The sequence below is a fragment of the Giraffa tippelskirchi genome, chromosome 5, assembly GCF_054371585.1.
Source record: "Giraffa tippelskirchi isolate mGirTip1 chromosome 5, T2T-mGirTip1v1.2.pri, whole genome shotgun sequence".
Lineage (NCBI taxonomy): Eukaryota > Metazoa > Chordata > Mammalia > Artiodactyla > Giraffidae > Giraffa > Giraffa tippelskirchi.
Window position 1 is genome coordinate 40,794,143 of NC_137279.1, and position 144,179 is coordinate 40,938,321.

A 144,179-nucleotide genomic window follows, 5' to 3' on the forward strand; every position below is an offset into this window, starting at 1 on the left:
TGCCCTCTCTTTTCCAGCATCAGGTTGTTTTCTAAAGAGTCAGCTCTTCGCGTCAGGTGGCCAAAGTGTTGGAGCTTCAGCTTCAGCATCAGTCCTTCCAATGAATATTCAGGGTTGATTTCCTTTCAGATTGATTGTTTTGATCTCCTTGTTGTCCAAGGGACTCTCAAGAGTCTTCTCCAGCACCACGATTTGAAAACATCAATTCTAGGGTGCTCAGTCTTCTTTATTTTCACATGAGGACATTGATATTCAGAGACATTTCAAGGTGGCTGAAGTCATAAAGCTAGAATGTGAGTGGTATTGGAAACCAGAGCTTCTGACTCTAGTTTAGTTCTTTTTCCATTACTCCACAGCCGCCTTGTCTTACTTCGTTGACATGTCAAACTCCATTTTCTCTAACTGTGCCAGTAGTTTCCAATTTAGTAGGGAAGCTCTTTGAAATCAGAACACTTAAATGAATCAAGTTTTATTGAGCATATATACCTATTTTTCCTTTTTAAAACATTCAACACATTGCTTCTTGGCCTTTTGGCTAAGATCAAATGTAAAATATTCAACACAACATTCAGCATGGCCCTTTGTAGGTAGGGGGCCTTCGGTAATTCTTCCATTCATTTGTTCAGCCAACAAATATTTATTGAGCATAAAAAACATAATAGGTGCTTATGAGTATGAAATTCATTGCTCATTTCTACTAAGATAAATATGGAATGACCCTGCCCTAGAGGAGCTTACAAGCCAGTGGGACAGACACAATAGCAATTAATAATTGATTAATAATTATATGAATATACATGTGTTCAATAATAAAGACACAAAAAATAAAGAAAGATGAGCTTTGGTCAAAGGCTTTATTGAGTAGGTGGCATATGGTATCAAATAGAATCAGATGTGTGGAATAGCATGAAGTGTCATGTGGTGTTCCTAAATCTTGGAGGAGATTAGGTTGCACAGCAGGTGAGCAGGTTATGGAAGCAGAAAGGCAAACTTACATCAGATCTTGGAGGCTACTGAACACCAAGAAAAGGAATATAGATGTTATCATTTAAACAATGAGAATATTAAGGTGATATTAAGAAACAGTGATGATCCAATCTGTTTGTTTGGGGATAGTGTAAAATTTGTACAAGAAAAGATGGGAAGAGAGATAACTAGTAAATAATTACAAATTAATCTCTAGCCAGTGTAAATGAGAAAATCCTACCGATTGTGTTTGAGTATATCACTTTCTTGCTTAGGATCCTAAAATAGCTCCCTACTATTAATCCTTTAAAATCTAAAATCTTCATTTGCTGCTGCTGCTAAGTAGCTTCAGTCGTGTCTGACACTGCGACCCCATAGACTGCAGCCTACCAGGCTCCTCCGTCCATGGGATTTTCCAGGCAAGAGTACTGGAGTGGGTTGCCGTTGCCTTCTCCAAAAATCTTCAGTACTTCACTGAATTTCTGCGCCATACCATGAAGCCATGAACAAAAGCAAATGTAACAAAGTTTTCATGCTTGTACATTGGTGCATCATTTACAAAGCATTTCCTGATATATTGTACCATTTGATCCTCACAATTGCCCTCTAAAGTATGTAGGAAGAGGTTAAAATCTTCATTTTATAGATGATAAAGGCTCAGAAAAATTAAGATCAATTTATTGAGGGCCTCTTAAGCAGGGGCTTCCCATGAGGCTTAGACAGTAAAGAATCTGCCTGCAATGCAGGAGACCTGGGTTATGTTGTGAAGATCCCCTCAAGAAGAAAATGGTTACCTACTTCAGTATTCTTGCCTGAAGAATTTCATGGACAGAGGATCCTGGCGAGTTACAGTCCATGGGGTTGCAGAGAGTCAGACACGACTGAGTGACTAACACACTAACACACTAAGCATATTATTCTACTTCTCAACTTCTCTGTGCTCACACATCTAGAATGACAGTGACCTCTCAGGTCCTTGACTGCTCTTCTCCAATAATCTTATCCTCCATGACCCCAGTCACACCCTCCCATGATCATCCCCTGGACTTTGTCACTACCAATAACTGCAATTATTTTTAATTAATTGTTTTTAATTCTTATTCTATTTTTCCCACTCACTCCCTTCATCAATCTAATCCCAACCATCAATCCTTCAAACTCATCATAATTAATAACCCTACCACTTTCTCACTGGATCTCACTCCTTTGATGTTTTCCCCTTTTCCTTACATAATTAAATTTATAGCTAATCATTAGAATCATTCCATTGTTTATACTCTCAGTAACCTTGCCCTTTCCCACTTTGTCAAAGCTGCAGCCCATAAGCCCAACTACCCCATCTGTTCCATGCCCTCTATTCCATGCCTGCACTCAGGTAGTTGAGCATGGCTGGAAAAAAAATCTTAACTTTATAACCAAGAACCTCACATTGGCCTTAATGCTGTCAGCAAGTCAAGGTATCCACACCTAGTTCATTTACTCTCCTAGTGTCCTAGATGAATATTTAACACCTTTTCTTTTCCTCCTCAAATGTTCAACATCTCCTCCCTCATCCGCACTTTCAGCTAATGACCTTGCTCCCTGTTTTACTGAGAAAACTGAAGAAAACAGAGGAGAAATTTTAGATTCCCATTGTCACATCAACTTATATGATGTGATGCAGGCATATACTCTGCCTTACTGCCTATTGTTAAACATATACCCTGTCTATGCTCCTATATAAGGCCAAGTTATCTATTTACACCGATTTCACCCCTTCTCATCTGTTCAGGGACATTACTCCAGTTCTCCCTCTCACTCCTATAACATCAGTTTTCCCCTTTGTACTAGAAAATTCCAATCAGCATACAAATATCTTATTATGTCTTTCATCTTAAGACCAAAAACAAAAATATTGCCTCATCTATAATCACTAGCCCCATTCCTTTGCTTCCCTCTGCAGCTAAGTGTTGTCTGTAGTTGGTGTTTCTGATTCCTCTAATTTCTTAACGTCATTTTAGTCAAGCTAGTACCTCCACCCTGATCAAAACCACTCCTGACATAGTCACTAATAACTTCTCCACTGCTAAACCCAAATGGTCAATTCTCAGGCTTTATCTTACTTGAACCATTAGCAATATTTGAGACTATTGATAACTTCTTAACATATCTTCTTTAGGCTTTTACAACATCAACTTTCTTGCATTTTCTCTTGCTATTGCTCCTTCTCAACTTCCTTTTGTTGGTTTCTCCTGGTCTCCTTACGTCTAAGTGTTGAAGGTTACGGAGTTTCCTGTTCCAAACTAAACTCCTCATTTTCTTTGCTGCTTTCCCTAAACCTGTTTCTCCTAGAGCAATACGTATCTCTGTTAACATCAATTCCACACTTCCATTTGTGCAGGCCAAAGTTTTTTAGCCATTCTCAAAAATATCTTTTCTCTGTTTAACTCTTCTTCTCACATCATACATCTAAACCATCAGTAATTCTATCTGTCTTTACCTTCAAAATGTATCTGGAATCTAACCACTACTTATCACATCTTCTACTACCATCCCACTCTGAACTACCATGATCTGTAGTCTGGATTATTACAGTAGTCCCCTGAAATATCTTCCTATTTCTATTCTTGCTCCTCAATAGTCTATCCACATGGCTTTCAACTGAGGGCAATTTTGTGCCCCCTGCCAAGGGACATTTGGTAATATCTGGAGACCATTTCTGATGGTCATTACTGGAGAGGTGGTGCTACTGGCCTCTAGTGGGTAGAGGTCAAAGATGCTTTAAACACTATAAATGCACAGAACAGCACAACAACAAATAATCATTTGACTTGAAATGTCAATAGTGCTGAAGTTGGGATATCCTTGTTTATCTTCATCACAGCTGCTAGAGTGATCCTTTTTTAAAAACAAAATTAAATCTGGGCACTCCTCTATTAAACATGCTGCAAAATTCCTCCATGTCACTTATGCTAAAACCAAACCTTCTACAATGACCTATGGGCCTTGTATTATCCAACTACCTATTAGCTCTGTGATGTCAATCTCCTATCAGCCTTTATAATGCTTATTCTGCTCCAGAGGCAAGCACTACATTAGAATTACAACTTGCTTCCTCCCCTGGCATTACTGACTCTTCTTACTCTGTTTTGTTCCCTATTTTCCATAACAATTATTACCTTTTAATACACTATAAAACTTATTATATACATTGATTACTGTCTGTCTCTGAGACATACACTCCATCAAGGTACCCAAGCATCTAGAATGCTTACATACAGTAAGCACTGAATAAACATGTTTTGATGGAAAGAAGAAGGTTGTTTGAAGCAGAAACTTAACACTGAAAAGCTGGGTGTGTTGGCATGAGTATACAGATCAAGTCATTCTCAAAACAAATTTAAAAAGAAGATATTCTTGACCCTATCTCCAGGTGGGCAAGAAATTTAAGTGACTCACCCGAAGTGAAACAGTAGGTAGGAGAGCCAGGATTCAAACCAGGTCAATCTGCCTCCAAACCTCTGTTCTTTAATAGTGTTAAACTGAACTTCAGTAATCAACATGAGATTAACATAGGCTGAAGGAGGGGAATCTTTTATGACTATATTAGTCAATAAGCTGAGCTAAACAAAGGTGATCAAAAAAGAACAGCTAAATAAACAAGGTTGGCAAAAAAAAAATTTTATCTGAAAGAATAGAAGTAATGAGAGCAGAAGAGAGAAGAACAAGAAAAGGATAGTATTTTCAGAGAGCCACAGAGCTGTCAGGAACTTAGAGGTTGTACAGCCTTTATTTAATAGCTGCTCATCAAAAAATAAAATTACACACTGTGATAAGACATAGTAAAAATTTGAACAATTTGATTTAACTCAAGGGTGAAGGAAGTGACTGCTCAAACTAATAAACTTTTCTAATAGATTGTTTTATAATTCAGATGATAGCAAAAATTAAGTCTGAAAAGTGTTATAAAATACTGATGCTTTGGTGGTGTATTTTAATTAGCATTCTATTGTTAACGTGCCTTGCTAATATACAATTACATAAATAACAAATCTTTAATATCTAATCATTATTTCTAAAGTAACTAAAAACTGTTTTCTCTCTTGAATTTCCATACATGTGCACAGGCTATGATCCACCCCTCTAATCTAGCAGATGGGCATTTATTTAAGTATGCACGTGTATTATATACGTATGTAGCTCAGACAGTAAAGAATCTGCCTGCAATGCAGGAGACCCAGGTTCAGTCCCTGGGTCAGGAAGATCCTCTGGAGGAGGGAATGACAGACCACTCCAGTGTTCTTGCCTGGAGAATCCCATGGACAGAGGAGCCTGGCGGTCTACAGTCTGCAAAGAGTTGGACACGACTAAGCAAGAGACATGGGTTTGATCCCTGGGTTAGGAAGATCCCCTGGAGAAGGAAACGGCAACCTGCTCCAGTATTCTTACCTGGGAAATCCCATGGACAGAGGAGCCTGGCGGTCTACAGTCTGTGCGGTTGCAAAGAGTTGGACACGACTAACCAAGAGACGTTACTTTGCCAACAGAAGTCCATCTAGTCAAGGCTATGGTTTCTCCAGTGGTCATGTATGGTTGTGAGAGTTGGACGGTGAAGAAAGCTTGAGTGCTGCAGAATTGATGCTTTTGAACTGTGGTGTTGGAGAGGACTCTTGAGAGTCCCTTGGACTGCAAGGAGATCCAATCAATCCATCCTAAAGGAGATCAGTCCTGGGTGTTCATTGGAGGGACTGATGTTGAAGCTGAAACTCCAATACTTTGGCCACCTCATGCGAAGAGTTGACTCATTGGAAAGGACCCTTATGCTGGGTGGGATTGGGGGCGGGAGGAGAAGGGGATGACAGAGGATGAGATGGTTGGATGGCATCACTGACTCGATGGACTTGAGTTTGGGTAAACTCCAGGAGTTGGTAATGGGCAGGGAGGCCTGGCGTGCTGCAATTCATGGGGTCAAGTCGGACATGACTGAGCGACTGAATTGAACTGAACTGAACTGAAGCAAGAGACATGGGATTGATCCCTGGGTTAGGAAGATCCCTTGGAGAAGGAAATGGCAACCTGCTCCAGTATTCTTACCTGGGAAATCCCAAGGAGAGAGGAGCCTGGCAGGCTACAGTCCTTGAGGTTGCAAAGAGTCAGATACGACAGAGCACACACACATACACACACACCACATACACACACAGAGCGACTAACACTGCTACTACTATCCCTTGTTTCTGAGCATGACAGGAATCTGTACTCATTTCCCAGATTATGGCATTGTCCTTCCCACATATAATTATAGCTATCAGACCTGTGTGGAGGATGGGCAGCTTCCCAAGCCTCAGCATGAAGCAGCTTTCCTAGAGCAGCACAGTCTCTAGCCTTAGGGATTCCATTCTAACTGAATGACAGCCCTGACAGCTTCAAACAGAAGTAAGGGAGTTAAGAACTGGATTCCACAGGGCCTTCCCCTGGAGTCAAGTCTGCTGGGTTAAACTATAACAAACTAAGCAATATTAGTCTTTCTTCAATTAATTTTCTATATAATAAATCAAAAAGTGCTTTCTTCTGCTTAAATGTAAATGCTAATATACCATAAAAAATCACACTTATGCTCAAGCTATAAGGAATGTTTCATGACCCCAAAAGTAAATTGATCAGAATATTTGCTTCCTTGGAATTGGACATCTGGCCACTTATGTACCATATGAATGTCTTCAGGCTAACTTGGGATTATATAATGATATAGTTGTACCACCCCGATGGCTCTTACCTAGTTTTCCAAGATCTTCACCTACTACTGCACCATATATACCCTACCGGGCTATTTACCTGAAATCATTTTTCCACCATTTTTCTTATCCATCTTTAAGATTCTACTCAAAGATTTATTCTCTGTATCAGTATCATTCTTTGATCAACTCCAAGGGTAATCAAATGCCTACTCCTTATCCACTCCAGCCTAATCATTTTATGTTTTCCAAAAAACTTTTATACTGCCTCTTTCGACAATCATCTGCCTATTTCTAAATTATCTTGCATAGGTCTTTCTTCACAAGTAGACAGTAGGGACCTCCAGAACAAGATCTGTTTCTAACTCATCTTATGTCCCTGATAACAGTAATAAGAGCAATAATTCTTAATATGAGTAGAACATTTCTTAGTGTTCAAAGAACTTTCATATATCCTACCTCACTTTATTCTTATATCTTGGTAAAGTATATATATTTAAGTCCAAAGGGCTTTAAGGAGACTCATTTGATAGTATAAGACTAAGAAATTGTGGCTTTGCACCTAGAACATGGAATTTTTATTCTTAAAGGAATTTATTAAAAATTAAGTTATATTTAAAGTCTATAAATTTAGTGATTACAAAGTCATTGGAGATATTAAAGAATATATTTGCTTTCTGTAGCATAGTGGGTAATAAACCAGTTTTGAGAGTTTGTAGTATGTCTTCACAGAAAAGCATTAGAAGGCGAAAAGCTCACTTAACAATTTTGATAGTAAAATGGAGAAAGATAAAAGATTAGGTTGATGGAGTGGCAAGTCAAGCAAGTATTTTCAAGTCATAAATCTATTAACATATTGATACGTGTAGTAAGAAGAGAGATTAAAGAGACAGGCTGAAAAAAAATTAGACAAGCACAATTCAAGGAGTATTTTCCAGAAGAAGTGATATGAGAGAAGATCAACAGAAAGAATAGGAAGCATACACAAAGAGAAAGTTTTATTTTAATACTTCTTTTTAAATTGCATTTCTGAATAAAATACTGAAGATACAGATTTCAAAATAGAAAATACAATAGCAGATGTTTTACAGATGCATCTTATATTCATTCAACAAATATTGATCAAGTATCTGCTATATGCTGGGCAGTGTTCACCCATGAACTTATCTTCCTGGCAATGACTCTTTGAAGTAGTTATTTTGATCTTCACTTTTTCAAGTAGGAAACTAAGTCTAGTAAGTGTATAATATTCTGAAGGTCACACAGTTAACCCTGGAAACAGGCTGATGTCCCACAGATGCTGTCTCCACTACACTAGTCTGCCATTCAGAGATGAAAGACACTGCCCTGTCCTTAAGGGAGTTACCCCTCCTGGGTGAGAAAGACAGGGGTAAAGTGGGTGATTACCACATCCAGTCCTGTGAGGTTCCTACCCATCCGGGGACTATTAGAAAAGGTTTCATAAGAAAAAATAGTTAAAAATACTTCTTTGGTGGTCCAGTGGCTGGGACTCGGCATTCTCAATGCAGGGAGCCTGGGTTTGATCCCTGGTCAGGGAATTGGATCCCACATGCCACAGCTGAGAGTTAATATGCTACAACTAAGAATTCTCATGCCACAATAAAATTCCTCGTGCCAAAAGAAGTTTGAAGACCTCACGTGCCACAGCTAACAGCCAAATAAATAAATAAATCATATTTTTTAAATAAATAAAAATAAAATACTTCTTTGAAATATTTAGGAAGCAATTTCTAATATTCAGTGGATTTCCTATTTTTAATTGCACCTGTTCTGTGAAATTCTCACCATGCCTGGCAGAAAGAGCTTGCTGCAGGGAAAACAGCTTTTAGACATTTTGTCTTCTCAGTGCAGTTCTTTCCAGAGCCACCATGTGGTATCATTGTGCAATTAAAACAACTACTGCTTTTAGCAATTGGGCCTTTCCCTGGACTAGTTCTAATCTTAAGCAGATCTTTCCTGAATCCTATCTGTCAGTTCCGTAATATGCGCTTATATTCTCCCCCTGATGTTGGACTTTTAAAATATCTGTGTTCTCCAATTCCTCTAGAAGCTGAGGGGAATGTCCAGCCAAGTGTGTTTGTTCAGAAAAAGCTGCCAGACGCATTTGTCTGTGTCACTGCTCCAAGGAAGGGGGACAGTTCTCTATTTGTTGGCTGCCATCTTTTCTCACAGCACCACATGGAATAGCAGTGCTTGGGTGGCAGGCTCCCGTCGTGAGAGACCCCATGGCCTGTGTTCTGTGCACAACTTGGACACACTGGCCAGAGCTGTCTTTGATGCGCTCCAGCTCTTCCATCATGAGAGCCTTATAAAAGCACATGAAAAATTAGGTCTCACTTTATAACTCCCTAAGGGAAACTATTGTGAAGGGGAGGACAGTGCAGTAGAAGGAGCACACTGGGCTTTGGAATTTGCATCAGAAATCATGGGATCTCTTTGGAAATCTCTGGAAAATTCCAGGTGTTGAATTTCCCATCTGTGCTTTTTTTTTTTTTAATTAGTTTATTTATCTATTTTTTAGCTTTCCTTCCTACCCAGCTCAATCATGATTACTGTTTGTTAATATTATGCTTTATTTGACTTCTTTTGCTGCTCTATCTGGACACCCGAAAGGACCATTACTCAGACATCACCAGTTTGTTTTTGAAAAGGGACAAAATCTCAACTCAAATAGAAAGGTGTGCATGCTAAGTCGCATCAGTCATATCCGACTCTTTGCGAGCCCATGGACTAGAGCCCACCAGGCTCCTCTGACCATGGGATTCTGCAGGTAAGAATACTGGAAGGGGTTGCCATTTCTACCTCCAGGGGATCTTTCTGACCCAGGGATCAAACCCATGGCTCCTGCATTGCAGGCAGATTCTTTACCACCGAACCACCAGGGATGCCCCAGAAAGGTGTACTTAAATGCAATTAATGATAACCCTGAATACTTATGGACAATATTACTTCGGAATTTTCAAAGTGCTTTCTCATACATTATCTCATTCACCCTCACGGCAACTCCGTAAGGCAGGTATTGCTAACTACAAATCAGGAAGCTTCCCTTCTGAGAGGTTCAGGGATTTTCCTCAAATCCCCAAATGACAGAAGCAAGGTGGAACTCAGGCTTCTGATTCTTAGTATTTCCGCTTGCATTTCCACTGTACCTCAGCTACCCAAGCTAAGTGGCAGAATATAACAAACAAATGTAAGTAAAATTGTTAGTTCCTCAGTCATTCTGACTCTTTGCGATCCCACGGACTGTAGCCCACCAGGCTCTTCTGTCCTTGAAATTCTCCAGGCAATAATACTGGAGTGGTTAACCATTCCATTTTCCAGAGGATCTTCCTGACCCAGGGATCAAATCCAGGTCTCCTGTATTGCAGACCAGTTCTTTACCATCTGAGCCACCAGGGAAGCCCATAACAAACAAATGCATGCTCAATTATTAAAGTTAGGGATAAAAGACAGAACAAGGATATAACAAAGAGCAGGGAACTGGCAAAATAGAGGACTTCCATAAAATAGGTGCAATTTTTATAAAGTATAGTACATGCTCTGAATTCTTTAGGCAGAATTCTTATAAAAGAGCTTCATAGGCAGCAGGAAAGTTGATTCCATGGCTTTAAAAAACAAAAACCAAAACCTCTCATCAGCTAGTGTTTGTCATGATGTCTTTCATTTGAAAATGTGCTTTGCACATGTGACTGCCTAATAAATGCTAGTTGCTAATGACAATGAGAACTGATGAACTGAAATCACCTTTGGCACCAAACTTGTCAGCTTTCACGTGAGTAGCACATGATGAAGAATGCTGCGTCCCATTAATAGCTTGCTGAGCATTTGTGTCTCTAATAGAAACTTTAACCTACTGCAGTGTGTGTACAAGTGCTCTTAACATAAAGCCCCACATACACAATGCCAATCATTCTGATGAAAACTGAAAAATTCAGTCAGTCATCTGGGGATTTATCTCCATGATACCTAACATCTGGATGACTAAATGTTTGCAGTTTCCATCAGGGTGGTGCCATGCAGATGCTTAAGTCTACTCCTAGAGGCTGGTACTGCTCCAAGATAAATAAACTTTTACATAGCATGGTCATTTGGGGCCACAAGAGTATCTTTCATTCATTTATTCTCTTAGTAAATCTATTTCTAAGACAAAGTACTGTGTATCACCAATCCCTCTTTTGGTATAAGAAACCAAGCATGCACAAAGCATCTATAATCCAGTAGAGAAGATAGTAATTACAATACACAGTAATAAAGGCCATCATAGAGGCACAAATGAAATGTCAGGGGACCACGAAGCAGAAATGAACTATCTGTGCCTAACAGAGTTTGCAGATCTTCAAAGATCAACTGGCATATGAACAAGTTCTTAGCATACTCAACGAGTATGTATGGGTATTCTAGGTGAACAAGAGGCAGAGTGGTGTGTAGGAGATACTTAAAAACACTTTTTTAGTGAAAAGGAGAAATTAGGAAGTGGGCTTCTGTGGTGGCTCAAAGAATCTGCCTCCAATGCAGGAGACCTGGTTTGATCCCAGGGTCAGGAAGATCCCCCTGGAGGAGGGCATGGCAACCCACTCCAGTATTCTTGCCTGGAGAATTCCATGGACAAAGAAGCTGGTAAGCTACAGTACATGGGGTTGCAAAGAGTCGAACATGACTGACCAACTAACACTTTCAGTTTAGGTAGTGGATAGCACATAAGGTGGGCTTCCCTGGTAGCTCAGCTGGTAAAGAATCCACCAGCAATGCAAGATACTCTGGCTGAATTCCTGAGTTGGGAAGATCCCCTGGAAAAGGGATAGACTATCCATTCCAGTATTCTTGGGCTTCCCTGGTGGCTCAGATGGTAAAGAATCCACCTGCAATGTGGGAAACCTAGGTTTGATCCCTGGGTTGGGAAGATCTTCTGGAGGAAGGCATAGCAACCCACTTGCCTGGAGAATTCCATGGACAGAGGAGCCTGGTGGGCTACAGTCCATGGGGTTGCAAAGAGTCAGACACAACTGAGAGACTAAGCACAGCACAGCACAGCACGTAGAGTATGTTGGCTGTACCTTCCTGAGGTTCTGTGTATTGCAGGAGCAGGCTTCAGTCCTCCTCAATGATATACCTTCCATGGAACAAATCCATGAGCAAAAAGATATGCCTACCAAGAGCACATTTCCACCCCTTATAACTCTCCTTCCCACCCCTGCACTTTGAAGACCCCAATTTGGCTTCCTGGGATCCAGACTTTCCTTACCCAAATGTCCTTAATCCTGCTTGATGACCTGCACAGACCTTTCCCCCAAATTCATCTTCCCAAGGCACATCATGCTGCTGATGTGAACTCACCTATACTCAAGTGAGGACAATAGGCAGATATATGGGGCAAGTGGGTATGGATGAACTTGGATGTGTGAGCTGGGAGTCCACATGCTATGTATGAGGTGCTTCACATTGTGGGCTAGAGCAGGATACAGTAACAGAAGGGGAGCAGGCTGCAAGCCTGAGGCTGGGAGCCAGCCATTCCCAGCCCACCATTCTTAAGAGTCCAGGAAATCTAAATTTGAACTTAGCCTTCCAGATTGTTATAAAGATAGGATAATCAGTGCAGGCAGGATACTCTGACAGGTGTTATCTAAGTTTACTACCTTGCTTTATGGGCTTCCCTGGTAGCTCAGATGGTAAAGAATCTACCTGGTATGAGGCCTGAGTTCAATCTCTGGGTCAGGAAGATTCCCTGGAGGAGGGCATGGCAATCCACTCCAGTATTCTTGCCTGGAGAATCCCGTGGACAGAGGAGCCTGGTGGGCTGCAGTCTACGAGTCACAAAGAGTTGGACCCAACTGAGCAACTAACTGTTTCACTTTCCACTTTGACCTTGCTTTCTAACTTTAAACATCTAGATACATGGTATGTGAGCCTCCATTGATACTTTTGACCTGGGTTTTTCAAGTTTTAGGGACAGATCTGTACTTGGGGAAACTGGTTAGAGAAGTTGGAAAGAGAGGTTGGGACTAGACTGTGGAGGACTTTACATGACAGTTTAGCATAGACATTTCTAAAAATAAATATTGAGATAATAAGTAGCTCAAATCTTTCCCTTTCACATCTTTTCCAACTGTTCCTGCTCTGAGATGCCTTTCTTTTCTAAACTACGGTTAGAGTTATTATCCACTTTATGTACTTCAGTTCTTAATTATAGAGTAGCTAATTGGTTAATGAATATCACCTTAGCTCCCCAACCTGACTACAAGCTCTACTATAAAGTAGTAAATATCTTACATTTTTTTTAATCTTCCATGGATGTCTTGCATAATTTTAGGGTTATAGTTTTTTCTAATGACTACTTAATGATTCATTGCAAAGAATTATTGATAAAAAAACAAATTTCAGTTTCACATTTGAACTATGTTCTAATGCCAATCATTTTTTTAAAATTAATTTATTTATTTTAATTGGAGGCTAATTTCTTTACAATATTGTAGTGGTTTTTGCCATACACTGACATGAATCAGCTATGAGTGTATGTGTGTCCCCAGTCCTGAACCCCCCCTCCCACCTCCCTCCCCATCCCATCCCTCTGGGTTGTCACACTGGCTTTGAGTGCCCTGTTTCATGTATCAAACTTGGACTGATCATCTATTTCACATATGGTAATATACATGTTTCAATGCTATTCTCTCAAATTATCCCACCTTCACCTTCTCCCACAGAGTCCAAAATTCTGTTCTTTATATCTGTGTCTCTTTTGCTGTCTCGTATATAGGGTCATCATTACTATCTTTCTAAATTCCATATGTATGTGTTAATATTCTGTATTGGTGTTTTTCTTTCTGGTTTACTTCACTCTGTATAATAGGTTCCAGTTTCATCCACCTCATTAGAACTGACTCAAGTGCATTCTTTTTAATAGCTGAGTAATATTCCACTGTGTATATGTACCACAACTTTCTTATCCATTTGTCTGCTGATGGACATCTAGGTTGCTTCCATGTCCTAGCTCTTGTAAACAGTGCTGTGATGAACATTGGAGTGCATGTATTTCTTTCAATTCTAGTTTCCTTGGTGTGTATGCCCAGCAGTGGGATTGCTGGGTCATATGGCAGTTCTATTTCCAGATTTTTAAGAAGCCTCCACAGTGTTCTCCATAGTGGCTGTACTAGTCTGCATTCCCACCAACAATGTAAGAGGCTTCCCTTTTCTCTACACCCTGTCCAGCATTTATTGTTTGTAAATGCTGGACAAACAAGTCCAGCATTTTGATAGCCGGCATGAGATGGTACCTCATTGTGGTTTGGATTTGCATTTCTTTGATAATGAGTGATGTTGAGCATCTTTTCATGTGTTTGTTAGCCATCTGTATGTCTTCTTTGGAGAAATGTCTGTTTAGTTCTTTGGCCCATTTTTTGATTGGGTCGTTTATTTTTTCTGGTATTGGGCTGCATGTGCTGCTTATATATTTTGACATTAATTCTTTGTCAGTTACTTTGTTTGCTATTATTTTCTCCCATTCTGAAGGCTGTCTTTCTACCTTGCTTATAGTTTCCTTCATTGTGCAAAACCTTTGAAGTTTAATTAGGTCCCATTTGTTTATTTTTGCTTTTATTTCCATTACTCTGGGAGGTGGGTCATAGAGGATCTTGCTGTGATTTATGTCAGAGAGTGTTCTGCCTATGTTTTCCTCTAGGAGTTTTATATTTTCTGGTCTTACATTTAGATCTTTAATCTATTTTGAGTTTATTTTTCTGTATGGTGTTAGAAAGTATTCTAGTTTCATTCTTTTTCAGCTGGTTGACCAGTTTTACCAACACCACTTGTGAAAGAGATTATCTTTTCTCCACTGTATATTTTTGCCTCGTTTGTCAAAGATAAGTTGTCCATAGGTGTGTGGATTTATCTCAGGGCTTTCAGTCTTTTTATAGTCCTCTGTCCCTTTGGGACTGACTGTATAATTTGCAGCACGTTATGCAAAATGAAAATATGGGGCTTCCTGTTCAAAAATTATTAAGAATTTTAGGAAGGTGACAGCAGAGTATTACAGCAAACATGGGACCCTTCTGGGCGTGGGGTCCTGTGTGACTTCACAGGCCTGCTTTCATTTACTCACTTAAGACAAAATGCCTTTTCTTACACTTAGTAAACTCAGTGAAAATAGTCTTTAGAATTCTTTATCAAAGTGTGGTCCAGTGGTAGACAAGATAATCTGAAATGGTACACAGATGGACATTTGTTTACTATAATAGTTATGTACCAATGTGTTATGATATGTGTAATAGTTGTACAAATATGTTTTAGGGAAATAAAATTTGCACATCAATCAATAATTTCATGTTTATTATTGTTTTGGACAAGACTAGAAATGGATGAAATTAGAGAGCAATATTAAAGAAAGGAGTATGGGTGTTATACAGATGTTGTAGAAAGTTTAATATAGTACTTAAATGGTTGAAATTGGGAACAGTAGAAAAGCTGGATGGTTAAGGTATCCTAATGACCTTAAATATTTGGATAGTTTGCTTGAGTCACATTTTTTCTTTATTTTTAGCTGATATTGAAGAATATTGAGCAGAGTTCCCTGGCTGTACTGTAGGTCCTTGCTGCTTATCTATTTTAAATATAACAGTGTGTACATGTCAGTCTCTTGGGTCACATTTGATTTTTAATTTTTGTTCTGGTTGATTCTTTTATGGTTGTTTTCTCATTATGCTGGTAACAGATTCTCTAGTATTGAAAAAGAAAGGCCACTGAATCTGGAAACTTGTTGGAGGCAGTCAGCAGAAACCTCCAGAATCCCAAAATCCATGAGCCATTCACCATGCCCCTTCCTGATTCCATTTTGCAGATGGAAAAATCTCTTTATTATGGGCAGAATACTTGGAACTAGCCACAAAGCTCCTTCTGTTAATGTCCCAGTCAGCCTTCCACCTCAGTTTTGGCTCCTTCCAACTTTATAGTGGGCATGCAAAATTTGGCAAGGTTATTTGAGATAATTGCCTGAATTTACCTAAAGTACATAAAAGGATACAAAGTGAAATTCTTAATCTTCTTTGAGATCATCAACAATCCAGTAAAGTGTTAGTATTTCCATATTGCCAGTTGGTTGCCGAAGTCTGTCTAGAGGGTATGTCTCTGTAAGAAGGTTTTTATCTAGCTCTTCCAATTTCCAAGTTCAAAGCATTTTGACCACTCTTTGCTAAGGCACTAAATACTGAAACTTGGTGTTCTATTCATGAATGATGTTTCCTCCCAAGTTCACCAAGGACTAGTGTCTCAAATTCCCAAGTATTAATCTTAGGGTTTAGAAACAAAAAATTAGAATTCCCAAAGTCATTAGTTATTCTTCAAATGTTTTCAACATTCTGAATGTTCTTTACTTTTTATTATGAATATCCAAAACATGTTTGTTTATAAATATGTGCAAGTGTGCGTGCTCAGTCACTAAGCTGTGTCAAACTCTTTAGCCCCTCAGGCTCCTTTGTCCATGAATTTCCAAAGCAAAAATACCAGAGCGGATTGCCATTTCCTTCTCCAGAGGATCTTCTGGACCAAGAGATCAAACTCATGTATCCTACATTAGCAGGTGGATTCTTACCACTGAGAAAGCTGGGAAACACTTCTTTATAAATGCATTTATTATTAATTATTACTGTATTAATGTTCATTATTAACAAATGATATATATTAAGTTTAATAGTACTAAAAAAGAATTATAGTCTGATAGCAAACACACAAACACTGCAAAACACTAGAAAACATTATTGAGTAGGGTTTAAATAATGTAACATTAAATCTTCCAACAAGGTTAAGAGTAGTATATGAAATAATGTGTCAACATTACCAGTTTAAGAACTTATTTTGTTTCTAAAACCTGTTATTTCCAGAAAAACCACTCATAGCAGTTGTATAAAGTATTCCATGTGTTTAAAATACTATATTTATTTTATTTACAAGACAGACTCACTCTTAACAGCCCACAGGACCATGAGCACACAGTTATGCCATGGTAACAGCTACAAGCAAGACTGATTAAACTGTGATCCCACCATGTGCTCCTGTCCTGGTACCAAAAATGCTGACCTTCAACTTCCACTCCACATGTCACCATCTCCTGAGATTCTTTTGATTCAGCAACTTCTCTATGTTGTTTATTCAGTGTAATTGTCCTAGGAGATAATATTTTTCTTCCCAGTTTCCCAGATTGTGCTCGGGATTTAGAATTTATAAAAGAATATAAAGGTCAAAGAAATGCTGGGAAGAAATATCTAGGGGGAAATACCACCTAGGACAGGCAGCATTGTGAGCATTTGAGTGGAACAGTTCGATCAAATTGTTTGCGTTCCAAGAAAGAGAAGGGCAACAACTAAGTAAGGTTTTTAACAGCACTTCCTCCTTTTTGAAATAAAGAGCCTTTTAAATCTTATATTAGGTACTGAGTGTTCTACATGGATTTAAAATCCACTATCTTCCCAGGAAGAACTATTGTTTAGAAGTTAATTGCTAGTTGCTTGTTTAGTCTTTCTGTGGCTGTCAGATTACTGCTGAGTGGGGGCCTCGTAAACAAGAAGCTCCTAGCATGTCCTCTCCAGACCAAGTGGACATGTGTTTCCCATTTAAACACTTCATTGCCCCAACTAAAAACAAATCAACTGTGTCTTTGGGATGTTAAGGGGAGAAGATTGGGATTTATTCCTGGACAAGCCTGAGGAAAACATTACCCTAATGGATGAAATATGTTTATACCAAGGACTTCTTAAAAGTGTTGAACTGGGCTTTCCCAACTCAATCTCCTCTTCCTTCAACAGAGAGAAAAGTCCGTCGGTGTTATCCTAACTTTGTCATTATCTGAGGAATAATGGATAAAGATGGCTTTGGTTTAGATAAGCTTCAGAAGGAATAGTCACTGCCGCTAGAGATTATTCACACACCTTTGACAATGTGGTTTAGAAGTCTTTCTTTCTTGGCCTTATACAGTAATAGAAAACCACCACTTCCTGTTTTCTAAAGCCAAATTCCTTCTTCAATTCAATTTTTCCCAAGAAGGCGCTTGCTGATTTCTCAATGCTCAGTGTGGTCAGCAAGAAAATTGGTTCTGGAAAAAATATTTGACTTTCTGCATCAAAAATAATGGTCTCCTCAAGACTGCAAGCCCACTGTGGAGGAATTTTGGCTTATTCTGTGTTTTGTACCCTAATGGAGCACAGGAAATAGGAAAATAGATTATTTTCCTTGGCAAACCTAGGGCATGTTTGGTTTAGCAATTGAACAATTTTTAGAGTTCAAGCTGGGCAGGGCAACATGAAGCAACTCTCAAAACTGTGTGCCAGGTTCCCAAGCATAATTAGGAAAATTCATCAACACCAATGATTTAATTCTGAAGTCTATGTGATAGGACTGCCCAGCAAGCAAAATATGTCAAAGAGTTGTTTCTTCTCTTTTTTTAGTTTAACTTTGCCACAAGAGGTTTGGAAACTCAAACGAACTTGAGAGTTAGTATATTCCATAGTGAAGCCAAAGAACGGCTAGCTAATCAGAAGCTGGCATCTTGCTGGCATTTTACTCATATTGGTGCCTTGCCATTCAAGCATTGAAAATATATCATGATACTCTAAAAAGTGTATTTTAAAATTATCCGCATAGATACCTAATTCAAAAAAAATTGGAATAAAATGTACAAGTCACTTTTCCTTCACTAAAATTGGTGAGCCTCCATCTGGAGAGAATACAATGTATAACTCTTCTTGATTTAGGCTTGCTTCTAGAACCAACCTGACTGTGTCTCAGCAGAGAAAATTTTAGCATCTAGGATCAGTCTGTGGTTTTACCTAAATTACCATCAAGCTCTCATATTCATAGATTGACATCCATCTTTGAATTTTAGTTTTTAAAAGTAACACTCTACGTTTTCTCCATTGTTGTTCTGTGATTTACAAAACAATTTACATTCATGTGAGATGGAAGCACATTATCTCATATTGGAAAATCATGTTCTGTTTGTGTTTGGTACCAATGTTATTATCTTCCAGTGATAGATTGTATTTAAATTTCAGGAAACTTCCATGTGAACATAAGATATATTATTCACCAAGGGAAGTGCAAATGTAATTAAAAATAATTAGGATCATAATAACAGTTGTAATTGCTTGTTTGCAGACCCTAATCCTTAAGGCCTTAAGAACAATTCTGAATAAATAATATTCTCTGAAATTACAATGGGAATTTTTTTGGTATGAATGCCCAGTTAATTGAATTAACCAGCATGTACCAAAAGTTTGTTCATTGCTTTGCAGCTCAAGTCATTGATTAACAACTGTTCTTAGATTCCCCCTTCCTACAGTTTAAACCTTTCTTCACAGGGTCATTCAAGGTACTTCTGTTTCTACTACTATTATAGATGATTTATTGATATCATTAACATTTTCTTAGAGTTCTACAATCATACTATTTTTTAATCTTTATTGAAGCATAATTTACATACAAATACATAGTTCATGAGTGTGGCTTGATGAACTTTACCAAATGTGTGCCATCATGGAGCCATCACCCAGGTTAGGGTGTAGAATTGTTCCATCCATCAGGAAGATCTCTTGTAGCCTTTGTAGTCAGTCCTCCCAACCCCAGCCCTAGGCAACCCACTGAACTCCTATTCCTATAGGTTAGATTTGTCTTTCCTAGAATGTCATGTAATAGATTCAAAATATATACTCTGTCTTTATCTTCTTGTACTCAGCATAATGTTTTTGAGATGCATCCATGTTGTTGCATGAATCTATAGTTTGTTTCTTTTCATCAGTGAGTAGTATTTAATTGTGTGCGTGTGTGTGTATATATATATATATATATATATATTTATATATATATACACCACATGTATGTCTATATGAAGAGCCTTTTGATGAAGCTGAAAGAGGAGAGTGAAAAGGCCAGCTTAAAACACAACATTCAAAAAACTAAGATCATGGCATCTGGTCCCATCACTTCATGGGCAAATAGATGGGGAAACAATGAAAACAATGAGAGACTTTATTTTCTTGGTCTCCAAAATCACTGCAGATGGTGACTGCAGCCAGGAAATTAAAAGGGGCTTGCTTCTTGGAAGAAAAGCTGTGACAAACCTAGACAGTGTATTAAAAAGCAGAAGACATTATTTTGCCAACAAAGGTCCATATAATCAAAGCTATGATTTTTCCAGTAGTCATACATGGATGTGAGAGTTGGACCATAAAGAAGACTGAGCATGGAAGAATTGATGCTTTCGAATTGTGGTGCTGGAGAAGACTCTCGAGAGTCCCTTGGACTGCATGGAGATCAAACCAGTCAATCTTAGAGGAAATCAATCCTGAATAATCATTGAAATGACTGATGCTGAAGCTCCAATACTTTGGCCACCTGATGCAAAGAGCAGACTCATTAAAAAAGACCCTAAGGCTGGGAAAGATTGAAGACAGTGGGAGAAGGGGATGAGAGAGGAGGAGATGGTTGGATGGCATCACTGACTCAATGGACATGAGTTTGAGCAAGCTCCAGGAGATGATGAAGGACTGGGAAGCCTGGTGTGTTGCAGTCCGTGGGGTCACAAAGAATTGGACACAACTGAGCAACTGAACAACAAATGTTTGTTTATTCATTTATGTGAACATTTAAGTTACTTCCATTTGGAGTTATTATGAAAAAAATGTGTAATATTTGTGTTTAGGCCTTTATATCGACAAATATTTCTCTTCTCCTGGATAAATATCTAGGAGTGGAATTTTTAGATCTTATGGCAATTATATTTTCATCTTGATAAGAAACTGACAGACTGTTCTCTAAAATGTTATATCATTTTTCATTTCCACCAGCAATATGTAAGATTTCCAGTTGCTCCACATCCTCACCAACTGTTGATATTGGCAATCTCTTTAATTTTAGCCATTCCAGGGAGTGTGTGGTAGAAATTAGACTAAAGAAAGATGTTGCTTTAGGTGGGGTTTTTTTTCCTTTAAATCAGGAGCCCACTAATACATGATCTAATATTGAAATTAATCCATTTTAAAATTAATCCTTTGACTCAAGTGTATCAACTATTCTTTCAAGGCTTGGATCATTTGAAATTTTGATAAGCATAACATTTTTTTAATTTTCGCACTAGTAATTGATTAATATATTGAGCAAAGGTGGACCCACAACGAATTTCTGAAGTGTGCTAGTGAAAAAATCCTATTCAGTCAGTCAAAAATTATATGGAACTGTACTATATCATTATCTATCTCAAAATTCCTTATTTTTTCTGTTGAAAAATGAGAAACTTATTCAAAAATTCTCTTGGACAGTTTCAACTTTCTAACTATCAGTCTGAGGATAAAGTCATCAGGTAAAAAAGTATGTAAGGACTGCTGTAATAAGTTTCCTAATTTTTAAAAGTCTCCCAAGAATGAAAATCCTGATCTACCTGTCTATAAATCCTGCCAATTTATTGCCAATTCCTGACTACATCCTATCCTCTTGTTTGTGGGCATACTCTCATTTTTCTTTTTCTCAAAAAGCATACACTCTATAGCTTTCTGGGAAGCAAAGTCAAACAGCACTTAATACATTTCAGTAGGGGGCTTAAACTTACGAATGTTCAAACAGCTATTGCTTTAGGAAATCAATCTGGGATCGTTTTTCTAAAGGATCCTTAATAAAGTTAGTGATGTCAGGATATGCAGCACATTTTCTAGGACAGATGGAAGGGCAAATTTCCACACCCTAAGATCCTGCAGTTATGGCTTATAGTGTCTAAAGGAATGAGGGTAATATCACTTTTCAGGAAACCCGGCATTCTCAGTCTTATATAGACCAGAGGAGGCCTGAGCATAGGCTTGTCAGAATATAAGCCTGAGATCATCAAACTTACTATTACATAATATATTATTGCTGGAAACAGTTCAATATAGTACATTCAATCACCTCCCTCAACTCCTACAGGCCAACATGAGTTTAGTCCTGTTATGTACCTGAACCCAGTACAGCAGAATAGGGACTAGAGTTAATTGCTCTGAAGTTTCCAGGAGCCAGACTATCAGGGCCTTTGACTGGTTGTAGGGCTTATCCCCTATACCCATATAGATATAATGCCTGTTATCTCCTTTCCTTAAAACATTGAAGTACTTTCCTGAATCTACTCTTCTGGAATACCGAATGCTGTCTATGAACTTCGAACATGGCTCATAGTGTTTTCCCTATCATAGTTCTTTTGCTAATGATATTGCATTTAATTAATTTATGATAAAAAGATAGTTTATATAGTATGGTGCCTACATGGGGCTTCCCTGATGGCTCAGATGGTGAAGAATCTGCCTGCAATGCAAGAGACCCGGCTTCAATCCCTGGATTGGAAAGATCCCCTGGAGGAGGAAATGGCAACCCACTCCAGTATTCTTGCCTGGAGAATTCCATGGACAGAGGAACCTGGTGGACTATAGTCCATGGGGTCCGCAAAGAGTCAGATACAACTGAGCAATGAACACTTTCACTTTCTTTCACTTATATGAGTTCTTTGATATTTAAAATTTATTTTATATGATCAACATGTATAAAGACAAAGCTTATGAATTGTCTTGTTCAACTCTTCAATAAGCTTTCTAATTTTGAGTGTTTATCATTTAGTGACAGAAGTATGTTAAAATTTCCAATTTGTATTGTGAATTTCTAAATTTTGTTTTGTAATTCTGTCAGTGTATGGATTATAAATTTTAAGACTGTCATTAAATATTGTTAAGTATTATTTAAAATTGTTATAGTTTCACGTTGAATTTTTCTTTTTCACCATTATGGAATGATCTACCCTATCCTAATAGTACTCTTGACTTTAAAGTCTATAATATTGTTTTTTAGTTGTTAAGTCATGTCTGACTCTTTTGTGACCACATGGAATGTACTCCTCCAGGCTCCTCTATCCATGGAATTTCCCAAGCAAGGATACTGGAGTGAGTTGCCATTTCCTTCTCCAAGAGATCTTCCCAACACAGGGATCAATCGCATATCACTTGCAATGGCAGATGGATTCTTTATACCAACAAGCCACCTGGGGAGCAGTCTATATTATCTGTCTAGAGACCTGTTTCTTTGGCCTAGTATTCAACTGATTTACATTTTCTTCAAAATTCCACCCTTGTGTTTTGTACATCGCTTGTCTACAGCGTATTTGCAGGATACTTTTAATCCCACCTGACCACCAGCAATTCATTTGGTGTTGGGGTAAGATGGAGAAGGAGATTCATTCTCTACCTGGGAGGACAGGGGCTGAGTCAGGTCCCTGGTGACAGAGGTAGCAGGGGCAGGTGGGACACAGTCCCCAACTTCATTTTTTTTAAAGCTTGAGGAAGGGACATTTTGTAATCATTCTTAGGTATCTATGGTGGCTGCTTTTATTCTCATTACACAAAAATAGTTAACTTTAAGAAAACTGAAAACTCACCTGAAGACCAAAAGGGGAAGGTAAGGGGTCAGGAGGAACAGGGAGTGCTGTCCAGGCTGAGGGAAATTCTCCTCAGCTGACCGACACCAAACACTCCATCCTTGAGTATTAGGGGCGTTGCACAGCAAGAAACAGTAGGGAAAGGGGATTGAAGTGAAATAACTTGGGGGCTTTGTCTTCACTCAAGAATCAGCTCTGCGGGGCTGGATTGTTTTGCTCTGCGGGGCTGTATTGTTTTGTGTTACGAAAGAGAAAAAAAATTCATCAAAACTCTTCCCACTCACTATTATGTAGAATTTGCAAGGGAGTGGGGAAAAGAGGCTTGTAAACTTTGTTTCATTTTTGTATCCAAAGGACAGGGAGGAAAACCAGCTTCAGTTTTAAGAGTAGCTGGGCAACAGGAGGGGCTTCCCTGGTAGCTCAGATGGCAAAGAATCTACCTGCAATGCAGGAGACCCTGATTCAGTTCCTAGGTCAGGAAGTTCCCCTGGAGAAGGGATAAGCTACCCACTCCAGTATTCTTGGGCTTCCCGGGTGGCTCAGATGACAAAAAATCCACCCGCAATGTGGGAGACCTGGGTTTGATCCCTGGGTTGGGAAGATCCCCTGGAGGAGGGCATGGCAACTCACTCCAATATTCTTGCCTGGAGAATCCCCATGGACAGAGGAGCCTGGCGGGCTATAGTGCATGAGGTCACAAAGAGTCGGACATGACTGCGCGACTAAGCACAGCACAGGCAACAAGAGAAACATCTTGCATATAATTCCTGGAAGAGGAGGGCAGTCACACACATTCTATACACTCCCTCTTTTCCTTTCCATGTTTTTCCTCCTCCTTTCATTGGTTGCTACATATCTCTCATCTCTGAATTCCTTGAGCTATGTCACCGCATAGAATCTGGGCCTTCTAACCTACAAACCAAGACTCTCTCTACTGTATCTGAGATGTCGCTTGGAAGTGTGAATGGAAAAGGAAATCTATGATGTAATTTAAGTAGTATGTTAATCCTTCCCATATGATGCCTTGTTTAATCCTTCCACCATTCTGTGGTGTAGGTACTTGGGCTCATGCTCAGCTGCTCAGTCATGTCCAGCTCTTTGTGACCCCCCCTGGACTATAGTCTGCCAGGTTCCTTTGTCCATGGGATTTTCCAGGCAAGAATACCGGAGTAGGTTGCCATTTCCTCCTCCAGGGGATCTTGCTGACCCAGGATCCAACCCATATCTCCTGTTTGGCAGGCAGATTTTTTTTACCACTGAGCCACCAGGGAAGCCCACGGTGCAGGTAATACTTTACAAAGGAAGAAAAAAGGCTCATGGGGAATAAATAACTTGCCAAGATTACACCACAAATAAGAAAGCAGAGACTAGAAACAAGGTCCATGCTTTTTCCATCATATCATATTATTCCCTATATTCCCCTCTGTAGATTTTTCCATCAATGTTTGGTATTCTGCCACAGGATTCCCATACCCCACACACATACTTCTCCTCTGTTTCCATCACATGCATCAAAACTATGCCTTTAAGACCATGCAGGAGTGATAATGGCTAATAACAACTTCAAGATATAGAAGTTATATCTTGAATATAGCTTCCATATATATATTCCATGTACATGGAATATATTTATTTATATATAATATAAATTGGGGATAGATAGATAGATAGAGCCTATATACAGGATACCTGTACAGCCCAGATAATGGGAGACTCCTAGAAACCCTTCCTGTGAAGGCAAAAATTTAGCTTTACAGTAGTAAGCCAAGGAAAATATTCTTGGCATAAATCTTTAAGGGGCATTGCCTCTTCCATGTCTAGAAGCTTGATTGGATGAGTTAAGTTATATGTAGAACTTTTTTTAAGTCCTCTTAAAAACGTATTATAACATCTTTGCTCCCTGATTGGCTATAGCAAAGTCTTGTTGTTGTTGTTGTTTAGTCGCTAATTCGTGTCTGACTGGACTGTAGCCCATCATGGACAGTAGCCCACCAGACTTTTCTGCTCATGGAATTTTCTGAGCAAGAATACTGAAGCAGCTTGCCATTGCCTTCTCCAGGGTATCTTCCCAACCCAGGGATCAAACCCAAGTCTCCTGCATTGGCAGGTCGATTCTTTACCAGTGAGCTGCCAGGGATGCCCTAGAGCAAAGTCTAAGATCACACGAACACACCCACCAACAGTCTTGCATGACCCTCTGCTGAGGTTGTGAGATATACATGCCCATTCTTTTTTCCACACATTTAACACACTGTGAAATATCATAAGCACACAAAAGTACAGAGATCAGTATTTTGAACATACTGTGCTTGCCACCCAGCCTTTGTCAAACTTTAGTATTTGTTTTATTTTCATCTCATATTTTTTAAGGAAATGAAACAGTTCAGATTTATTTGAAGCATCTAGTGTGCTTCTTCAGATTCTGTCCCCTACCTTCTTACGCATAAATTGCTTTTTTCAGAAATTAGTATTCTGAAGTTATTTTTCATTTCATTTTTTATTTATATGTATGTGTATTTTACCACATACACGTATGTTTATAAACAATATACGATTTTATTATCTATTTTTAAACTTTATATAAATAGTGTCATATATCCTTCTACAATTTATTTTTTCTTCTCAAAGTGATGTTTCTGAGAGGTCTCCAACTAGATGTGTGTAGCCATTTCTCATTTATTCATTTTTTATTTCTGAATAGTATTCCATTGTATGAATATATCACAGTTTGTTTATTCTCTCTTTGACGGACATCTCATTTGTTTCCAATATTTTATTATTGCAAGCTGTGCTGTGATGAACATTTCTATTCATGTCTTCCTGTGCACGTGTGTGAGTTTCCCTAGCTGTCCGGGATTTCTGGCCTTATTTTACCTCTGAGTAACTGAGTGTCACTAAGCAAATAAATATGTGACTTTAAGAAATAGTTTTCAGATGTCTTCAGTTTGTAGATTACCTGACATTCTTACTTTCAGGAATGCTACATTTTTAAAACTAGAATAACATTTTGACATATTTTCCAGGAACTCTACAATGTCAGGCACTAATTTATTGAAAGTGTTATTTAGTGTATTTATTTACTACAACATTCAGTTAATTACGTATTATACAAAGGGCACAAGATGCTACAAAACCATATACTATAATATTCAAATGTCCAATATGGAAAAATGTGTGCTTATGTGTAACTCATAAGTCTATGAGTTACAAGGATCTTGAAATGCACATGATATTGAAGGAAGAGGGAGAAGAAAGGAAAAGGAGGTTTTAGGTTGGGCTCAGTTGCAGTTAACAAATAGACTTTGTCATGTCATGGATTGACAGAATAGAACTTTATTTTCTCCACCATGTAATACTCCAGAATGTTTCCAGGTCAGCAAGAGTTGCAACTTTTCTTGCTGAAGTCATATTTTCAGTCCCAGGTTGACTGTTGCTTTACCATCCTTAAAATGTGGCTCCCAAAGTTGATTGGATGCTGTGTTAACACTCAGCCACAGGGAAGAAAGAGCAAGGGAAAGTGCAGGTGGGAATTATGAGCCAGGATCAAAACTGTCAAATACCACTGCTGCTCACATTCCATTGTCTGGAAGGTGTCACAAGAAAACACCTACCTGCAAAGGATGCTGGGGAATGAAACCTATCCATGTGCTCAGAAAGAAGAGTAAACAGACTTTGTTGAAATGCTAGTTGTCTCTTCAACAAGAATGAAGAAAGGAATTGGTACAGTTTTAATTGACATATTTGCAGCAAGCATTTGTCAATGTCAGCAAGAAGGAAGTTAATACCAGTTGAGATAGAAAACAATTGACAGTCAAAAGTGTTCTTTTCTCCTTCCTCAATCTGGAGAACCTATGTTATTTTTATCTGCCTACATTTCATTTCATTCTCTCTTTCTTCTGGTAACAACAGGTTCCCAGTGCTCAATCCAGGTTTTGCAGATGATGCCCCCTGGCAAAAGAGATAAAGCTCCATGTTAGTCAGAGTCCTCCCCCCACCTCTCCCCAGAAAAGCACAGATGGAGGTAATGGCTGACATGCAGATAGTTTATTTGGAAAATGGTCACAGGGAGCGGGATTGAGGAGCTGAGGGAATAAAAGGATGAAAATGGAAAACCAATGCAAGGGTCCATTATCAAGGTGGCCACCACCACTCAGGACTGATGTCCAAAATTGGTATGCCTGAAAATGAAAGTGGGGAGCATTTATACATTGGTTTAGTTGATAGTCTATCTACAAGACTCTGGAAATATACTGAGGATTGAGTGTTTCAGTAGTGACTAAATGTAGAAGTGAGGACAAGAGGCATTGCACTGGTGCTCAAGTGGTGCCTGAAAACAGCACACACCGCTGGTCAGACACTTAGTACATCTCCACCCCTAGGGCTCAGTAATTGGATCATGAGTGTGCATAAACCAAACCAGGATATTAAAGTTATCTCCCAGGATATTTATAACAGGAGATGCTTTCTCAGATCTTTCTTCTAAGTTGAATGGATGCAAGTCTCTGCCAGCAGCCACTTTCCTTACTTCATGGAGAAAATTTGCCTTCAGAGATGAGACACAGACAGAGGGTTCAGGTGATGTTAAGTCTCAGTTCCAGTGACTGAGCTTCTCAGAGCTACCTCAATTCCCTTGACTCCTTCTTTCTTCCTCTGACCTACCTCCCATCCAGCTAATAAACACCCTGTTTAAACCACCTCAATCTAATTTCAGTTGGGTTTCTGCCCCTTGCAACTAAAGTGCACCTGAAAATATAAAAATGAGTATTACAGGCCTTCAACTCTAGAACTAAATGACCTGAGGGATTCTGTGCAACAGGGAGGATCTCAACCCAATGCCAAGTCTGCAAGACTCCAAGGGTCAGACCGTAGAAAACTCTGAATTGCAACAGAAATCCCCCCCTTCTCAAGTAAAGAACTTTGAAACACAATGGAGACACAATGGAAAGTACTGGCGCTTAAGAGGAACTAAAGCAATAACTGAAATCTTCCTTCTCGGCCCCTTCTCAAACCTCTCTGCTGTTCTGTCTCCCCACAAGCATAATGTGAACCACAACCCAGGTAAACTACAATAAATTGGTATGCTGCCTGATAGGGGACAGATAAAGTGAAAATGAAATTGCTCAGTTGTGTCCGACTCTTTGCGACCCTGTGGGCTGTAGCCTGCCAGGCTCCTCCATCTATGGGATTTTCCTGGCAAATTTATTGGAGTGGATTGCCATTTCCTTCTCCAGGGGATCTTCCCAACCCAGAGATTGAACTTGGGTCTTCCGCATTGCAGGCAGACTCTTTACCATCTGAGCCACCAGGGGACAGATAAACTCTGTTCAGAACTCTCCTGTCACCCTGTCCCAAGGAAGATTTGAAAGAAGCCTTCAAGCTGAGGTCCTGCAGATGCACAGAGGTCTGAGTCCGATTTCTAAGAGAGAAAAAAAAAATGTGGGGCCAGAATGGGTTCATATTGAAGATTTATGACTCAGAAAGCTTGCTGGCACTGATTTCAAGTTAATGTAATCTCCAGAAATTAAATCAAAAGGCAGCCAAGCCTGGTGGCTCATCCATGGGGATGCTAGAGTCATATTCAGGCTAGAGAAAAAACAAAGGCCTGCATATTCACATCCAGACACTAATGTTACAAATTAAGCTAACAAACTGTTAAACAAATTATATTCCACCCTTCTCCATTAATGAACCCATTTTTAATGACAGGAAAAGCCAGGTTCTCATTCTGAATTCTCAGACTGTTTGCTTTGTAGTTCCTGTCCAGAACATGGCAGTGTAGGGAGCCTCTGGCCAGGCTTTAGACTGCAGCCTGTGGCCTACCCACTTCTCTTCTCGCCCAGCCCCATCCTGCACCAAAAGTAGACGTGCATTGTTGGTGTTTAGTCACTAAGTTGTGTCCAACTCTTTTGTGACCCCATGGACTGTAGCCTGCCAGGCTCTTCTGTCCAAGAAATTTTCCAGGCAAGAATACTGGAGCAGCTTGCCATTTCCTACTCCAGGGGATCTTCCCAAACCAGGGGTCGAACCTGCATCTCTTGTGTCTCCTGCATTGGTAGGTGGATTCTTCACCACTGAGCCACCTGGGAATAACTGCAGCATGCATATCTGAGGACCATCTATCTACCCCAACCCTCACAAATAGTCGTCCCAGGAAAAGAGGCTAATGGAAACCGTGAAAGTGGATTCCAGATCATTTGGAAAGGAAATTCTAAACCCCAAGTGCCTGAAGGATGGTCTGCAATGAGAGATACAGAATCCAGGTGGGCACATTCATCTCGCCCTGTAGATACTTTGCACAGTCAGAGGAATGCTGGTGAGACCCAGGGCAGGGTGTATGGATCTTGCTAGGCCTAAGGGTATGGGCCTCATTCCAGTGTCTGGGATCCCAAGAGTTACTCTGGCTCCAGCAGTATTTCTCTGGGTTCAGTAGGCAACCCTAGTGTCCTTTAAGTAAAGCTCTGAGTAATTTGAACTAGTTTGATAGGCTTCTGCCACCTGCCACTGAAAGGATTCTTATGAATACACTTTCAATGCCAAAAACCTCAAGCAAGTGATCTAAGTGGTCCCCAACCTTTTTGGCATCAGGGACCAGTTTTGTGGAAGACAATTTTTTCACAGACCAGGGCAGGGTGGGGATGGTTCAAGTGCATTATATTCATTGTGTACTTTATTATTATTACATTGTGATATATAATGAAATACTTATACAACTCGCCGCAGTGCAGAATCAGATTATCAGGCATTAGATTCTCATAAGGAGCATGCAACCTAGGTCCCTCACGTACTGTGAGTGTGAACTCACAGTAGAGTTCCGCTCCTATGAGAATCTAATGCCACCACTGATCTGACAGGAGATAGAGCTCAGGCACTAATGCAAGTGACGGGGATCCCCTATAAATACAGACGAAACTTCACTTGCTTGCCTGCCGCTCACCTCCTGCTGTGACATCTTGTTCCTAACAGGACATGGACCTATACCAGTCCAAGGCCTGGGGTTTGGGGGCCTCTGATATGTAACCACTGCTTCCATTTTTATCAAGCACTTATTCTTACCATAACATGCTAAAATTTACCTTCTTCCAGCACTCAAGTACTCTGTACTCTAGAAAGTCACTAATCCAATGGCCTTTTCTCTATCTCCAATTAGCTGGTCTGCTCTACAGCATTTGAGTATATTGAGCATTCCCTTCTTTTTATTTATTTTTTAAAACTTTTTATTTTGTGTTGGGGTATAGCCAATTAATAATGTTGTGATAGTTTCAGGTGAACAGCGAAGGGACTCAGCCATACATATTCATGTATCCATTCTCCCCCAAACTCCCCTCCTATTCAGGCTGCTGCATAATATTGAGCAGAGTTTCATATGCTATATAGTAGGTCCTTGCTGGTTATCCATTTTAAATATAGCAGCATGTACACATCCATCCCAAACTCCGTAACTATTCCTTCCCCCTACTTCCCCCTCTGGTGACCATAAATTTGTTCTCTAAAGGGCTTCCCTCATAGCTCAGTTGGTAAAGAATCTGCCTGCAGTGCAGGAGACCCAGGTTCAATTTCTGGGTCGGGAAGATCCCCTGGAGAAGGAAATGGCAATCCACTCCAGTATTCTTGCCTGGAGAATCCCATGGAGAGAGGAGCCTGGCAGGCTACAGTCCATGGAGTCGCAAGAGTCAGACACGACTTAGCGACTAAACTACTACTACTACTACTAAGTCTGTGAGTTTCTTTCTGCTTTGTAAGTAAGTTCATTTGTTTAATTTCTTTATAGGTTCCACATATAAGGGATGTCATACAATATTTCTCCTTCTCTCTCTGACTTACTTCACTTAGTATGACAATCTCTAGGTCCATCCATGTTGCTGCAAATGGCATTATTTCATTCTTAATAATGGCTAATATTACACTGTATATATGTACCACATCTTCCTTATCCATTCCTCTGTCAATGGACACTTAAGTTGCTTCCATGTCTTAGCCATTGTAATCAGTGCTGCAATGAACATTTGGGTGCATGTATCCATTCAGATCATGTTTTTCTCTGGATATATGCCCAGGTGTGGGATTACAGAGTTATATGGTAGCTCTATTTTTAATTTTTTAAGGAACCTCAATACTGTTCTCCAATTTACATTCCCACCAACAGTGTAGGAGAGTTCCCTTCTCTTTACACTCTCTCCAGCATTTATTGTTTGTGGATTTTTATTTTTTTATGATGATGGCTGTTCTGACTAGTGTGAGGTGATATCTTCAAAATTTACAAATAGCTCATGGTGCTTAACAGCACCAAAACAAACAACCCAGTCAAAAAATAGGCACAAGACATATCTCCAAAGAAGATATACGGATGGCCAAGAGGTTCAACATTGTTAATTATTAGAGAAATGTGATTCCCTTCTTTTTAAAAACATCTTTTTTCTTAAACCTGAGATAACAAAGAAGCTGAGCTCTCCCCTATTTCTTAAAAACCTCCTTGTAAATTACTTTCAGTAGCTCTCTTCCTAATTGGAAGCGTTTTTCAAAGCCCTGTCTTTCTCCTAGGGCTAACTACTTCCAAAAGGCGCTTAATGAAATAATTATTTGAGTCACAATGATACTCTCTCTTCTCGAAGAATTATTCATACTTATACCTCAAGGTGTCACTTCCTTAAAGAAGAATCCCAGATTTCTGTCTCTACCCTTGACCTCAGTTCTAAGCCCTACTTCTTCACTTACTGAACACTCAAATTTCAGGTTTTTCTGTTTTTGGCCATGCCAGGCCGCATGTGGCATCTTAGATCCCTAACTAGGGATCAAACTCATGTCCCCACAGTGAAAGCGTGAAGCCTTAACCACTGGACTAGCAGAGAATTCCTTAGACTGCAATGTATTTTTCTCCTGTTATTGGCTCTCTTCTCTGCCATTACCTTCTCCTGTTATTGGCCCTCTCCTGTTTTTGTTGATTTTTGTCAATGATTCATCCCCCTCTTGCCCAGGTTTCATATCAGGGTTACTTCGACTCCAGTCTCTTTCTCCCATTATCAAGTTCTGTTGATTTTTTTCCTTGCAAGATGTTTCCTGTGCATCCTTTGTTTTCTGTTCCTCTTCTATCTGTTCTGCTTCCAGTTTCTGTTCTGCTCTAGTTCATCTTCATCCTTTTACCACAACAATCCTGCTAACTTGCGATGAATCTCGATGGCCTGAGGAAAAAATCCATACTCCTTTGACACATAATACATTGCAAGATGAAGAATCAACTTCAGTCTTCAGTGTTTTCTTCTACTCTTCTACTCTGCTTCCCTTCTAGGCCCATCTTGCCATGGTTTAGGAACACAAATTCCTCATTCTTGTATCCTTCCCTTTATCCTTTCTTCTGTACCACTCCTCCCACCTGAAATCCATCACCTCCCCTTCTCCTGCCCAGATCCTTGCTGATGAAAATAAAGTCCCAGTTCCTCAGTGAAACTCTCTCCCATTCCAGCTCAGTGTTTTCTTTCTTCCTTTTCTGAACTCCCATCTGCTTTATTTCTTGGACACATTTATTGTCTTGAACTATAGGCTTCCCTGGTGGCTCAGAGGGTAAAGCGTCTGCCTGCAATGCTGGACACCTGGGTTCGATCTCTGGGTTGGGAAGATCCCCTGGAGAAGGAAATAGCAACCTCCTCTGGTACTCTTGCCTGGAAAATCCCATGGACGGAGAAGCCTGGTAGGCTACAGTCCATGGGGTTGCAAAGAGTCAGACACGACTGAGCGACTTCACTTTCTATTGCATAAATTTGTTCATGCTATAGTTGCCATTTAAATCAGATTTACTTTAATTTGTATGAAAAAAAACTTATTTTCCTATTTCATTTTTCTACCACCCCCTCCCCAACTTACTGCACACTCAATGCTGTAACAATAGGTGCTTCAGAAATTTTACTTTGTTGCTTCTTTTTTCTAAAAGAAAAGGCTGTCCTTAATCTATTTTGTCTAATGATATACATTATTGTGGATACTAAAGGAGTGGGTGAAAAATAGCAAAAACTCTCCTTAAAGGTTCACTCTACACTTACCCATTCTCCTAAAAAGTGCCCCCTCTTTCTCCCACTGTTGTCTTTGTGAGAAACAAACAAAATATTTAGAAAATATTATTATACTCTAAGAAATTCTCTTGTTCAGAAATTCCTCTTACCTTCACTTTTTTTTTTGGATGCAGTCTTAGATCTTAGCAGATCTGTTTTTAAATTTCAAAGGCAAAAGAACCATCAGACTCAGCAGACATAGTCGTATCCTTCTTTCTTTTTATTGAAAAGGAATCACTTCTATTCTAGCGCAAACAATGTATATTTTACATCATAAAGCAAGATATAATTTACATATTACATTTCTTATGAGATCTTTATACCCTAAATGTCATTCCCTTTTTTATCCAGTCACCTCTTCCAGCTTGATTTAACCTGCCAAGTACTCTACAAATCAGTGTCTTGTTTGGGGAGGGACTGGGAACACAGACAGTTGGCATGTATTCATCTGTTATCTGGGTATAGATGATGAAGAACAGGGATATGCCTTTGAACTTCGTGGCCCTGAGGCCCTCTCACACCTGGTTTAGGAGCCAGAATGCTGTTCTTCCAAATCACATATGAAACTTCTGTTTTTTTAAAATCAGTAATGAATGAACAAAATTGAGTGCTGGTACCCTGTGTACATTTCTCCATCAGATCCTTACATAGTCGATGTTTGTGGTATTGATTCACTAGCAATAAATGCTCCTATGGCTGACAGCATTGATTACTCTGTGATATTTCTGGACAGCAAGCACTTGCCCAGGCACTGCCTAATTTCATCCAGCACTGGGGTTATGGGGGTTCAGGCTTTTCTCTTCACCACTCAAAATGAATGTCAGGACGAAAGTTTCAAATGACCTTGTTTTACATGATCCTCTATCTCTTTATTCCCTCTTCTAAGAGTCCCATTTTTAGCAAAATCTTTTCATCTATGATGTCTATTCCCTGCGCTATACACCCCAAATCTTCTTTTAGTTGTTCTCCCCAAACTCCAAAGATTCACTAGTTTCTTGGACTGCACTCTTTTCATTTAATCTATTAGGATAAAAACTTGATAATCTGCAGCAGCTAGTGGGACAAGAGAATTAGTTGAAGAATACTTTAGGAAGCAGTAATGTGTGTTGTTCAGCCAGCCTACATAAACCATTCAGTACGAAATGATTTAATAGTATGTTAAAAGAAGAGGAAATCAGTTGATGACAGCAAAATGCATATAAGATGGGCTTCCTTCTTATTAAAAGAAGTTTAGAATCAACACTGGAAATACATTTTCAGATTGATGACTGTTTGACTGAAAATACCACCATTAGTTCAATCTGATATGCCAGGGAAAATCACAAATGTGTACTAAAAGTGCACCTTAAATCCCAAATCCTTGCCTGTTACTCACAGTTGGCATATTTGGCCAAAATCAATCTAAAGCTTTTCAACTAATTTAAAAAATTATTATAAATCCAAGTTGGTCAAGATGAAAATATAAGTCAAAGAGATGTCTGCTCTGTGTGTCTCGTTATCTTTTGGTCAAATGATGTGATTTTTGAGAGGTCTGCAAATATAAACCTATTTCTCATTTCCAAATGCAAGGTTATAAGTATTTACAGCAAGGTAGCATCTCCCTGCTAGAAAACAAGGCTTCTGGGTACCATAGCCTTCTATTAACATAGTATACTTTCATAGTCCCTTCCTTCCCATGGCTACAAAGTGCTGGACATACAGAGAATACAGGAAAGAATAAAGGAGCAAATGATTAGAGCCTCACAACACCCCTGTGAGGTAGGTAAGTATTGTTCAACCCATTTTACAAAAAATAAGGTAAACCAAGGCACGGCATGATAATGTGGTTTGGTCATGTCTACCTGACAAGTTACAAAAGCATGGGTGGAAACAAAGAGAAGAAAACAAAAGATCAGTCAGTCCTGGCTCCCAGCCCTAGATACTAAACTTTATTTCAATAGATTAGAAGATACAAATAGCCAACAATTGCCTTTCAAATTCTTAGAATTTAGATAAACCTTTAAGTATTTCACGGAATCATGTATCTTTCGTATTCCTGTTGAGTGGAAAAACGACAGATAACTAAATGGCTTTTCCTCTGCTAAGTCTAATTCTCATGATAGTTTAAGATATATCAGCATTTCACCAGAGTTCAGGTGCCAAACTCAAGGACATTTTCATAGCCTCAATTGTTTCTAATTTATTTAAAACGCTAATGTGAAAGTTATAACTGTTCTCAAACAGCTGCTTTCTCAATTGCTCTGTGGCCATTTTGTGTAGAGAAAGAAAGGAAACAAGATCCCTAATAAAAAGTCTTACTACGGTAGAAATAAGGACACTGGTGATGGTGTGAAATTTGCTCTTGGTAGTGTTTGAGAAACTGCAAACTCAAGCTTGCAAGAATATTTTATATATATATATATATATATAATATATAAATATATACAGTATATATATAGGTGTGCATCTGACTACCCTTAAGGCACCAAAGAGATGTAGGCCATGCCTTTCACAACTTAGTGTTTGTTTTCCTAGAGAAATGTCTCTTCCTCTCTCAAGTGAAAAATATGTCTTCTGTCAAATAAGCCTATGTTAGCAAATTACTCAAGAAACAACAAATATCTTTAACTTAAGATGGCTGTTTGCTTGGGTAGGGGTGAGGGGTAGCGGTGAGGTGATATTATCCTCTATTGCTTAGAGCTTAAATCTAGAGCTTAGAGCTTAAAATTAGCCAGACATAGCCAATCACATTGGATTAGACAGGCCAGTGACCAGATGTTGTATGCAATTGCTTTTTTTTTTCCCCATAGTAGCTGATGGAATAACCTTACCATGACCAACAGAGATGGAGACAATGAGCAAGGGAATTATGTCTGGCACAAATTCTTCAGAAAGACTTTGGCTTTTCAGAAGTTCCTAGAGCTTCTGTTCGGAGAACTGGGAAGAAGGATGGGGTAAGGCACTGAGGTTCAAACAGGTCAATGAGGAGACTATAGGCAATTATTCTGAATATATATATACATATATGGTTTCTTTGGCTGCTGTCGATTCTTTTAAAACCCATACAATCATGGGGGTGGGTGGGCTGAACTTAACTGAAGAATCTCAGAGTATATTAAGCAAAGCATATGAATAGAAGGAAAAACAAAATTAACACACACAGAAACAAGTGGTGGTGGTATCCCAGAGGGAGGAGGAACATTTGTTAACTAATTTTCATTTTGCTCCTCTCCTGCTTTTTTCTGCCATGGTCCCAATAGTTTAGTTCTGGTTTTTTTGTTTGTTTGTTTTTATTTTATTTTTTTCCAGCAGATGTAGAAATGACAGAGCAGGATAGGTGTCTTATGGTTTTTGATTTCTTCTTAGGCCTGTTTAATTTTTTTTTTTCCTCAGTTGACTGTTGGCACCTGGTTCCTCTGTAAACTATATTCCTTGGCCTTCAGTCTCAGGTTGGCAATGCTGTTGGCCATGTTGATGCCCTGTGCAGGGTTATTGTTGGCACATGTGGCAGAATAAGTAGCCATGGCGCTGTAGGGACAAAGGAGAGAGCAGGGAGAATAACAGGCATTAGTTTCATGAAGTCGCAAGTCGTGCCCCAGATGGGTGCAACTCTCAGGATGGGGGCAGGCAGGTTGGACTACATGACCTCTGAGGTCCCTTACAGCCCCAGGTTTTCATTAGTCTAAGGCCCTTAGTGTGTTGAAGGTCCTTAGTGGCAAGTGTTTTGAAGGGCAGGGGAAAGCAGTGGAGAGTGGAACAAGGTGAGGGGGAAAGTATTTTCTGTGTTGGATACAGTGAGTAATGATTTATTTCTGGGGTGAGAGAAGAAAGTTGCTTATGGTGGATAGCAGGTGTTTCATCAGCTGACCAGTTAAAACAGTATTTGATCTTGTCCTGCCTATATCATTAGTTTCTGGGAGCGAGGAGGAAGAGAAGGAGGCATTTGGAAAAAGAAACTAAAGGGCATTTTGCCTTCCTCACTCTAGGTAGCTGACTTGAATTCTAACACATTTTAACGCATTTTAGATAATCACCGAATACCATATTAAATAGTTTCCTTGAAGAACCAGTTAAACAACCTAAGATGACTTCTCTGGCTTTCTTGATCCATTGGTTGATGGTACCAAGTATTGCAGAATCAAGAAGTTTCCATCCCTATTGGCCTTGATTTTATAACTTTTACTCAAAAGTACTTGAGCAGCTTACACTGCATGCCACATCCATTATTTTGGAAATGTTTAAATAAATATCCTATATAAACTAGCAAATGATCCAGTTTCAGTATTCCTGACCTCAGAGGTAATTGTTTCTGACTGTTCTTATTGCGGAGAAAAACCCAAAGTCAGAGACTGTAATTAAGACCTAGGAATACCACTGGGCTGCTGCTGCTAAGTCACTTCAGTCGTGTCCGACTCTGTGCGACCCCACAGACAGCAGCCCACCAGGCTTCCCCATCCCTGGGATTCTCCAGGCAAGAACACTGGAGTGGGTTGCCATTTCCTTCTCCAATTCATGAAAGGGAAAAGTAAAAGTGAAGTCGCTCAGTCGTGTCCGACCCTTAGCGAACCCATGGACTGCAGCCTACCAGGCTCCTCTGTCCATAGGATTTTCCAGGCAAGAGTACTGGAGTGGGTTGCCATTTCCTTCTCCAATACCACTGGGCAGAAATTTGTAATTGGTGGCTTTCTGTTAATTGCATCCAAGAATTTCTTTAAAAGGAAAAGTAAAGATTTCTTAGACTAGGATGCAAGTTATCTATTACTTGATACTAAATAGCTATAAAGGAACAACTCATTTTAATTAAATGAACATATTTCTAGTTGTTTCTAAGATTAGCAAAATACCTTTCAACTGAGGGTTGGAATGAGATAGACTTATAAATGGAATGACATGTGCTCTTCTGGTGCCTGCATTCCTGTGCAATTTTGTCAGCCACACAGGAGTTTGTGGTTCTGGGGATCAGGTGTCAGACCAGAAAGAGAAAAAACTAAAGGTACTCTACAAATGAGGAGACTATATCATTAATACTTATTTGGGACACCATGCAGTCAAGACTTCGAGTCAAGAATTATAGTCAAGACTCACAATAGCCTGTTTCAGCTCAGTTACTAGCAATTAACCCAGGGAAACTGGGTTAAAAATTATAATTATGTCTTACTATAAATATACATCCTTAATTTAAGACCCTTATAACACTGGTATGTGTGTGAGTGTTTGTATGGGTGTCCTACTGCAGGAGGAAGACGCAGAAGGGTTCCAAAATAATGCTACACTCTTTCATTTTTGAAAATGAAAACTCTTACTCCTTTCTGGGTACCTGATCTTAACTGTCTACACAAAGTTAGGTTCATCTATAGCACCCTGTATTTTTCCTTTTAGCACTTATTTTAATTCCTCAACTATAAGCTCCATAGATGAGACACCACATCTGCCTTGTTCACCACTGTGCCTCCAGGTAGAGCTAACACCATATCTAGCATGTATTTGGCATTCAAGAAAGTATTTAGTGAATAGATAAGTAACTGAGAAATATCTAGGTACTGTATGATTAAACTGATTACTGCTCAGTATCAGTGACCTCTGTCACCCTGCTGTGAGTAATGACTTCTAAAAGTATTTTACCAAGAGACTTTTATTTTAAGGAACCAGTCCTTCCCATTAATTTTACTATCTTACTAGAAAGAGAAAAATCAGAAGGGATATAACAAAAGCAGGGGCTGATGATTGCATATTCTTAATCCACCACAGATAGCTTTTAACAGTAACCAAAAAATGAATAAATATTGGTGCAGGTTAGATTTACAGAATAGACTATTACTTCAACCACTATCTACCAAAAGACAACAGCTGAAAAACAGTCTCAATTCAGTAGGTTTTAATTAGGAGTGAAAAAAAAATAATCAGAACAACCTGTTAAAATGGGACAAGTTTTTTTTTGTTACAATATACCAAGAAGTTTCACTTTTTTTCAAAATCCATATACATATTATCATTTAAGTTCTGTATGAATTACATGCTTCCATTCAAGACCGTATCAGAAAGAAATGCAAATCCATAAATCACATACTCAAGAAATTTCTAGGATATACTGAAATCTAAGATTTCAAAGAAACAAAAAAATCTAAGTATCTAAGAAAAGAGACAACTAGATTTGGAAAATGAACCTAAGTTGTAGATTATGAAATCAACGAAATCAGCCTTTCTTAGCCAGATTTCTGTGAGAGAATTAAGTCCTAAAGATGATACATGGTACCAGTTTAAATGGATAGGAGATAAGTTGGGATTTTGAGTTATCTGTTTTTTGTTAAATACTGAGAATAAAATTGAATGGCTTCTGAAAACAGGAAGCTAAAATTTCACGAGAGAGAAAAAAGAGAAAAAGTTCTCTGATGGCAACCTGGAAATATGGCAAACATGGAACATTGTGCTTTTAAGTATTTGACTCAATTTCCTGAGACATCCTTTGAGATTCTGGACAAGGAAAGTGTCATTTAATAGAGATTCTCTCTTTCTTTTGATAATCAAGGGTGTGGTCCATTTTCCTTAGTTGACAAAGGGAATTAGAACTGTGGGGGATTAATTTGCTGAAGTTGCTGTTACTGTTTTCTAGAAATGTCTACTGTACTTGTGATTTCAGTTTTGTCTATTATATAACCATTTTGCTGTAAACTTCATAATTTACTAGTGTCATCTGGTTTTCTAGTCTGAAGACTTAGTATGGTAACACATTTCTTGGAAATATTGAGACTCTCCCTCTAATGCAGGCCAAATGTTAATATTCCAAATGAGATGAAAGTTGATCCACTTCCCATCTCAAACCCAAATTAGTGAAATTAGAGTTGTGTTTTGCCTGGGAGACTAGATTTTCACTGAGACACCTTTCCTTAAACAGCAGGCTGTGTTTGCAGAGTTGAAAACAGCACTCTTGTCTAATTGTATAGACAGTTCTTTTAGAAAGACACCACTGTGTTTTGAGACCATGGTAATGCCTTAGTCGTAGCTCTCAAGTTAGAAGGTTATCAGAATAAAAAAGCAGTTGCTATTAATAAATGAGTTTTGCAATATCCTAGATGCTTGATAAGTGATAAGATTTTCACTTGATAAATGTTTAGGAAAGTTATAAACTTTCAAAAATTGGTCTAACATTTCAGCATTGCATAGCCTTAGGAAGTAAGATAAAGAAACAGAGACCGTCTTAATTCACAGCCTCTAAATAAATGCTTAGAATACATAACTCTATAGGCAGAGACCTCAGTGATATTTTGTGTATATACTAAAGAAAATGAGTCTGTTTTCCCTCCAGTAGTTTGACATGAGTCTAGTCTCTCAACCTAAATTAAAAGCGCCATTTAGGCAAGTAGGGACTAGTCCTTTGACATACCAGTGCCAAGCAAGACATGTTACTGTCAGAAAAGACAAAATTAATCTAAAAGCAGCTTAGTCATGCTTTTAAAAGGCCTTAGAAATATGATGGAGAGGACCCACTTCCAAAAGTAACAACAGATGCAAGAAAGCCTTGAGTGGCTGCCAATCTGAAAGATTGTTCATGACCACCTGTTTTCCATGTCATCAAAACTTTTGAAGCTCTGTGTTAGGAAAATAAAGAGAACTCTGAAATGTTTTCTCACAAGACAGAAACCAATGAGGTTAATAAGCTGTTTTCAACCAAATTTGGGGGGGCCATTCAGACCATGGCCTTTCTAAACAGGATTAAGCTTCCTGGGCTAAAAAGATGAGCTTAAAACTAATTAATTTATTAAGCACATGATAACACTAAGAGCTTGCTTACTGACACCTAGAGATCTTGCCTGTTGATCTTACCTTCTGCCTATTCCTCTAACAGGATGGAGACATGAGATGAGTACTAAGACTGGGCTTATAGCATTTGGTCAAAGCAACATTTCTATTTGATTTTTAAGAATGTAAAGTTCTTTGTGTCTGTGACCAAGAAATCACACTGATGAATAAAAGGCATTGAGGAATCAGAGATGAAAAAGAAATACTTGTATCCCATCTGTTGATTCAGCAAATCTGCTCTGGAACTTGCACAGAGCTGACACATTTAAGTAAGCTTGAAATTTTTCCATCTCCTTATTTGGAGATTCCTAACAGATGGAGCTCAGCCATAGACAGCAGAATGCTAAACACCAGCAGGATTAGAGTTCTGTTTTCACAGAGGGACAAATCATTTTTGATAATTTCAACCTACCTTGAAAGGTTGTCCTGAGGAATCATATGTTAAAGTGGCTGTCAAACACCAAAGGAAGTATGGAAAATACTATGCATGGTATGGAAGCCAGGAAACTCACCAACATCTGCCCTTCTGCTTTCTAGTCACCCAGAATGCAGATCCCACCAATCACAAAACAATTAAGGAGAGCTGAGGGTGGCGGTGGATAATACCTGACTCAGTTTTCAACTCTTTGTGTTCTACTTGATTCTTCCAGACAAATGATAACAAACTATGGAAGCATCCACCCCAAGGACAGATCTGTCAGCCCAAGAAGGCTGTGTGTCTTTCTGAGATCCTAGAGATTCTCAGATTTTTCCAAAGGCTATAGAGCTTGAGGTTTTTGTGAGTCTGTTTGTGATGTGTAAAGGTTGGAGATCATCTCCTGGGTTTGTTCTGTTGTCAGTGCAAGAACAACAGAGGTATACTTGCTTCCATCTAATAAAATTCAATATGAGTTTTCCTAGGGGAATTTAAACTTTTAAAGAGAGACCCGATAAATCCTTTGGGAAGTTATCTTTTGTAATTTAAGTAATCATTTCCAACTTCTGTTTTTAAAACTCAGAAGTTGATCTCTTTGAATGTGCATTTAACTCTTAAAGTGGACACATTTGGACCATATTTCATTACTAAGACTTCAGTTTGCACCGCATGTTCAGTGATCCTTCTGCCATTGTAAACACTTTTCCTCTAAAAATGTTTTATATATGAAGTCTTGCATCTTTCTGCTGCCTCAGTGATTTTTGTTTTTCTTTTTGAAATGCACGTTGCTTAACCATAGGTTCCAAACGCCCCTGTGTGATATATAATAGGGAAATTCTTACTAGCTCAGTCTTAGATACAAGGCACATAAGAGATTCATGACTCAACTGGCCTAAAGAGCAATAAGAGCCAGGACAAGAACATAGTTCTTCTAACCTTTGTCCTATATCCTCTAAAGCCTCACTTTTCAAAGCATGTACCAAGCGTCAACAGCCTGGGCATCACATGGGAGCACGTTAGATGTAGAATTCCCAGGTCTTGCCCTAGACTTACTGAATCTGAGTCTGCGCTGTAACATGATCTCAGGTGATTCATATGCCCAGTAATCCCTGAAGAGTCCTTCTTTAGTCTATTAGACTACCCTGAACTCTATGGACGTATTTTTCATGCCGCTCTGGTTTCCAATAGTATTTCCCACTGGAAGACCTCACTGCTTTCATTTCTAGGACTGTAAGCCCTGCTTTCTTGAACATACTTAATTCCCACTTACACCGTTCCCCCAACATCCACCCTCTTCCCCCTCTGACAAGTTACCTTTTCAGTGTCTTCCGTTAGAATCCGTTATGAAGGCCCTCGTGTAAACAACATCTTGGGAGGGAGGAGGATCTATTTTTGAAAGTGTGAAAGGGAGAAATGAGCCAAATGCGTTCAGCAGATGTCAGGCAGCACTGTGACCACGATCAAATGCGGGCAGGAGGAGGAGAAGGTTGGGGGAGGGAAATCGTGGATAAGGATCACTGGCCTCTCTTTCAGTTGTCATTAGTTTCCTTTGAAGCCCAGCCCTCCCTCTGGAAATGGCGCTCCAGACCGGTACTGCAGAGCCAGACCATTCTCTATCTATCTTTCACAGGGAAGAGTGTCCCTGAGGAAAGGTTTCTTGACTACTTCATTCAAAACAACGGTCAAAAGTCCAGGACTTGGTAGATCACTGCTGCCCAAGAGACAAAGCTGTACAAGACAAGGAGTCTTAGTAACTCTGGTGCTTGTGTGTGCTTTCATTTGCCTAAGGAAAACAGTTCTGAGCAAAGCAGTGAGTATGTGCGCCAAAGACAAGCTTCTTTCAATTGGCTTTGGGTAGACACAGAAGATGCCTGTCAGGACAGTAGTGTCCAGTTAGGGACTACTTTGCTACTCTGGGTGACTCAGTTGCCTGCCTGACATCATCACCTCTAATATCCTCGAGGTAATGAAGGAGGTCAGGACATGCTATAAATAGAGGGAACCATATGTCTCGGTTTTGCCAGGGACAATCCCAGTTTATGCCTGTTGTCCTTGTGTCATTATTAATAGCACCCCCCTTTTACTCTCACAAGTGTCCCAGTTTGGATGATTAATTATACAACCACCACTCTGGAAATAAAAGACACCCAGGGGGGCAAAAAAAACGTGTTGGCTGTTTCCCATGTCATAATTCTGACCATACGCAAGCTATTTGCTTTGAGACTTGGTTTCCTCCTCTCTTCTTCCAGGGGAGAGCTGCAGAAGTCAGCAAACTGTCCTCTCTGGCAAAATTGTCTACTCACAGTCCCTGGGTTGCATGTCTCACTCATGCCAGGAAATGCCCACACACCCCAGAACATGGACCTCAGTGGCAGGAATGCTTCCCGCATCTGAGACAAATCCTGAATCAAACAGGCATGTTTATATAGTTTTCCAGTCTTACTCTTTTTACTGTTTTCAATAGAGTAAGATTTAATGTGAATGAAAGTAGGGTTATATGGCTTAATACATTAGACAGAAACAGGGATCATGAGCCCTGGCTCTAACTGCGTGCTGAAGCCTTAAATTCGGGCAAGTGTTCAGTCTCTTCTTTGGAACCAGATCAAGGACAAAGCTGCCACACAGGAGCATCCAAGGATTAACCAAGAGAAATGCCTTTTAATGAATGTCACATGTGAGATAACTAATTTGACATAATAGTACCAACAGAAATAGCGAGTTAATTTTCCATAACACAAAAGATCTATCATTTCCTTTGCTTTTCATCACTTGGTTTTCTTTTATATTTCCTTAACAACACTTATATTTCCTACCAAGCTTCAAAATGTGAGATCATAATGAGTATTTTGGCTTTAAACACAGCAGAAATATCTTTAAGGAACAAAATAATTTTTTGCCACTTTTCAAAATTAATCAAGATATAAACACTTCAGTCAACACTGGGTCAAAAACATAATTATTGATTAAATTACTGTTTAAACCATCATTTTTCTACTTAAATCTGGAGATTAATTTATTCTTCATACAGAATATGAACAGTCAGATTCTATGAAATTTTTAATTATTTTTTACAAACTCTGTGTCTAAGAGAGAAAAGATATAAAAGTATACCATGAATTGAATAAGAAGTAACTAGGTTATATGATTTTAAGTGAAAGGAGCAGAATACAAAATAGTATTTACACTATGTCTATACTATATAAAATACTGAACTCTAATTGCAAAAATAAACACTAGTTATCTCAAGATGGTGGAATTATGAGTGTTTTTTTGAAGTGTATCTAGTATTTCTACACAATCTTTCAAATTAAAATATAACACTTCCCCAAAAAGCATACATAAATTGCATGTTAATGATTTCAGTTAGATGCCCATATACAAAGTATGTATAATGCAGGCATGGGATTTGAACTTCAGCTGAGGTCCAGGTAATCTAGTCCAATATTAAGGTTTTCATCCCCACTATGCAGTATACTGCCCTCCGTCTCTCACTGGTAAGGACCACATGACAGCCATCTGGGTTATTACAGCTGGTAAAAAAAAGTTCCTTACTAGGATCTAGGAATAAATAAAAAGGAGCTAAACTTCCTGGTTGTGATCAAATTCAAACCAGAGACTTCAAGCTCTGATCCACATCCATTTCCCAAACCATTTAATGAATCTATGAGCTTTCAATACTTATCAAAAAAAAAAAAAAAAACCCCACCAAAGCAATCTTTCACTTATTTAAAAAGTTAAAGAATATGTGATTTTATAATGATATGCAAAATATGTTTTTAGTAAATCCTTTGGGAGAGGAGTCTAAATTTTAAAAAGGACACACAAATAGGACTAATCTTTTGAAATCAGCAAAGCATACTATATCTAAGAGTAATAGAAATTTCCAATTTCCTAAGCATAGACCAAAGCAATTAAGGCTAATTTCATAATGAGGAATTTAAAAGAAATTTCCAAATGCATTTATGGCATTTCTTTCAAGGAACTGATTTCAAACAGAAAGAATATTTAGATAAGGTTTTTGCTTTAATTAGGGAGATCGAATTTGAAACCATCTGCATTTCACTAATGTTGCATTTCACATCAGGAACTCAGCATCAACTGGGAGATAATCTCTTACACTTAGTTTAAAACCTCTCTTTAAACTCTTAATTAACCTTAACAATAAAAAGGGAAACAGAAGCATAGTAAGTGGTTTGTAAATACTTCTTCCTCTGCTGCAATTGGCCAGAGAAACAGAGCCTTGATCTGGTTTCTAAGAGTACTCAGGCTTAGGTTCAGATAGACACTTCAGACTGATGACAATGCATTGGGCACATGTGTTTCAGCTTCCCACTGGCATTAGTCTGTCTTTTTCTGAACAGCATAATCAATGAAAGTTAAAAGCTTTTCCAAGCAATTGAAATAATATTATGTTATTTGCTTCCTTAATATTTTTCACCTTTTAAATATAAAAATTTAGTGAAAATTATACACTGCTTTCATATATTTTTTTTTAAACCCACACAAACTAACCCCCAAACAACTTCAAATAAGTCAACAAGAACTAGCAATAGAATAGGAAAGCATCTTGGATCATAAGACATTCCCACCTATTAATAAAGAACTATGGCCATGAGAGTGATCTGAATGATCTTGGATTTTTTTCCCTTCTCTCTCTGTCTCTCTCCTTCTTTTTCCCCTTCCTTACTTCTTTTCATTCCACATCAGTTTTATTGTGAAGTTTGCTTTTGGTCCTACACTTAGAGCCTTATGTGTTAAATTCCTGCTTGAGCATAATCCAACCAATCTATCCAATTTGGAAATGGAATAAAGTTTTGTTCCAGAATGATTGCAAGAGGGACTCTGGGCATAGCTTAACAATCTTTTCTTTTAGATTCTTCCCCATCTGTGAAACCTTTGCAAGAGTTCCTGAGTCCAAGAGGAGACTGCTGTTGGCCTGCCCCTCTCTCTTCTGCCCCAGACCCTGCTCCTGGGGCAACTAGTGATCTCCTGTGAAAATCTGGGGATGTCAGCAAGTTGAATGTCTCTGAAGAGGTTAACCCAGTAAGAAATGTCAGCCAGCTGCACAAGCAGCTTTGAATGTGACCAACTGCTGAGAAATGTGTGGAGGTGGAGCAAGGGAGAGTGGGCCAGTCATTCACCTGTACGGAGAGGCCGTCCCCCAGGAGAGATAATCAGTGGGTCTTGGAGCAGGACGAGGTACGATGGGCTGCTCCACAGCAGTCACGTCTCCTGAGTAGGATTTGAGGAGGGAAGCATTTTTATTGGCCAGCATGGCTCTCTCATTCCTGCGGAATTTGGCTCTTCGGTTCTGAAACCACACCTGGAAGATTGTCGGAAGGAGAGAAGGGCATGAGGAGGGAGAGGAAAAACAAAGGAGAGGTTCCATGAATAAACTCCTGGTTGATTTTTACCATATAACACCTTCCCAAGGAAGATATAGGCTAAGCATGGAATTCTTCCTAGAACAACAGAAAACATGCCATAATCCTTCCCCAGTGGGCCATGTTCCAGGGCTATTAAGAACAAAGAATAAGAGGTGCTTCCAATGATCAAGCCACCAGATATGGGATACATGATGAACCCATTTGACAGCAAATTGTGGATTACAATTCCTCTCGGAATTGTAATAAAAAAGAAAAATCTCATCCAGACTTCTGCCACAGGTATAATGACATTTTTAAAGTTTTTTCAAAGTTCTTCAAAGGGCAGAAACATCATCTGCTTTTATGATACTTATTGGCTATTTAAAGAAAATCTCCCATCTTCCCAAAAGTAGACCCTGTGTTAAGGATTTCAGAAGCAAATAGTTTATCTGGGAGGTGCAAGGAATAACCACAGAAGAGGGAGGAAGTAACAGAAGAAAAGCAACCTCTAACTGGTGTCCTACTGAACCAACTCTGTCTGTGGAAGCTTAGTCCTTGAGGGACCTGAAGGATAACACAGGGCACACACCTCCCACTGGAGGGGTGAGAGAGTTGTGGATTCGTACATTGGCTCCTGTCAATCACTGATTATTAATGTTCCAACACTTCTGGCATGTTTCCTGAAGTTCTAGAAAGAAACTTGTGCAACAGAAATTCAGATACTGAAAGCTGGAAGCTGGTTGGAGTATATTTAATTGCAGGCTTCCAAGGAAATGGGCAGCACTGATAGCACTGATGACAGCTAATAAAACTCTACCACTTATTAAGTGCTACTAGGGCTAGGAATTTATACGAACAGGTTACCTACATTTTTAATAGTTATGACAATTCCACAATTAGGTGTTATGATTTCTATTTCAGAGTTGAGAAAACCGTTTCAATGAGATGAAGGACTCGAAGTTCACAGAAGTAATAAATGGCTGAGTTTTTTAGCTCAAGGACATCTGACTCATGATCTTACAAGTCTTCTGTACTGCTGTGGAATATTATTCCTTCATTTACTCATTCACAAAGTCTTTGTGGAGACTGCATTCTAGATCCTGGCCTAAATACTGGGGATGGAGAAATGAGACTTACTCTCTGCTCATAAGCAGCTCACAATCTACTAAAAGAAGATAGACATGTAAATTTGAAAGACAGCAATACAAGAATTTTAGGTACAGTTAAGGAAAGGCATGACAAGGTGTGGGAGAAAGAAATCCTATGGTGCAGAGTGGGACAATTTCACAGCGCTAGCCGGCAACATTCACATAGAATACCATGTGATTGGTGCCCCATGGAAGGCCAGGGTGCAGATCAGTAGAGGAAGAATCTTTTCTGGCTTCAGCTCTTTTGTTTCTAAGGTGTCCTTCACATTCCTATTAGAGTTATCATTTTAAATGCAAGTATAATTGTATTAGTGCTTCTCTTCAGCTTTCTATCATCCACTGACTCTGTCACCCACAGAATAAAATCAAAATGTTTTATTAAACATATCAGAGATAATATCTTATCTTAATTCTAGAACAAAGACTGTTCAAGAATTAGCTCATTGTCCATCGATTCAGCCACAGTCTGTATCACTTGGCCCTCATGCACTGGTGCTTCATCATTTCAGATCTTACTCTGAGGTTAAGACTCCCAATGTATTTGGCTATTTTCCCACCTATATGTACTCACACTGAATGTTCTCTCTGTCTGCAGTATTCTCCCCTTTTATCCAGGTGCCAAAGACATGTTTTTTTAAGATTTAACTTGAACATCACCTTCTTTGTGAAATGTTAGAGTGGAAGGAACGTGACTTTAAAATCTAACAGAGTTAAAGATAAGTACTGGCTCCATGACTTAAAGGTTTGTCCTTGGATAGTTATATATGTCTCTGATCCTTTGTCTCACAATCAAATAAAGATGATAATACCAACTCACAGGTTGTTGTGAGACTTGGCATAGAATGGCTACTCAATGTTCATATATTCTCTTTTTTCCCCAGGCAGATTTAATCATTCCTTCCTCTGATCTATCACTAGTTCTTGAACATTCCTTTAACGTAGGAATCATCTTATGTTCCGATAATAGTATGATCTGCACATTTGTCTTCTCTGCTCCCAGTCTGGAACATCTTTGAGGAAAGAGCCAGTGTATTATTTATCCCCAGCAAACCAAAACCAGTTCCAAGAGAATAACAGATGCTTGATAAATATTTGAGAGGAAAAAAAGACAGGGAAAAAATGAGATTGCAAAGATGATAAGATATGGATTCCATCCAAGAGAACTTCACAGCCTAGTTGGGAAAGTTGGCCTGCGTACAACTCAATATAATACATGTCACGTTGTGATAAAGGCCATAAACATAAAGAAGGCCAGATTCAGAGACAGTGGTTCAGACTGGCAAAGGGTAAGTCTTCACAGAGGAAGAATAAAGTCACAAAGGGAGAATTCTGTCCTGCTCACATGGGAAATGTTCACAATTCTAAAAGACTTTAGAACACAGTAGGATGGAAAAGGAAGAAGATAAAATAGTTTCAACATATAAGAAGTCATTTGCTTGTTGTGATGGGACCAGTTTAGCTCCCTAATCCAAAACTGCTCGTTCACCTTTTTTTGTTAATTCCCAGCATTGCCCTGTTCAGGTTCCCTTATTTAAAATTCAGATCTCCATGGCAAAAGTGGTACTTTCAGGCATTGTGAGTTATTGACCTAAAATTATTTATTATGCCACTGTAGGCCAAGCCTGGGGCATAAAAAAAATATGGGTTTTGAAGGAGAGAGGAAAGGATTTAAGAGTAGAAACAGGGAGCGTGTTTGGAGAACTGTGGTGAGCAGCATGCGGGAAGAGGATGTGGGAAGGCAGACCTCAGAGTTGTGCTTTGGACAGCGGGATGGAGAGAGCAGAACTGAGTTTGTGCCTGTGGACCACTCTCATCTGAGCCCTGAGAGACTCCCACACAGTAACATCAGCATCCTCACATCTGCCTTCTCCTAACCTGTCCTCGGGGGTACCGCAGTGCCCAGGCAACTTACGCCTTTTGTCCAAGACATTTTTTTTCTCCTGGGGAGGACTTCTAGGTGAAAGCCCCATTTCACAGGGACAGTGCCTGCACACTTTCTTCAGGCTGAGGCAACCTCTCAGACCCTCTCCCTCAACTCAACAAATATTTCTCACGGTATGCTGCTGCTGCTAAGCCGTTCTGCATACAGTCCCTAGCCTCCACACCCTTCCACACCCTAGCCCAAGTCCCCCATCAAGAGAGTTTTCGTTTGCAGAAAGAAATCCTTCAAGCCCAGGGCCTACCCCGGTTGCTCAGGGATGAAGATTCCACCTACCAAAGTGGGAGACACAGGTTTGATCTATGGTCCAGGAAGATCCTACATGCTGCAGAGCAACTAAGCCCATGCACCACAACTATTGAGACTGTGTCTAGAGCCCATGCTCCCCAAGTAGAAAAGCCACCGCAATGAAAAACCCATGCACTGCTATGAAGAGTAGGCCCCACTCTCTGCAACTAGAGAAAAACCCGCACAGCAACCCGCACAGAGAAGACCCAGCAGAACCAAAAGTAAATAAATTTTTTTAAAAAAGTATTTTTCAAAAAGAAATTCTTCAATCTCAGACTGAACACAGATTTACAAACAATAATTTATTAGGGAACACAAGCCTACCTCTAGCAATATGGAAGATAATCAAATCTGGACTCTGAGCAGAGATAGCAAAGCACTGCTTGAAAAAGCATGTAGCCAGAGGACTTGTCATTTATGTATTTATTTAAAACCTACTGAAGGCAATGGCACCCCACTCCAGTACTCTTGCCTGGAAAATCCCATGGATGGAGGAGCCTGGTAGGCTGCCGTCCATGGGGTCGCTAAGAATCGGACACGACTGAGCGACTTCACTTTCACTTTTCACTTTCATGCATTGGAGAAGGAAACGGCAAACCACTCCAGTGTTCCTGCCTGGAGAATTCCAGGGATGGCGGAGCCTGCTGGGCTGCCATCTATGGGGTCGCACAGAGTCGGACACGACTGAGGTGACTTAGCAGTAGCAGTAGCAGTAGTAATGCTTAAAAACATGAACTCTAGATCTGCATATGTGTCTTCAAATTCTAGTTCAGCCCCTTCCTAGCTGTGTCACGTTATACACAATTCTTTAACCTCTGAGTCTCAGTTTCCGTATCTGTCAGATGAATAATATTATCCACCTCACTGAATAGGGGTGAGGATTAGACAGATTAGTTATGTAACTAAGGACACTGGTTGGCATATAAGGGCTCAACTCATATTAGTTATTATTACCATCATTATTATTCCTAATCACAGATTGTATTATTTCTAGATGCCTGGCTTACAGTTGATGAGTCATGACATTAATATTTGAAAGAATTACTATTCTCTCTTCACCTTGTTTTACATGTACTTACCCTTCTTCACTTCACAGAAACACAAAATCACCTACTTAAATGTGCTCTTAATGCAGTTTCTAAGTTCAAGGTCTTGGGTGTGTTCATTCCCCACTGCCATCCATGTCCATCACTATATAAATATGTTTCTTGAAGATCTGGACATTCCCAAACTCTGGGGAGGAAAACTGAGGTGGAGGACAGAGAGTTCATCTCTTTGACCACCCGACTGCTCAAGTTGAAAGCTGGGGAAAGGTGGTGGGGAAGGTGCAGAGACAAATGCTCTGATGGACAATGTTTATAACATGAATCTGGAAGGGTGGGAAACAATGAGAGGAGTGAGACCGCTAGCAAGCCATATTCTGCCCTACTGAAAGGCCTTCACTTTGATTTTTAAAAAATATGCTTCTGCCAAAAGAAACACAATCAGAAACTGATTCTGTCCTCATGCTGCCCATTTATCATCCTTCTTACTATCAGCTCTGGTCTGAAACCTACAAGTGGTGTTTTTCAATAGTCTTCAGAGATGTGCTTTGAGGCGGGGAGTACTCTGGGTACCTGAACTCTGGCCTCAGTGAGGTTCACCCGGCGGGCGAGGTCTTCTCGCACAAAAGCATCTGGGTAGTGTGTCCGCTCAAAGACACGCTCCAAAGCCTGCAGCTGACTGCTGTTGAAGGTTGTCCTGTTCCTCCGCTGCTTTCTCTTCTTCTTTTCCTCTGAGTTCAGTTGATCATCTGGAATACAAGAAATTGATGATAAAGGAGCTAAAGTCACGTCAGAGGTCTGGTTTATACTTCCTCACTGTATATCTATAGCAAAACTGTTTCCTTGGCTCCCATGCTCATCAAAGTGCTAGGGCCAAATGCCCCTTTCCGGGTGCAAATATGGGTTTTGGTGCCATCAAGTTCATACGCCAAGAACCCACAGAAGTTTTGATGTTTGTTTGTTGCTTCTAAATCTTCAACCAGACCTGAACTGTCAGAGAGACCTTTTCATACGCTCCTTGAAGCCTGTTTTGTCAAAGAGGGCTAAAGAAATATTTTACTCCTCTCTATATTCTCTGGACATCTCCAGAGATGGGGAAAGGAGAATAGATTGCTTTGGACCTCATTTGTCTTAGGTAATACTATGTTCATTCACACAGTTTCATAAACAAGGAGCCGAATAATTCCCTGGTTATGTCACCTCAACAAACCCACATCAACACAAATGCAGTTATAGAGGAAAAGCCGTATTCAAACACATTAGAAGGATTTCTGTTTTTCCCATGCATCTTCCTGGAAAAAGCAAATAATTCCTCACTGTGTTTGTTCAGGTCTCCATGCTGTTGCTGAGTTAGGCATCAAGGGCATCAGCTTAGATCAGGGCTAGTGCTATAACACCGACCTACCCCAGCTGACGCTGACCTGGAACTCACTAAGAACTCAAGAGCAGTCCTGAAAGACCTCTGAACCAGTTTCACCCCAAATTTGAGCTCTAGGGCTTTGAGGTCTTAGGAACCTTTGGAGAATCATGTCCTCAAGTTTTTAGCCATCAAGATTCCTCCTTGATTTTCTCGGAGTTGCCCCATAGGCACTGTGGCCATCCAGCCTGCCCAGGGCTGTAAGAGAGTAGTGTGCTCCTGTCCTGCTGCCCTCCCTCAGCCCAGCAGGAATGATGGACGTGTGGAGCTGAGAGGGATACCAGCTGTGCTAACATCACTGTCTTAGCCCTCACGTTCACACCCAAGGCACCGCAGAGCCCCTGCAGTACTCAGGGATTTACAGCTTGAGTTGCTCAGACCCAAGTCACATGCTCGGCCTGATGAACCAGACTGCGCTTCCAATCGCTTTCCCCACTCATCTCGAAAGAAAATATGAGGAGTGAGAGTGAGGATGGAGGGAAAAAAGAGCATGGCCACTTGTTCCACAGTCAATGGAAGTAGCTCTCAAGTCGCCTTTTTTCAACATGTACATTCTCCTGAGGGCTTCCCAGGTGGCACAGTGATAAAGAACCCACCTACCAATATAGGAGACATGGGTTCTATCCCTGGGTTGGGAAGACCTCCTGAAGAAGGAAATGGCAACCCACTCCAGTATTCCTGTCTGGGAAATTCCATGGACAGAGGAGCCTGGAGGGCTAGAGTCCACGGGGTCACAAAGACTCAGACATGACTGAGCCACTGAACAACAGCAACAGAAGTCTCCTGACCCTCTGTAACTATGAACACACAAAACACTCCAGAAAACTACTAGCGTGAATCCTGATGTCCCAGGAGGAATGATCCACACCTGAGCTATAGTATTATTACTGCAGACTGGGGGCATGTTCCAGAGTTGGGTGCGGATTCAAAGTGCAGCTTAAATCTAGAAACTCCCAGCCCAGATCTCTCAGTGCCTACCTGAGGCCTCCAAGACTTCTGATGAGAGACCACCTTCTTCACGAGTGCTGCTTCACCAGGGATGCCCTTGGAGCTCAGAACAGAGACTGCTCATTCCCTCCTGAGAGGTAAAGCACCCGTATACAGTAAGTGCTTGCTGAATTTGTGTCCAGGGAAAATGTGAAACTTTCCCTGTCTTGAGGAAACTGTTTCTGTAGGAAAAAAACCATATGCTCTCAACCCCATCCCCCCATTCAGCGTCTAAGAAGCTGCTGACATTCATTCTTTCATCTTTATGGTTGTCTTCAGAATTGACCACCTCTCTGGCTCTTTCCATTGTGGTGCGTCAACCAGGAGCCCTGCTTCGAAGGCACTTCTGTGACACTCTCAATAAGAAAGAAGGTCAGATCAGTGGCATCTTGAGAATGAAGCCAATTTGATTATCATGACTTCTGGGAGTTACTGAACAACAACAGCAACAACAATCAAAGCCTGGAATATTTCAACAACACCCTTGATTTTACCACCATTTAGCTATCAGAAAAATTACTTTACAATAATGTCAACACTACAATTCAAACACCTAGGATCAAATATTTCTTCGTTGTTGCCTTGCATTTGTATTCTCCTTCATGTTTGAATATATAGAGGCATTCCTGTTGCTCCCATTCTCTTTCCAAATCTTTTTGTTTACAGTTCTACATGTCTTACGCTTCCGGTTTCTCTTTCTCTCTCGGTCATTCATGCCTTTATGACGGCACCACACATGCATTTCATGTTCCTGTTAAACAGAAGTCTGAAAAAATCTTTAACTTCCATACCAACCCCGGACTGAGACCAATTAGACAGACCCTGGGCCATTTTAATCATATAAAGGAAATTCCTTATTAATCCAATCCCATGATTTGCTTTCTTTCTTCAGAGGAGCTGCTTTCACAGGTATAACTACAAATTCTAAATCCTTTATGCTGTTTGGTAAGCCCATTTCTTCTTGTACTGCCAAACTGTGATGGAGAACAAGAAGGTTTTATGTTTTGTTCTTAGTGCTACAACCTGCTACATAATCTCTTAGCAGTTCTTTGAAATCTTCCACTGTTCACTCAAATTCCACTGACTGTCCACCATAAACCACTGACTCCCCTGACGTGGGGGTAAGGGAAATGGAGAATTATAGTTTATGACAGAGAATAAATAGCTATGATGACCTGAAAGGATTCCAGCAGAAGTTTCCCAGTGAATGTCCTTGTTGTTTTTAACAAATGAAAACACCAGTCCAGATCATGTTGAAGGTGAGAAGACACACAAATGACAGGGGTCCAAGGAGTGTGGCTCTGGTAAACATCCTTCAGAGCACAAGTGTAATATAATAGGAAGAGACAGTGAGGGAGCAGCAGACACAGCTCAAGCTGCAGCCCTTGGGCTTATCTGTCTTTGCTCACTAATCACGAACTATGAGCTCCCTGTTTTCCCACAGGAACACAGAACAGGATCCAGTACAGTCGCATCAGCGGCGTGAAAGGAAATGTGAACATAATAGAGCACATTTACAAATGTGAGACATTTGAAACACCTGCGATAAAGACTTAGAATATAAACTCTGGTTGAATATGGGGGGGAGAAACTAGTGTATTTTTATTATTGCTGGAATATTATTTTTCTCGTAAAAACAGCTACTATAAAAGGTCAGTTTAGAAGGATGCTGTTCAAGGATACTGACAGCCAACTGGACATCAGGAAATGGCTAATTCTTTGGAATTCTGGTGGCTTCCCTGGTGGCTTATATGGTAAAGAGTCTGCCTGCAGTGTGGGAGACTCGGGTTCAATCCCTGGGTCGGGAAGATCCCCTGGAGAAGGAAATGGCAACCCACTCCAGTATTCTTGCCTGGAAAATCCCATGGACAGAGGAACCTGGTAGGCTACAGTCCATGTGTCAGACATGACTGAGCAACTTCACTAACTTGGAATTCTGGAATGGGTAGGATTCACCAAACTGCAGAATAACCACAGGGTGGTTGTTGTTGTTGAGTTGCTCAGTCGTGTCCAACTCTTTCACGACCCCATGTACTATAGCCCACGAGGCTCCTCTGTCCATACGTTTTCACAGGCAAGAATGCTGGAATGGGTTACCATTTCCTTCGCCAGGGGATCTTCCCGACCCTGGGATCAAACTTATGTCTCCTGCATTGGCAGACGGATTCTCTACCACTGGGCCACCAGGGGACATGGATACATATTTATCAAAATTATGTTTCAAATCCAAGGTGTTTACAGATTTTATGGAAGATTATGTTATGATTGAGCAAATTTCAAGAATGTAGTTATTGTCATGCTTTCTAACAAAAACAAGCAAAAAAAAAATAAGATCACTTGTTTATCTTATTAACAAGTGAATTTTCACTTGATTCATGAGTCATAAAATATTGGCTCCACATAAAACCAGAGAAATTATGTAATTCAACCCTCTTATTTTATAGACAAGGTCAGTGAGGCCTAGAAGAATGAAGTGATTTGCCTCAAATCACAATACAAGCTGAAACTTAGCCAGAGCTAGAAGCCAGGACTTTTTCTTTTTTAATTTAAGTATAATTGATTTACAATGTTGTATTATTTTCAGGTATACCACAAAGTGATTCAGATATATATATCCATATATATATATATATGAATTTTCTCTATATATATTATTTTATATATAGTATGTATTTTATATATTTTATATATACAATATATATTGTATTATATATACAATATTGTATATGTGTGATATATAATATTTTATATATTACATAGTAACATATATGCAATATATATAGTATATGTACAATGTGTATAAAAGAATATATATATAATTTTTTAGATTCTTTTCTTTTTAGGTTATTACGAAATATGAGTATCGTTTCCTGTGCTGTACAGTGAGTCCTTGTAGGTTATCCATTCTATACATAGTAGTGTTGAAGCCAGGACTTCTATTTCCACCTTACTTTTAAGTGCAAATGACAACAGATGCCCCATGCAGGAGTGAGACAATTAAGTCAGAGATAAGTTAAAAAACACTGCTGCTGCTGCTAAGTCGCTTCAGTTGTGTCCAACTCTGTGCGACCCCATAGATGCCAGCCCACCAGGCTCCCCCATCCCTGGGATTCTCCAGGCAAGAATACTGGAGTGGGTACCCCGGGAAAGCTCTGTATGGGAAAAAGATTTATCCGTACTAGCCATATACAGAGGATCTCAGGAGGGGGGTCCATGTGTTCTGCGTGTTATTTCTGCCAGAAAAGCCATTAAAAAAAATGCAACAATTCTCATCTAGGACCGCTACGTTGATCGAGATGTTCTTGGATTTCCCTTTCCAAAGGCTTCTGTAAGTCCTTGCTTCACCAATTAAGTACGTGCAGGGTTACTTTCACACAGTAGTAAAGCCTCATCTTCTATCTTCTCCCCACATTCATATTAGCATTTCTCTTTCTTTCCTTTTAGGACACAGTGCAAAATCTGTCTCCTATGACACACTTTAATTCTACTTTCTCTATAAAATTTGCTGATACCTCCAATACATATTGATTCCTTCATATCTAAATTCCTATACATATTTTAGTGTATAATCAAATACTTTTTAAAAAGTATGATTCATTTCTTTCTATGCAAATGTTTTATCACCTCAATGCACTCAGGTACTTCTATAAAAAAGACATAAGGTCTTTTGATAAATTAAGAGACAATAAAATCTGAACGAGTATTGTCGTACAGAAGTAATTTCAGAAAATTAGAACCTTGGTGATTTGTGTGTGTGTTTGTTGCTCAGTCATGTCTTACTTTTTGTGACCCCATGGACTGTAGTATGCCAGGTTCCTCTGTCCATGGAATTCTCCAGACAAGAATACTGGCGTGAGTTGCCATTCCCTTCTCCAGGGGATCTCCCAACCCAGGAGTCAAACCTGGGTCTCCTGCACTTCAGGGGGTTTCTTTACTATCTGAGCCACCAGGACCCACCCTGGTGATTTACCTAAAGTTTAAGAGGCTCTATCATGTCTGAATTCCAATTAGTCTTTTTAACAGCACATAGCAAATAATTAGGCTAACATTATCTTTTTGTCCCTGGATAATTTTACCTGTGGAGGAAAAAAACATTCTTTTACCAGGTTTCTTTTTCAAATAGCTTCATCACCAGATTTAGAGATGGGAGAGAGCTGTGTGGTTCTGACTCTTCCCTAAATGAAGGAGCTAGTCAGTCCTTCATTTTTATTTCCTACAAGAAAAGCAGATCTAAGATAATGAATAATTGAAACAAACAGGAGGAAGAGTCTTAAAGAGAATGGAGTTTCCAATGGAACAGGATGTTAGAATACTTACCAAGCTCTTCTTTAAAAAAGAAAGCCCTAAATTCTAGGGAGGAGACCCCTCAGGCTTTCATGGAGAAGTTAAAGAGAACAATAGCTCTGTTCTTGACTGTAGCTTGAAACTCACTCTGAACTTGACTTGGGACTGCTAAAGTTACACTGAAGGGAGGGTGAAGACAGGGAGGAGTGCCAGCCTCAAGCCTGAGGACCAGACAGCAGACAGTGAAACCCTCCTCACTAAGGCTTTGACTCCCCACTTGGGCTCCAGTTAACTCCCAAAGACCCTGACCTTCTCCCACTCTGTATCTTGTGGGAGACTTGAGATTCCAAATCAGTCAGCCAAATGTAATTTAAAGGTACAGCAAAAACATATTTTAGGGGTAAAATCTGAAGAAGAAAAAATGTGTTTCGTATGCCTGAGTCACATCCATTTGAGAAGAAATCTGATGCAAGAAGATAAAATGCCAGCTTCAGTAGCAGAAACCAACCACCACATCAAAGCCTGTCATCTGTCTTTTGGTTGAAAACATGGCAGGCAAGCGGATCTAAAGAGGAGCCCGCTGATCATTTTATGGGCATTGAAGAATGTTTTCAAAGGAACTATATTGCACAACAACTACTTACTTTAATGGGATTTGTGTGGTTCAGGCCCTGTAACCTTTGGAAAATTGAAGGGAAGTATAATTGTAAAAGCCACTAAAAACTGTTTAGCTTTTATTGCAAGGCTTATGAAAAGCAGTGAGATACAGCTGTGGCATTCATTTGCGTTTCTTTGGTTACACTAAGCTCCAATTCTAATTAGGACAGCATCCTTTTAATAAGTGCTCCGATAAATGGCACATAGATCCTTCACTGGGATGACTGTAGACTGAGTTTAGCACATCCCAGTGACCAAAGCCAAGTTCAGTAGCGCATCCATATCTCAGCAGCATACCCGGGATCCTCCACCACTGAATGCCAGCAACTGTCAATAGGGACCAGGTTTTTTAGCACAGGGAACTCCGCTCCAATGGAGTGCAATGAAACAATACTGCCAATGTTATGTGGCAGCCTGGATGGGAAGCAAGTTTGGGGAAGAATGGATACATGTATATGTATGGCCAAGTCCCTTTGCTGTTCACCTGCAATTATCATGACATTGTTAGTCATCTCTACCTCAATGCCATCTGAGCCACCAGGGAAGCCCCACTGAAGACAGAAGGAGAAGAGAGAGACAGAGGAGGAGATGGTTGGATGGCATCACCAATGCAATGGAATGAACTTGGACAAACTCCAGGAGATGGTGGGAGACAGGGAGGCCTGGCATGCTGCAGTCCATGGGATCATGAAGAGTCGGACACGACTTGGCTACTGAACAACAACAAAACCCCAATACAAGATAAAAAGTTTTTTTTAAAAGAGAGTGACCAGGTTTCAGCCAGTACAAATGTTCAACTGTACAGCTGTGATTCATCTTATGGTGAATTATCACATCTCAGCAGCCAGAACCTGAACTTTGCATGATGGTTGTTGACGAGTATATTTTTTCCTTTATCGTCAACTTGGTATACACGTGGTTTACTTTTAGTCAAGTATAAGTTGTAAACCTTAGATTATAGCATTAAAACACTTTATTTGGACAGTATATGTTCTTTGCAGAAGAAAATGCTTTAGAAATGTGTGAAATAATATTATTTTGAATGGTTCTCACCCAAAAGATGGATCAGTGACCCTGTGTAAAGCTATAGTGGTTTCATGCAGATTCAGGTAAAAGTTGAAAGTTCTCTGAGTATAGCCAAGTCTCATTTGAAACAGAAAACACTGGTGAATATGAGGTATCATAATAGTGTGTACTGCTCTTCACTTCATCTTACATATTTCCTTTTACCTCTGTAGGAAATCCATTTCCATAGAGTCAAAAATACCAACACAACCCACATCACCTTATCTACGTTAACTGTCTTAAGACATTTTTCTGAAAGGACTCCTGACCAGAACCTTGAGGATATCTTGTAAAAAGCAAGCCTTCCCATGTGGCCCTATTGGGACTATTGATAATTTCCCCCATGCTGTCATTTTCCATGTTACTCTGGGTCTATTTTAGACTGTAATTTCAGAGTACAAAGTTTATGTATTTAATTGAAGCTCTTTCCAATGCTCAGTGAGTGCAAATTTAGTAATCAGATATAAACTATTCATATATCGGAACTATTATCATAGGAGTACACAAAAATATTGGCTTGGCCAAAAAGTTCACTCGGATTTTCCCAGCTGATGTTACAGAAAGCATGGACTTTTTGACTAACTCAGTACCTTCTCTTTGATAAAGACATAAAATTCTGGCTTCAGATATGTAAACTATTCTCAATTTCTCTATGAATGAATCACGTATTTACTCATTTTTCAATTCATTTCTGGATGTCAAGAAAAGTGGAAAATGAGTGTTTTAATGAGAGCCCACTATACTATAATCGGGAGAGTACAGTGGAGTAGAGAGGCAAGGTCACTGGCTTGGCAATCAGAATGACCTGTGTTCTCCAATAGGCCCTGCTGCTTTACCAGCTGTGGGGACTTGGATAAGACACCTTACTTCTCTGAGCCTCAATGTTCAAAACAATAAAATGGAAGAAAGACTAACTACTTCCTAGGGTCATTTGAAAATTCAACGAACACAGAGCAGGCAGATAGATTGACACATAACAGTCAATTTGTAAGTGGTGGATTTTACACCTACCACGCTGCTGTGATTTTTCGTTGGAGAGGGACTAGTCAAAATCACTGCTGTTCTTCCTTTTTTCTTCTGTTTTTTTCTTCTATTCACTGCTTGCTGGTATCTAAGTGCTCACTAAGAGCTCCTTCACAGCCTAACTGGGGAGATGGTGAGAAAAAAATTCAAATATGTTGCTATGGCTTAGTTAGGTTTGATGGGGGAGCATCGTTGAGAACTAGGGAGCCTGAAAAATGAGTAAAAACTTCATAAATTAAAAAGATCTGAAACATGACCATAGACTCAAAATTGCACATGGAAACCATGCGTTGAAGTTTGTCCCGAAAGCCCTATTTGGATCGCTTTGCTACCGCTAATCAATTTCCTGGCTCTCTAACAAGGCAGTTTTCCTTTCTCAATACAAATTTTGAAAAGAAACATTCAGAAAGCAAGCAGATTCCAACACTCAAAGACAGGTAAGCAACCTACTCCTTTAACAAGTCATCTCACTGAAAATGAGTTTTTTAAAAAAAAGAGAGACAGGAAAAAGGAAGACAGCCAAGAGCTAAACGCAGGCTATGAAAATTCAATGATTCCGCAGGCTGTTTGCCTTGGGTTGACTAATTTGGTTGCCACATGTCTAAAAACACAAAAGTTGGGTCATATTACTCAATATTTATTCAGTGACTTTTTTTTTTCCTAAATGTCTGAACGCCTTGGTGAATTCCAAAGGGATACAAAGAAACCAAGGAAAGCAAAGTTCTGGGAAAAGAGTGAGTTCTGACTGAGATTTTAAAAGCTTTCTAAAATTGCAATATTCCAGGTGTGTGGTCCCCTTGGAAGCTCGGTGCATTTGAGTAGGATTACAAACAAAGCTCCAGAGGAGTTATAAGCCACTGCCTTCTTTGGATAGCATTTTTCCTTTGTAGTAAGGCTTGTTGTCATTTTGTAAAAGACACAACATCAATCTTGACATTAGCTGTAGAAACTGGTGTCTTCATGGGAGGCAACTGCCGTGAGTCATTTTTTTTTAATGATTCATTTTTGGGGGGTAAAAAATTTTAATGTCCTGAAGAAAACTATGGTAAAACAAATAGGTTTCTTTAAAAATATTTAAAGCTGGAGGCAGGTAGCAATGAAGGAGATATACATAATTAGGAAGTCAGCTCAGCTCTTGAAAGAACAGTAATGGTAGAACAAGACTCTTTTACTTGGATAAAACAAAAGACAATTATGAGGCATTTGAACACTTAAGAATAGAAGCATGACTTATATTTCCTTATGTTTTTCATCTCAAGTTAAAAGGACAGATGCCTATAGCAGAGAAAGCCACAGAGAACAGAGAATTAGTTTTTCCTCACAATAAAGATGGAGCCAAGGATAATTCCATAACACTGTCTACAGTAAGTGAAGAAGGCTAAAGAGGAAATTAAAGCCCTTCTCGGGTATTACTCTGGTCTCTGACATCAAACTAATGTGAAGACTAAAATTTGCCAAAATGGTCAACATGAGAAGATTGATACTTTTAACCAATGTTTAAGAGAAGGGAACTTAAAATTCTCTTTAAAGAATCAGAAACGCCGAAGTGTAACCAGTGATTTAAAGTCTGACATTTTTTGAGAACTGTATCACACTGTAACATCTCTAGGTTTCAACTTTTTTGTCTGTAAAATGAGTTGCTTTAAGATATAACCAATACTTTTTTAAAAATTATAACAACTAGGTGTACACATTTCCTCCTGTTTTGCTTTAAATTCTGTTATGAAGCAATTGTGGAAACTGACAGTTAGGGCTTTAGGTTAGCAATCTGGAGGCTCAGATCCTAACTCAATAGGATTACTGACCAAATCTCTGATGTTAGGCTTCAGTGTCCTTCCTAGAAAAGTTATAGGTTGGACTCGGTAACCAAGATATCTTTCAAATCCAGCTTTGTGAGTTTTTAGAATTGCTTTCATATTATCAGTATCTAGCCCAATAGAAAACTTTTAATAATTGTCTGTTTCAGGCAATGACTGAATCGTTTTCTTTTGTCTTTGTTATGCTTTTGGTTTTGCTTTGTTTGTTCTTGTCTTTGTTTTGAAAAACCTTTCACTAGACGATGCATTGGATGAAGACTGTTCTGTAATTACTCATTCCTGGAGGAAGCTGAGGTGATTGACCTGTTCCTCCATGCTCAGAGTACTCTGCAGAGATAGGTCTTCAAGTTGAAATTAATGTGAATCTTTATTTTAAAAGAAATTAGTTCACCCATTAAGTATGGTCTAGGGAAAGAGGAAATTTAAGAGGTTTCTAATAGCTCAGTTGGTAAAGAATCCGCCTGCAATGCAGGAGATCCCGGTTTGATTCCTGGGTCAGGAGGATCCCCTGGAGAAGGGATAGGCTACCCACTCCAGTATTCTTGGGCTTCCCTGGTGGCTCAGCTGGTAAAGAATCTGCCCGCAATGTGGGAGACCTGGGTTCGATCCCTGGGTTGGAAAGATTCTCTGGAGAAGGGAAAGGCTACCCACTCCAATATTCTGGCCTGGAAAATTCCATGGACTATAGTCCATGGGGTCACAAAGAGTTAGACACGACTGAGTGACTTTCACTAAGAAGCAGTTATTTTAACATCAGGTGGTGCTAGTGGTAAAGAATCCACTCGCCAATGCAGCAGATGTGAGAGATGTGGGTTCAATCTCTGGGTCAGGAAGAGCCCCTGGGCATGGCAACTCACTCCAGTATTCTTGCCTGGAGAATCTCATTGACAGAGGAGCCAAGTGGGGTACAGTCCATAGGTTCACAAAGAGTCAGATACAACTGAAGCAAAAGGGGTAAAAAAAAAAAAAAAAAAAAAACACCCAGAAATGAGAATAACGCTATTTCTATCATTACCTCTATTAGCTTTGACCACCTAACCATGGGTTGGGTGACAGCAAACTTACTGAAACACTGTCTACGTCAACCACTTTAGACTAATCCCCAAATTGTGCTGCTAACAACGATCACACCTAATCTTGACCTACATATCCTCTCACTATCAACTTTTTCATTTATTCAAACAAATATTAAGTATCTATGACACACCAGGCAAGTGGATGCTCTGAGAAATAGAGAGATATTACACATAGTCCACCTTCAAGGAACTTTATAATGTATTTGGGAAATGAGGCTACAAGCACTGGAAATATAAAGTAATAACAGAGAAAAGATATTCCAGTAGCTGTGGTGGCCATCAGAGCCATTAACGAGTGAAGGAGAACGGAGACACAGAAGTGGGTGGTGAGAAGACGCGGTTAGCATGAGCCTCCCTCTGTCATGTGTGAGTTCAGCAATACTTCCTCAGCTATTATGACTTGTCAATCCATTCACCCCATTCCGACTGTGCATCTGATGATGTGACAAATCACACCTTCCTCATTTTTCATTCATGTTCTTCCTTGATCTTGTATGTCTCTGCCTAACCACACATCCTAGGCCTTTCCCTATATCCACTGACTCTTTATATTGATGTCTCCTTCTCCTCCTCCACATCTCAGTTAACCTGTCAGCTCTTCATAGAGACCTTCTCTGATCACCAAGCAGAAGTAACCTTGATGTAACTATTTCCCTTCCAGCATCTGAATGAACCATCTGCTTTGTAACTTGTGACAATTTGTAATTATTGTTGTTGGTTGGCTCACACACCAGAATATGAGCTTCAAGGGGGCAGGAACCTTTTCTGACTTTTAACTGTAGTATCCCACCCTCTAGCATTAGTGTCTGATATACTTTAGGCTCTTTTCTTTGAATGACTGAATGAATATACGTTAACTGTGCTTGGTGAAAACGCCTACTCTGTACACCTGGTTGATTCACACGCAGCCATCAAACCTGACAGCCCTTTCAGGGATGAGCTTCTATTAAGTCTTGGCACACAAACTTTACTGTTATGAAGGGTTACTGCATTCTCTACAAGGCATGTAAATTCCAGAAGCATGTGTTATCTGGGGCTTTCATGCACTTTCTTTGTATATGACTCCCCATCAGTAATTATCTCCCTAGTTAGAAGAAAGCCTTGAGGCAGGTAAGTATGTAGAACAGGGTTCTATACATCTCAGTAGCACTCATTAAATGTTTGACCTTGATGATGATGACACACATGGAATTATTGAACATTTTAGTCTTGACCTGATATAGTTATATCTGTTCTAAAAATACATGTTTAGCTTTAGGTTGTATTCTCTTCTAGTTAGTCATTTGTAGTCACTGTGTTTCTGTTCCCTTTCACTGGTAAAGGAGCTTGGGAAAAAGCATGACTAATTCATTCTCCAACATACAAGAACATTACTGTCTGTCAACCACACCTAGACCTTAATTATATGGTGATTTCCTCTCTAGGGATGTGTGACTTTTAACTAGTAAGGAAGCTGATGCACTAAGGTCATCTGAGAGAAAAAAAAGATTTTGGGCAAAGCACTCGAAAATCCATGAGGGATAATCTTATTCCACTGAATCATGTCCCCTGCTGTTGAACAGCCCTAAAGAACTCCTTGTTAATAGGTGATTCTGTCTGCCTCGAGTGGAAATCTATGAGTAATCTTTGTGTCACTGTGACTCATGTCATAGCCACCACTTCCAACTCCCCATCATGGCGAGAAGACTGGATACTGCTCAACTCATAACAGGAAGAAGCCAGGAGAGAGGAAAGACCTAATAACAAGTTTTATTGATTAAAAAGATAACTAGAAAAGGAGGATGACCAAGGGTAAGAACAGTGGCTTTTTAGTCACCACCTAAATCACTCTATTCCTTGACAGCTGTTTCCAATGTGCCTTCAATGCAATACAGCCATTCTTCCTTTCACATCCTTGAGTCTTTTTTTAAAGATTTCTCTACCTTGAGGTGTTTTTTTTTCCAGCTTTAAGTTACTTTCAAGAAAGGACTTTATAGCAATATGTTGATCCAAGAAGAAAGACAAACCAGGACAAACTAGAGTTGAATTCCACTACAAAACCATTCTTTAGTCATTGATAGAACTTTCATTTGCTGGCTTTCTTCTTCTTTCCCTTCTATTCTTCTGCAATTCTAATTAAAATGGTGTAGGATTTGACAATGTGGTTAGCTTACCGAAAGGCAGAACCTTCAAAACAAAGTATCTCCGAAATAAAATGGAAGATTTCATGAACTCAAGTGACTCACACACACACACAAAACCAAACCATAATATGGATTAGGTATGTAGGTGGGAGAAGAGATTTTGGGGAAAAAAATGATGTTTGCCATAAATTCGTTGAAGAAAGTGTGCATATGGTAATCTGATCTGGGCGGGTGAGACCATCCTAAATTGCAGTTTTACATTTTTGAAATCTAGCCAAAGAGGGAGTTACCTATAAGGAAATCCGGTCTCTTTCTGGCTATTCAGTTGGGCTTTGCAGACCCACTGGTGGTCTTCTTCACTTTATTCTATTTGGTTGTTTTCATACTAAGATTTTCCAGAAGTAGTGGTCATACCTACCTTGAAAACATCATTAAATTTCTTTCTTTACTAATGATCTGTCAATTTGGGAGTAAAGCTGCTTGGCTAGAGGATTAGCATGATTTTCTCTCCTGGAGATGTCCAGTTTTAGCACCAGTCTCAGCACTTCCCAAAAGCTGAAAGGGCACTAACTTTGTTGGCCACTAAGCCTAGGGGGTCACCAAGTGATATCAGTAGAGTTAACTTTTTGACTAGAGAGAGTCTATTTTTATATCAAAGTTTAACTCTAAGTAGTCATAGCACCAGATCAGATTTTCACAATAGTAATTTTATACCCTTTCCTAGCAATCCAATACTCGCGTCTTTTCATAGAATTTTATTATAAAGACAATTTTATATAATTGGCAAGGGTTGGGTGGGGAGGTACTCCAGTGGGTGAAAAGTCAGATAACCTGGGTTCTTGACATGTCTGGTTCTAAAAATTCATGTGATTTTTTTTTCCTAGTCACGTGATCTTAAGGATGTACCTTTGCCAAGCTTGGATTCCATCTCTACTGTTATCAAATAGGGCATGTTTTTAATATCTTTTCCTGATTTTAAATCATAAATGCTTCTTCAAATAGTTGACCAGTAAATAAATCTGTGCCCTCAGAGAGGTGTATAATAAAGAATAATATATTTATTTCCTAATTATCTCAAAGTTTGGAATCTATGATTATATAACTCCATGCATACACATTTTTGTGGTCAAATCTGTAGTATTCTTGATGCTTTAAATAACATTACTGATGATCTTTGTGGATGTCAGGGTTATTTCAACATTGCATAGATGCTCATTTTCTTTTAGATAAATTTAAAAGAAAATGTTCAGATTTAGCAGGTATTCAGACTCAGACAAGACTGAATGAGTAACATACACAAACAATTGAAAAGAAAGTAAAGATGAAAAAAAAAATTTATAAAGTCCTGAAATTTTAAAATAATCTGATGTTTAGAGGTGGGGGACATATTTTATAAAATGTCTGTGTGTATGTGCATGTGTGTGGACCTGTGTGTGTCTGTATAAATGTGTGTATGACTCAGCTCAGAGAATCCTGGGTTGAACTGCAACAGTGCTGTATACATGAGAAGCAGAAGCAGATCCAATTGCCCACAGTGGAAAGAACCAACTCTTGGCATTGTGAAAGATGTTACTTGTTTGGGCTTTCTTCATAGCCCACTGAAACTGCAAAGACCTATCATTATTACTTAGTCTCATGCCAGCTATATCTGGTAGCTCACTCTGACATATTAGTTTCTAGGTAGGAGCTCCCAGACAATGGCTCATGTAATATCAGTGCCAGCTGGACTCAGCTGTAAACAACAACAACAAAAATCTTAAATAGATATTTCAGATGTTTAAAATTTAAATAGACCAAGACAGAGTGTATAAAGTTCCAAGAAAGTCAGTTGCCAAGTTGTGCTGGTCAGTACAACTAAGTGCTGTGTCAATGTGCTTAGTCACTCATTTGTGTCTGACTCTTAGTGACCCCATGGACTGTAGCCCACCAGCCACCTCTGCCATGGAATTCTCCAGGCAAGAATACTGGAGGGGGTTGCCATTCCCTTCTCCAGGGGATCTTCCTGACCCAGGGATTGAACCAAGGTCTCCTGCATCGCAGACAGATTCTTTACCGTCTGATAAAGTCTTAAATTGCTGCATAATGTAGGCACAGAGGAGGGAAAGTGACATAAAAGGAGTAGGAGTGCACTAAAGGTGAATCACTAAGGAAGCTTTTCATTAAACTTGGAGAGTTTATATATTGACACCATCCCACCAGAACCCAAGTAACATGCAAGCCTTTAGAACCATTTGCAGTATATGTTTCAAAGTCCAGACCAAAGCCACTAGGTAGGTTTTATGGGCCCCTCTAGTTTCTTGTCAGGGCTGGAAAAATAATGTTACAATGGATCCAGTAACAACAGAATTTAGGCCTGTTAGTTACATTGCAAGCTGATGCCTCTTCCAAAAGGAGAGAATCCAAAAACACAGTTTATTCCCCAGGCTAAGAGAATAACTCTAACATTTAGGATTAAGAAGAGTTTGGTGTGTAGTCTGTCATACACAAGGTGCAGATCTGTTGGGGCAAATCTGTCTACCATTTTATTTGTTTCAACAAAGACTATCACGATGGTGAGTTTCTCCAGGATCATCCCTTGTGGGGGCTCAGGACAGGAGACAGGAAGATGTATGTCACTGGTTCTCCCAAGTCTAGTTTGCTTTGCAAGGTTCCTCTAAGCATACAGAACAGCTGAGAAGGCAAGTTTGCAGAGTCCTATACAATGACTGCAGTGACCATTGGCCAATAAATCAATTACATCTTTGTACCCTTCTTAACCTTTGGATATGATGAATATTTGGAGTGTGTTTTTTGTGGTCTCAAGCCAGAAGTTAACCACAGCCTAGAGATTTTTAAACCTCAGGAAAAGAACTAGAAACCTGTGTCTCCTACTTATTCTCAGTGCAGTTGGAGAGCACAGAATTCCATTAGAGAGAGACAATGTAATTGTGTTCATAACTTCTGAGGGTTGAGAGGCTGCATTTATATGGTGTCTTTCTTCCAAAGATCATAAAACACCTCACATATGTTATTTCATTTATATTCCAAATGTCTTTATGGTATAAGAAAGGAGAAGAGTACTTAATACAATTTTAAGGAAATATATATATCAATAATTTAATACAGTTAGCAAAACTAAGTAACATTAATTTAATATACAAGGGAAACCAGTGTTTGTTAGCATTCAGAATTTTAAATGGACAGTGGGCAAATGCATTATTTTTATCTTTAATGAAAAATTTTATTTTACTTGTCCCAGCTCTTCTTGATCACATTAATTATTCTCTTTTCTCAACTCTAATTGCTTTAAGTGCTTGGTTCACACAATTTAACACATTGTTATACAGTGTACCATTGTCTCAATAGCTACTCAAAGGGAGAGAGTGGCGTGTATTGGAAATGACACTAACTAGAAGACAGAGCCTTGAGTGCCCATCCTGTCTGCCCCTCACTGTCATTCAACAAATTCACATCCTTCCTATGCTCCAGTTTCTTTACTAACAAATGAAAAAATCTTAATGGGTTTTTGTGAGGTTCAAAGAAGATGGTTTTCATCTTAAAAATACTATGCATAAAAATAAGACACTATTATTGTAAACTCTGTGAAGGCAGAGACAATGTTTTGTACTTTTGTTATCTATTTTCCAGGATCTGGTGTGATGTTGCATTAATATGATTTCCCAAGTACTTAACTAATATTTCTTAATTACAAAGTTACTGAGTACTTACTATTTTCCAAGAATCATTCTTCAGTACTTTATATGGACTATTTTATATTTCATTAAGAGGTCATATTATTATTATCCTCATGTTGCAGATGAAGAAACCTAGGCTGAAAGGGATTGAGCAGCCTGACCAGGGGCACAGAGCTGACACTTGACTCTTGGCAGTTTGGCTATAGAGCCTAAGTTCTAAAATGCTTTACTCTGCTTGTCTTTCATAGAACTGGCATTCTTTCCTCAAAGAATGCATAGATTATGAAACCTCCTTCCTAAAGCTATTAAAAGATGGAAGAACTTTTTAAAAAGTGCACAGAAATTTGTGGGCATGTGTTGGGTATAATTTTAACTGAGAATTTGAAATAGATAAATATACTGACTTCTTCATGTGGGTTGCAATTGTATGATTTGTATAAGAGGTGTTTCATTCAGAGAAATACTTCTGAGCATTTGATTTGGCAAAATATTAAACATTGAAGTTATAGCCTACAAGATATTTCTATTCTTCTCTTGATCAACTAGTTACAAATTCTTCCCAGAATCATGGGAGGATAAATCCAATTATGTACAAGGCCAATGGGAACAAGATAATTGCATAGATCTAGTACCCATCCATTACACTCAGCATCATCAATCACTGAACTGCCACAACCTCAGCTTTCTGGAATCCCCACGTTGTTTGAAATATTCTGCTATTGCCATTTATGGAAGAACCATATTATACTGTCTTTGTCTTAAGTGCTATCAAAATAAAATTAAAAAATTAAGTGTTTATCCTTGAAAGGGTATGATAGAACAATGGAAAACATGAGAAAAAAATCAAAATTCGACATCATTCAATGTGAACATAGAGACCCGAACCTCAATCAAAGGATCTGGTTAGCCTGACTAAGAAATTAAGTTGAGTAGTTCTCTTTTTAGTTTTTTGTAACTGAAATTACATTTGTTAGCAGAAATGTGTGCCTGCTTTCTCCTCATATGCACCTCACACACATGCCAACTCCCCAGGGGGGAATCTGACAAATGTGCAGTTTTTGAACAAAGCAAGAAAAGCATTTGGCTTGAATAGAGATGGAATGATCAGTGGCCAACAAGTTAACCTGAGTTCATTCCCAAAGTTTATATGAGCCCTTAAACCATGGAATTAAAATTAAATTGCAATGATGAATCAATTCAGGTTTTCTATTTGTGTTTTCTTTCTATTCAGTGTAACATATGTTTATTGAACACCCACTGACTGGTGGATATGAAAGGTCAGTGGCCCCCACCCCCACAAAGAGCTCACAGTTTAGTGAGAAAAACAGATATATAAACAAGTAACTTCAAAAAAATGAGCTAAGTAATGGAGGCATACACTATAAAATTGTGGAACAAATCAAGGATCAATTGTGTCTAAATTGATGAAAAAAGAGTCACAGAAAAGGAGAAACTAATTGCACTGGATTTTGAAGGAAAAAATACACATTTTTACCTGGGGGGAAAGACTACTGATAATGGAAAGGCAGTGATAGGAAGCAATATTACTCATTCCTAATAGAGGATTTTCACTTCATTTATTTCTCATTCCAGCCCCATGAAGGAGCATGCATTGTCCTAGTTTTAGAAATTCTGGAAAGTAGGTTTCTCAAGAATGCAGAGCTGCTAAGTGACATGACCTTGACTTTCTTAAGAGTTGCTGAAGCTGAGCACTGGGAGATCTAAGAGGAAAAAGAGGAAGCTGTAGGAAAAGTAGGACCAGATAGTGGAGGGCCTCTTAACAATATGTATTTGGACTCCAACCTTTAGTGCACAAGAATCAGCAGGGGAGTGGGTGACAGGAGCAGTTTTGCCTTTCAGATAGCATCCTGGTAACTGCATAGAGGACAGTTTTGGATGGGCATGTGGCAAACATTGATGTTACATAGATTCCAAAGGTTGGTACTAGTAATGTGGTCCATCCTGCTACTCTGAATGCTTAGAATGCTTTAGGCATCTCTGATTCTTAATATCCCTGTCCATCATCTCTCACTGACTCTCCTGTGTGGACCTATGTTTAATTCACCTGCTCATCTTTCTTTCAATCTATTAAGTATATGTGTGTCTGAATTACTGAAGATGCCAAGTACAAATTCAGGACATGAAGAAACGCCATTTTTTAATATATGGGAGAGCTTTGAAGGACTGTCCAAATGGTCCAAATATATATCCAAAAAGACCATGCACCCCTCCATAAGGAACCTGCAGTTTCACTATCAAAGTCTCTAGTCTACCGAGAATTGCCTCCACCCTCCAACACTCCACCTGAGAACTAGTGAGCTTCCTGAGCTCCTGAGAAGTGTCACTTTAAGCAACTTATTTATTCTAAAAAATGAAAATTTCCATAAACATAGTATCAGATATGGCAAAATACTGACCACAGGATATTTTTAAATTGCTAACTCAACTGTACATTTTAAATGTAATTAGATATATATGAAACTGCTAGAAATGAATGCATTTGTACTCTGAGGCAAACTGGTATTTCTCATCATGTTTTTATATTGCCTTGTCCAATTCAAATCCAAGCAAGCCTGTCTCTTTCTGAGCTCACAGAAACCCTTATTTCTCTCCTCTTTGCCATTTTCCAGCCCTTTTCACTATAACTTTCCCTTTAGTCTTGAAATGGGCAGAACCCTCGGGATCCTCATCTCCAACCCCACTGCTCATAATTCAGTTTTCTGTGAATTGAGAAAGTTGCCTTCTTGCCTTTTATCTGGAGGAGCTATGTCCAAACCACGGCCCCAGGATGGAACAGAGGAAGAAGTGAGACACATTCAGAAACTCAAAGAATCCCTCTTTTCAAGGAACCGAACATTTGCCTCTCTGAAAGAGTTTTATACAAGAATAAAAATTTTAAAAAAATAAATAAACAAGGCTTATTAATGTTTGCTGGAGAAACAGAAAAGCTTTTTCCACAAGAAAAGTCCTTTCTGTACTGAAATTGGCAGCCAGACGGCCCAAGCATTTATCTCCTACATAGAAAGTGCTCTGTCAGGCAAGCTGTGATTAACAATAAGCTGAAAAACACGCCCCAGACTTCCACTGTATTTTATTTGGCAGAGAGGAATTATTCCTCAGCACAAAGTATTTGCAACTGGCATCAGTTAAACAAGAAATTACAGCCTTTAAAAGCCCTATTTATCATTAGCTGCAAAAGTGCAGACTTCACCGTCAATTACCCTGACAAAGGATTACAGACCATCAACATTGCACACAGGATAACACCAGCCTTGGCGGCCAATGGACCACTCTGAAGGGAGGACTAGAACATTAAACACCAAGAGTCCTTCCCCAGAGATCCCCCTGGACCCTTCCTCACCCACTCTTTTCCCGTTTGAAGACTGACTCCCCCATCTCTTGCACTCTCTCTCCCTTCACCTCATCTAACAGAGACTGGTAGACCAGCAAGCCAGCAGAAAGATGCAATGGTTATTTAAGGTGTTGTTTAAGAATCTCTGGCCAAATCAAGTCAGCAGCAACTTTGCTCCAAGTCTGCTCTGAATGAGCTCCGTTGATAAAAATGGAAATGACAAGATTGGTTTCTGAAAACTAAAGAAATAATATGGTTTTATTCCTCTCAGCTGCTTCATTTAGAGGCTAACTGGTCAGAAAAATAGTGAATTTTAATAAGCAAAAGGCCTCTACTGTGATTTTAAAACACTTTCCCAAATCCTGAATGGTGCCTATGTATTCTTGGAAGAAGTCTTTTTGCATTTCACTGAGGCATTAAACCATCTTTAAATGATTTCTTTCCTAGGAACAGAAAAACAAAAAGATGCTTTGTTTTCCAGATTTTAAATTTTTTAAAAAAATTATTCTCAAGTGTATATATAAATGATACAGCATCTTTCTCAGGAAACATATGTGTATATCTTCGTTAGATTTAACTTTCCAAAGAAGTATGAGGTCATTGTCAATATTACTATTACCTTGTTGCCACTTAATTTAACTTAAATTGTCCTGGAGTTTCTCTCAGAGACTTACACATTAATATAACTATTCCCTTCAATGTTTTGTTTTTATTGATTATATTTGTCTCAGCATACAAACATCAGTATTTTATGAGAATGAAGTAAAATAAAGAATGTATATAAACCACTTATTTTTGTTTATAGTGGTTTATATATATATATATATATACATATACATATATCTCACTATACATAGTGATCCATAAATGATGATAATGATGATGTTGGCAATAATGTTGATAAAGATGAGGAGAAGGAATATGCAGTATTAAAATATGTTTTTATAAAGGCTTTTTAATGTTATGAAAGAACACTTGTGAACATTTATGTCTATATGCATACATGCAAGTTAGACATATGGTTTATTCTTAACTATGTGAAACGATATTCAACAAAATAAGACTAGAAGGAAATAAATCAAACTGTTGAGTATTCACCTCTAAGTGATGCAATAATAGATATTTTTCTCATATAGTCTTTTCTATACTCTTCTCTAAGTTTCAATGATGAGTTTGTCTCACATTTATTATGGAAAAAAAAAACAGAAAAGGTAAAGGCAAGGGAAAAAATCAAAACTAAAATATTAGGCTTGTAAGATGATTGTGAATGTTTATACTTTTCACATCCAATATGATAACCCTCCAATTGTTTCCATTTTTCCTATAAAGTAACTGAGACTTAAAGAGATTAAGTTTATCTCTTTCCCAGTGGAAACCAGGTAGGTACCACAGCTAAAACTGAGACACACCTTACTCTACTTCTAAGCCTATGTGCTTTCTCTTTCTTCTTGCTGCCTCCTGCACTGATGTGTGTCTGTGTATGTGTGTGTTTGTGTACACTCAGGCACACTTGCATGTTCATGTTCCATTTCTTTTCCAGTTAATGTGTGTTTAAGTGGGTCTATTCATATATTGTGGAAAAGGAAATGGCAACCCACTCCAGTATTCTTGCCTGGAGAATCCTTGGGACAGAGGAGCCTGGTGGGCTGCTGTCCATGGGGTCGCACAGAGTTGGACATAGCTGAAGTGACTTAGCATGCGTGCATGCATTGGTGAAGGAAATGGCAACCCACTCCAGTATTCTTACCTAGAGAATCCCAGGGACAGAGGAGCCTGGTGGGCTGCCATCTATGGGGTTGCACAGAGTCGGACACGACTGAAGCAACTTAGCAGCAGTAGCATTCATGTATTGAGGCTCCTGAGCTCTCCAGATTAGGGCAAGTTCCTTCACATTTGGTCCACTGTGTTCTTAAAAACTATCACAGGGCTATCACTTGTGGGTGACCTCCTCCAAAAATCACAGGCATTTGGATAGCTTTATTTAGCTCTATTAGGTTCAGAGAATGTGCCAGGCAGATTCTCTGCCCAAAAATAATCTCCTTTTATTCGTGCTCTAAATTAACTCATGGAAGAGTGAGCCGAGCTAAATTAAAGCTTTCATACAGCAAGGCCCTGGATTTTTACTGAGTGGTAAATGTTTTCTCTCTCTCTGTGAGAACTTTACTATTTCCTTCCTCTAAGAGAGGCTGTGCTTAGATGCAAAGAAAGTAGTTCAAAGCAGATCTTGGAGAATTCATTTTATTTGACAAATACTCTTAGTTTGAGTCCCCAGTGTGGAATATTTACGATTTTATAGGTTTTCCTGGCTTTTAAAGTAATTTGCATGTAAATAAAGAGATACAGATCTCAAACACAAATGGCAAAATGTGTTCTTTGCCCATTTATTTTTTAACTGGAAAATGGAAACATCAGAATCAATCAGTGAGGTATTTTTACTTGTAAGGGACTTCAAGAGGCTTAACAAATCTTAACCACATCCCTCCTGGACCAGCAGCTGTACTTCTGTTATCTTTTCATAACTATTGGAATACTGGGGCACATTCCTCTCTGAGAACTGCACACTAGGGAACAAGCAACGTAAGACAAAAAAAAAAATATGATATTGAGATTCAAGGATGCCTCTTTTTCTCTAATACAGACATGTTACTGTTGGTTGTGACTAATGACACAATTTAGCACCCTAAGGAGTAACACCTACCGAGTTTCTAAATAGCTCTAGCCAAGCACGCAGGGCTCTGTCTTACTGTCATGTGACCCTGGGACTTTTCACATATCACTCTCTCCTGACTACTTAGCACCTTGCATGAGTAACCAGTGCAGATGTGAAGAGTGGATCTCTCTGTCTCTCTTTTGTACTGGAGTTTGAACACATACATCATTACAGGGAGAGGAAACTACCTAAGCCTTCTATGCTGAAGTCTAGAGGGAAGCATGTCTATATTTTATCTCTCTGCACTAAACACCTAGAAGGTCCCAGAAAAATCATCCCAAGTTGTTCTTATCCTGTGCTACACTACCTCAGCTGGGGTTCCAGCAAAGGTCCCAGAAAATACAGCAAAAAAGAGTATACCCAGGAAAAGAAGTGAAAAGAGAAGATGTGATTAGGATAGCTGGGGGGCGGAGGGAGGGGGTGCGGGATGTGATTTCATATCTCTTATAAATTAATTGTTGACTGGAGACAGGACTTTATAATAGAAACTAACAGGTAGTGATTTTTTTTTTTTACCTTAAATATGTACACATTTTATTTTAAAAAATAAAGATGAAATAAATAAATAAAATTGTTTCAGGATTTCAAATATATATAGTTTTATATTTTCTTTTTATTATTTATCAGTAACTTAGAATGACTGATTTTTAGAATATCTTAAACTATCTAATGCCAATATGAAACTATAGGTTCATAAATAAAGACTTTAAAAATGATTCCTCACTGAAATGAGTAAAAAAATGCACATCCATAGTTAGTCACTATCAATTATTAGTCAAATCATTGCTTACATGTTGCAGATTTAATATTTCAAAATAATGAACAGCACCACTTCAATTCCTCACTTATTTTAGCACAGTCCAATGCCCGCTGAATTTAAAAGGTTTGCAGCAAAATTTCTTTGATGTTTGACTCTCTTGCCAGCATTCAAATTCAAAAATGCCCGTGGTGATAGTCTCTATTTTCCTTTTGAGTTTTTAATCTTTATTTATCTTTTAATTGAATTATAGTTGATTTAAAATATTATGATAGGAAGTGATTTGAAGTAGTTGGAAATACAACTGACTGGGAGTTGATATGTCCAAGTGAAAAGAACTAATAGGAAATATAATTGACTGGGGTTTGATGTGTCCGAAGTGAAAAGAACTCAAGCACAGCTGGCAGTATAAAGGCTTCTGATCCTGACTCTGAAGAAGAAAATATTCTTCTCTATCTAACTGTGACTGAGAATTTCATGCGTGTATGTATTCGCAGCATGAAAGAATGACCTTTCCACCCAAACAGACACACTCCTTCACCAAGCGTTGTGAACACAGAGACGACACCAGCATCAAATACATTCCAGAAAGGTTTTACTAAGGGGGGATGTGGGAACGATTGAATGTTTAGGTATGTAGTATTTGTTTAGCACCTTATTTTGAGTGGTTACAACCAGAAGGCAGTTGGAAAAGCCATTGGTGGAAAATAATAGTCATTTAACAGGCGCTCCAGCTGCAACCAGTGAGCTGACCTTATACAAATCACTTCAAATTCCTCATATAATAGGAATTTGCAAATAAGAGCTCTGGAAGGACAACTTCTCCAGCCATTCTAGCTCTAATAGCCTATTGGGGTAGAGTTATTGCATTTAGCCATTCTAATATCAGATATCTTATAAATCAGGCCTCCAAAGACATTCCAGTGGGTGTACTAGTCTCTCCCATTGCAATTCTTGCAACTACATGCTATGTCAGAGAACCTCGGCCTCTCTCCCAGTGCACCGGATTGTTAGACTGCCACTTCCAAATTTATTTCATGAAGAAGCTGAGTGACAAATTAGAAGTACTGATGCCTTTAGCCACCTCTTAGTTCCTGCATCTACTGTTATTCTAACAACAAAAAAGCCTTAGATGTTATCGTACTTAAATTTTTTTATCTATAGAAGCAACACTTCAAGCACAGCTGTTTCTCATTAGACTCCAGTGGCTGAAAGCATTTGGTTACTACAGGAAAAAGGAAAAAAAGAAAATCAGTAACGTTTTATTTACAGTCTGCTTTCATTGTGAAATAGTAGAAGGTCCTGAGTCAATAAAAAGATGTGCTTGGTACTAAAAGCCTAAATATATTTTCTTAAAAGACTGGTAAATACTGTGGGCACATTTCCCAAATTTTAAACACTATCCCAATTCTCTTATTTTCCCCATAAGTATGCTCACACTTCTTAGCCCACATGACTAGCTCTCCAATAATAAAATGAAGTTATATAGGGAATATGCCTCTTCTAAATGGGCATATGTATTATACATGCACACAAGCAGATATGTGCACAAAGTTTTCACATACATTTTGTAAAGATACTTTCCACTCTACCAAGAAAACATCTGTTCTATTAGATAGTGCACTCCCTAGCTGTGAAAATCTTTAAGCAAGCCTTGGGTTCTGTCTGCCAGGGATACCAGAGAAGGAATTCCAGATCCCAGAATAGATCTGATTCAATCATTTATAAATTCTCTTTCAACCTTGAGTTCAGAGATTCCATAAATTACTGTTTTCTCCTAAATTCATTTAAAAAATTGATCTAACCTTTCTGCTATGTTCCAGGTGTTGGCAGGGACTATAACAAACACAAATGATAAACTAAAACCTTGTGTTGCTGGAATTTGGATCCATTTGCACCTAGAATTTTGCACACACTTACACCTAGAAGCCAAAGTATGTGGTAATAAAATCCTTTGTGGCAGCAAACTTCCTCCAAAAAACTGCCAAGTACTATCGAAAACTAAAACTCCGTGGTATCTATGTATAATGAACAATACCATTTCAACTTCTCGCAGATAGAAAACATGGAAATTAGGAATCAAGTGTCTGAAATAAAATGGAATTACTGCCCCCCAACCATTTTATTTTGTAAGCAAAAACTCGCCTGCAGTTTATACTACGTAGATTCATTGCTTTCCTAAGACGTCTCTCTTTCCTCCAGTCAGATCAGATTTCTGAGAGAATAGATCTTTTCTGATCCCTTTTCTCATCTCAAACTTTAGTCCAATTTAAGGTCTGATCTTCTCATATTTTTAATTCAATCTCCAAGGAATTTCAAGTAATGAATGGCTCATTATGCATTCATCATACCAACCAGACTATCAAACATTTCATTCCTAAAAGTTCTCCTTTTTAGAGTCTGGCTGAGCAAGTTTTATCTAGTAATACCAATTTTCAAATTATTTATGGTAGTGATTGTTGAGTTTATTGGGCTTTGGGGTAGGGGAAGTGGGGGATCACAGCCCAGCAAGAAAGTCAACTGTTGTTCTTTCCTGGTCCCCTTCATAAGTAAGGCAGTGCTGCCATATCAAATATCCTGTTTCCTGAAAACCTAACTCTGAGATTGGTATGTGCAGGAAATTACATCATAGCACAATTCAGTCACATTGACCCTAAGTGCACCCATATTCCAGTTTTGCCCTCTGACCCCACCTCCTTAATCACATTTGCATGCTGTCTCCACTCTTTATGTATAGTAGTATTTAGAATCTTTCTACAGCATATTCTATTTTGCAAGCCATTTATCAAAGCTAAATGATCTTTTCTCACCCTCATTCCTTTGAGGTAGAGCCCTGTGATTAGTAATAATAACAAAACCATGCTATTTGGCTTTTCTGTGGCTTCTGTCGCCTGAGAACTCTACAAATACTAACAGCACACATAGCGTTCTCCCAGAACGGCTTAGGTCACAGAAGGAGCAGGGAAGAATGCTATGACTAGCCCAAGTGGAATAAATTGAAGGTTGGGTTGGAAATGAATCAAGATGCCGGTGTTAATATGCCCAACTATTTAGGAAAAGTTCCAGGATCACTTAATGATGAAAAGCAATAAGGCTGTCAAAATTTGCCTGGAATATATATAGGATTAGGCCAGCTCCTAAAGTTTCCCAAGGCACCTTAAGGTCAAGGGCTTTCTGCAGAATGTAAGCCTTTTTGATGATATAAAAATTCCAAAAGCCCCAGATGCAGAGAAGTATAAGAGAGACAGGGGTGTGTGTGTGTGTGTGTGTGTGTGTGTGTGAGAGAGAGAGAGAGAGAGTGAGAGAGAGAGAGATGGGACATTAATTAGTAGATTTCTTTAACTTACTTCCATGAAGATTCTCAATTGGACCCATTTAAATTCCCAATACTTGTCATAGACAATCATTTTTTGTCTTAAAAACATTCCACACTAGGACAAATCTAATTCTAAAATAATAAGAGAATACTAGTAACCTGAAATAAAACCTGCTTTGATTTTTCATCAAAGAAATGTAATGTAGAACTTAATAACAGTAATAAGGTCATAGTGCTCATTATAATATAGGGTTATAACAATGTAAGGTTATCCTTTAACTACATTCTAGAAAATGATCTACATTCTAATATATAATTCAGTAGTGAAACAAGGAAGAATATTTCAACTGTCTTACTGAACCCATTTACTGGGATTTTCAACGTTCTTCTCTTAAGTTAAACCCTTCAAATTAAAAATTTAATAAAAAATGTTGAAACTATTGAAAAATAATTAGATTTTTAACCCATAAGGATGTCAGTTTTAGGAAGAACTTCCTGATTCTGGAAAATTGTTAAAATAAATGCATATTCTTTCCCAGAAATATAAATCCTACTCCAGTTTTGGGCTACCAAGATAAAAATAGCTTCCATAGCAAATAATTTGTTGTTCTCTTATAATGCCACTTTCTGTTTAATATTATAATTATTTGGTGTTTATCTAATCTAGAATCTAGATTATAGATCTATCTATCAACTCAAGTTTCTTGGGAGACAAGAAACTTTGCGTTCTCAGAATGGTTAACACATGGTTGTACACATGATTGTGCATTAAATATTTCTTAATGTTGCAAAAAGGCAGGTTTAAGTGTTATAATAAGGCATTGCTCCCCCTACCCCAATAGAAGGGTCACAGGGTCTCCTGAAACCTGCTGTTAGATCTCTGTCAGCCACCAGAGTACAAGGTTACATGAAACCCTTGGGACTGTGCTCCTTTGGCTTATTTATTTTCAATTCCATATTTTCACTCATACAAGAAGAGGGAGAGGGAGCAGAAGGAGGAAGAAAGAAGGGGTGAGGAGAAAGGAAGGGTGGGGAAGGGAATGCAAAAATATACGGGGAGAAAAAGAAAAGGGAGGGAAAAAGGAGAGCGAGGAGGGAAAAATGGAAACAACGTAATTCAGTGTACTTGAAATAATAACAAAAACATGAGAAAAAAAAGAAGGAAGGAAGGAAAGAGGGCAAGAAAGAGGGAGGGAGGGAGGAAGAATGAAGGAGGAAGAATGTAATTTCTTCTTGAAGTCAGCATTCCTTTGAGTGGCACTCTAAAAAAAACAAGTTGGTTCTCACTACTTGGATTAAGACTGACCTGATTAAATCCATCAGCAGTGTCTAAGACATCACTTTATATTTCACACCTAGGTTGGCTAAAAAACATTTTTTAACCCAATTGGAGTTAGCTTGCTGGCACCCAACCCATATGCTTTATTTCCTTTATTTAACAAAATATTTTTGAGGAACAATTTTCCAGGTCTGTGATTGGCACTGGAAAAAGTGTTGTTTGTTGTTGTTGTCTAGTCGTTAACTCTAGTCCAACTTGCGTCCCGTCAGGGTCTTCTGTCTTATGGGATTTCCCAGCCGTGAAAACTGGTGGATTGCCATTTCTTTCTCCGGGGGATCTTCCAGACCCAGGGATTGAACCCATGTCTCCTGCCTTAGTAGGCAGATTCTTTACCACTGAGCCACTGTACTGGTGAACAAAACATGTCTCTCACTAGAAAGAATTACTCTACTCCCTCCACAGCAATTTAAAACCCAAATTTTGTCAAAGAAGCACCTTTTTAAAAGAAATCACATTATCTTCTTTTAAATCCTTTTTGTTTGTCAGAACAAAACCATTAGTCCCCTCTCCCTGCCATCAAGCCTTTTCTAATGGACTATCTCTGATCAGTCCTTGTAGTCTCTGGTTCTGACCCCAAAGCCAAGTTACTATTCTCTCTCCCGGCTCTTACTCTTCTGAAATTCCCATCTCTCTGATTAGCTTCTAAACTATATTTTATTCAAACTCTTCCCAGAATCACACTTCCTGATCTTTCTGACACAAAATCTAGGTGGCCCATATTTAATCTATCCTGACCTGTAAAAATATTTGAATGTTTAAAGTCCAATTTATATTATAATTATAATATTAAAATTAAAATTCTCATATATAGGAGTAGGTGGGAAAGTTTTGGCAAACATGAATTCTCTCATATTTTCAAATTCAAAACCAATCTAGTAATGATAATTACTGATTTTGCTTTTGGATATGACTATGGCTAAATGCTGAGACTCAACCAGTTTTTCTTGTACACAGCCACACAGACTTGAACTGTTTGTGGTGGCAAAATGTGCTATTATGTATAATAACTTCCCTCCCCCAGTCTGTTCTAAGTGATTAGCACCTATTCATCTTTCATTATTCAGCCCAGGGTTTGTATATTCCATGTAGAGAGGGAAGGGAGGAAGGTGGGTCTTGTATATTATGAAATATTAATTAAAATGGCTAGCAGGAGATACACACCTTCTGGTAACTCCTGAATTTTCCATGTGAAATACTGTCTGGAATCTGGTAAGAATAGTGTTTTTCATACAGATGATGAATGCCAACCTAGTCTTTCTTAGCCAAAATACAGCCAAATCATTCAAATGTCTTCCTTTGTAACTCATCTGTCTTCTAAACACACACATTACTATATCTGATCAGTTTGCTCTCCAGATCATTACCTGCTTTCTTTCACTATGACATGATCCAACCTCAGAGCCCCAAGCTCCCCACATCTCACCTCATATCGCCACCTGGTGTCCAAATGCAAGAAAAATATCTAAGGAATGAAAAAGATTTTTTTTAAGCTGATGACTATCAGGACCTTAGAATCATACTGAAAGTGAAAAAAAAAAAAAATCATATGCTTCTTGGCACAACTTCTGGGCACAAACATTAAAATTAAGTACACAAAACTCCCTCAAAGCACAGTCTTGTTTCCACTCACATCATCACACACAAAAAAGAATGCTATCCATCTTCTCATCTCCATGGACCACCTCCCCACCCTCGTAGATTCCATGTTGCAAAAACTTTACCAGAAAATAAACTATAATTTGTTATGTGCATTAAGTAAACTCAAAATTGTCCGTCTATGGTGTAATTTAGCCTGTGACAGCCAGAAATATCATCATTCATTATGCATTCAATCAGCTTTTTAATGAGCCCCCTGCTATATTCTGGCACTAGTGGTAAAGAACCCACCTGCCAATTCTGGAGACATAAGAGATGCAGGTTTGATCCCTAGGTCAGGAAGATCCCATGGAGGAGGGCATGGCAACCCACTCAAGTATTCTTGTTTGGAAAATTTCATGGACAGAGGAGCCTGGTGGGCAACAGTCCATAGAGTTGCAAAGAGTTGGACACAACTAAAGCGACTTGACACAGGCACACACTGTATTTTAAGAGCTAGAGAAGGCTCCGTAGTTTTACAGTAAATTAATATCAATCCAATCAATAAATCAAGATTTTTCTTTGTCTTTAGAGAGTAAACATGTACTTTCATTAGGTGTTGTGAAATAACTGAAAATTAGAAGTTTTTCTATCATTGCTCGTAAAAAGTTGGGGAATCTAAGATTGGGTACCAGTGGATAAGATAAAAGTATATCTTGATGGATTTAATACAACCAGGAGATAGTGAAGGACAGGGAATCCTGGCATGCCGTAGTTCATGGGGTTGCAAAGAATCAGACACAACTTAGTGAATGAACAATAACAACAAATCAATAATTCCTGAAAAAGAGGTACAAATGTCTACTTTTAACTCAGATTATCTCCCATCTGGTTTTAAATATGTAATTGGTTGTTAATGCATATTGATGATAATGTTTCTTTTGGACACAGAACTAAGAACTGAAAATGCATAGCTAAAGAATAATACGAAGTTTACTTGAACTTGGGTCACCGTGAAATCATTGAGTTTCAATAACGAAATCAGCAATTATACAGTGAATATATAGGAAGCAAAAAATACCTCTATCAGAGACTTCCAAAAACCAGTCCTCAGAACAAAGACAAAGCTTTCAAGATTCCAACATAAATTGGAAAGGAAATAAGCATAAAGCAGTGAGTTTCTTAATAAGTTAAATGCACCCATATGTTTTATTCTGTGTGCGTGTGTGCTCAGTTGTTCAGTCGTATCTGACTCTTTGCGACCCTTTGGACTCTAGCCGACCAGGCTCCTCTGTCCATGGGATTTTTCAGGCAAGAATACTGGAGGGAGTTGCCCTTTCCTCCTCCAGGGGATTTTCCTGACCCAGGGATCGAACCTGCATCTCCTGCATCTCTTGCATTGCAGGCAGATTTTTTACTGCTGAACCATCGGGGAAGCCCCTGTGTTTATTTATTTTATTATTTTAGTGCTATAGTATCCTTTATAAAACAATATAGTCAAAAAAGAATATGAGTTTTATATAAATGTCCTTATTTGGCTAAATAAGTAAGAGCACCCAGAATTTTTTTTAATAAAATTTTACAAGTAAATAAATTTCTAAAGTCTACATTATCCCGAGCACGAATCTGAAGTTAATTTTAAAGGGCTAAAAGTTGGAACCCCTTAAAACATACCTGACTTTATGTTATCTTCAAGAGGAAAATTTTAAAATCCATTTGATTTTGCAAATGAATTGTTTAAATAAAGGCAATGTCTAAGAAAAATAGAAAAAATCCAATGCTTTCATTTTTGCAAGTGTATCCTAATTTCACAGCTATCTCTTAACACTATGAAACATTACATTTTTTGATCCATATTGTACTCTTAAGTGCTAATGTTTCCCTTCAGTGATTTTATACTGGGTCCAAATTCAGTAGGTAGTTCTAGGCTTTATCTCCCAAGATCTCTAGGTTAATAGATTTAATAATAATAATAACAATAATAATGTTTCGAGAGGTACTGCACTGGACTTAGAAGCCACTCAGCCAGTAAATAGATATATAGCCTAGATGCTTTGACTTGGAAATCACAGAGTAAGCAACATGTTGTTTCTCAAACAAAATATGCTTGAGGCTTAGCTTTAAGCAAAATCTATTTCTCTCCCACCCATTCTCTTTCTCCCTCCTTCAATTTCCCTCTCTCTCCCCACAAAGCTTTCTGGATTGAGGAGAAGTATTTGGTCACTTGCTCTCTGACCCCAGAGTCTCCTGAGACTATATATTCATTTTAAGAATGAGTCCCTTTAGTTACCTAAACTGTCCTCAGACTAAATTGTTTCCAGATGTTTACAAATATTTCAAGGAAATATTCACACAGTTTTTATGGCTGAGTGATAAAGGACTCCACGGTGTCTGTTCCATTGTAAAATAACAAGCAAGTGCTTATTATAAAATAACTCCCATTCTGTAAGAATTTGCTACATGCCAGGCACAGTGCTAACCATTCTCAATACGTTATGTCACTGGATGCTCACAACAGCTCTCAACAGGAGGGTTTGTACTCCTCATCTGGGGGAAAAGGGAGGTGAGGCTCAGAGAGTAATCATAGAATGTGAAGTGAGGCAATGGAACGGGCTGCTGTGCTAAGTCCACATTCCCGGCCAGTGGGTCCTGGTGCTCTCTCAGAGCAAAGCTCTTCTCCCATTAGCTTAACACGGATAGAGAGGAAAGAATTCACAAGTTGTGGAGCATCCCTGAACATCCAAAGTCTAGAGGCCAGAGAGGAAGGCTTGTAGACCAAGAGTTCTTGTTTAACCTCCCTGAATACCTCCCATGAACTTGTTCACCAAACAAAACGTCAAAAGACTGTAAATGTATGACATCGACATTTTCTCATTATTTAAAAACCAGCTTTCACATATGGGGTTTGAAATTTGCCTGTTTTGTATTTATATTGTTCTGCACTCACAATATATTCTGACCTGTAAGAAAAAAAAGAATCCTCAATGGTCAAGGTGACCTTTTTTAAAAAGCTCTTAATATCATAGAAAACTATGCGTTTTGTTTAACTTTGTGTTACCCTGGAAAGAGCCTAGTATCAACAAAAAAGCTTAAATGACATCTGAGATGGGGATGAGGAAGTGTTCAATCAATTCTTTTTTGTGTGTGGTATTCATCTCACATGTATATCTAGTTTTCATTTTTTTACTAGAATATAGTTGCTTTACAATGTTGTGTTAGTTTCTGCTGTACAATGAAGTGAATCAGCTATACGTGTACATATGAATCAGCTATACGTATACATATGTCTCCTCCCTCTTGAAGAGGTGAATGGGAGGGAGGTCCCATCAGTTCTTGATTGTTCTAACTAAGGGAGAGCAGAAAAACTTGACCATTTACAAGGTATTCAATGAATGCTAGTTCTACTCCCCAAAATAAAAGGTAGTCTGAGAAGCCTTCTATATTCACACTTGAAAAATATTATACAGTTTCTTTGTTTTTGTTTACTTAGGAGGTATACATTTCTAACAAGTTTAGCCTAGGTTTAGATTCCAGCTGATTTGGGGTTCTCAACATGTAGTCTCTGGGATAATGAAATGAAGTACCTCTGGAGTGTGCAAGTTAAAGTTGGCAACCGGCAACCCATAGACCTTCAAAGAATCCACCAAGTGGGAAATCCATATGCAGGCAATTAAGAGGTGACTCTGTTTGTTCTGGAAATGTCTCCCCTGGAATTGAGTGCACAAGCTGCTGCAGCCGCCTGTCTCCTACCAATGTTAAATGTCATCTATTCATGCCACCTCTTCCTCTGTTCTCATCAAATAGCTCCCCCCCTAAGGCTAGAATTTGAATGAGTGTCAGAAATTGCTGACCTTGCCAAGTCACATTTTCCTTAGTCCCACTCCCCAAGGCACCACAGAACTCTCAGACTTTTGACCTTGCTGAAAACCATGGGATTATTTGAATGAGAAATTCTCTTCCCCACTTCTCTCCTTCCCCTCTGCTTCCCCCACCCCTTCCAGGGTTGCCAATAGCTCCTTTAAAGAAAAGCTGGGTTATAAAGTGCAGAGCTGGGTTATAAAGCGCAGAGCTGCCCGCTTCTGCCCTCTTAGGGTTTCTGTCCTCTAAGCCAGCTTTTTTCTCAAGCTGCCACTCTCCACTCACCAGACCATATTTTTAAAAAAATATCTGGAACACAAACAGCAACTTGTTTTTTGTACTTTTGATGAAAAATTGACCAGACTTTTTTTTAAAACGTAATGTTGTGTCAAATCATTTTTAAGTGAGCGTAATGCTGCTGAAAAGTGCCCAGATTGGCAGCCTGAGACAGAGGGTCTGTATCTTTAACTATAACAGAGAGAAGCAATGTCAGCTATTGCCAAGGAAATTCACAGGCCTCCCCCTTAGGCTTGGAAGTGTCTTTGTGGGATTGAACAGGTACATGTCCATTGAAATTTGCTTGCCTCGTGTTTATAGTATTCTTAACTCACTATATGCTGACTTATAAAAAAAATTCTACAATACCCAAGTCCTGCTCAAATGCTGCCTCTTCCAGAAAACCTTTCCTTGTGTGTCCCTGCTCATTTGAAAAATCTACCCTCTGATTCCCTAGCAGTTTGTTACCCTCCTGTGATACTAGGCTTTTATGTTAGTGTTGATCAGACCTCAAACCATATACATCTTTTCTTCTAAGTTGTGCCCCCTTCAAGACTCTATGATTTAAAAAAAAAGACAAATCAAGCAAGCATTACCATTCCATTTTATAGATGGGTATAATAGAGGCCAAAAATAGTACACATAAGCAAAAATAGAGGCAGGATTAAAATCTAGATTATCTGATTCCAAAATCCAAATTCTTCTATTTTTCATCTACTAAAATAAATTTTTTTAAAATTTCCAAGTCTGGATGAAACCACTGTAATTCCCAAATCATCTTTCCTCTAAATGTGTCTTGCAGATTGTCTCTATAAATCCCCTGGCTTGGATTCAGCCTTCTGAAAACTGCTGAGCTGGTCCCTAGTCAGCTACTAGTCAGGACTTGAATCACCCTGTGACCAGCCTTCCCAGGCTGCAGGCCTTCCCCACCTCACACTATCCTTTAAGTCCCCCTGAATCAGGAGATGTGCACAGCTGGTTGTGCTACCGTTGGTGTAAAACGATTTATTCCGACCCAATTTCCTCTGCTCCTTTTTTCAGATCATTAATAAAGACATTAGTGGAAGCTCAGAAGAAGTGAGAAGCCTAATAAAACTTCAAATAAGCCCTGTTGCAAAGTCAATATTTCAGTCTCAGGAAACATATTGTTAAATTCCTGTGCTAAGAAATTAATAAACTGTCTCTGAATTCTACTCTTGAAGTCAGAGGTCTGTCATGTTGTTTCAAGATTCAGTTTATATGAGGTCGAGCTTTTCTTTCCAAATACTGAACTTTTATGCATGGTCTGCTTAATCGATTGCATACTTGTATGTTTATGCTGACTATAACTTATCATTTGCCAAATAACTTGAAATATCATGAGAAGTGTTAGAAAGTTTAGAATGATGGGGAAGATGAGATAATGAGGCATTTCTTAACTCTCACGGTACTACAAGCTGCATAATGCTTAAAGTACTGGTAATTCGAAATCTTCTTCAAAAGCAAGATGAGATATAGAAAACAAATTTATGGTTACCAGGGAGTAAGTGGGAAGGAGGGGGTAGTAAATTGGAAGACTGGGATTTTCATATACACACTACTATATATTAAAAAGTGAAAAGTGAAAGTGAAAGTCAGTCGTGTCTGACTCTTTGCTACCCCATGGACTATACAGTCCATGGAATTCTCCAGGCCAGAATACTGGAGTGGGTAGCCTTTCCCTTCTCCAGAGGATCTTCCCAACCCAGGGATCGAACCCAGGTCTCCCACATTGCAGGTGGGTTCTTTACCAGCTGAGCCACAAGGGAAGCCCACTATATATAAACAGGCAATCAATAAGGACCTAATATATAGCACAGGAACTCTATGCAATACTCTGTAAAGGCTCATATGGGAAAAGACTCTAAAAGAATGGGCATATGTACATGTATAATTGATTCACTTTGCTGTACACCTGAAACTAACACCACATTCTAGATCAATTATATGCTAATAAAAATTTTTAAAAAAATTTTTTTAAAGAAGCAAGATGTATCTATTCAAAGTTTCTTCTTTCCAACTAGTAGTTTCTCACATGTTTAAAATTCTCCCTCCAGTTTAGAACCACTTTCAGGTCATAGAAAATTCCATCTATAAAGAACTATAAGGAAAGATCTGATCAAGCCCCTGTGAGATGAAATGTCTGACCTGAGAAACAGGCATGTAGAATAGAAGACAATAGGGGTTGCAGTTTCTGTTGAAAGCTGGAGCTGGTTCCACCTGGTAGCGGGCGGTATCCTTGAGTGATGGGAAAAGAGGAGAACAGGTATAGAGGATTGGTGATCTCAAGATTGGATGTATTAAAATTACACCAAAAGTGAGCTATGTGAAGGCCAGTATTAGATTAATCTCACCAGTTAGATGAGTGGCTTTTTTGACCAAAGCCCGTGTCATATGTATCTTTAGTATCCTCCAAAGTACTTGACATGATGCTAAACACAACAAATACTTATTAGCTGAATGATCGGTGGTAGGTAAAATGTTCTGATTGCAGCTCATCTGAACTCTGCATACTATTTCATTGTTTGGAGAAAAGACCTCACTGACTTCTGACCTTTGGCGTATTCGTGCACATGTACTAAAAGCGGAGGGGAGGGGGGTACTCCAACCTAGGAAATACAACTAATGTCTCAAGGCATTTCAGTTATCATGCATCTGCACTGTGGTCCTTAGCAAAACTGCTTTCTGAAGTTTTGCTAAATTATAAAGAGGCCACTTTTGTATAACTTAAAACAGAACCCTTCCTTTCTGGGAAAATTACAGGCAGTACCTGAATTACAGACTCAAACTTTTCAAATCACAAACTCAAGAAAAAAATTGCTCTCATTTCACACCCCACTGCACCCAACCACTCCCCCTTCTTTGTCAACTGACTCCAGAGAGCCTGCTGAGAAAAGGCTTGCAAGTTTGAGAGAAAACCTGGGTAAGGAAATACAGAAAAGATGAGGCTAAGAAAAGTAAGCACCTGGGGTCAGTCCTCCAGGCAAGGCCTCTCTTATCTACTAAGCCAGCAGGCTCCTAGCTGCCTCTGGAGCCCCTAGAGTAACCACAGTCTGGTGCCTGCCACCTATACCTATGTTCAGCTTTGTATTCATATGGCTGGTTCATAACGCTGGTTCATAATGCCATCCCCTACCCCTCAACGTGGCCCATTGCAATAACCTCCTAATTGCTTCTCCTTTCTCCTCTAATATCTATTTTCCATATAGCAATCATATTGTTCTTTTAAATAACATCAATCAGATTTTAAAACTCCATAGCTTAAATCCCTCCACTGGCTTCCCACTGCTATCAGCTTCTCACCCTGACCTACAAGGTCACTATCACCAGCCCCTTCCCTATGTCTATGATCTCATCTGCCAAACATCCCATCACTTGCTATCTTCCAGTCACATTGATCTTCTTTCTGTCCCTTATACCTATCAAGTTTGTCCCTGCCACAGGGCCTTTGCACTTGCTGTTCATGCCCACTGCCTGAGAGGCTCTTTACACTCATCATGGTAAGCTCGTTTATTTCATTTATATTCTTGCTCATATAATCCTGTTCATTTCCTTTCTAGGACTTACCATCATGTGTAGTTGAATTGTTTATCTAATTGTTCATTATTTACATGTCTATTGCCTTTATTTCCCAAGAGAATGTAAGATTTCTGAGAAGAAACAGTTCATCTCTGACAGTTCGACTGCTGTATCTCCAACACCTAGAATAGTGACCAGCACACAAGCAAGTACTCAATACATAGTTGTCAAACATGAGGAAATGAGTGACAGAAAGAGAAAGACGATGGAATAGGAGTCTTCACAATCATGACAGACGTCAACCTAGGTCTCCAAATTTGTTTCATGAGCAAATCTCAGAAGACGGAGCCTTGGGCTGCCCTGGGTTTATTGAGTACTTGCCTAGATAATGACAATTCAGTATATTATTTCCCATTAAACTACTGGTTCTGTGTGTTTTTCATTCTTACTGGAACTACGAGAGAAGAGGGGTAAGCAGAATGATTGAGGCACGGAAATCTCAGTGGCATTCTTAAAGAAACTGGGCAACGTGACCACGCCATACATGACCTGAGAGCACTTAGGGAGGAGGGGTGGACTCAGACATGGCTGTTCAGGAGGTAGGAGTTGAAGGTGGCTGCCCAGAGATTAAATTCATCCAGTTCTAAGTTTTCCCAGCACTTACACTAGTAAAAAGGGAAAGACACCCCTGCGCTCCTCACGACTGAGCCACTAAGACACTCATCCAGGACACGACTCTCTGGATGCCTCCATTGTCACTGCTCTTCATCTACATCACGCATTTACTAGTCTGAGGGAGGCTTCCTGGGACCTGGTAGGGGTTTAGTTGCTAAGTCATGTTTGACTCTTGCAACCCTATCGACTGGCGCTTGCCAGGCTCCTCTGTCCATGGGATTTCCCGGGCAAAAATACTAGAGTGGGTTGCTATTTCCTTCTCCAGGGGATCTTCCTGACCCAGAGATCGAACCCAGGTCTCCTGCATTGCAGGCAGACTCTTTACCGACTGAGTCAACAAGAAGCCCCTAGTGGGGTCTTACTCCTAGGACCCTAATCACTACTTATAACACTGCATCTGGAAAAATGTATTTCCAATTCCAAATAACCAAATCAGACTGATTCTTTTAAATAAAACCCTATTCTTCACTACAAAAAATAAAAATCATTTCCATAGCAGGAAACGTGAAAGTGTTAGTCACCCAGTCATGTCCAACTCTTTGTGACCCTGCGGACTGTAGCCCATCAGACTCCTCTGTCCATAGGATTATCCAGGCAAGGATACTGACATGGGTAGCCATTCCCTTCTCCAGGGGATCTCAGGGGAATTCTTTCCCATCTGTGCCACCAGGGAAGCTAGTGGTAAAGAATCTGCCTGCCAATGCAGGAAATGCAGGAGACATGGGTTCAGTCCCTGGGTTGGGAAGGTCCCCTGGAGGAGGAAATGGCAACCCACTTCAGTATTCTTTCCTGGACAATCCCATTGGCAGAGGAGCCCCATAGTTCATGGGGTTGCAAGAATCGGACATGCCTAAGTGACTAAGAACATTGCTGTTTAATTGTCATTGAAGTATCCAGTGTCATGAGAGGTTTTCTTTGTGAGAATGCAATTTTCTAAAGGACTATTTTCTTTTTTTAACTGTAATCCCAATATACAGTCCAGTAGCACAGTTACAGGGGTACCACGTACTGCTAAATGTCACAGAAGAGCCACCTTCTGTGTCACATTCAACTCAACCATCTTCTTTCACTTTTCCAGCCACTGGAGGATAAATGATAGGATGATGGAATACAGGGTACCAGAAGGGTCAAGGCAGGTTCTGGTTTTGTCAGGCTTCAGGCAAGTTCCTCAGCACCCTCTGAGTCTCAAAACCCTAGCTGTAAATTGGGCATGATAATATCTACAACTTAATATTATGTGAAAAATAAAACAGCATAAGTAGTATAAATCACCCAGCACAGTACCTGCTCATGATGAGTGCTCAACGAATCTAAATTTCTTTACTTTATCCCCCTTCCTCCGTTGAAAAATCCAAAGACATTAAAGTGGGATCATCTCTGAGCCTCAGGGCCAAACACAAAGAAATAGAGAGACTAACCTAAATTTGCTTTACTAATCCAAGAGCCTTCTTTGTTATCTCTGATACATTTTACCTTCTTTGAGGTTAATAGGAATGGAAGCACATTTTACAGGTACACTATAGAAATTGATATTACATAGGGAATTATTTTTTTTCTATGGAAACATTATGCTTTCTACTCAGAAAACCATTTAAACCAGGAAGCCCAGCTGCCTTTGGTAACTGTTCCGCTCAGAGAAAAACTCATTGATAAGGTAAGTCAGCAAAGATAATTTTCAGGACAATCACAAGCAAGGCCAGCATCTGCAAGACTTGAAATATGGGATGTTATGACACTGGTGAATTACTTCTGACGTACTTAATTATGCAACAACAAGATTTGCAGGAGCATAACCACATAGTTCCCCCGAGTATACTGCCAGTATGCTCCACAAATGATTAAATATAAAATAAACAACAGCTAACTGTGAATTATGGAGTTGTAATTCCACTTAGGGGGTTCCAGTGATGTCATAAACCGCTAGAGCAAAGTTTATGTCACCAAAGGATCCCAGATGGGCTTTGAGGCCTCTAACTCAGCAGTAGTCTCTGCTGCAGCTATGACTCCAGGAAAGGCTTTCCCCTTGTTTTTTGCCCCTCTCATGGCTGCAAAGGCCCTCCTTTCTTGTTCTCTTCCTCTGAGCTTTCTAAAAATCACACTAACCCTGCTTTTCCAAATGCAACTCCTTTTTAACTGAATGATCTGTCATTTAAGAGGCTATCCACATCTCCCCACACACTCTTTGGACAGCAATCTATGACTTACATATACTTCATTAGAAAAAAAGCAAAGCCTGACATTTAACAGAAAAATCCATTTAGGGCAAAAACCCTGGCGCACACCTTAAAAGGAGACATTTGAGATGTAACTTTAGTATGTGCCAAGCTAATGTATGTGCCCACTAATGGAATAAATTTGTCTCTAAGCATGGCAAACTTGGAAAAGTAGTGTTGAAATTTCAAAATACAACCTTCCCACAATGTCTGAAAAAAGGGTAAATTAAACTTTAGCTTCCTCAGACCATGTAGAAGTACACAAAATTGCATAATATTATAAAAACTGTGCTTTATCCACCATCAGAAAGGAAGGAAGAACTTTGTAAGACAATATGATATTAAATACAGAATTATAACTTTCTAAATGTGCAATACTTTCATCTGAAAACTTACTTAAAACTAAAGTGTAATTGCAAATATTAGTATCTGTGTGATAGACTGCCCCTTCTATGACACATGCTTTTCTCCCAGAAGAGCTGAGATAACAATCACTGAAAATTCATCACAGTTGGGATTTTTACAACTCCCAATAACCGCCTCAAACTGTTTTTCTTTGTTTTATGTGAAGCATTTAAAACAGTGCCAGGCACCTAGTGAGTGCTTTATGTGTTTTTTTTTTATCTCCCACTTTGTTCATGCATTTATTTTTTTTTTAAATAACTGCTTTTTATTAAGCCATCTACAACATGAAAAACACTGTGCTGAGTACTCTGAAGTTATAAAATATCTGCCTCTCTGCCCTTGTATTCAAAACTATATTACATCTGGTTAAAAAGATAAGATTGGCACTTAGGGAGAGTTAAATAACAATGGAACACACATTACTCAGTGGATGCCACAAAGAAACACATCATTTGATACCAATTACTATGAGAGAAAGTGGTGTACATCAGTGTTTTCAAACTTCGTGATGTATAAAAACCATCCAGGATATTTAAAATGCAAATGTTTGTGAGATTCTGATTCACTGGGTGTGGATGAGGTCTTGGAATCTGCATTTTAAGACATTTTCTTTCGATGCACATGGGTGAATTAGGCAACACACTTTAAGATATACAGGATTAGGGCTTCCCTGGTGGCTCAGTGGTGTAGAATCTGCCTCCCAATGCAGGAGACACGGGTTCGATCCCTGATCTGGGAAGATCCCACATGCCATGGAGCAACTAAGCCCATGCACCACAACTACTGTGCCTGTGCTCTAGAGCCCGGGAGCCACAACTATGGAGCCCGTGGGTCACAACTACTGAAGCCCACGCACCCTAGAGCCTGTGCTCCGTAACAAGAGAAGCCACCACAATGAGAAGCCCACACACCACAACTAAGAGAGTAGCCCCCACTCACAAGTAGAGAAAAAGCAGTATAGCAATGAAGATCCAGCACAACCAAAAATAAATTAATCAATTAAATAAATTTTTTTAAAAGACATATAGGATTAGATTGCAAACACATTAGGGAAAGAACCAGATTATCTGTTTATTTCTCTTCATCTTTTTTCTCCAAATCATTAAAAATGAAGAGAAATATACAGGAGAAAGAAAGGAAGACTACAAGGACCAAAGGACAATTTTCCTAGATGAGGACTACATGCTCCCAAAAGGAAAGCAGTAAGCCAGTTATCTACACCCCTAATTAGAGACTACATAATACTGTAAAGCACACAAAGCATTTTCAGCAAACACACAAACACTTTTCCATATGTCAGAACCAATAATACAGAGCTATGCTCCTAATCTCTGACTAATAACTAGTGAGTATGTTTAGGAGATGATCTCTCATCTATCATGTGCAGAAGACATATGGCACCCTGCTTCTCTAGACATCTAGCACACAAGTCTTGCAATAAACCGTCATCAAAGTGCCTCACCCACAGTGACCCATTTTCTCTTCATGCACCACAAGCATTAGCCATGCTGTTCTGTTATGGAAGAATGCCAGGGGGAGTTAATCGTTAACTGCTTGGAAAAAAAAAAAAGAGAGAGTCTTGGATGCTTCATGATATAGAAATGCAGTCTGTATGTCTTCCAACTTTATCAGATTTCAAAGCCATACATATGAAAGCAGGTCACATATCAAACTGAGAACAGAATGTTTATCTTTCTCAACTGGTTAGGAAGTCTAAGTTGGCAAAAAGAATGGCAGCTTTATGTATAATCACAGTTAACATGATATTATTCATGTACAAAAAAATTAAGTAAACCCTACAGAAACCTCAGAGGAGTGGTAAGACAGTTAGCTACGTTAAGATATTATACCACAGAGAAACTGTAACATGATTGGCCTCCTGGAAACTTACTGGCCGTGTCAGGTCTGGATAAGAAGTCTTGACACCTGGTATCCTAAGCATATGTCATAATTAAATTCAATGTCTACACTGGGGGTGGGTATTTGTCTTCTTCAGTCACAATAAAAGTCTGCAGTGATGGATGAAGCACATGGAGATATGAGAGGCTGATGCCATCTCGAACTTTAAAAAGATGTACAATACTGTTTCGTGCTAAAGAAGGGGAGATTAACCTGAAAGAAATAACCTTAGTCAGGAATGTCTGAGCCAGACTCCTGGCACTGTAAGAACTTATGGTGTGGTCTTAGGAGTGTCACTAAAAATTGTAAGGCATAAGCTCCTAACTGTGGATCAAAACGGATGTTCCCAGTAAGGGATATGATGTAAGACTGTGACTTTTGGAGGATGGGAATAGTCCTAATTTCAGTGACATTAAATGTCCTCCAGCATGGATTGGGAAACCACACTGAACACATTACTGAGCTTAAACTTCTCAGAGATGCTATTGAAGTGCAGAACAGGGAAAGGGCAAGCATTCAGGAAGAAGGGGAGCAAGGCATTGGGGTCTTTGTTTACATTAGCTCATCATTCCAAACAATAAGCCCGAGTGATAGATATTAACATGCCAATTCTTTCAATGAGAACACCAAGACCCAAAGAGTGGTCTAAAGTCAACCAGTAATTAAATAATGGAACCATCATTTAACATGGATTTATCTAGAAACAAAGTAAAATGCTCTGAATCTCCTAGTGTCCCTAAATCTAAATTAAATATTCTTGCTTCTGAGAACAGAGTTTAAATTGTATTGAAATGCATTCTTACTTTTGATCTTTATTTGATAAGTTAATTTAGAAAAGCCTCCATTAGTATTCCTTATCGTATACTAATGTACATAAATTTAGCCCTTTATTTCTCAAATATTTTCACAAATGCAATGTCTTTTTGGCCTTCCACATTCGCATGAGGAAGATAGGCACAGTTTATGGTGGAAGTTATATGCCCAGTTTATAACAAAGAATAAGAATTAGAAGAATTAAAAGAGATTTGTGCAGCACAGCTGTGTACCATGAAGAGGCATGCTGGCGCCACCCTCCTAACTCGGTGTTGTTTCACTAGACGATAATGTATCTAAAAGAAGCTGGTTGACGTCAAAGGTGCTGGGACACAAAGAAAAAAAAAATTAATATGGAATCAGGAGAGAAAGATTCAAGGCATTCAACAGTAGTTCACTAAAATTCTCCAAGCCACAGTTTCCTTATCTGTAAAATAAAAAGAATTATGCGATCCCAACTCACTTCTTAGAATTGCCTTTATAAAACATAATAGCACTGGCATATGTTTTTAGAGTCTGTGAAGCAGTTTCATATTTTATCTCACTTTATCCTTCTTATTATTAATGTTATTAATCCTTTAAGACAAAGTAGGTCATCAATTTATACAAGTAATAAAGGGAAAGAATTAAGTAAACCAGCAGTGTGAGTATATTACTGCATTTAAATTATTGTACTTTTAAGGCCTACCCGAACACAGCTGGAATTTCCTGGCTATTCAAGGTAGCCTTGAATCTTCAAATCAAAAAAAAAAAAAATCCAAAACAGTGCAGACAACAGATAGTCTCACCACCCTGAGAAAGGAGAATGTTAGGGTAAAGGGGAAAAAGTTATAAATTTAAATAACACTTCATATATTTTGAGTAAAAAATGATCACACGCAGAGAAATCTCTTCTTCCCTGAGGGAAGCTGAGAACAGACTCCTAACAGTCAAACATGCAGTGATATTATTTTCTCTTTCTCTTGTCAGAGGAGATTCAGCCTTTGAAATATGTGTAGCGAGACTGCAGATTTCAGTTTCATGATTAATGAACCAAATTACGTTTTATTTCTTAAATGTGTGGAGGATTCATCCTGTGGTCTTCCCTCGAACTTGAGGATTAGATCAGCTGAACAGCACATCTGGTTGTAGGCAAAGCGCTCTGGGTGGTTCCCCTTTTTCCCTCCTTTAGAACTAGGCAATGTGGGAAACTGCAGAAACTTTTATTGAGCAAGTGTGGTTTTTAGTCCTCAAAAATGATGATTACTCTCCCTGTTCCCCCTTTCTCATGAGAAGGAAGAAGGTGAATTATTTAGCTCTATCTAATAATTTTAAAATTTTGTTCAGTATGATGTTATATCACTTGCTAATACTTACCCTAAAGAAAATATTTGCACTCATCAGGCAAATGTTTCAACATAAACTTGACTGGGAATGATTTTTACACAGACTTCATAATAACAATTTATATTTTCTCGGCAATTATCACTTTAAGTAAGGGCTGGGGGACTGCCGACTTTCATATCTGGATAAATGCATTATCTTTGATTTTGCTAAGTGCTTCTTTCTCTGTCAAAACACACTACCGTGTGCTGGAATAGGTCATTATCCAACTTGATCATCATTCTGAAGGGTACAGAAAAATATCGTTTTCCTTCTCCTTTTTCTGCAAAAACATGTATGAGTCTCAAAACATTTAATAAAAGAAAGTTAAGATCCGGGGATCTACAATAATAGAAAATTTTCAGTCCCTTAAGGTGTTTTCTCTGCAATTTGCTTTGTAGCACTTTTCCTACTAAATCATCTAAAAACGAATTTTTTTGAGCAGTAGCTCTCCAACTGTGGTCTCGGAATGTCCTTTAGGTATTATGCAGGCTTTTCCAATTTCTAAAGGAGACATGTGCTCATGTCTAGGGAAGGTTCCCAGCTAGAACAAGCAGAAAAGAAAAAGAAACTGTTTACTCAGAAGGTCTTTACTGCTGGAAATGTACCCACTGGAACTTGAGAACGCTGGGAAATAAATGTGATGTCACAGCTCTCATCATCTTTGGAGAGCTTTTGTTTGTTGTTTGTGTGTTTGTTTAACTTTTCTGGTGAGAGCAAGTGGGTTCAGTGTGTGTGTTTTCTTAATTTGGATGAAACACAATCTTTGAAATTTTTTTTAAAAAATTGGCCATCAAGAATGTTAATACAAGCTTTGTGCAAAAGATAAAAAGAAATACTTTAATATTAAACTGTTACCTGTGTCTACCTCAGGGTGGTGAAATATAAGTGACTTGACTTTCCCGCTAAAACTTTTTAAAGTAAAATAATACATTTTCTAAAATGAGCCTGTATTGCACTTACGTATTACTCATATTTTAAAAATTACTTGCACTAAAGATTTCGTAAACAGAAGAACCACTCAACGCTTCCAATTGAGTGGAAGCAATTATCTATTGCTCCCCCCAATTATCTATTTGATTTATTTGCGTACTGAAACTGTGAAATAAATCTTTTCCCCTCCTAAAAAAGAGTCTGTAATCTTAAGAAACTTCTCAAAGTAAATTAACAATCATAAAATGTTTAGAAAAGAATTAAGCTTCATTTGTACAGGAACTGATTATTTCTACAGTAAGCACTGAAAAAGGGGATTTGCTTGGTCTGAAAGAGGCAGTCAAAGGTGTTACAAGTAGATCATGGGAGCATAACCTTGAAAGGTAGCATGGGTGGGTTTGGACAAAAGAGGCACAGAGCAGGGATATTTCAGACCAGAAGTCAAAGAATCAGAAAAGAGACTAGAGCACATTACTAGCCTAACTAGCATACTAGGGAAAAGTAGAGGAAGGGTTCAAATCTGCATGTGTGTGTGTGAATGAGCAGATTTCTGGGGCAGAGAGAAAAATATAGGTTGTAAAGAGTGATTTTTAAAAAAGAACAGGACAAAAATGTGGTCTTGAGTTAGAAAAGAATGAAAAGCAATTGTGAATTCTAAAGAAGGAGAGAGCCATGATTTTTTAAAATATATATATGTTTGTAAAAAATGCACTAACATTCACTCATTCATTCAGCCAATATTCTTTGAAGATCTATTATATCCACTCTCTGTCATCATCTACATAGAGGAGGACAAGCATGGATGCAGGGAGACCCAATAAGTTAGGAAGCTGGTTTAGAGAGCAGGTGAGATATCATAGAGATTTTAAAAGGAGATGAATTCAAATGACTTGAGAAGAGAAATTTGTCGGCATTTAGAGTGGGACTGAACAGAGGCTTGAAGGAAGGAGTCAAGGATGAGTCCGAAGTTTCTGAGGATTGCAACCACATGCTTTGATACAGGAAAATAGGAAAAGCTATGAGAGGATAAGATTGGGAAAAGGAGCTCACTGGTGCCATGTTTTGGTTGTTTTGAGGTTGAAGCATTTTGTCCTGTTCAAATGGAATGTCTAGGTAGCTGCATACACAGATCTGCAGTTCCGAGGGCGGCCTTGAAGATATATTCTGGGAGTCATTTGTATATAGATGGTTACTAAAATGGTGAGCCTAGAGGAGATCTCTGGAAAAGGAAATGGCAACCCACTCTAGTATTCTTGTCTGGAAAATGCCATGAACAGAGGAGCCTGGTGGGCTACAGTCCATGGGGTTGCAGAGAGTCAGACACGACTGAGCAACTAAGCGCGCAGCCCAGAGGAGATCTCTAAAGCCTTTAAAGGGCTGAAAGTGGGAAGAGGAGGGGAGGGGACCTAGTACTTACACTAGGTTGGCAAGGGGATCCACTAAACTTGGGGAGCTCATTCTATCACTTAATAAACATTTACTGAGCACAGGCAAGAGCTTGCCACCTGTCCCAGTGGTATGTGACTGCTATAAACCAGTATTTAGGGAAGCAGCAGAGGTAGAAAATTGAAAGCCAAGTCACAATGTACATAATTATTTAGTGTCACCTCTCAGTCTGGATTAATGGTGATGTGTGTCAGTGCCCAGTAGTAAAGATTTAGATTCAATGCGTATTTCCATTGGAATGCTCAACTTCACATATTTATGAGCTACTTGTAAAAGAAACAGACTAGTAACCAGTTCCCCAAACCTCAATCCCCATGAAGTCTCTAACTAGGCCATTATAAAATGAATTGTTAGAGAGGACAAATACGAGAAAATGCCTGGTACATTATACATTTTGATCAAAAGTCCTCACCTTTTCTAAGGATTCTAGATTTAAGAGGCTTCTGGATCCCTGGGTTGGAAAGATCTCCTGGAGAAGGGCACGGCAACCCATTCCAGTATTCTTGCCTGGAGAATTCCATGGACAGAGGGGCCTGGTGGGCTACAGTCTATGGAGTCACAAAGACACGACCGAAGTGACAGCATGTGGCCTCTAGGCACCAGTTTTCTCTGCAGCACACAGGTTGTGGATAGCCAGTTGTGGTACAGGGAATGAATTCAAAGAAAAGGATGGTGGATAAGCTCAGGACACTGACTCCCTACCACTCACCAGGCCCAGGCCAATTCTACTAAACCCTTTGCAGACTAGCATGGCTTTGTGTGGATAAATACATGGAAACTTGAGAAAACGTGGTTCTCTGTATATATCTAAAGTGCTGGCTAGGCCCTTCTCTTTGCCCATAGTCAAGCTGATTGAACTTAGCATATTCTGGCTCAAATTTTTATTGAGTTGGGCCCCTTGGCCTTTAAGTTGTATATCTCAATTGTCTTTGAAAAGATTTGGCCTGCCCGTATGTATTCAGAGCACTGGAAGAGCACCCATCTGTTTTTATGCTTATTTGTAACTACACCACCTTCCAGCCCTGTGAGGTCCTTTAAAACATAATGATATGGCTGATGGTGAGAAATTAAGTGAATGAGGTGAATGTTCTTATTCTCAGACAAACGTTTGTGGGAAAGCAATTTCCCTTCCAGTTCTGGCCTCATGCTTCTATTTCTAGTGAATACCCAAGCTCAAGAGTGTCTTGGAAAGTATGTATTAACCACCATGGATGCTAAGAAGACAAAATATTCATTCTGTCACTTTGTTTTTCCCAGCATTGACTTGTCCTATTGACCCTCCAAGGTCAATGAGTGAGAAATAAACCAAGAGAGAAGTAGAAAAATCCCAAGACTTGCTAAGGGTGTATCCTCATCTTTCCTGTAGGTCTCTTGAAACTCTTGCCCCAACAGGAAGGATCAGTGGAGGTGAGGAGTCAGATTCAGGGGTTGGAAATGCCCAAGTTGCACGCACACACAAGACAGTGGGGGCAGCTACTGTTCTTCCTTGAGGGGAAAGGGAACTCTAAGGTGGCCAAAGCTCTGCCCTATCTAAGGACTCCAGATACTCTGAGGGTTTCTGTGGCCATTTTGCAGTGTCTCACTGATAGGGCTAGCTCCCTGTCTCTCAAATCCGCCCCTCTTTCTTTAAATACTTGGAGTTCACTACAGAAAAGTCTTACCCACCTCCACAGGGACAAACCTTCTCCTTCCCTAGGGGACCCAGGCATCAGCCCAATCACCCACTTACCCAGGGTCATCTAGTCCCGCTCTCCTCCTGCCTCTTCCTGCTAACCCTGGAATCCTCACCATTTTCATTGCAAAGAAGTGGAAGGCACAAAGTCTACCAGCTATCTCCATGTTTCCGTTAAAACGCATGTGGAGCATACAGTTACGCAGTCCCTGGAGTGACTGCACGCTACTGATATCTCCCATCTCTTGCTACTTGTGTAGAGGGGTCTTCCGGTATGTCTCGCTCTCCTGCTGGCACCCAAGAGTTTTTGAAGGCTGGGGTTAAGTTCCAGCCCTGACCTGGGAGGAATGCGCCCCCTTTCGGCGAGAGAAAGCAAGGAAAGGAACTTCTAGGAAGGCTCGAGAGTCCGATCTCGCTGAGAGTTGCGCCCCAGCGCCCTTGGAATTGGAAGGACAAGGGCTGAGGTGGGGTGGAGCGGGGGATTGCATCTTTGTCCCGGCCAGCAGAGATGGAGAACTTTAAAATCTAAAATACTATAGCTTTATTTTCTTCGCTGATTTACTGAATTAATTTTCCCTCACTCTTGACTTCTTCCGCCGCATCTCCTGCAACCCACCCGGTAAAGAGAGTCCGAGTCTGCAGTTCTGGCCAGTGCGATCGCCATTCCTGCATGAAAGATTCATTACAGTCTCTCATCCGCCTGTTAAGAACATTTCTAATCGCTTGCAAATAACTCCATGAAAGTAGACAAAATAGGAACCAGAGAATCTGTCCCTGTCTTTTCTCATAACTCGGGTCCTGGGGATTCAAATTAATACACATTTTTTCATTTTTTCAAACGTCTTTCTCCTTTGGAGCTGAGTCTGGGCGAAACCAATAATGGCAAAAAGGGAGGCCCAAAGTTCTTAAGAATTAGAGCTCCCTCATTACGGTGGTGCAGCAAAGCGACTGGGCCATCCGGTGCCCCAAGGACCCCAAGACATCATTCTGGTCCTAACTCAGACCTACATAAATTCCTGCATTTGAAAGCTTCGGGGAACAGCGGAATCCTTGATTCTGCTTGTCCTCAGACTCGTCTGAGAAGTCACTTGTGTTGCTGATTGATTTGTTCTGACATGTTTTCTTTATTTTCTTTCATAAAATTTCCCTAACCCACCACCACTTGTGCCTTTGTTCCCCTTCCCCTCCCCTAAAGTGGCTATTGCCCCTATAATCGGCTTCCCAAATATTTTTTCATCAAGAAAAGTGGTTCCAGGACAAGTGAAATGTAGTGGTGTTTTTTTTCTTTCTTTTGGTCTTAAACCTAAAATTGATAGCCCATAATTCTCTGTACGACTGCTTCCTTCAAGCTGCCTCACTAAATTAGACAAATGACGACGCCAAGAATCTACTAATATTCAGACCACGGTGGAGACTCCTTGCTCAAAAATTTTCCTACGTGAAAATCAAACCCTCTGACCCCTAAACTGTCCCTCAGACATCTCGGCCTTGTATCTCCGCATTTATTGATTTTATAACAAACAGCATTCAGAGAAAAGGAAGTCGTGGTGGTTTGTTGATACTATTATTTACTGTTTGAGATGGTTGGTTTTTAATTGAGTTTTTTTAACATGCTCATCAAACTATTTGATTTTACAAGAATCCAAAATCTAGGGTATAAATAATAATGCTGTTGACATGTACATCTTCTTTGAATTTTTGAAAAGTTAGGGGGTACCAAACCTATGGGACTGGCGCTCGCCCCGCCTTAAATTAAAACCCCAATTAGAAAGAAAGAAAAAAACCCGTCCAATCAGATTACAATCGTGCGCAATCACAGGTAGTTCTGTAAATGTTTGGACACCAAGTGGCAACTGGGAATTGGACCTTTACCGAAATTTTTCCTGTAAATGTCGGGATCCCTAGCTCGGAGGAATGCTCCGAGGATCCTGTTGGTTGAACTTAACAAATCGCTTGTATGGAGTATGCTGAACCTCCGTTTTTGTTCCTCGGAAGGATTGTCGCCCCCCCCCCCAAAGCTCTTCCACCCTCTGCAAAGAAAAATATGAGCATAATGCAAGCTTTATCTCCTTTTCTACAAATCCACTCCCCCATTCCTAAAAATTGTACTTCTTATGGATTTTACTGACCCATCTCTACTAAAGGGTAAAAAATAAATACATATTAGAGTCATTGAAAGTGCGCACCACCAGGAACGCGAGGCAAGCGAGGTTCGCACGCACCGGCACGCACAGATTTTGCAACTTCCTTGTACCCGAGGCCCTGGCTCGGGCAAAGTACTGGGGTTCTCCCGGAGCTAGAAATCTGCTTAGGCGGTTTGCCCTGCTAAAGAGAGGGAGCAGGTAAACAAGATAGGGGAAAGGAACTGTAAAAGAAACACATCTTTTAAAGGAAAAATCAAATTGGTCTAGAGATCCTCATCGTTGAAAATCTATACATGTTATTTAAAAGTGAAAAAATGTAATGTTCCCGGATGTGGCTACTGGCCAGATCAACGTTCAAAATTCGTATCTGAGGGGGTCTGAGCCGGTGAAGTAGGAACTTAATTTTGGCTCTGAAATTGCTGAGGTTTTATTCGCAAGGGGCCAGAGGGAGGGGTGACTCTTGTTGATTTGGAGATGATTTATTTACCCGTGTCGTAAAATCTAAAATGACGCCCCTGGGAAGACGAAGGAACTGCTGGGACCCGTGTGACCTGTTGCTGCCCGCCCGACGCCCCTGGTTCTGAACTGAGCTTGCCCGGGGAAGGTTAAGGTCGCCAAGCAAAAAAGCAGGGTTCCGTGACGCCCAAGGTGAGAGAAAGGAACTCCGGAGTCTTGCCAGGGCCTCCTCGGTGAAATGTACGATAGAGCCAGTGACTCGCTGACTTCTAAAACTGGAGGATCTGGAGCCCCGGGGAGTATTGGCAGCCGGGGCCTCGGATTTTAGAGGCTCACCTCCCCGACGCTTCAAACTCCAAGCATCCTGCTCCAAAGCGGGGGGGTGGGGGGTGGGGAGTCACTAGACTGTCAGTTTATTCGAAATTTTGAGGCCATTCAGCCCCCCGCTCCTGCATGTAAGATAAACAAGATTCACCACATCTTTTCTGGACTTGACATTCGACCCTGGGGACTCAGTGACCTCCCTTGATCCTGGATTTCACTGTCTCCTCTAAAGAGAAAAAATTATCTCCAGGCTACACTTAAAACTGTGTATTTCGTTGACTCCCCCTTGAATCGAGATCATTGATGCCCAAAGTCAGAGTGGCGGCACCGGCTCCAGATCCCCGGGGTGTTGCCGCAGAAGATTTCTGGTGCCATAGGTGTTGCAAATACAGACTCCAGAGGGGACCGATGTTCCGATGTGAATTCCAGCAGGGAAGCGCCCGGTGCTCTCCAGGGCGTTTCCCTGGCCTTGAAGAGCCGGCAGAAATGGGCCCCCGGGAGTGCGGCAGGCGGGTTGGGCGAGTGATTCCTTCGCGCCGCGTTTACACCTCTCCCTTTGTGACAAATCGATTTCCCCGCGCCGCTGTTCTGTATTTGCCTCGCACAGCGGCCCGGGGCCCAGCTGCTCCCGGTGCACACTTAGCACCGCCTTGTGAATGTGTGCGTGTGCGCGCGCGTGTCTAATTGACTTTCCGTCTACCTTTTTATGACTACATGTGTTTCCAACAAAAGGTCTTATTAGGACAATCTGGTTTCACTAATTTAGAGGTTGGGAACGTGGAAGGCAGGCGCTTGTTTAAGAGTTTGCAGAAGTTCAGATTAAGAAATGACAGCGGGATGCACCATCCTCCTAGGGGTAGGTCTGCCTATTTTTATGCCCTGTTCATCTTTCCTCTCCCTGACTACCCCTTTTGTACCGGCAGCCCACCCTTCACAGGCCACACTCCCCCATTAGCCACTGGATTTCTAACAGTGTTAAAGAACCGTTTCTTTAGTCACTCAAAGTGAACCCAGAAATTTGAGAAATTTACTAGGTTGGGAATATCAGTAAAAACAGAAAGAAATCCTTCAACAGAGAGGAAAGTGGAGTGAATAAAAAGGGGGTAAACAGACTTGTGGTGTGGCCTGCAGGAGATTAGTGGGAAGCCTTCACTTTGGACAGTGGTTGTCTCCTCTTTGCTAAGATGAGTCCAGTTTGTAATTGGAAAATCTGCAAAATTAATAGTCTAACACTGCAAGTGTAAATAGAGTCTGTTTTACTTATTTGAGTTGAATAGAAACTTTAGGGAGGACGTGTTTCTATATAGCTCTGAGAAGAAAAGGGGTCTTTGAAATGTTCCCCATCTCTGCAGAGGAGATTATGGTTTCTCACTTGAGTAGACACCCAGCACGCTGCAAAAAGCGCCTGACTCTTGGTGCCATCCTCTGTCCTTTGCAGCTGGTAGCCTAGCTCTTGCCCTCTGCCTGGAGACTCTTCTCTTCTCTGATTCACAGTCTGAGCCTCACTGTCCATGGCAAACTGAAGTAGCGCTCCACCAGCCCTGACTTCTGGGTAGCTGTGACAGCTTCCTTGGCATCCCTGGTTGGGGCCCAAGACTAAGGATTCCTCCTGAACATTTGCTACCAGTCAACTTACCAGACCCTCTTATTCTTACCCCAGAGATGGGGAAGGAGGTTGAGGAAACACGGGCTTCTAAAAGCAACTACCCATTTGTTAGAAGGATGGGCCCTGGTCATCTCCAGAAAGCAAGGCCTATGGTAGTGTGTGTGTGTGGGGGGGTGTTGGGGGGGGTTGTTTGGATGTGTGTGTTATTTTGGCTACTTCCTCAGCCCCAGGTGTCCATCAGCTCATCCCCAACACCTCGCACTGCATTCTGTGGCCTCCTGCTGGTACTGTTTGTCTACCACTCTTCTCCAAGCATGCTTTGCCCCAGAATCTCAGTTTCCTTTCCGGGGTCACTCTTTACTCCTAGAAACTCTGAGATGTACTCAAGTATCAAGCGGGCAGGTTCCCACAGGTCTCATCCCTTTCCCTCAGGACAGACCATCCTCAACTCCTCCTGCTGCCCTTTGCCTGTCCCCTAGCGAACTAGCGCCCCACAGTTGCCACATGCTCAGCGCAGCCTCGGGCCTGGGTCTAGAAGAAGCCATCCCTGAGTTGCCTCCCCATGCCAGCCTGCAGCCTCACCTCAGATTAGGGTTGCTTCCCAGCTGGTCTCCTCAACCCAGCCTAGCTGGGTACCCACTAGGAGGCCACCGTGAACCCAAACTCCCCTCTCTTTGCATCCATATAAAGTCAAAAGACAGGACCAATCATCATCCCTCCAGCTCTGGCCTGTGTGGACCCTGGGCTTGCTGTGGCCACCTACCCTGGGCCTGCTTTACACAGCCCTCTGCTTGCTCTTGGGGCAAAGCAACCCTGGCTGGTCTCCCTCAATGCACCCTGATCTTCCATGCTGCAGTTTCTTCATGACCTTGATTTCTGTTGTGGCTCCAGCCTTCTCTGAATAATGATAAATTCTGTGATTAATAATTAGCCATGAAGCTGAGTGATAGGCACATGAAAATTCAGAATACTATTCTCCCTACTCTTTGCTTCCCTGATAGCTCAGTTGGTAAAATATTCCCTAGTAAAGTGTTTAAATATTATTTCACAGTGCATTTTCTTGAGCTACAAGTGCCTACACCATCTATTAACTCACTCCCTGCCTGTGCTGCCAGCAAGCAGCTCCCCAGAAGGCACCAATAACCTCAACAAGGACACCTCTGCACCTAGCCATTATCCAGGACTTGGGGACACCGGGTCTTCATTCCTCAGTTTTTCCCTAGTGTCTAGCCAGGTCAGATCCCCCATCACCCTCTGCCTATGCCCATAGTAGGGTGGATGGGCCCTAGTTTGCTTCTGGCTAAAATACTTTGAGGGAAGCCCAGGCCTGGACCAGGGATGCAGGGCGACGGGCAGGCGGCCTGTGGTAGGGATGGGCTCTCCCTGCGGCCTGTTTCAGCGCTGCTCTCCGACCACTTTGCACAGGACTTGCTTCCAGCTGTTTCTAAATCCCGCTTGCTTTGCTATGCGTTTTCCAAGAGTTTGACCTTGGCACTGTTATTTGAAAATCATAGATTGCCAGTGGATTCCCTGGTTCCACAGCCTCTGAGTTCCAAGACGAAAGAGCGGTTAGCAAATAATGGCATGGAAAGGGATCAGCCTCATTTAAAAACTTCCAGCCAAGTTCTGACTCTTGCAGCCTTGAGGAGGTAATATCCAACCCCATTTCACCTGGGATGAGCCAGGTGACAGGTCTGTTATAGACTCCTCCAGGACGTATGGATGTACCTCAAGTCACGTTTTATAAGGCACAGCTAGTAACAAGGCTAGAGTTTCTTGGGGATGCGATAGCAATCAAGGAGAGTGCCAAAATGAGACTCTACATGGACTTTTCTGGAAATCTTAGGGCCTTAAGGGAGAGTTCTTCCAATGTAACACCGGTCTTGGCATTGGAGCCCGGGCCTCCGCTGCGCATCTCTCCTCTGTGGGACCATGCGGGGCAGCGGCTCGGGTTTCACCCCTAAAGGACCCTCCCTTTGCTTCGTCTGAGTTTTCCCGTGTCATTCAGGCCTTTCATTCTACCAAAGATCTTAAACCCTTAGGCAGGTGTCGGTTACATTCCTGGACAGAGAGCGGATCCGGCGTTCGAGCCGGGCGCTCCAGGGCCGCCCTTCTGGCACCTCCGGCCTTCGGAGCCCGCGCGCGCTGCGCCGCCGAAGCAGCACGGGTCTAGCTCGCTTTACACGGTGCCCTCCGCGTCTTCGGTCCCTTCCGCCCTCCAACCCGCTTACGCCACCCAAGAGAAGCCCTCCGGACCCGACTCAGCATCCTTAACCCGATGCCTTCTCAAACAGGGCGAACTCCCTGAGTTTGCACTGCTCTGGGACCCTTTTCCTGCCCAGCCCTTTTGGCTGGCAGGCGGGAAGATCCGCCAGCCGCGCTCGTCCGGGACGGAGAGGCAGCGCAGCCGGCTTCTGCGAGAGTCCGCGGCGGGCAGTGTCCCTGACCCCAGCCGGGGCCTCGGAGCCTCCCTCAGGCGTCCGCCCGGGCTCGTTCCTCAGCGGAGCCCTCCTCTTCCCTCCGTCTGTGATCGGCCCTTTCTCTGGCCACTGTCACCAACCTCTCCTGGTTCCTGACTTTCTCCCTCCGGCCCCCGGCGAGCTTCAGCGGCCCAGCCCGGACGCCCCCGGCCCGATCCGGGATACACAAACACACACACAAACACCCCGCGGGCATGCGCCCCCTCACTCACTGTCCTGTTGCGGGGTGTCGCTGCCGCTGGTGAGTCCCGGCGACTCCAGTAGGCTCCGGCCCGCCTCGCCCACGCTCTCGTCCGCCTGCGCCGCCACCATGTCCCCCGCTTCCTCCAGGTCTAGCAGGTGACTGACGGAGAAGTTCTTTTTCGCCTGCAGGGTGTCGAGGTTGCCCGGGCTGTCCAAGCGGCCGCCCAGCGCCGGTTGCCGCTCCAGAACGTGCCCGTAGCTGGAGGTCATGGTCTTCCCCTCCGATCCCACCCACCCCCCTTTCCCGCTCGAATCAACACCAAACGCTGTGGGCGCGAGGGGGGAGAGGAGCCGAGTGGGGCAGAGAGAGGGGGGGAGTGGAGAGAGAGAGGGAGAGAGAGAGAGAGAAGGAGGGGAAGAACAACAACAAAAAAAAAGTGGAAAGAGGGCGGGGGACCCCCTTCTGTAAGAGCAGAGAGTTCCGCACCAGCAGCTTTCGACAGCCTCGGTTGCTTTCCAGAGGCCAAGTCCGGCGCGGTCCAAAGAGATAATCCACACCAAAAAATAAAATGAAAAGTCACCCTATGTTCAAGTCAGGAGAGAAAAAAAAAAAATCCCTTCCAGCTCCAAAAGCGTCCACACGCACGCACTAAAAATAATAATAAGGGGGAGAGAGGAAAGGAGAGGCCAGCAGGGCGGGGGAGTTAGGCAAACAGAAGAAGAGAGAAGAAGGGGTGGGAGAGAAGAATCAAAGTGGGTTGTTTTTTTTTTTTTTAAGGTTAAAAAAGTTATTCCCAGGCAAGAGTTCAAGCACCAACAGAAGAAGGCTTGTTCCAGCTTTAAAACATCTTCAAGAAAACGTGTTCCCCCTCTCTGCACTCCTGTGGATTCTCAGGAGTGACTAAAGTTTCAGGAGGAGAGGGTGATGTCTTGCAGATGTATTGGAGAGCAGGAGTCTCACTTTACTTTTCGTAAGGAGGGGGGAAAAAAAGCTGGGGGCTCCAAGAGTCCGAAGGAGGGTGGTGGTGGGTTTCCCCCGTTCCCTTCGCTCTCTCCCCCTCTTCTTGCTGAGCTCCCTTTTCCTTCTCAGTTGGATCAAGAAGCTCTCTGGCACTTCAAAAGGCACAAACTGGCATGCAGAGGAGGCTTTGTAGGGAATACAAGAAAATTGGAGACCCCTGGGAGGGCAGATCTCGACTTAATAGGAGCCTGTAATTACGTGGCAAAGCCTTTGTGCGGTGCCTGACGGTTTACAGACCCCCTTTCTCCATCACAATCTCCTTCTTCCTCCTTTCCTCGGACCAGAAAACAGTCTGATTAAGAAAACCCCCTTTGCCAACTTCTGAGCAAGAGAGAAAGAGAGAGGGAGGGAGCGAGAGAGGGAGAGAGGGAGGAGGGGGAGAAGAGGGAGGGAAAAGAAAGGAAGAGAGCCCCTTTGGATTTTTTAAGTAAAGGTCTAATTATCATTCCCCTGCAATAGTATCACGGGGAGAAAAGACAAACTGAAACCCACAGTCACTTCAAACGGGCTGATTATTTTACTTCGGCATTAACTCCTCCAGATTTAAGATCCTGTTGGAAAATCTCATTTGCATGTTTTGATAACAGCTGCGGGGAAATTTGTTGGAAAAAATCCACAACTGTCTCAATCAAATTTTCTTCTCTCTCTGCTTTTTTTTTTTTTTTTAAATAACATTTCCTGCTGTTCTAACAATTTGGGGGTGGTGGGGGTGGAAGGAGCGCCTAAGAGCAAGGGAGAGAGCAAGGAGATTAGGACTACATTCGGTTCTGCAGAGACAGTCTATTAAATAATGTGATAAAATGACAAGAGCGATCATAATGGAAGGCTCTTCCACACTTCTTCCGTGAACTAAAGGCAGGTTGGGGAAGATCTAGAACGCGCTCAATGGATTTGAGTCTCTCCGCGCGGCTAGGAATCCCAGGGCCAGGCAGTAGGAAATTTACATATTTATTTAGCTGGAAGAAAAGACTCTAGGAGTTTGTCATAATTGCTCCCCTTCCCTCAACCCTGGACAATTTCGTAACCTCTTTCGTGTGGCCAAGGTCGCTTCCCCAGGCTACGACGCTAAGCCGAGAGGGTCGCGCTGCCCAGATGCAGAGGAAGCAGGGCACCCGTAGAGCCAGCTGCGGGCGGAGGCTCACGGTCCAGTCCGGCTGGCGCGGGGTGGGGGGAGGAGAGGAAGGACTGAGAGGGGTGGACGAACCCCCGTCTAAATCTACGGATAAAGCTTTGTCGTCCGACTGCTGAGCCCTAACTTGACAGAGGACAGAGAGGTGCTGAGCGATTTTTTCATGACCTGTTGGAATTTAGTAACAGCTTTAATAGTCTCATTAGAAATGAGTTACTATATGACGAGTAAGTAAAATATTAAGTGCTTATTTGTGGCGTTTTATGTTCTTTAAACACACACACACACACACACACACACACACACACACACACACACACACACACACACACACTCGCTTGATAACTAAACTTTTTCTGCTATAGCCCAGAGGCTGGACCGGAGAGAAAGAAGGGTCTGGGTGTGTGTAAATGGTTTCTGGGCTCCAAACGGCCATAGTTAGCCCAGAACTTCCAGCCCTGATCTAGGAAAAGAACATTTGATGCCATCAAAGGGCTGCAGATTGAAACCAGATGTGCTCGCCTCGGTTCTTTCCATGCATTTAATTAAGGAGCCGGGATGGAGAAGACTTTTTCATCATTAGTCCACCCACTCCCCCCTCCTCTTTCCGTCCCTTCGCCCTCCTACCCCCTCCGCCCCCTCCCCCGCACCCGCCAGCTCGCACCCCCGACCGGGAGCCCCAGAGCCCCGCCAGCGTCGCGCGTTGCGCCGAGCCGGTCGCTCGTCTCCCCAGTGGTCGCGGCTCCAAGTCTAAACATCTGTCGGCGTCTGGGCCTGGGCGAGCTGCGCGGCAGGGCTAGCGGGAGGCTGGTGGGAGACGGACGAGCTCCCGGGTGGGCCCTCAGGAGTGGGAGCGTTGGAGGCGGATGCCTTGCGCGAGGATTTCCAAAAGCGCTGCTTACGCGCACCGAAGCCGAGTGCCACGTGTGTCAGTGGCACCGTCTGGAACGGACGCGACTTTATCGCATAGAGAGCTTTTCACCCGGCGTCCGGCTGCATGCGCTTGGGTGAAAGGGCCGAGGAGCTGGTTCTCCCTTCTTTCCACGCACTGCGAGGAGCCGCTGGGTTTGTCCCCGCAGCCGAGTCAGCCTCCTCGAATCTTCCCAGAAATGGAGCAGGCCCTAGCCTTTCCCTCCTCCCCCACCCTCATTACACAGTTCTATGTGACTATTTCTTCTCGTCCTTGGTACCAACCGAACTGCGCTTTGTGACAAAGGTCTAGATAAGGAACCAGAGGCTTCTGACACCCCACAGGACTTGCCACTTCCCTCGAAGACCCACTGATCTCCGTCATTTGAGAGGAGATTGAGCTTCGGAGAAAGCTGCCTTGTCCAGGGAGTGCCGTCTGCCTGCTTGTCCGATAGGTAGCGAGCGACTGGGAAGAGATGAACAGTTGGGAACGTAACTGAACGTCTCCAGTACTGTTCCGCCGTGTTTTCCAGGGAAACCAGGTGCTCTCTAACATCATCCACTTGGGATAATATCAACTGATCTTGCCAATGCCAAGATGCTAACAATTTCAACAAAACACCAGACACATTTGCTTAACATTTGTCGACCAAATATGTAATTTATACATATGCATATGTACATTTCTATGCGCAATATTTCCCCAAAATGTCTTCTGGACTGAGAGCCCAAATACCAGCAGACTGTACCGGGATGGCCCGGCTGCCGCAGCGGAGCTGTCTGCTCTGTGCTTAAGTCCCAAGGCCTGGGAAGCCCGCTCCAGGAACTGGGTTGGCATTTGAGGGCTATTTGAGGGGAAGAAGGTAGACAGAGTGTCCTTGAAGCCCAGAAGAAGTTGGAACTAAGGGGCAGACTCCCTGGGTGTCCAAGGGAAGGGAGATGCCAGGTCGGGACCAGGTTTGAAGGCAGGCGGCACCCCACCCCCACCCCCATCTCTTGCAGTCAGGCATGCTTTTTTAAAATCCTGTGGGAAAGGTCCCCGGGACTCCTCACTGCTCCAGAAGGCAGCTCCTTCCAGGGTATCCATAGGCCTCAACAGCAGAGACCAAGTCCCAGAGTTCTCACCTCAAGGATCTAGGGCAGCAGGGTGAGTTGGGAGGACCCTCCAGGAAGGTCCCCAGGAAAGCAAATCCTCCTGGTACAGATCCTGCAGAACTGATCTTTGTTTGTTTATTTAGGTTTTTGTGGGGGGTTTTGCTTTTTTTTTTTTTCTATTAACAATTACTAGTGGGTTGGATCCACACCCTTATTATGTTTACACAAAACATTTGTAATGTATTGAGATTCTGGATTGTAATGAAAAGCCGTGGGGATAACTCTACAGGGAAATTCGTGAGCAAGGAGCTCATTCACCCGGTAAATGGTGAAAGGTGTCCATTCCTGCTGCCAGCTGGCCAGGCGGGAGACGGCCGACCCGGAACCCTCAGAGGCAGCCCTGGGTCAGTGGGGACGCTGTACCTTGAGCACACAGAGGCAGGCGAGGGAGCTCCTTTTCTGAGCACCAAGGGTCTCTGCACCTGGCCTCTCCTTTCCTCTAGGCGCCAGGTCCTGCTCATCAGGGGGGTAGAGGGAGGAGAAAATTGGTGGATCAAAGTTCTCTGGGCTCAGGTTGCAGGAACCAGGAGGGCCAAGCACCTCTAGAATTCAAGGACAACCATCTGGCAGAAAGATGTCAGAAGAGGAGAATCTGTGGCTCTGAGCACATGCTCATCTCCCAAGTAGGCAGCAGGCTTTGCCTGGGAACTTAGAAGGCCTCAGAGAAGGCTGTGGCCTGTGTAGTTCCCTAATCACTACTTTGTTTTCCTACGTGTGACTTCCTTTGGGGAAGAGTTAGAAGAGAGCATTTCTAATTCAAAGTCTCCAAACATGTGTAGATCTTTCCTTGGCTTTTGTCTTGACTTCCATCCATCCATCAGTGATTATTAAAATGTGAAGCACTACATTGTGTAATTAACTGGAACCCTCTTCCTCATGACTGCTCCAGTATCTGAGAGTGGCTTTCCAACCCTTCCTCCTGCCCTAACCTTTTAAAAATAACTCCTGTTTCTAGATTCCTCCCCAAATAAGTGGGAGGAAATCTGGGACTAGTAAGGAAATTTGCCAAGAGATCAGACCAAGGTAGGAAGGAGGTTTGGTTCCCAGCCATGTGCCCTTGGGTGGTCCTATGCATAGTTAGGTTTGGTATTGATTATTGCCCAGGGGTTCCCTGGCACTGGGGGCTGGCAGAACTCTGCCTCATCTGGCTAGCAGAATGCCCCCCCCCACTCCAAGCAGTTTCCCCCTGAGGTGGAAGCCAAGAATTGCAGTCTCTGACATGTTCATAAGCTGACATGATAATCACGTGTGACAGGTCACAGGTTCCATGACATGTAAACAAGACAATACCACCCTCATGCAAATAACATGCTGTAGGGGTGGAAGTGCTTTCCTCTTCGTGGTTGACATTCTAGCATATATATTCATTAACAACAACAACAGAAAAAAAAACAGGGGGAAAGAGTAAAATGCAAGATAGATTCTGCAGCGTTCCCCTACTTTAGTGTTTCTGAGATGACTTTTTATGCCAGACTTGGAAAAAACTTTCCTTTGCCCTCCCACTTCTGGTTCTTATCATACGTGGCATTTTAGGAACATTTTTCCTATGCATGAGTGAATGCTTTTTACCCACCCCACCTCCATCCAATATCCCTATTGGATTATTTGGGGATTTTGCAATAATCAAAGAAAGTAGGACTAAAAACACATTTCCAAGTAGTGAGCTGGTAATAGGTTCATTTTGTTACAGTTTGGGGGGCCCAACATATTCACACGGACCTAGTGTTGTTTCACTGGAGCCGTATATTCTTCAGACCACTGGACACTGACTTTGCATGTTCCACTAAAGACACTGGGGACCCGCACGTTGGCAAATGCACTCTCAGACTTTCATTTGCTAAATGCCTTTGCCGTAACTGACAGTATTGAGCACTCTCTTTTCGAGATTTCTCCTGGTTCTCTGTTTCTCTGACCACTTCTTCTTGGCTTTCATAGAGGGTTCTTTTTCCTCAGCTTACTCCTTAAATATTCATATTATCCGGAGTTCTGTTCCTCATCCTCTCTGTCATTTCCAATAAACGGGTAGAAGATCTCATACTTTCATGGGTCAATTACCACTGGTTTGTCAGTGAGCCTAACATCCAAATCTTAAGCTTTGCCACCTACTCACTGTCACCTTGGGCAAACTGGGCAAGCTACTTACCTCTCTACACCTCAGTTTACTCATCTTTCCAAATAAGACAAACCACAAATATTCATGAGAATTAAATGAGAATGTATGCAAGTTACTTCACATAGAGCTTACTGTATAGTAAACCCTGAAAAAAAGAATAGCTGTTTTCTTGATGAACTTGCACTTCATTTTGTTGTTGTTTAGTCACTAAGTCCTGTCTGACTCTTTGCTACCCCATGAACTATAGCCCACCAGACTCCTCTGTCCGTGGGATTTCCTAGGCAAGAATACTGGAGTGGGTTGCCATTTCCTTCTTCAGGGGATCTTCCCAACCAGGGGATGGAACCCTCATCTCCTGAATTGACAGGTGGATTTTTTACCAGGGAATCCCATGCACTTCATTAGGGAGCCACCAAGGAAGCCCATGCACTGCATTAGGGAACCTTAAACTCAACATGTCCCAAACTGAACTCAGCCTTATCTTCCCATGCTCCTCCTCGTTCCTCAGTAGGAAACCTAGGAGTTACCTCAAATTCCTCTTGCTTTGACACCACCTCCAGCTTATCCAGGTAACCACTCACTTCTGCCTATTTTATCTAATTAGTGTCAATCCTGTCACTAAGTAGTTGAACAAATGCTTGTCAAATTGCAAATGAAGATTAAGTAACACTGGAGCAAATGAATAGGCAAAATTATATGTGAGTACGTAGCTATAATATTTAGTGTATTCACATATATTTATAAACATAATAAGAATCAGTAGTCAGGAAGATGTGCCAAATGCCCTCAGAGGATATATGAATGTACAGGCGCCATACCTTCTCTGTCCTAAGGAAATCAAGTCTTACTCAGCAGGCAGATTCAGATGAACCACAAATAGCCATAGGGAAGATTAGGAAAGAAGAAAACAAAAACAAAATAGCCTTATTGTCATCATTTAAATAATGTTAATTCCCTTCCTCTGGTTTGTTAATTTCCTTTCTCAGATGGCCAGGTTAAGTTTCCTTTGGACTCTAAGGAAAAATAGGACTGTAAATTCTTGCTATCTTCTTTTTTACTTTACAATATTGTATTGGTTTTGCCATACATTGACATGAATCCGCCATGGGTGTACATGTGTTCCCCATCCAGAACACCCCTCCCACCTCCCTCCCCATCCCATCCCTCTGGGTCATCCCAGTGCACCAGCCCTGAGCACCCTGTATCATGCATCGAACCTGGACTGGCGATTCGTTTCGCATATGATAATTTACATGCTTCAATGCCATTCTCCCATATCATCCCTCCCTTGCCCTCTCCCATAGAGCCCAAAAGACTGTTCTATACATCTGTGTCTCTTTTGCTGTCTCACATACAGGGTTATCATTACCATCTTTCTAAATTCCATATATATGTGTTAGTATACTGTATTGATGTTTTTCTTTCTGGCTTACTTCACTCTGTATAATAGGCTCCAGTTTCATCTACCTCATTAGAACTGATTCGAGTGCATTCTTTTTAATGGCTGAGTAATATTCCATTGTAAATAAATAAATTAAAAAATAAATAATAAATTCTTCCTATCTTCTTATTTTAGAAAAATCCTGGGGAAATGCCTGTGAATAAGAACCTTAAAACTGGGAATGGTTCTAGGAAAGCAGCAGCACACTGCACTGCCAGGGAAACCATTGCTGACCCTTCAGTCCTATCTAGAAGGGCTCAAGCCTGGCGGATTTATTTTTTTTATAATCACAATCTGATAGAGAACCTGCATGCTCACTGGATTCTTGGCCCTACATAACACATCTGAGCTGAGGGCCCAGGCTGGCTTGCTGCCTCTGTAGGCTCCCAAACATAGGGCTCTTAAAGCTCTGTTTCTAAGCCAAGGAAAAGTGGGGTAGAATCTTATAGGCTAGGTACAAAATTCCTCAGGCCTGGGTAAAATTGGCCAATTTAAAACATGAGGCTCTTCTGCTGACTTTAGTGCTTATTTATAGCATATCCAGTGGGTAGGCCACTATGGATAACCTTCTTGGGCTTGCTATTCTCATAAATCTGGAACCAAGCACAACCCATTTTCCACCTGCTTTCCTCCCCTGAATCCTATAAATATCTGATTTTCTAAACAGGTCTTCACTTCTCATCCCCAATTTCTCCACTATTCCTGTAGTATTAGCTCATAGATCAACAACCAACTTGATTGCACCTTCTATTGTCTGTTACATTCATTTGGCTCATTCCAGTTCAGTTCAGTTGCTCAGTCATGTCTGACTCTTTGCAACCCCATGGACTACAACACGCCAGGCTTCCCTGCCCATCACCAACTCCCTGACCTTGCTCAGACTCATGGCCATCGAGTTGGTGATGCCATCCAATCATCTCGTCCTCTGTCATCCCCTTCTCCTCCTGCCTTCAGTCTTCCCTAGCATCAGGGTCTTTTCCAGTGAGTCAGTTCTTCGCATGAGGTAGCCGAAGTATTGGAGCCTCAGCTTCAGCATCAGTCCTTCCAATGAATATTTAGGATTGATTTCCTTTAGGATTGACTGGTTTGATCTCCTTGCAGTCCAAGGGACTCTCAAGAGTCTTCTCCAACACCACAGTGCAAAAGCATCAATTCTTCGGTGCTCAGCTTTCTTTACAGTCCAACTCTCACATCCATACATGACTACTGGAAAAACCAGTTTTGACTAGATGGACCTTTGTTGGCAATGTCTCTGCTTTTCAATATTCTGTCTAGATTTGTCATAGCTTTTCTTCCAAGGAGCGAGCATCTTTTAATTTCATGGCTGCAGTCACCATCTGTGGTGATTTAGGAGCCCCCCAAAATAAAGTCTGTCACTGTTTCCACTGTTTCCCCATCTATTTGCCATGAAGTGATGGGACCTGATGCCATGAAACCAGATGCCATGATCTTAGTTTTCTGAATGTTGAGTTTTAAGCCAACTTTTTTCACTCTCCTCCTTCACTTTCATCAAGAGGCTCTTTAGTTTTTCTTCACTTTCTGCCATAAAGGTGCTGTCATCTGCATATCTGAGGTTATTGATATTTCTCCTGGCAATTTTGATTCCAGCCTGTGCTTCATCCAGCCCAGCATTTTGCATCATGTACTCTGCATATAAGTTAAATGAGCAGGGTGACAATATACAGTCTTGACATATTCCTTTCTCAATTTGGAACCAGTCTGTTGTTCCATGTCCAGTTCTAACTGTTGCTTCCTGACCTGCATACAGATTTCTCGGGAGGCAGGTAAGGTGGTCTGGTGTTCCCATCTCTTGAAGAATTTTCCACAGTTTGTTGTGATCCACACAGTCGAAAGCTTTAGCGTAGTCAATGAAGCAGAAATAGATGTTTTTCTGGAACTCTCTTGCTTTTTCCATGATCCAATGGATGTTGGCAATTTGATCTCTGCCTTTTCTAAATCCAGCTTGAAAATCTAGAAGTTCTCAGTTCATGTACTTTTGAAGCCTGGCTTGGAGAATTTTCAGCATTACTTTGCTAGCGTGTGAGATGTGTGCAATTGTGCGGTAGTCTGAACATTCTTTGGCATTGCCTTTCTTTGGGATTGGAATGAAAACTGACCTTTACCAGTCCTGTGGCCACTGCTGAGTTTTACAAATTTGCTGGCATATTGAGTGCAGCACTTTCACAGCATCATCTTTTAGGATTTGAAATAGCTCAGCTGGAATTCTATCACCTCCACTAGCTTTGTTTGTGGTGATGCTTCCTATGGCCCACTTGACTTCGCACTCCTGGATGTCTGGCTCTAGGTGAGTGATCATACCATTGTGGTTACCTGGGTCATTAAGATCTTTTTTTATATTCTTCTGTATATTCTCGCCACCTCTTCTTAATATCTTCTACTTCCGTTAAGTCCATACTGTTTCTGTCCTTTATTTGTTTGGTTAGGTATGTATATATTTTACCTCCTTTAAAAGTTTTTATCTATTATATTGAACACATCTATATCTGCCTTACTTTAGATTTTTCTCAACAGTAAATAGTAGTAACAAATTTCACATTTTTTTTTCTTGCCTGCCTCAAAAGGGTGCTGTGAGGTAATGTGTATGTATGCCAGTTGCAGTTATTATTACCTCCAGTCACATTTTCCTGCCATTCTTTTCTTGCTTTTCATCACTACAGATAAGAAAGAAGAATTTACATAATGACTTTTAGAAACCTGATTTTTTTAAAGTCTAAAACAATGTATTATTTCAACACTTTGCTGATCATGAACCTATTACTTCAACACTTTAAGTTACTATTCACCTCTTCTATGCAAATTATACCTTTGCTTTTCTTAAACATGATGTCCAGTTCTGCATTTAATACACAAGAACCACTTCTTTCCAACATGCATGATTTTAAATAGCTCCCCTTTTCTACTCATCTTTTTATTTTTTCCTCTTTCTGAAGTTTTTCTTTTGAGCATATTCTGCTTCTTAAGCCAGAAGTCTGAATTATTTACCTGAATTTGAAGGGTAAGATTTAGTGATCTCTTTAATTTTCATTACTGTTGGCTATCTCAGTTTACTTATTAAAATTATTATATGGGACTTTAGATATCCAATTATATATAACCAAATGGCATAAAGTAGGACTTTACCATTAACCTGTAATCATTACCAGAGAGTATATTATGTTCTATGTTGAGTTTAGTATCATGAAAAAAGATTTAAAAACATTGGAACTGTATTTCTTGATTCTGCCTGTTAAAAACTTTGAGCAAGTTATATAACCCCTTTGAATCTAATATCTGAGTCTCAGCATCTCAAGGTACTGCTGAAAAAAATGTAGCATAGCATAGTAAGGATCAACTACTGGCAGATCCTTACTATGTGCCTGGCAATAGTAAATACTCAATAAAAGTTCAAACTTCCCCCTTTTTCTATTATGTAGTAGCTAATGGCAGACCAACAATGCTCTTTCCAAGAGCAACTAGAAAATCTGAAATACTTATATCTTCCTTACCCCAAATATCAAAGAGCTTCCAAGGCAACCAACACTTGAAAATTGTGTTCCAGAGAATATATTTTGGAGTAAACCAAACTTTCTCCAAGTCTCCTTAATTGTTGGATGGACTGCCACTTTTGGCCACATTTTGGAATAGAAGAACAGACTTTTTAAAAGAAAGAAAAGAAAAAGTACCTGCTAAGAAGCAGATAATCCAGCAGAGCTTTAGGCAATTGTATGAGCATGAAGAAAGACAAATTAGAGTTTGGGTTGTTGAGATTACATGGAGAAGTGAGGCTGAGACAAATAAGACCAACATTAATACCATTTCCCCATCAGGGTGTTGCTAACTAGCTGCATAAGGCAAAAGGCTCAGTATAACATAATGAGAATAAAAAGCAGATTAGCAATTTTGCCAACCCGAAAGGGTCAGGAAGGCCAAAATTGAAGTTCATGGCATATCAAGGAGGAAAATCCTCAGAAAACTCTTTAGGCTCTCTGTTAGGAAATACAGAAACCTACAACCTAAGAATGCAAGAAACTTAGGTGAAGACTGAAATTTACCAAGATTGAGTTCAGTCCTGGATTAAATTGAGCTGCTTTTCCTCTTTCTTGCCTTCTAAAATAGGTTGAATACTCTCTGGAGGAATATAACATTCAGAGTCACTATTGTTTTCATATAAAATGGCCAGCATTTGAGTAAAAAAAAGAAACTATATTAGGAAATAAGACCAAGAGAAAAAATACACAGCAGAAACAAGGTGTCCTAAATATTGGAGGTAGCAGACACAGATTTAAAAGTAGCAATAATTAATATAATCAAAGTAACTATATTTTAATAGGCTAGGAATTCTGCCCCTGAAACTATAAGAATCAAATGGAATTTATAGAACTAAAAAATATAACAGGTGAACTTAAACAATCGCTAGATGAGTTTAATTGGATATTTAACATGGTTTGAGAGAATTAGTGAGCTGAAAAATAGATCAGAAGAAAATAACCAGTCTGAAGTGTGGAGGAAAGAAATAATGAGAAGTAGACAGAATTCTGGAGAGGTGGAGGAGTAGAAAGCACCAGAAAACTGTCTTTCTACCGTGACAACAATTTTGCTGGCAGAATCTGTCTTATGTAATTAATTTAAAACTCTGGAGTATATTGAAGGCTTGCAACTTTCAGGGGAAGGCATGGACAGTAAATTGAGGTTAACCAGTCAATTTTAGCTCTTAGCACAGTAGTAACTACCCATCCCCTATCCTCAGCCTCACGGCAGGCAACTGTACACACATTGCTGCAGCAGCTAGACACAGCTTGTGGAAGCAAGGATAGGCAAAAAGCCCCTGCTCTCCAAATATCAGGAAATAGTGCTGTAATTGTTGATCACTGATTGTGACCAGAGAGGTGCAAAAAGGAGAGTGGCAACTGTTATTGTATTTCCCCCATTTTCAAGCTCTTCCCCTCAAGCTGAAGTGATTTCTAAGGGACCTAAATGGCCAGAGCCCTCTCTCCTTACTTTGTTTTTCTCTTTTTTTCCCCCTTTTGGGAGACAGACACCAAAGCTGAAGGCATTCAAAAGCAACTGCACATAGAGAGGAAAATGAGAAAGTGGCCATGCATGAGAAAGGTGAAGGCTTAGAAAAAACCTGAGAAGATTTTAAGTTTACACCTCAGGCTGATCCCTGGAACAGAGATAAAGAAAACATAAACATAAAACAAGAAAGAAAGAAAGAAAGAAAAACAGCAAACCCTGGAGAAAGGGGAGAATCTGATTTTCAGAGTTTTCACATTATTAGATTCAAACATCAAGTTTTCAACAAAAAAAGTTGTAAAGCAAACAAAGCAGCAAGAAAGTATTGCCTATTAAAAAGAAAGATAAATAAATGTTCCTTTAAAATACCTGTTGGAAGAAAAACAGGGTGAAGAAATTAAAAACTACTGTTTTAAAGATGCTCAAGAAAATAATATGCAAACAAATTAAAAATACCAATAAAGAGATAGAAAATATAAAAAGAAACCAAGAAGAAATCCCAGAGCTGAAAAGTATAATAACTGAAATGAAAATTTCACTAGAGGGATTCAAAGGCATACTTGAGCAGGCAGAAGCATCATCAAACTTGAAGATAGAACAACGAAAATTACTAAAAGTGAGGAATAGAAAGAAAAAAGATGAAAGAAAAATTGAGCATAGCCTAAGTGACACTGTCAAACAGACCATTTATTCAGTGTGAGAGTCCCAGCAAGAGAAGAGAAAGAAAGTGGGCAGCAAGGATATTTGAAGAAATAATGTCAGAAAACTTCCCAAATTTGTTGAAAGACATGAATATAAATATCTAAGAAGTTCAACAAACTCCAAGTAAGATGAACTCAAAGAGATCCACACCAAGACACATTATAATAACATTTTTGAAAATCAAAGATAAACAGAGGATCTTGAAAGCAGCAAGAAGCAATTCATCACATACAAGTGATACTCAATAAGATCATCAGATTTTTCTCATAAGAAACTTTGGGGGCCAGGGGCCAGTATATTCAAAGTGCTCAAAGGAAAAAATGAACTGTCAACCGAGAATCCTATGTACAGCAAAACCGTCCTTCACAGTGAGGGAGAAATCAAAACATTTCTAGATAAATAAAAATTGAAAGACGTCATTACCATTGGAACTTCCCTGTGAGAAATGCTCAAAGGAAAGGTAAAATGAAAGGAAATCAGACAGTAAATTGAAGCCATCTGAAGAAATAAAAATCTCAATAGTTAAATACATGGCAGCTATAAAAGGTAATATTATCATAACAATGATTTGTAACTCCACTCTCTATTACACATGATTTAAGAGATGAATATATTTTTAATTATTGTCTAAAAGTTAGTATTATTGTAATTTTACTTTGTAGATCTACATGTTGTCATATCCATGATTTAAAAGACTAATTCATTTTTTAGAAAGAATTATTAATTTAGGTCTTAGAGCACACAATATGAACCATAAGTTTGTGATGTCAGCAACTGGAACAGATAGTGACAGAGCTGTAAAGAGTTTAGTCCTAGATTAAATTGAGCTTATTTTCCTCTTTCTTTCCTCCTAAAATAGGTTGAATCCTCTCTGGAGGATTCAATTTTTTGTATGTTATCAGAGTTAAGTTGGTATAAATTCAAATTAAAGTGTTATAATCTTAGGATGTTAAATACAATCACCATGGTCACCACAAAGAAAATAGCCATTGAATATACAAAGGAAAATGAGAAAGAAATTTAAATGTTTCACTACAAAAAAAAAAAACAAACATAAAAGAAGACACTAATGCAGGAAATGAGGAAAAAAAGGGCTGTAAGGGATACAGAAAACAAATAGCAAAGTGACAGAAGTAAGCCTCTACTTATCAGCAACTACTTTAAATGTAAATATATTAAATACTCTAATCAGAAGACAGAGACTGACAGAAGGGATAAAACCACATGATCCAAACTATATGCCATCTATAAAAGACTCACTTTCCTCAAAAATACAAACAGATTGAATGTGAAAGAATGGAAAAAGATAGACCATGCAAACAGTAATCAAAAGACAGCAAGGATGGCTATACTAATATCAGAAAAAATAGACTTTAAATCAAAAATAAGTTAAAAGAAACAAAGAAGAACAGTATATGTTGATAAAAGCTTCAGTACATCAAGAATATGTTATAATTATAAACATTTACATACTTAATTACAGACTTGCAAAATTTATGAAGCAAAAACTGACAGAATTGAAGGGGAAAACAGACAGCTCTACAATAACAGGAGGAGACTTCAATACGCCACTCTCAATAATAGGTAGAACATAAGAAAAGATGTAAAGAACTTACCACAGTAAATCAATGAGATCTGACAAACATATACAGAACACTCTACTTAACTATAACAACATATGCATTCTTCTTAAATGTACCTGGGGCATTTTTCAAGTTAGTCTCAATAGTTTTAAAAAGACAAGTATGATTCAGATTATATTCTGTCACTACTATAGGATGAAATTAACAGCAGAAGTAAAACTTGAAAATTCACACATTTATAGAAATTAAACAATACACTCTTAAACAATGGATCAAAGACAAAATCACAGGAAATTAAGTTTAACAAAGATAGTATATGAAGAGAAAACTACAGACCAATATGTTTTATGAACATGAATAAACAATTCCCGATAAAATGCTAACAAATCAAATTCAGTAGCATATCAAAAGGATTGTACATGAGGACCAAGTGGGATTTATTATGGGAATGCAAGGATAGTTCAACATATGAAATATATACCCAAATAAATGTTTTTTAAAATTATTTTAAAAATATATAACAGTACTATTTATGACATACTCAAAGAGAAAATAACCCAAATACTCAACAATATCATGGATAAATAAATTGTGTTATGGGGCTTCCTAGGTGACGCTAATGGTAAAGAATCTGCCTGCCAAAAAAAAAAGAATCTGCCTGCAATGCAGGAGATGCAGGAGACATGGGTTCAATACCTGGGTCAGGAAGATCCCCTAGAGGAAGGCATGGCAACCCACTCCAGTATTCTTGCCTGAAGGATCCTATGGACAGAGGAGTCTGCCGGGCTACAGTGCAGAGCACAAAAAGAGTCGGACACTACTGAAGCAACTTGTTCAATTAAATGATATACCGGGTTTATAGCACTGAAAATAGATGTCTTAAATATATAAGGACATGACAGTGTTCTCCTAGCTACACAGATGTTCATGGTGATCTGAACTTCATAACTTTGGAACTGTAATAGTAGTAATAATTGCTACTATTTCTTGAATATTTACTATGTGTCAAACACTGTGCTAAGTGTTTTATAACCGTTATCTCATTTAATCTTTGCAATAACCCTGGGAGGGAAGTTTTATTATCCCCTGTTACAGATAAGGAAACTACCATTAGGTAATTTTCCCAAGAGAGTCACCCATCTATATTATTATTTGGTTCTCTCTGACAGTCAGGCACTTGATCTTAACTACCTTGCTAAATGCTATGTTGTGCTGGTGTGTATCAGTGATGTAAAGAAATGCCAAATCAATGGCTTGAAATGGTAAGTGTAAGATTTAGTATAAATTTAGCTTCAAAACTCCCTGTTTCCCTACCTTTAGCCTCTGGTTAACCCTCACTTGACTCTCTTGAGTCACTTTACTCTACAGTGGTAATTGAAAAAAATCTAGAAATATCACGAGGAAGAAGAGAATTTTAATCTTTTTGTTTGTCTCACGAAAGGGTTCCTATTCTCATGTAGGGTACCATTGACTGTTTGGGACTCAGTCTTTGCTTTGTTTTTCTGGGGGTGGAATAAAGAGAGAAGCTGTATCATAGCATTCAGGCGTACTATTTTTCTTGGTTCTTTCAGTTCAGTCACTCAGTCGTGTCTGACTCTTTGCAACCCCATGGACTGCAGCATGCCAGGCCTCCCTGTTCATCACCAACTCCTGGAGTTTAATCAAACTCATATCCATTGAGTTGGTGATGCCATCCAGCCATCTCATCCTCTGTTGTTCCCTTCTCCTCCTGCCTTCACTCTTTCCCAGCATCAGGGTCTTTTCCAGTGAGTCAGTTCTTCACATCAGGTGGCCAAAGTATTGGAGTTTCAGCTTCAGCATCAGTCCTTCCAATGAATATTCAGGACTGATTTCCTTTAGGATGGACTGGTTGGATCTCCTTGCAGTCCAAGGGACTCTCAAGAGTCTTTTCCAACACCACAGTTCAAAAGCATCAATTCTTTGGTGCTCAGCTTTCTTTATAGTCCAACTCTCACATCCATACATGACTACTGGAAAAACCATAGCTTTAACTAGATGGACCTTTGTTGGTAAAGTAATGTCTCTGCTTTTTAATATGCTGTCTAGGTTGGTCATAACTTTTCTTCCAAGGAGCAAGTATCTTTTAATTTCATGGCTACAGTCACCATCTGTGGTGATTTTGGAGCCCCCCCAAAAATATAGTCTGTCACTGTTTCCACTGTTTCCCCATCTATTTGCCATGAAGTGATGGGACTGGATGCCATGAGACCAGATGCCATGATCTTAGTTTTCTGAATGTTGAGTTTTAAGCCAACTTTTTCACTCTCCTCTTTCACTTTCATCAAGAGGCTCTGTAGTTTTTCTTCACTTTCTGCCATAAGGGTGGTGTCATCTGCATATCTGAGGTTATTGATATTTCTCCCGGCAATTTTGATTCCAGCTTGTGCTTCATCCAGCTCAGCATTTTGCATCATGTACTCTGCATATAAGTTAAATGAGCAAGGTGACAATATAGAGCCTTGATGTATTCCTTTCCCTATTTGGAACCAGTCTGTTGTTCCATGATGTCCAGTTCTAACTGTTGCTTCCTGACCTGCATACAGATTTCTCAGGAGGCAGGTGGGGGTGGTCTGGCATTCCCATCTCTTGAAGAATTTTCCACAGTTTGTTGTGGTTCACACAAAGGCTTTGGCATAGTCAATAAAGCAGAAATAGATGATTTTCTGGAACTCTCTTGCTTTTTCGATGATCCACAGATGCTGGCAATTTGATCTCTGGTTCCTCTGTCTTTTCTAAATACAGCTTGAACATCTGGAATTTCGTGGTTCACGTACTGTTGAAGCCTGGCTTGGAGAATTTTGAGCTTTACTTTACTGGTGTGTGGGATGAGTGCCATTGTGCAGTAGTTTGAGCATTCTTTGGCATTGCCTTTCTTTGGGATTGGAATGAAAACTGACCTTTACCAGTCCTGTGGCCACTGCTGAGTTTTACAAATTTGCTGGCATATTGAGTGCAGCACTTTCACAGCATCATCTTTTAGGATTTGAAATAGCTCAGCTGGAATTCCATCACCTCCACTAGCTTTGTTTGTGGTGATGCTTCCTAAGGCCCACTTGACTTCACATTCCAGGATGTCTGGCTCTAGGTTGGTGATCATACCATCCTAATTATCTGGGTCATTAAGATCTTTTTTGTGTAGTTATTCTGTATATTCTTACCACTTATTCTTAATATCTTCAGCTTCTGTTAGGTCCATACTATTTCTGTCCTTTATTGTGCCCATCTTTGCATGAAATGTTCCCTTGGTCTCTCTAATTTTCTTGAAGAGATCTCTAGAATTTCCCATTCTATTGCTTTCCTCTATTTCTTTGCGTTGATTGCTGAGGAAGTCTTTCTTTTCTCTTCTTGCTATTCTTTGGAATTCTGCACTCAAATGGATATATCTTTCCTTTCACTTCTCTTCTATTCACAGGTATTTGTAAGGCCTCCTCAGACAACTATTTTAGCTTTTTGCATTTCTTTCCCTTGGGGATGGTCTTGATCCCTGTCTCCTGTACAATGTCAAGAACCTCCATCCATAGTTCATCAGGCACTCTATCAGGTCTAATCCCTTGAATCTATTTCTCACTTCCACTGTATAATCTTAAGGGATTTGATTCAGGTCATACCTGTATGGTCTAGTGGTTTTCCCTACTTTCTTCAATTTAAGTCTGAATTTGGCAATAAGGAGTTCATGGTCTGTGCCAGTCAGCTCCTGGTCTTGTTTTTGCTGACTGTATAGAACTTCTCCATCTTTGGCTGCAAAGAATATAATCAATCTGATTTCTTGGTAGAAAAATGGAAAAGAAAGGATTATAAAGTATATGCTTATATATCTTATAAATCAAGGACACTTAGATTATTTTTTCTCTATATTCACACCCATTACCATTTTTGAAAGGTGCCATTTTTTGCTTTCAGTAAAAGATGCCTTTGCCATATTGGCATCAGCATGTTCTTCAGCTGCCGGGAGCCAGATTCCTGTTCTTAGACCATTGGGAAGACTTGTTATCATGACTCTGCTCTTGGATTGTGTTGGAGAAATATATTCCTTCTAGAGATAACATCCTCAATTGAAAAATGAATCTGTACTCATACAAGTTGAAGAAGTTCAGCTACTGCACTGCAGGCTGCAGCAAGAAGACTAATAAAAACCTTGAACCCATTACTCATGTAAGAGAACAAAGAGCTTTACAGAAGTTCAAATGAAAAGTATAAATAGTGAGTCAGACAGCACATGAAGTGAAGATTCCAACATTCTTTTTTTGCTTATGTTGCTTTTAATGGCATTTGAGATTAAGGGTCAAATATAATTCAATGCAGTAATCCTTGTGACGCTTAATTTTCTATATTGGAAGATTCGAAGTATTCATCTCTTCACCCAGAACTTCACTTCTCAACAGGATGTCTGTCTTCATTGCACTTTTCATGTCTGTTTACCTCAAATCCTAACCAGCAAAATGTGTACTTTTAAAATGATCCCCCAGGCCTTTCTTCACTAGATACTCATTCATTCACTGATTCACTCACTTAACATATGCTGAGGGCCCACTAGCCCTGAAGATTTTTAAAAAACAAAACAAACAAACAAACAGAAAATTCATGTCTTTACACGATATACTCACTATCTAAAAGGGAAAATAAACATGTTTAGAAAATGATTTGTGTAGTAGAGTTGATGATTGAACACTTTATTTTTCAAATTAAAAAAAAGTAATTTCTTTAATCTAAAATGGATCTATTCCCCTAGTCCTTCATCCAGGAGGGCCAAAAGAAACTTAAATTCAGTAAGTAATGGTATCATAGACTCTTGGGAACTGAATAGTTTCTCAAAGATAATTCCTTATCCTTGAGGATTCTAATGCTCAGTCTTTCAGCTTGCTTTGCATCCCCCTGGCTTTCCCTTAGGATAGCATCTGAGAATGTTAGGAAGGTGTTTCAAGTCTCACAAAGGCTGGAGAGAGAGAATCTAAGATCCACAAATAAGATCCACGGCCCATGAACAAATCGTGCATTGATTTCCACTATGACAAAGCTTCTGGTTGGGACTTATTGCATCTCTCTCTCACAGGTTTTACTGTGCTTTTGTTTCTCTTAGCTGGTTAGGCCCCAGTGCTCCACCTTGGCTCACTAAGCCCCAATGTGACTCTGTCCAGCATTGCATAACACTCTCAGTTTCAGCCCACTGTACTCAGTTTCAGCCCACTATACTCAACTTCCTAGGATTAGGATCCTTTTGATAAGTGCTCTCAACATTGTTGCAGCAATACCATACAAGTCCAATGGCTCGATTGCTTTCCTTATGGCCCCTCCTCTTGCATACAAATTTCTGAATCTTTTTCATACGCTAAAGGAGATGATGGAGCATTTGGAGGGCTAGCTCAAGTCTTATAAACAAGCCAACCCTTTCCATTGTTTTTTGGTTTTATGTGTGTAGTTTGTTCTTTATTTTTGTTTTGATACAAGATAGTACCCTATGAGATCATCTCCTTCAAGAGTTTCAAATAGGAAGTAGGAGGAAAATCCCACGGAGTTGGTGGGAAAATGCAGGACGGGGGCTTTGTGGGGAGAATGACTAAGGAACTGAACATCCTCCATGTCTCTTTAAATTTTTCTTCCCACAGTCTTTTATGCTAGAAGAAGTAGAATTTGCTCACTTTCCTATACGGAAAGGATGTATGTCTTCTGATTCTCTCTACTCATGGGAACTTGATGTTCAGGTCAGCCTGTTCTGCTTCTTGATATTTTAAAAGAGTAGAAAAATATTAGAGATTTATTTTCTCTTTCCACAGTGCTTGGCTTCTAAGAATCTTGTCATAAAAAAATGACTCAAAAATGCCATTTTGGTAGTCAGTAGCTGAATATCAACTACTCTTTTTCCATTTCTATTTGCCATTTCCAGCAGATAGATATTTCCTAATAAACAGAAAGTTACATGGAAATAGAAAAGAAAGGCTTATATTTTAATGTTTATTACATATTATGTATATTTATTTTATCTGATGACATTTAACATAAATTATATATTTGTAGTTTTATAACATGCAAGTACACAGTGTTTTAAAATACATTATCCCTTTTTAGATGCATAAGCTACAATGGAAACACCAAGAATGAACACATAACTTTATAGACATTAGGGTAAAAGAATGAGAAAGATAATTAAATTGCTATAATTGTCTTTCTTTTAGAAAACTTAAGCAAGAGATATAATCAAATTTCTCATTATTATTACTTCTTAGGATGTTCACTGATAAATCATAAATTTTCCAAGGACAATGTCTAAAATGTAGAGTCTATTCCAGTAAGCCACTCAGACTGAAGGAAAATCAGGTAGAGAGCTATCATACAGTTTATTAATTAAAAAAAAGACTTCAGCTCTCTCCTTTTGGCTGCGGCGTGAGAGTGGAGTACGATCTGCGGCAGCCGGAGTCACAGCAGGACAGGCATTTAGAAAGTTTCTTCCCCTCTTTGACCGAGTATTAGTTGAAAGAAGTTCAGCCTAAACTGTAACCAAAGGAGGCATTATGCTTCCAGAAAAATCACAAGGAAAAGTATTGCAAGCAACGGTGGTAGCTGTTGGATCAGGCTCTAAAAGAAATGGTGGAGAGATTCAACCAGATAGTGTGAAAGTTGGAGATAAAGTTCTTCTCCCAGAATATGGAGGCACCAGAGTAGTTCTAGATGACAAGGATTATTTCTTATTTAGAGATGGTGACATTCTTGGGAAATATGTCGACTGAAATAAGTCACTATTGAAATGGCATCACGTGAAGCTGCCCATTCCACTGAAGTTCTGAAATCTTTCATCATTTAAATAATTTCCATGTTTCTCTTTTATAATAAACTAACGATATCCAAGCTAATGACATCAGTGTCTAAAATTTAGTTTCACTGTACTGGTATAAACATTTCCAAATAAAAATATATAAATCAAAAAAAAAAAGACTTTAGAGGCTGTAAGATGATGTTGCTTTATCATCTTTAAAATCAGTACAAATCAAATGGCTTCCCTTGTGGCTCAGCTGGTACAGAATCTGCCCACAATGCAGGAGACCTTGGTTCAATTCCTGGGTTGGGAAGATCCCCTGGAGAAGGGAAAGACTACCCACTCCAGTATTCTGGCCTGGAGAATTCCATGGACTGTATAGTCCATGGGGTCACAAAGAGTTGGATACAACTGAGCAACTTTCACAAAAAGTGTTATTAACATTGAATAATTTGGAATATATTTGGAAGTGTACAATACATGCACAGGCCTAAGGAAGGATATTTCTGGTAGGACTTGGTGATCCATTCAGTCACTGATACCCTGTACTTCTCACCCTGTGACCCTATTCCCCCTTTCCCCATGTGAGCAGAAGCTCAACTACACTATGGTGAAAGAAGTTTGACTAATAAAGTTTAATGGTAGAACATCGTTGCATGAATACAGTCATGTTACAATTCTCAATTCTCTTCGATGCTGTGATAAAGTAGCATCGCTAGCTAGTTTGAGTACCCAAAAGACACCTACTGAAATTTATAGACACTTCGAAGGCAAACACAATGTTACCTGATATTACACCTTTTGAATTTAGTTGCCTTTGTATCTCAGGCAGGAGTGAACTAACTTCTTAGTGAGCATATAATATTCTGTTAACAAAAGTCAGATATAAATCTTAGGTAGTCAAAGATTGGCTTTTGTGACTGATGAAACAAAGAAGAGTGGAACCAATTGTGGTTATTAAATCAAGAGCCATTTATTACTACAGTTTATGACATAAAGAATGCCACAGAAAGGAGAAATAAAACAGGTCTTTTCTGACCATAAGACAATAAAGCTTGAAATTTCCTTTTGAAAAGTATGAAAATAAATTAAAATTAACTGAAAATTAAAATTTTAAATTTGTAAAAATATATAGCCCTAGGCATAATTAAAACTATAACTCTGAAATATTTAGAAAGTTATGTAGACCTCTGGTAAACATGGCATGCTAAGTAAGCAAGCTCAAAACTGAGGAAAAAGAATCGTTAGAGTCACAAAGGAGGCCCTAAAGAAGTTCCATGAAAAATAACATCCACTGAGTTTTCTTGTCATTTCTTGATCTTCCCTTTGCCCTGAATTTTCTGAATTTCACTGCTTTTTGAGTAAATGTGGGCTTGTTTTATACACCTACTATTTTCCTTCCTTAACATCACTTCTACCATTCCTTTCTCCATTGACCGGACCACTGCATCAATTTCCTAACTGGTTACTTTGTGGCTAATACCTCTCTACCCTGCCAAGAAAGTAGATTTCTTAAAATGCAAATATGATCATATTTGTCTCTTTCAACATTACCCTGTGGTTCTGTATTGCCTACAAGACAGATTAAATACCTTAGTAAGGTGATGGCATGCACTTCCTTCCTTTAACTATTAGATTAACCTTACCTCCCACCCTTCTCTCCACATGTCAGAATCTATGCCATTTACTTACTTATAATGGTCATCGCACTTACTTTGCTTAAGATTAGTTTTTGTTCATTCTATAGATGTCACTTTAAAAGTCATCTCTTGCAAGAGCATTTCCTAGACTTTAAAGAATGTTTCTGTTCTTTCTTGTGTCCCTTTCTCTGTATCTACCTTAGCTCTCACTTTTTTCCTTTATAAACACTTAAAATTTGTAATTTTATATTTACTTACACAGTGATTTATTTTGGGGGGGAACATGCCTTAAACCCCTTCATTTTTATATTTTATTTTTTAAATTAGAGGATAATTACTTCACAATATTGTGATGGTTTTTGCCATGTATCAACATGAATCAGCACTAGGTATACATATGTCCCCTCTCTCTTGAACCCCCTTCCCATCTGCCTCCCTTTCTCATCCCTCTAGGTTGTCACAGAGCACTGGTTTTGGATTCTCTGCATCATACATCAAACTCCCACTGGCTACATATTTTACTTTAAAAATCTGCCTCAATCACTATAAAGTAGGTTTCATGCATGCATAGACTGAACACATCTTGTTCACTATTCTCAGAAATTTGTTTAATAAATGAGTATATGAATGAACCCTTCTTCTAAATGGAGTGAGCTTCAGCAGTCTGAATGTATCAAGCTATTTTAACTTCTGCCTTCATATTTCAGTTTCCTCTGTCTGGAGCATTTGTCATTCTCTGAAATGACAAATGGGGATTTGGGGAGTATATGATCATATTTCTTGACTTAGCTCAAGCATTATAGAAAGCCTAGTAGAGTTATCTTTGGGCCCTTTTAAACCATAGTTCACCATCTTATCACAAAATTGATCATATTCTATTACTTTTATTAGTTCACATGTCCAGTTCTCCCTACTGGAATGTAAGCTCCCACTGGGCAGGGACTGTTCCTTATTTGTCCTTATTTGTCTTTATATAGAGGACAGAGTTTAAAAGCATACTCCCTTTCATTAACCGGAGTAACTTTACCTCCAAGCCCCCTTCATGTATAAGAACCTATGCCATTTGCTTATCTATAATGGGCATCACACCTACCTTGCTTAAGATTAGCTTTACTCATCCTTTAGGTGTCAGTTTTAAGGTCACCTCAGCAATCAATCAAAGCTGGTTGGATGAATGAATGGATGAGTTTTTCTGAAATGTTTCATAGCACTTATGATTGATATCTTCATATTTTGCCAAACGATTCTTATTAAAAATCACTGCCAGATTACTTATAGTAGGAAGAAAAAGCAAGAGCTTTCCAAAGGAAACTTTGAAGGCTATTCCGTCTCTCTGTAATCAGTGGCATTTAAAAAAAATAACATCTTTGGCCAATACCACCAATAACTACAATAGGAAATAACAGTCAAAAACAAGTGTTAAATTTATTAACATCACCAACCTCAGCCAACCACCTTATTGTATAGCAACTGCATGACCCTTTGAAAACGTTTAAACTGAATATGACCTGGAATTCACAAATCTTTGGTTTATGAAATATAAAAAATAAAATATATATTTAAACAAACTGTACTGATTTAATCTCTGGTCACTACCTCTCAATTGAAGTCACACTTGGCCTTGGCACCCTTGGCCTTAATGGGACCAAGCTTGGGAAACTGCTTTCATCTCAGTAGGACTGGTCACTTAGCTTTTTTTGTTTGGGATCCTCATACTACTCTCTACCTCCAGACCCAAAGTAGTGATGTTACTTGCTCCACTTTAAACTTATATAGTTATGCACGGACAGCCTCTGGTGCACAAATGAGCATAAAGCAGCCATCACAGCAGGTGCAGAGTCCCTTCTATAGTGAATTACTGCCTCCTTATTTGAGCCAGGAGAGACCTGCTGTGTTTGTCTCTTTTTAGTTATTAGGCAACGTCTGCAGGCACTCAAGATTTCTATTCCATATTTATCCTCTTCTGAAGCAGAAAGCAAGTGCTATAACAGCTGTGTGTGTATTTGTTTTCTCTGGGGCAGATAGAAGCCAAAGAAACCACAAAACAGTCTAAATTTCAGCTCTTCATTTATGTAAGAATTACAGAAGCAGGTGCAAAATGTTTCTTTCTTCTGGATGTATAAGGCTTCTGAGCTTTCATATTAATAATTTATAAGCAGCCTATTCTTGCTATATGTACAGTTTGAGTGCTGTCTGGGCTACACTATAGAGCTACTTTATAAGACACACCTAAGGGGTTTCTTGACTCTCTGACCTGATTCATAACTATCAGAAAGTTGTCTTACTCTCATATTTGAGGATCCACAAAGTGAAGAGTCACACCTACATGGCATGGGCAAGATATATGTTGAACTGAAACTCTTAGTCTAAATGACCCAAATTCCAAGGATCCAAAAGATAAAATAGAAAATAGTTGATGTTTTAGGGAATATTTCTTACTCTACTCCACTCTTGATTGTTCATTAAGGTGAAAGACTAAGATGGCCTTTTTCCTGATCTTCAAACACTCCAAGCTTGTATCCACCTTAAGGGCAATGCGGAATTTCTTGGGCATAGATTATCATTACATTTCTAATTTTAATAGATATTGCCAAATTATGAAACACTGAATTTCAGAAGTTTCTCGCACAGGATTCCATGTAGGGTTATGGGTGATACAGTGAACAATACCTTTAACAATATTGACTAATAAATGCAATAGTGACTTATGTGTTTTGAAAGAGACTAGTAATTATTACTCGTACAGAGGCATAAAACAAAAATGCTCTTGAAGCCCAAAGTGTGGCTATCCAGTTTACTTCTCCTGATAGAGAGTATAAGGAATAGAGTTTTACTGCTGTGTTTTGTGGGATGGGATATTCTGTATTTGGTTTCTGTGCCTGGAGCTGAGGGACAGTGATCAGAGCTGCATCCCAAGGGTGTAGATCCCCTGGAGAAGGGATAGGCTACCCACTCCAGGATTCTTTGGCATCTCTGATGGCTCAGTCGGTAAAGAAGCCACCTGCAGTTCAGGAGACCTGGCTTTGATCCCTGGGTAGGGAAGATCCCCTGGAGGAGGACATGGCAACCACTCCAGTATTCTTGCCTGGAGAATCCTCATGGACTCATGAAGGAGCCTGGCATGCTGTAGTCCATCCGTTAGCAAAAAGTTGGACACAACTGAGTGACTAAGCACACACACAAGATGCTATCAGATAAGGATCAGTGTATTAGTTTGTTGGGCTGCCATAATAAAGTACCACAAACTGGGTGTCTTAAACAATAGAAATTTGTCATCTCACAGTTCTAGAAGCTAGAACTCTGAAATCAAGGTGTCATTAGGATTGAGTCCATCTAAGGACTGTGAGGAACAATCTGTACCAGGCCTTTCTCTTTGGCTTATAGATGGCCATCTTCTCCCTATGTCTCTTCACATCATTGTCTTTCCGTATGTTTCTGTCTGTGTCCATATTTCCCCTTTCATAGGGATACCAGTCATAGTGAACACCAGTCATTTTTACTTAATTACCTCTATTAAAGTGAAAGTGAAAGTCGCTAAGTCATGTCCGACTCTTTGCGATCCCATGGACTATATAGTCGATGTAATTCTCTAGGCCAGAATACTGGAGTGGGTAGTCTTTCCTTCTCCAGGGGATCTTCCCAACCCAAGGATCAAACCCAGGTCTCCCGCATTGCAGGTGGATTTTTTACCAGCTGAGCCACAAGGGAACCTCTATTAAAACTATTTCCAAATAAGGTCATAGTCTCAGGTACTGGGAGATAGGACTTCAACATAACTTGGGTGGGGAGGAGAGATACAATTCAACTCATAACAATCAGGATGGTCTGAGGTTGGGCAATCAACAGATGAGCAAACCAAGATCCGGAGGCAAGGGAGACTGGAGATTTAGAAGAAGAGTTCAGAATGATTAAACAAAAAATGCTTAGGTAGTTACTAAACTGAAAAGCTAATGATTGCAGCAACTTTAAATGTGATGCCTATAGCAGCTGTAATGTTTCAGACAAGAGAATTTGAATGGGTAGAAACATTGGATGGGAAAAACTACAGTAGCAATGATGTAAAACAAGGCTAAGTTGTGACACTATTAATATTAACAATTAGGAGCTCATGCTGTTATTGTTGTTCAGGTCCCAATTGTGTCCGACTCTTTGCGACCTCGTGGACTGTACCACGCCAGGCCTCTCTGTCTCTCACTATTTCCCAAAGTTTGCCAAAGTTCATGTCCATTGCATCGGTAATGCCATCCAGCCATCTCATCCTCTGACACCCTCTTCTCCTTCTGCCCTCAATCTTTCCCAGCATCAGGGACTTTTCCAACGAGTTTTTCATCAGGTAACCAAAATACTGGAGCTTCTGCTTCCGGATCAGTCCTTCCAATGAATATTCAGGGTTGATTTCCCTTAAGATTGACTGGTTTGATCTCCTTGCTGTTCAAGGGGCTCTCAGGAGTCTTCTCCAGCACCATAATTTGAAGGCATCAATTCTTCAGTGCCCTGCCTCCTTTATCATCCAGCTCTCACAAGTACATGACGACTGGAAAGACCATAGCCTTGACTATACGGACCTTTGTAGCCAGAGTAATGTCTCTGCTTTTCAGTACACTGTATAGGTTTGTCATAGCTTTCCTGCCAAGAAGCAAATGTCTTCTGATTTCATGGCTGCAGTCACCCTTTGCAGTGAATTTAGAGCCTTAGAAGAGGAAATCTGTCACTACTGCCACCTTTTCCCCCTCCATTTGCCATGCAATAATGGGACCAGATGCCATAATCTTAATTTTTTTAATGTTTAGTTTTAAGCTGACTCTTTCACTCTCCTCTTTCACCCTCATCAAGAGACTCTTTAGACTCTCTTATCAAGAGACTCTTCCCTTTCTGCCATTAGAGTGGTATCATCCACACATCTGAGATTGTTAATGTTTCTCCCGCCTATCTTGATTCCAGCTTGTAACTCATCCAGACAGGCATTTCTCATGATGTGCTCAGTGTATAAATTAAGCAAACAGGGTGACAGCACCGTGTCATATTCCTTTCTCAATCTTGAACCAGTCAGTTGTTCCATTTGGGATTCTATCTGTTGCTTCATGACCCACAGCTTCTCAGTTTCTCAGGAGGCAGGTAAGATGGCTGGGTATTCCCATCTCTTTCAGAGCTTTCCATAGTTTATTATAAACCACACAGTTGAAGGCTTTGGAGTGGTTGATGAAACATAAGCAGATGTTTTTTCTGAAATTCCCTAGCTTTCTCTATGATCCAGTGAATGTTGGCTATTTGATCTCTGGTTCCTCTTCCTTTTCTAAACCCAGTTTGGACATCTGGATGTTCTTGGTTCTCATAATACTGAAGCCAAGCCTGCAAGATTTTAGGCATGACCTTACTAGCATGGGAAATGAGTGCAATTGTCCTATGGTTAGCACATTCTTTAGTATGACCCTTCTTGGGAATTTGGGTGAGGATTGATCTTTTCCAGTCCTGTGGCCACTGCTGGGTCTTCTAGATTTGCTGACATGTTGAATGCAACACTATGATGGCATCATCCTTTATGGTTTTGAATAGTTCTACTGAAATTCCATCACATCCACTAGCTTTATTAACAGCAGTGGTTCCTAAGGCTCACTTGACTTTGCTCTCTAGAATGTCTGGCTCTGGGTGGCTGATCACACCATCATAATAATCCAGTTTATTTAGATCTTTTTTGTACCATTCTTCCATGTATTATTTCCATCTCTTCTTGATCTCATCAGTGTCTACTAGATCTCTGCCATTTTTGTCCTTTATTGTGCCCATCCTTGGGCCAAATTTTCCCTTGATATCCCCAATTTTCCTGAAAAGATCTCTAGTCTTTCCCCTTCTGTTTTTGTCTTCTAGTTTTATACACTGTTCATTGAAGAAAGCCTTCTTGTCTCTCCATGCTGTTCTTTGGAAATCTGCATTTAGTTGGATATAGCTTTCCTTTTCTCCCTTGCTTTTCCCTTCTCTTCTTTCTTTAGCTATTTGTAAGACCTCCTCAGACAACCCCTTAGCCTTCTTGCTTTCCTTTTTCTTTGGGATGGGTTCGTTCACTGCTTCCTGTACAATATTATGGACCTCATCCATAATTCTTCAGGCACACTGTTTACAAGTTCTAATCCCTTGAATCTATTCATTACCTCCACTGCATATTCATAGGGGATTTGATTTAAGTCATACCTGGCTGGCCTAGGAGCTCATCATACTGTCCAGTATCAGTGTGTTTGACCTTTCTGAGCTTCTTATTTGTTGTCATTTTGTTATTTTATCTTATTCCTTTTGAGTTTCTGTAGTTTTATACTGAGTTATTTAGGTCGGGTTTAATCCAGAGTGGTTTTTGCAACAATAAATTCTAGTTTGCCCAAAACTTCTGTGTTCATGTTTATTACTTTTCTAGAAGATGAATCCTATTAAAAGAGAATTGAGAAACAACTTTCTGAAATCATTTGAATGTAGATGTGTACCCACTGAGTTAAAGAAGAGCACAGGAATCTAATAAAAATGTGAATATGTCTACAAATTCAGGTTGGAAAGAAATCTTGCAACTTCCTTTTCCTTATTATAAATTTTTAAAAATTATTTAATTTTTATTTATTTCATTATTTTAATTATTTAATTTTTAATTTCATATTGGAGTATAGTTGATTTACTATGTTGTGTTACTTTCTGGTGTATAGCAAAGTGACTCAGTTATACATATACAGATCTATTATTTTCAGGCTCTTTTCCCATGTAAGTTTTTATATTGAGTATACTCCCCTGTAATAAGTAGATCCTTATTGATCATCTATTTTATGTGCAGTAGTGTGTATTTGTTACTTCCAACCTCCTCGTTTATCTCTTCACCCCATCTTTCTCCTTTGATAACTATAAGTTTGTTTTCTAAATCTGTGAATTTGTTTCTGTTTTGTAAAAAAGTTCATATGTATCACTCGTTAAATTCCACATATAAAGATCATATGATATTTATCTTTGTCTGACTTATTTCACTTAGTATGATAATCTCTAGGTCTATCCATTTTATTGGAAATGGCATTACTTCATTCTTTTTAATGGCTGAATATTTCATTGTGTATGTATACCACATCTTTATCCATGCATCTGTGGATGGACATTTAGGTTTCTTTCATGTCTTGGCAACTGTAAATAGTGCTGTTAATGAACATTGGGGTGCATGTATCTTTTTAAATTGTGATTTTCTCTGTTTGTATGCCCAGAAGTATGATTGCTAGATCATATGGTAGCTCTATTTTTAGTTTTTTAAAGAATCCCGCATACTGTTCTCCATAGTAGCTGTATCAACTTACATTCCCATCAACAGTGCAAAAGGATTTCCTTTTCTCTACTCCCTCTCCAGCATTTATTGCTCGTAGAATTTTTGATGGTGGCCAATCTGACTGATGTGAGGTGATACCTCATGGTAGCTTTCATTTGCATTTCTCTAATAATTAGTTCTGTTGAGCTTCTTTTCATGTGCTTTTTGGCCATATATGTGTCTTCTTGAGAAATGTCTATTTAGATCTTCTGCTCATTTTTTTATTTTATTTTTTTAAATTGGGCTGCATGAGCTGTTTGTATATCTTGGAGATTAAGCCCTTGTTGCTTCATTCACAAACATTTTCTCCTATTCTGTGTTTTGTCTTTTCACTTTGCTTATAATTTCCGTAAAGCTTTTAAGTTTAATTAGGTCCCATTTGTTTATTTTTGTTTTAATTACTCTAGGAGGTGGATCCAAAAAAATACTGCTGTGATTTATGTCAAAGTTTGTTCTACCTGTTTTCCTCTTAGAGTTTCATAGTATCTGGTCTTACATTTACATCTTTAATCCATTTTGAGTTTATTTTTGTGTATGGTGTTAGAGAATGTTCTGATTTCATTATTTTACATGTGGCTGTCAAGTTTTCTCAGCACAAGTTACTGAAGAGACTGTTTTTTCTCTACTGTATGTTCTTGTTTTTTGTTTTTTGTTTTTTGTCATTGATACATGGATTTATTTCTGGGCTTTCTATCCTGTTTCATTGATCTGTAATTCTGTCTTTGTGCCAGTACCATACTGTTTGGGGGTTTTGGTTTTTTTTTTAACTTTTTGTTTTACATTGGGATTTAGCCAATTAACAATGCTGTGATAGTTTCAGGTGAACAGCAAAGGGACTTAGCCACACATATACATGTATCCATTCTCCCCCAAACTCCCCTCCCATCCAGGCTACCACATAACATTGAATACCATATTGCTTTCTCAAGATTGCCTTGGCTACTCAGCGTCTTTTGTAGTTCCATAAAAATTTTAAGATTTTTTTTTTTTGTCCTAGATCTGTAAAAAAAAACCGTCATTAGTAATTTGACAGGTATTACATTGAATCTGTAGATTACCGTAGGTAGTAGTCTTTTGACAATATTGATTCTTCTGATCTGAGGACGTGGTATATCTTTCCATCTGTTTGTATCATCTTTGATTTCTTTCAACAAATATTTTTTGTGGTACAGATCTTTTGCCTCCTCTTTAATCTTTCTGCCATATTGATAGCCATTGAAATGTATACTTCCCACATGAACAGTTCAATACCAATAGATTTCTACTGCTGCCACACATATTAGGGGCATGAAACCCTTTCTTGGTGAGATTTCTTGTACTTTCTATCTTCCTGAGCACCAGTCAGCCATTTCTTCTTAAAGATATCAGCATATTCTCTGTAGTTCTACTGAGAAGCAGTAGACTTTTTAAAAAACGATATCTCTAAGCAAACCCAAAGACAATAAGGAAGACAACTATAATACTACCATAGGAAATTTTTAGCCTCTGACATCTACAGCTACAACAAACAGTAAATACAGTTTAACTCCTAGTATGATAAACATAAAACTTCACAAAAAGCCTACTCCCCTCAGTTCCTTTTACCCAGTACACCATTTCTAGATCTCAATAAAAAGTTACAAGACATACTAAAATACAAAAAATACAGTTTGAATATACAGAGCAAATATCAGAACTAGAATCATGTATAACATGAATAGTGGAATTAATGGCTGAAAATTTAAGACAACTGTGATTAATGTGCTAAAAGACTTAAAGAAAAAGGTAGTTGATATGCAAGAACATTTAGGTGATGTAATCAGGGAGGTGGAAATTCTAGGAAAGAAAAAAAAGGAAGTACCAAAAGTCAAAAACACTGTAGCAAAAAGGAAGGATGCTTTGATGGGCTCCTCAATAGACTGGACAAAACTGAAGAAGGAATTATAGAACTTGAAGAAACATCAGTAGAAACTTCTAAACTGAAATGCAGAGAAGAAAGTATGAAAAGAACAGAATGATACTGAACAGAATACCCAAGAACTTCGGGACAACTACAAAAGGTGTAGCATACATGTAATGAGTATATTAGAAGGAAAATAAAGAGGAAAAAAACAGAGGAAATATTTGAAGCAATAATGACTGGGAATTTTCCAAAATTAGTAATAGACATCACAGATCCAGGAAGCTCATAAAATACCAAACAAGATAAAATAAAGAAAAACCTCCACATAGGGACATAATATTGAAATTGCAGAAAATCGAAGACAAAGAGAAAAATCTTGAAAGAAACCAGAGTTTAAACACTTTACCTACAGAAAAGCAAAGATGGGAGTTACATCAGACTTATATTCAGAAGTCATGTAAGCAAGAGAGTAGTGTGAAATACTTAATGTGTTGAAAGAAAGCCCCACCAATCTATAATTCTTTACTCAGTGGAACTATCCTTCAAAAGTGAAAGAGAAATAAAAATTTTCTCAGGCAAACAAAAATTGAGGGAATTTGTTGTCAGGACACCTATTCTCCAATGAACTTACATTGCTTAAAGGAAAACAAAAGTATGTCACAACACAAAACAACCTTTTTTTTCCAGTCATGTAAGACCTTTGTTTGACTCTGCCCACTGCCTTATCCTCACTTCCCACTCTTTTAACTCTAAATTCTAGTAGTACCAAAGCACCTTGAATTCTCATACATAGCATGCTTCCTTATAACTTTGTCCACACTGATGTCAACACTTTGCAAACTGCTTTTACCATTTAAATCTCAGCTTTAATGTTGTTGTCCTCTGATGAACCTTGCCAGACATATCTAAAGTCAAGTGCTTCCCTGAAAGTACCACTTAACTTGTTGGCATATGCCACTTATAGCTATTATCTTACTGTATTATTAAATTTTAAGTAGTATTTCTCTATCTTCAGTAAATTGTATACTTCTTTGGGGTAGAAATATTTCATTTTATCTCTTTTCCTTTTTCTTAATACCAGGGTCTGGCACTTAATAAATATTCAACAATTATTTATTGAATATATTAAGACACTAATGTGAGTGAAATTGAGATGAACGGAGGCTTACAATCATGCTTGGAATGGACAAGAAGGAGTGTCTCTTAGAACACTTAGAAGAAAAAGCCAGATATGTAGCAGAAAACCCCAGATATTGGTTTTATTTCTATTGATTTTTTATTCATTTATATATTAAGAGTCTTTGCTTGAAATTTTGGTGTTGATAAGCAGTAAGTTTCTATCACTATAATGAAGTCTTGGGTCTACATTGTACAAGATCTAGAGTGCTTTGAGACTGGAGGGCATTGTCATGTCAGTCCAATTGATATGGTGCTCTTCCAGAGTGTATTGTTTAAATTAGAAATCTTAGAAGCATACCTAAGTCTTCTGGAGTCTTAAATTTTTTGTTTTTCTTCTATACCTCCTGATCTATGAGAATAGCCAAGAAGTATAGAAAGCAATATTTCTTCTTTGTTAGTTGATCTATTGGGATGGAGTTTTAATTTGTGGTAAATCCAGATAATCATCAGCTTGGTTAGAAATCTTAACTTAGGATATTGTTTATCATACCCATCTACTCTAAATACCAGACCCTTGACCTCAAGAATTAATTTTTATCATCCTTCTTATCCAGGTATCCTTTGACATTTAGGAAGAGCACAGTGTATATGACCCGTCTCTGCTGCTTGGTATAAATGGTCTCAGCTGGAGAAATTCAAATGACTGGGAGTGACTTGAATCGCTAGGGGACAGAAACATCTGGAGGCTTCTTATTTGTCTGTCAACTCATTTGCGGTAACTCAAAGGCTGGACTTGAAGTGTCATCTGGAACCCCAACATGTGACCATATGGTGTGGGTTTCCTCATAGCATGGATGCCTCATGATTGCTGAACTTCTTACTTGATGATTCAAGATTCCATGAGCAGTGCTTCAGCAGCAAGGTGGAAATTGCATGCCTTTTTTTAACCACCTAGCCTCAGAAGTCTCTTGCATCACAAGTTTACCCAAATCAAGAGAAGGGGACATAGATCTGACCTCTTTATAGGCGAAGTTATCAAAGAATTTGTGGTCATATTTTAAAAACTTCCATACTTATTAAAGGTGTCATGAGAATAAAATAACAACAAAAATGATTAGCTAAGAGTAACTAGTTATATATTATAGTGTGAGAATAGTATAGAACTTTAATAGAAGGGCTTCCCTGGTAGCTCAGCTGGTAAAGAATCCTCCTGCAATGCAGGAGACCCTGGCTTGATTCCTGGGTCTGGAAGATCTACTGGAGAAGGGATAGGCTACCCACTCCAGTATTCTTGGGTTTCCCTAATGACTCAGCTGGTAAAGAATCTGCCTGCAATACAAGAGACCTGGGTTTGATCCCTGGGTTGGGAAGATCCCCTGGAGAAGGGAACAGCTACCCACTCCAGTATGCTGGCCTGGAGAATACCATGGACTGTATAGTCCATGGGGCTGCAAAGAGTATGCTAAAGTGAGCTTTCCAAAATTCAGAGGTTGTGCAGAAAATACTTGGATTCATTCATTCCAAAAATATTGAAAATACTATGTTGAAAAGATGAAATCCTTGACCTCATGAAGCTTACATAGTTGTAGGAGGATAGAGAACATGAAACAGATGATAAAGAAACAAAAGTATTCCTTTGACTCTGGACACGGACAAAATGATTTAGGGTAGTAATATATGCCTGAAGAAAACAAATCAGGTTGATAAAAGATTTACCACTTGTTAGGAAATTTAATGTTAGACCAAAGAATCTACTATTATGAGAACATGGCACATGAGTTATACAAAT

General features: G+C 39.8%; 1 protein-coding gene and 1 pseudogene across 4 annotated transcripts; one reads left to right on the forward strand and one right to left on the reverse strand.

The window, feature by feature from the left end:
* Nucleotides 1-36,414: 36,414 nt before the first annotated feature.
* Nucleotides 36,415-109,124, reverse strand: PRRX1 (paired related homeobox 1). 3 transcript variants are annotated; one of them, XM_081489525.1, is made up of 5 exons: nucleotides 108,623-109,124; nucleotides 51,713-51,888; nucleotides 46,497-46,678; nucleotides 42,670-42,741; nucleotides 36,415-36,671 (listed from the first exon to the last, which is right to left on the reverse strand). In XM_081489525.1, exons 1-4 carry the CDS (start codon nucleotides 108,861-108,863, stop codon nucleotides 42,687-42,689), a joined length of 654 nt encoding a protein of 217 aa, XP_081345651.1. In that variant the 5' UTR covers nucleotides 108,864-109,124; the 3' UTR covers nucleotides 36,415-36,671; nucleotides 42,670-42,686. The 3 variants fall into 3 exon arrangements, with proteins under 3 accessions (XP_081345651.1, XP_081345650.1, XP_081345652.1); XM_081489526.1 differs by lacking the exon at nucleotides 36,415-36,671 and adding an exon at nucleotides 39,006-42,167; XM_081489524.1 differs by lacking the exon at nucleotides 42,670-42,741.
* An 18,615-nt stretch (nucleotides 109,125-127,739) lies between these two features.
* Nucleotides 127,740-130,605, forward strand: LOC145505175 (10 kDa heat shock protein, mitochondrial pseudogene; annotated as a pseudogene). The gene is made up of 3 exons (XR_014052906.1): nucleotides 127,740-127,832; nucleotides 129,284-129,379; nucleotides 130,031-130,605. The product of XR_014052906.1 is annotated as a 10 kDa heat shock protein, mitochondrial pseudogene (transcript).
* The last annotated feature ends 13,574 nt before the right edge of the window (nucleotides 130,606-144,179 follow it).

Coding starts and splice junctions, on each gene's coding strand:
- PRRX1 (XM_081489524.1), bottom strand. CDS start 108,863: ATGACCTCCAGCTACGGGCACGTTCTGGAGCGGCAACCGGCGCTGGGC. Junction 51,889..108,622: donor CGACACCCCGCAACAGGACA/GTGAGTGAGGGG, acceptor CTTGTATTCCAG/ATGATCAACTGAACTCAGAG. Junction 36,672..46,496: donor GGGACGGCCTCTCCGTACAG/GTGAATGACTGG, acceptor TTGTCCCTACAG/CGCCATGGCTACTTATTCTG.